General features: G+C 41.6%; 1 protein-coding gene across 4 annotated transcripts; it reads left to right on the forward strand.

Annotated features, from left to right (window-relative positions):
* Positions 1-1,733: 1,733 nt before the first annotated feature.
* On the forward strand, positions 1,734-74,449 carry ACSL3 (acyl-CoA synthetase long chain family member 3). 4 transcript variants are annotated; one of them, XM_020900175.2, is made up of 17 exons: positions 1,734-1,986; positions 19,042-19,099; positions 22,295-22,464; positions 40,570-40,986; positions 50,681-50,858; positions 52,056-52,165; positions 53,204-53,342; positions 54,955-55,105; positions 56,823-56,946; positions 57,399-57,470; positions 59,307-59,446; positions 61,300-61,472; positions 63,045-63,119; positions 64,162-64,353; positions 65,901-66,015; positions 67,379-67,536; positions 72,364-74,449. In XM_020900175.2, the coding sequence occupies exons 4-17, from the start codon at positions 40,609-40,611 to the stop codon at positions 72,519-72,521; spliced, it is 2,163 nt and encodes a 720-aa protein (XP_020755834.1). In that variant the 5' UTR covers positions 1,734-1,986; positions 19,042-19,099; positions 22,295-22,464; positions 40,570-40,608; the 3' UTR covers positions 72,522-74,449. The 4 variants fall into 4 exon arrangements, with proteins under 4 accessions (XP_020755834.1, XP_070314806.1, XP_020755835.1 ...); XM_070458705.1 differs by lacking the exon at positions 22,295-22,464 and adding an exon at positions 32,567-32,618; XM_020900176.2 differs by lacking the exon at positions 22,295-22,464.
* Positions 74,450-144,179: the final 69,730 nt, after the last annotated feature.

The raw sequence follows: 144,179 nt of genomic DNA on the forward strand, positions 1-144,179 counted from the left end.
TATTTTATGTAAAAAACAAAACATCATAGAGACTGGAGATATTACTGTTTACTGTAAGCAAACAGGATGAGAATTTAGAATTTAGAAGGAACATTTTCTTTTAAAAGTATATATCATACCCACACAGTCACTTAGCTCCCCCCCCCCCCCCCACTAGTAATATCAAAAGAGATAATGAAGATGTTAGGATGTTGCTGGAATTCTACAAGTCTGCTTTATGATTATCGATGGGGAATAAAAAAGATTCCTGCCTTGGAAATTACTTATTTTCTAGAGGCTTTTCCTGGTTCTAGAACTACCACTTTGATGGTATACTTTCCTCAGCATGCAGAACGATGGTGGTCTTTTAGATAAGAAATCTTCAGGATTTTATCCTTTGATAGGGCTTCGACAGATTAGGAAGCAATTGAACTTCTTCTAGCAAGAAGAGCAGGTTTCCTGGGTCAGGGATCCTTTGCTTTAGGTAGTTAAATTGGCTTGGGGCCCAAGGTGAGTGAGCTTTCTTTGCTCCTCGCCTCATCACTCCAGACAGCTCAAGTTCAGGCGGCTTCACAGATTTTGAGATTCTCTTGGGAAATCAAGCCCCTGCTTTTGCCCAAGGCTGGCTCATGTACGTCACCTTTCACCTACTTTAAAGACAAGTTTTGCATCGCATGGTGGTTTACTATTCAAGTAGCTATTTCCAGCTCCTTCATTACTTCAAAACAAAATGAAACCCTCCAAATGTTTTACTTCTTGTGGAATCGAGTCTGACTTAAAAGTTTTAACTTCGTTCACAGACCACTAAATAGTATGTTGAATTAAACAGAGAGAGAGAGAGGAAAAAAAAGCTCAACCCCACTACAGCTTGCGTAATGAAAGCCATCTTTTTAATAGTGTATTGTAGTTGTTATTTTAGTCATTTGTATTTTGCTTTTTTGGCTTGCAAGAAGGCAGTCTACTTGCACTCTTTTCCCCATTCGTAGTGTCTAAATTGAAATATAATGGCAAACTCTTCAAAATACAGAAACACGTTCAGCTTCATAAAAAGAAGTCCAAAAACAGTACTGAGGGGTCAACTTTATCCTTTAGAAAGCAAGTATCAACCTTGTATATGCCTTCCCTGGTAGCTGAGACGGTAAAGCGTCTGCCTACAATGCGTATAAAGAGTGAATGCACCGAGGTGAGATGGGCTATTTGCTGGGTTCGTTGAAGCCAAAGCAAGAATAAAAAACCTGCTTTGAATTTCTGTGCCCCTCTCACTTCAGACATTTCCCCAAATCATTTTGCAAAATCGGACAAATCTGTGCAAGAACGAAACACGTAATCCAGTTTAGAGGGAAGATAATGGCGCACTTTTTTCCAGATCTATACTAAGATTTATAGATTACAGCAACATCTGCGTTTGTAGTTTTTGGGAGGGGCGAGGCGGTGATCTTTCCAACCCCAGGGGAAGGGCCCTCCCGCAGACCGAGCCGGACGGCCCCTCCTCCGCCCACGTCGCGGCCGCACAGTCCGGCTCCCCTCCCCCGCAGCCGCGGTCCAGTCCTTCCCCGCCGACCGGTCCCCGCCCCGCGCAGGCTGCGGCTGGGTCCCGTCCGCCGCGGTTCGGGCGAATGACCCGTAGTAACCCCGCCCCGCCCCCGGCCGCCCGCCGCGCTCCCGGCCGGAATTCGATAGGCCCAGCCCCGCACGCGCCACCGCCCGCGGGCCAATGGGCGGCGGCCTTTCTGCATATGCAACGAGCGCCTGCCGGGGGTGCGCGTCCCGGGCGGTTCGGCTCAACAGACGCTGGTCTGCCGGCGCCGGGGTGCGAGTCCTCGCTCGTCGCCGCGGCCGGGGCTGGGACGAGGCGGTGGCGGCGGACCGAGCCGCAGACGGCCGTCCCCTCGCAGTGCGACCGCGGCGGCAGCGTCAGGGTCCCCAGGAGGCGGCCCAGGGCGCGAGTGCTCTGGGGGCGCAACCCAGGCCTGCGTGGGCCCGAGGAACCGGGGCCCCGGCGTCGCGGTGAGTGCGGCGCCCGTTGTGGGCACGGCGGGGCCTCCGCGTGCGGCAGGGCTGCGCCCCGAGGGCAACCCTGGCCCGGGGGAAGGATGCGGCCGGCCTGGAGGCCCCGGGTCCCCGACGTGGCCGCCTATCCCGGCGGTGCGGGCGTACCGGGCCGCCCCGCGATGTGGGTGGGAGGTGCCGCCGTGGGATCCGGGAAGCGGGTGAGGTGGGGCCCGGGCCGCAGAGCCCATGTGAGCCCGGGGGGAACCGCAGCCCGAGCGGCCGAGCTGTCCGGGGGAGGAAGGATGCGCGGGGTTCCCTCCCGGCGCTTTGGGGGCGGGGTGGGCTGGGGGTTGGCCACTTTCACTAGCCGGGCTCTGACGAGGTCCTCGGAAGGAAACACCCCTGCGGTTTCCGAAACCCGTCCTGGAGGGGCGGGCGGGGGGTGTGTTGCTGCGGGCCGTGAGGAGAGATTGGGGGGTATGAGGTGGGTCGACCTTGGTATTCTGGCCGCTATCTGTGGCGATGGGCCTGGGATGAATCCTACTGGTCTGGGGTTGGGAGTTGAAGGTTTACTTTTCCCTAGGTATATTTTAATTATGCACCGGTAATGGAATGGGTAATTCCGAGCAACCCGAGCGGGGTAGGAATGATCCAGCCCGTTTCACAGGTGGGGAACCCGAGGCCCAGAGACATTGAGCTGGTTTGTCCAGGCTGACTTTAGAAAATGTGCTCTAAGCTATTGTGTATTTTGTTGTTTAGTCGCTAAGTCGTGTCCGACTCTGCGACCCCATGGACTGTATCCCACCAGGCTCCTCTGTCCACGGGATTCTCCAGGCAAGAACACTGAAGTAGGGTGCCATCTCCTCCTCCAGGGGATCTTCGCGACCCAGGGATTGAGCCCCCATCTCTCCTGTCTCCTGATTGGCGAGCGGATTCTTTACCACTGAGTCAGCTAGGAATCGCAGAGAGAATCACAGCTTCTCTTCTTATTTGCCATGATTTGGGGGCAAGTTGATGTGTCCAAACAGCAGTTCTCTCTACCTGTAAAATGGGAATAACCACCACCTTAGAGAGTTGTTAACAGTTTTAGAGATACTATGCAGAAACTCTTGGTAGGAAACCTGAAATGTTATAAAGGCTCAATAAGTGTCAGCTGAGAGGGAATAGGCCTTGTGAAATTGATTGTAGAGGAATAAGATGACAAACAGCTGACACTTACTGAGCCTTTATAACATTCCAGGTTTCCTACGAAGAGTTTCTGCGTAGTATCTGTAAAACTGTTAACCACTGTCTAAGTTGGTGGTTATTCCCATTTTACAGGTAGAGAGAACTGCTGTTTGGACACACCAACTTGCCCCCAGATGACTGCAAGTAAGAGGGGAAGCTGTGATCAGACCCGCCTGTTTGAAAATCTAGAGCTCTCTTACCCAAGCGTTATATTATGCTGCCTCTCTTTGGTGGCTGGCTGAATAGTTGTCACCGTGGAGTTTTGTTTGAGTGGCCAGGAGAGCAGTCATTTGATGATAACCTTTTCTGGTTCCCCAGGTTTGTTTCAGGAGTTGAGGGGTGCTGCTGAGTTGCTCCTAAAATTGTGTATTAGAAGGTTATTACTGGGAAGAAGTGGTGACAGGGGAGTGTACTGTATAGACTATTCTATCCTTTTGTGTTCTGGAGTGTTTTGTGCAGTTCTTAAAACTTAGGAATGAGTAAGACTTCTTCAGTCACTGGCATTTTCCTTTTCGTCTTTTCCTAGTTCATTCTTTCTCTGTAAAAAGCGTTGGTTCTGTAATAGGATGGTGGTGTTGGGTGTAGGGCTGGGTGTATGGGGTTGAGGTGACAAGTCACCTAGTGTCCTTGGGTCTCAGTTACTGGTTTGTGAGCTGTGTGCACTGGATGATTTAAAGTTGTCCTTCTTGAAGGAAGGATGGATGGGGAAAATCAATCCCTGCCTGGTTTGGGGAGTCAGAGCCCCAAAAAGTCCCAGCGTTTTTCTCGTTGCTTATGTGCTTCTCTGCTGTCTGGTTCTGTTTAACAATTCCTTAGTTAATTGCTCCCTTAGAGCCTTTAATTCCTATTCTATGTCAGGCAAGGTGCTGGGAATGAGAAAGAGAACAGAATTGATGCCATTTTTGCCTTTATAGAGGAAAGCATATGAAATGTCATCATATGAATAATAGATAATTAGAAATTATATGTATAATGAAGGAAAAGTAACGTGAATGAGTATAATATAGACTGTTGTGATTTAGATGGAAATCTAGTCTAGGGAGGACTTTTTTTTTTTTTTAAATTGTGGGTGACAGGTGCTTGGGTGACTAGGTACTATTTAAAAAAAAACTCTTAAATTTGGGCATGATTTTAGATTTATAGAAAAGTTGCAGATATGGAGTATTCCTATATACCATAACCCGGCTCCTCTGCTCTAATATTAGCATGTCACATCACCTTGGTTCATTTGTCAAAACAAAAGATTTATATTGATAGTATACTTTTAACTAAATTGTAAACTATGTTCAGATATCACCAATTTTTCCACGAATGCCCTTTTTTCTGTTCCAGGGTTGAGTCCATGATACCAGCTGGCATTTTGCATTCATGTTATTTTAGTCTCCTCTGGTATTAAATGGTAATTTAAAAATTTCCCTTTTATGATTTTACTTTTAATAATTTGTAATAGTAAGTGGTATAGAACACTAAGGAAGTAGATATATGAATATGTAAAATAAACTACTAATATCAACCCTTTTAGTGGTTCCAGTTTTGTTTAAATTAGGATTGCCCAGTATCACTATGGTAGAAAATTTCTTTCTAAGCCAGTCATCGGCTGACGGGCACTTTGGTTGCTTCCATGTGTTGGCTGTTGTAAATAGTGTCACTAATATACATGTACTCAAATGTTGATTTTGAATTACAGTTTTCATCTTTTCTGGAGTGGAATTGCTGGGTCTCATGGTAGCTCTATTTTTAGTCTTTTAAAGTATCTCTTTACTGTTTCTCTAGTGGCTGCACCAAATTTCATTCCCACCAACAGTGTAGTAGGGTTCTTTTTTCTCCTTTAGTATTTATTATTTGTAGACTTTTTGATGGTAGCCACTCTGACAGGTATGAGCCTCATCACAACCTCATTGTGGTTTTGACTTTCGTTTTTCTTGATAATGATGTCGAACATCTTTTCATGTGCGTGTTGGCCATCTGTATATCTTTTTTGGAGAAATGTCCATTTAGGTCTTCTGCCTATTAAAAAAATTTTTTTTGGATAGAGTTATGTGAGCTGTTTGTATATTTTTAATATTAACCCTTTGTCAGTTGCATCATTTATAATAAATACTTCTCTCATAGGTTGTCTTTTCATTTTGCTTACTGTTCCTTTTGCTGTGCAAAAGCTTTTTAAAAAGTCTTGTTTGTAAATTAAAAGATTTCTGCTCCTTGGAAGAAAAGCTCTATGACAAACCTAGACAGCATATTAAAAAGCAGAGACATTACTTTGCCAACAAAGGGTCTGTCTAGTCAGAGCTGGTTTTTCCAGTAGTCCTGTATGGATGTGAGAGTTGGTCTATAAAGAAAGCTGAGCGCTGAAGAATTGATGCTTTTGAACTGTGGTGTTGGAGAAGGCTCTTAAGAGTCCATTGGACTGCAGGGAGACTAAACCAGTCAATTTTTTTTTCCCCAATTATTTTTATTAGTAGGAGGCTAATTACTTTACAGTATTGTAGTGGTTTTTGCCATACATTGACATGAATCAGCCATGGATTTACATGTGTTCCCCATCCCGATCCCCCCTCCCACCTCCGTCCCCATCCCATCCCTCTGGGTCATCCCAGTGCACCAGCCCTGAGCACTTGTCTCTTGCATCCAACTTGGGCTGGTGATCTGTTTCACACTTGATAATATATATGTTTCAATGCTGTTCGCTCAGATCATCCCACCCTCGCCTTCTCCCACAGAGTCCAAAAGTCTGTTCTATACATCTGTGTCTCTTTTTCTGTCTTGCATATAGGGTTATCGTTACCATCTTTCTAAATTCCATATGTATGCGTTAGTATATTGTATTGGTGTTTATCTTTCTGGCTTACTTCACTCTGTATAATGGGCTCCAGTTTTATCCATCTCATTAGAACTGATTCTAATGAATTCTTTTTAATGGCTGAGTAATATTCCATGGTGTATATGTACCACAGCTTTCTTATCCATTCGTCTGCTGATGGGCATCTAGGTTGCTTCCATGTCCTGGCTATCGTCTGCTGATGGGCATCTAGGTTGCTTCCATGTCCTGGCTATTATAAACAGTGCTGCGATGAACATTGGGGTGCACATGTCTCTTTCAGATCTGGTTTCCTCGGTGTATATGCCCAGGAGTGGGATTGCTGAGTCATATGGCAGTTCTATTTCCAGTTTTTTAAGGAATCTCCACACTGTTCTCCATAGTGGCTGTACTAGTCTGCATTCCCACTAACAGTGTAAGAGGGTTCCTTTTTCTCCACACCCTCTCCAGCATTTATTGCTTGTAGACTTTTGGATAACAGCCATTCTGACTGCCGTGAAATGGTACCTCATTGTGGTTTTGATTTGCATTTCTCTGATAAAGAGTGATGTTGAGCATCTTTTCATGTGTTTGTTAGCCATCTGTATGTCTTCTTTGGAGAAATGTCTGTTTAGATCTTTGCCGCATTTTTTGATTGGGTCATTTATTTTTCTGGAATTGAGCTGCAGGAGTTGCTTGTGTATTTTTGAGATTAATCCTTTGTCTGTTGCTTCATTTGCTATTATTTTCTCCCATTCTGAAGGCTGTCTTTTCACCTTGCTTATAGTTTCCTTTGTTGTGCGAAAGCTTTTAAGTTTAATTGGGTCCTATTTGTTTATTTTTGCTTTTATTTCCAATATTCTGGGAGGTGGGTCATAGAGGATCTTGCTGTGATTTATGTTGGAGAGTTAAACCAGTCAATTCTAAAGGAAATCATGATTCTTCATTGGAAGTACTGATGCTTAGGCTGAAGCACCAGTACTTTGGCCACCTGGTGAGAAGAACTGACTCATTAGAAAAGACCCTGATGCTGGGAAGGCTTGAAGGAGGGAGGAGAAGGGGACAACAGAGAATGCGATGCTTGGATGGCATCACTGACTTGACTGATAAGAGTTTCAACGAACTCTGGGGGATAGCAAAGGACCGGGAAGCCTGGTGTGCTGCAGTCCATGGGATTGCAGAGTCAGACATGACTGAGCAACTGAACTGTGTTTTTATTTCCTTTGCCTTGGGAGACTGATCTAAGAAAATACTGCTATGATTTATGCAAAGAATGTTTTGCCTGTGTTTTCTTCAAGGAATTTTATGGTGTCATGTCTTATATTGTGTTGCTCAGTCATGTCCATTTCTTTGCCACCCCATGGACTGTAGCACGCCAGGTTCTTCTGTCCATGGGATTTTCCAGATACGAATACTGGAGTGGGTTGCCATTTCCTCCTCCAGGGGATCTTCTCAACCCAGGGATCGAAACCACATTGCTTACCTCTCCTTCATTGGCAGGTGGATTCTTTACGGCTACCGCCACCTGGGAAGCCTTGTCTTATATTAGATCTTTAAACAATTTGGAGTTTATTTTTGTATATGTTTGGAGGAATGTTCCAACTTGTTGTTTTCCCTGTAGCTGTCCAGCATTCCCAGCACCACTTACTGTAGAGCCTGTCTTGTCTTGTGGGGAGATTTTTGAATTGATTTGATGAGACACTACTAGATGACAGTCTGATGTTGTAGTTAAATGTGCCTGTAGCCAAAAGTTTGGGAACTTTTTTGAGCAACAGCACTTTTTTAATCTCAATGTCTGTTCCTCTTCAGAATGTCACTCCAGCTCACATTGCAAGATGTGAAAATGAGAGGGAATTTTTTTTTTCAGGAAGTCATTCTGCCTGCCTTTTGAGTATTTACAGCTTAAATATTCCTGTAATATTTTAACTTTCCCATTCAAATGAGCAGTTGGGAAGCAGGAAACTTTATATGGGTTTTGGACTAAAGGCTGGGATTTGAATGTTTTCAGGAAAGCTAGGCCAAAAAAAGATGACAGTTTTTTCTAACTTTCGGTAAGTAGCATTATATTTATCAAAAGTATCTGATGTAGTTTACACTTTACAGAGTGACTTAAAATTCTAATCTCTTAGGAGTCAAATGATGACGTGGTTTGGGAAATACTTGCCATTAAATGTGTGACTATTTCAGTTGAATGTGTATTAAACCAGTACAAATAATTCATTGCAGTACCTTTACTGATTGCCATTTGCAAAGTACTGTGCTAGATGTATGATGTGGAATAAATGAAAGATGAACTTGTAAAGTCCTTGCTTTCACGGAGATTTCAACTTAATGAATACTAATACTCAGATTTAATTTTTTTTTTTCCCCTTTTTTGAGCTAACATGAAAGTGCTTTCATGTTAGCTTATTTGATTCTTAGATCCTTACATCGTTAGCAGAAATACTGAGGAAAGGGAGACTTACAGGCAAAATTGCCAGATGTGGTAATTAATAGTAGTATATGGATTGGGAGAAGGGGAAGTTGAATGATGACTAGTTTATCATCTTGGCGCCGTCAGTGGAGAGATGATGGGTGAGATTGCCTGTGGAGAGACTAGAAAGAGAACTGGAGGAGGCTGAGCTTGCCCGGGAGATGGGCACAGTGGCCAGGCATGTGAGAGGGTCAGCCTGAAGCAGGTGCCCCTGCTGCCGTGGAGAAGCACTCACCACTGTGGAAAGCTCCTGTGAGAAAATTGGAGCACCGTCTGTTGGATTTAGCAACTTGGAAGTCACAGCTGACCTTGGCAGGAGATATGATATGGTGGTAGGGATGGGATGGGGAGCAGGAGTAAGGGGAAGAGGGGAAAATGGGGATCACACGAATAGGAAACTGCTCCGGAGAGTGTGGATTGGTAGCACGATATATACGTGTGGCCGATTCATGTTGATATTTGGCAGAAAACAAGAAAATTCTGTAAAGCAATTATCCTTCAATTAAAAAAATAGATAAAAAACATGCTGATGGGAAAGTGTCTGAGTGGGGTAGGTTGAGTATAGATGAGGAAGCTGTTACTTGTTGGTGCAAAATGGAGCCTTGAGCAATTTCCAGAAAATTGCCAAGACCTGTTAAATTCCTAAAAATCAGCCACTTTTCACTGACTCATGACAGTCTTTTTAGAAAACTTTACTATACAGTATTGTGTGAAGCTGATTTAACATGTGACTTAGTCTTGATTTTATTCACCTTAATATAGTATATACTTTCATCTGACTTTCGATCATAGTTTTTCTTTTATAAAGGAGGAGACATTACAAACATTAAATCTCGTGATTTCTTCTGTGTGCTATTTTTAGTTTCATAATAAATGTTTTCAGACTGCTTCTGTTCTCCTGACATTTTAAGTGCCTAAATTCTTTTTGTTTAAAACTGTAACTTCTATTTTTACTGAAAAATGTTTACTTATGTTTCATGTTTCCCATTTTGAGGAATAAAGAATTGTCAGATGATTCAGTGGGTTTAATTGATCTGCTAATTTTTATTTGGAACTGAAGATACCAAAATAACCAATGTTTTGGAGAAACTGGCTAACTATAGTTATCTGCTTGTTTGTGACGGTATTATGAGGATATGTAGGGGGCATTGATTTATTTATATATCTTTCTTTTTTAAACTTTGTTTTTGATTGGAGGATGATTGCTTTACAGTATTGTGTTGGTTTCCGCCATACAACAACTTGAATCAGCCTTAGGTATATATGTATCCCCCCCCTCCCACCCGCACATCCCACCCCTCCAGGTTGTCACAGAGCACCTTGTAGCCCCGTTGAGCGCCCCGTGTCACCCAGCAGCTTCCCACTGGTTGTCTGTTTTGCATATGGCAGTGTATGTGTTTCAGTGCTGCTGTCTCAGTTCGTCCCACTGTCTTCTTCCCCTGCTGTGTCCACCAGTCTGCGTCTGTTCCTGCCCTGCACATAGGTTCATCAGTACTGTTTTTCTAGGTTCCATATATATGCATTTAGTATACTACAATTGTTTCTCTCTTTCTGACATGCTTCACTCTGTATAACAGACTCCAGGTTCATCCACCTTAGTTCAACTGACTAAATTTATTCCTTTTTATGACTGAGTAGTATTCCGTTGTATACATGTACCACAGCTTCTTTATCCCAGTCACCTGTCAGTAGACATCTAGGTTACTTCCATGTGCTGGCTATTGTAAATAGTGCTGCAATGAACATTGGGAATACATGTGTCTTTTTGAATTGTGGTTTTCCCAGGGTATATGCCCAGTAGTGGGATTGCTGGGTCATCTAGTAGTTTTAGTCCTAGTTTTTTTTTTTTTTTTTAAGGAATCTACTCAAATTAGTGCATATCTTGCAAGACACTGGGAATTTCAAAATAAGTAAGGATCGTCCCTGCTCTCAAAGAGCTCAGGATTCATGAAAGGAAATGTATGAACATTATAAGGGAAGAAAGTATCCGAGCATATGTGTTACTGTGCAGTATAGCTCATACAGACAGAACAGGGCAGGAAAAAGGGGAGACTTGACAGGGGTGGTCTTGTTTTTTTTTCTCTCCTTCAAAAGTAGTTTGTTGGCAGGAAGTAACAAGGTATTGTGAATCCAGCACGTGAGCAAACCCATCGTGTAAGTAAAAGCATACATTACTTAAAGGGGACTAGGAAATACTAATTCCTTAAGAATGAGAGTGTTCAGGCTGTCTGAAGATACATAAAAGGTATGGTTAATGTTAAGTGAGTGGTACAGCGGTCAGAGAGGTCCTGTTGGCCAGGGTCTCCAGGAAAAGATCAGCTGAGCAATTGAGACGTAGATTGGATTTGAAAAAAACAGTTGGGTTTAAGGTAGAGGTACTCTAATGGGGATGTCCAGGGCAATTGGGGAAGAGCAGGATTGACAAATCAAATTGAGGCATCCTCTGTTCTGGAGGACTAGAGAAGCTGTGAGCATAAGTCACATACCTGGGGAGAAAGAAAAACACTGGATCCTTGGAGGATAAAGACTATGAAGACCTTGCCTAAGACTCACTTATTGATTCCTTCAACTCACCAAGTACAGTTGACCCTTGAACAACATGGGTTTTGAACTGTGCAGGTCCGCTTACTTGTGGATTCCCCCCCGCTCCTCCGCAATGCAATGTATACTGCAGCACTACACAGTCCAAGGTTGGGTGAATCCCTGGATGTGGACCATGACTGTGGAGGGCCGACTGTAAAATTACATAGTGATGTATAAAACCTTGTGTTGTTGAAGGGTCAGCTGTAATTGTCAAACAGATGGTAGCAAGGGATGGGACTAGGAAGGGAGACTGGGCAGCCGGTAAGTGAAGAGAACCCTGTGCACTCTGCATTTCAGGTCCGGCCCGAGTTGTCTCTGACACTGCTGTTTGACGGTGGATGTGACGCTGCCCATACCAGTCAGCATTTACGGAGCTGTTTCCTCGTCTGTAAACCGTTCTTGCTCAGCGCTCTTTCTTGTGAGCCGCTTTCCCATCAGTGCTCTTGTGCTTTCACTTCCCTTCCTGTCTCTCTTTTTCACTTGGCTCAGGACTTTCTCTGTTTCTGCCTTGTTTCTTTTTTCAGCTTCTTTGAAACTTTATCAATTAATGTTGTGTCTTTCCCCCTGTGTTTATGTGTTTGCTACTTGTAATTTACTAGGGTATTTGCATGTGTTTTATTAAATTCTGGGCTTCCCTTGTGACTCAGCTGATAAAGAACCTGCCTGGATTCCATCCCTGGGTTGGGAAGATCCCCTGGAGAAGGGAAACACTACCCACTCCAGTATTCTGGCCTGGAGAATTCCATGGACTGTATAGTTCATGGGGTCGCAAAGAGTCAGACATGACTGAGTGTCTTTCACTTTCACTTATTAAATACTAGTTACACTGCTGCATAAATTTTTTTTTAATGTGTATATTTTATTGAAGTCTAGTTGATTTACAGTATTGCAGGTGGTTCAGCCATACGTTTTGAATATTATTTTCTAAATTGGTTTTGTTAGCATAAAACAGTTCATTTTTCTGCATCGCTGTTTCTGCGTTATAAAATATTCATTATCATTTTGGCCAGAATTATGAAAAGTTTCTACTTTGATCAGAGAAATTTCTTATTTTCACTTATTTTCATCATGGTTGAAGTGATCCTCATCTGGTCCTTCACTTTGGCTTTTTTTTTAACCATAACATTAACAGTTAGAAATCTTCCTATTCTCTTTGAAAACTGACTTGATCCCTGAAGTTATTGCCTCTTGTTTGGAAGAAGGTTGGGTTAATTGAGTTCCTTCTAAAATGAAGTAGGGAGTTAGTTTTAGTTCCATAGGAAACCAGAATGAACCTGAGTGAATTCATCTTAGAACTGTACTGGACATTTTTACAGAAAAATAATTGACCTTTGTTGCAATTATACCAGGAGTCATTTTTCTTTTGTACTGTAACTTGTCCTACTGCTAGTGTGTTAGAGTTTAAGAACTGGTGTTCGTCATTGACTCTGAAACTGGGCCTGACTTCCGGACTGATGCCTGTGTACTCTCTGGCATAGTGCCTGGGTAGTGTGCTTCTTAGAGATGAAAAATGTTTCGTTTGTATAACATTTTTTTTAGGGGTAAAAAGATGTTGTCTCCAGGAGCATCTTGAGGTGGAAGGGTTTGTGAGAGGTAGCAGCTGATTGGGAGTGAGGTGAGAGTTCAGAGAAGGAGCTCAAATATAAGGAATGAAAGTGGCATGGCAGAGAGGAGGGACAGAGGGCATTCAGGTTGGAAAACACTATGGAAGTTCCTTGCAAAACTGGGGCTAGAACTACCATGTAATTCAGCAGTTCATCTGAAGAAAATGTTCCATATTAATTCAGAAAATATACGCATCCCCTTGTTCATTGCAACACTGTTTGTCCCCACTTTTAATTCCCACTTTTAGCACAGAACTCCTAAGACGGAATTTCCTGATTGCTCACAATCTTATTCGAAAAAGCTCCTTTGACTCACACCGGAGTTTACGTTAATAAAGTGATTTAGGACCTGGTCCCTAGAGCACCTCAGGATGGGGCTGGTCACCAGAAAGACCCAGGGATTAGAGGACTTGAACTTCAACCCTTCTCATTGAGGATTTGAACCCCTCTCCCTGTCTCCTGCAAGGAGTGAGGGGACTGGAGACTGAGCTCTGTAAAAACTCTTGGAAAGGGGATATTCAGTAAGCTTCCCAGCTGGTGAACATTTCTGCCCAGGTGCTGGGAAGGCTGCACCCCTGGAGGGAGATTGGAAGCTGTGTGGTCCACTCCTCCACCCTGGTCCTTTGCCCTTTGCATCTCTTCCATTTGTCTGTTTCCGAGTTGTATCCTTTATAATAAACTGATAAACATAAGAGTGTTCCTGAGTTCTGTGAGCCATCCTAGCAAATTCTTTTTTTATTGTTACTTTTTCAAATTTATTTTTAATTGGAGGCTAACAAATGACTGAACCCGAGGAGGAGTTTGTGGAAGTCCTGATTTATAGCTGGCTGGAGACTTGTAACTACCAACTGGGCAACAGTCTTATGGGACTGACCTCTCATGAAATAGATTATAAAACTTAGACCAATTCTGGCTTAAAAATTATCTCTAAACCTTTTATCAAAGGAGTATATGCACACAGTGGCTAAGACTCTGCTCCCAGTGCAGGGGGCCCAGGTTTGATCTCTGGCTCGAGTGCGAGATCCCACATGCTGCAATTAGGAGTCCACATGCTGTAACTAAGACCCATCGCAGCCAAATAACTATATAAATAAACATTAAAAAAAAATTCCCACAAAACTTGGGAGGCGTTGTTCATGGCCTTGCAGTGTTGCGGAGCCATCTGCTGCCAGTGGGATTCTTACTCCTTTATTGGAAGGATGACTGTACACCCTCATTTGTCTAGAACGCCTTCAAATTCATCTTAAAATAGTACATGCTTTTACTCTCCAAAGTATCCTTCTTTGATGATTAATTATAGAATTACCTGATTTGTAAGTGACTTGGTGGTGGTATTTTGGAAGCTTTCTTACACCTGGTGGTCTGAGAATTCACAAGGAGGGTCTGGAGTTCAGGTCTGCCCCCCCCCCCCCCCCCCATTCATTTTAGCAGGCCCTTTCAGTTTGAAGACTAGTGTTCATCAGCTCTGGGATAGGTTATTGCAAAATGCTTCAGTAATTTCTGCCTCTTCATTCTCTTTGTTCTTTCTTTGTAGAACGGTTAGTGGAACTTGGCCTTTGGGATTAATTTGACACCTGATTAAAAAAAAATCTTCTTAACCTCCTGTTCTCTACCTCATTGCTTTTGCTTTCCTTTCTGGAAAAATATTCTCAGCTTCATTTTCTAGTATACCTATTGACTTTTAGGTGTTACTCAGTCACAAGAACTTCTTTTGTCTTCTGTATGCCATCGTATTCTTGTTTCATCCATAAGATGGTCTCTCTTATCCCTTTGAGGAAATTAATTACATACATATATTTAAAGTGTTTCCTGTGTTTTCCTACCTCCATTTCATCCCTCTGCCCCTTTTTTTTGTCTTCACCTCTTTCATTGTGATTTTCTGTCCCTCAAGTACCTGGTGATTTAGAGCTTTATCTTCTGTTCAGATGTTTGGTTCTGATATATCTTTGTGTTTCTAGTTTTTTCTTGTTAACAAATTCTTAACGTTGGGGTTAGATTTAACATTATGAGGCAGATTATGATTATGTTGTTCTGTTGCATAAAAATATGAATGGCTCTTCAGAGACCTGAATAATGTCTAAACCATTTAGCATCTAGCATGGCACACAGGGCGGTGGAGTGAGGTGCAGTGTTTGCTTCTCAGAACTGCTGTCAGGCCACAAATTTGATAGCTTAAAACAATAGGGATTTATTCTCTGCTGCTGCTACTGCGAAGTCACTTCAGTCGTGTCCGACTCTGTGCGACCCCATGGACTGCAGCCTACCAGGCTCCTCTGTTCATGCGATTTTCCAGGCAAGAGTACTGAAATGGGGTGCCATTGCCTTCTCCAAATTTATTCTCTAATAGAGGCTAAAAGTTTGAGTCAGCGTTACTGGGCCGAAATCAAGGTGTTGCCAGGCCTGGGCGCCCCCCAGAGGCTCTGAGAGACGAATGAAGCTTGTCACTCTTGCGTGCCTGGAAGCCTCTAGGCTTCCAGGCCAGCGCCTTCATAGCCTTCATATCTCTGCTTTGTCTTGTCTTTGCTTTCACTGTGGCTGTCAAATCTACTGCCTCTGTCTCTCTCAAGGACACTGATGGCATTTGAGGCCCAGGAGTGTCTCATCTCAAATGCCTTACTTTAATAACACTGGCAAAGACCCCTTTTCCAAGTAAAGTAATGTTCACCGCTTCCGGGAATTAGGACCCGATACCTCGAGGTGGTTAATCAGCCTATGGCAGATAACTTTTCTTAAATGGCCCTTTCCTTGAATACTTCTGCCTTTGCTGATACCATTACTGCCTGCAGTTTCTTCTCTTCTTGTCTCCAGTTCAGTTCAGTCCCTCAGTCGTGTCCGACTCTTTGTGATCCCATGGACTGAAGCATGCCAGCCTTCCCTGTCCATCACCAACTCCTGGAGTTTACTCAAACTCACGTCCATCGAGTTGGTGATGCCATCCAATCACCTCATCCTCTGTCATCCCCTTCTCCTCCCACCTTCAATCTTCCCCAGCATCAGGGTCTTTTCAAATGAGTCAGCTCTTTGCATCAGGTGGCCAAAGTATTGGAGTTTCAGCTTCAATGTCAGTCCTTCCAATGAATATTCAGGATTGGTTTCCTTCAGGATGGACTGGTTGGATCTCCTTGCAGTTCAAGGGACTATCAAGAGTTTCCTCCAACACCACAGTTCAAAAGCATCAATTCTTCCGCGCTCATCTTTCTTTATAGTCCAACTCACATCCATACATGACTACTGGAAAAACCATAGCCTTAATTAGATGGACCTTTGTTGGCAAAGTAATATCTCTGCTTTTTAATATGCTATTTAGGTTGGTCATAACTTTCCTTCCAAGGAGTAAGTGTCTTAATTTCATGGCTGCAGTTAGCATATAAGTTAAATAAGCAGGGTGATAATATACAACCTTGACGGACTCCTTTTCCTATTTGGAACCAGTCTGTTCTAAGACCAGTTCTAACTGTTTCTTCCTGACCTGTATACAGGTTTCTCAAGAGGCAGGTAGGTGGTCTGGTATTCCCATCTCTTTTAGAATTTTCCACAGTTTATTGTGATCCACACAGTCAAAGGCTTTGGCATAGTCAATAAAGCAGAAATAGATGTTTTTCTGGAACTCTCTTGCTTTTTCGATGATCTGGCGGATGTTGGCAATTTGATCTCTGGTTCCTCTGCCTTGGTGCTTCCTGCGTAGCTCAGTCAGTAAAGCATCTGCCTGCAGTGGGGGAGTCCTGCGTTCAGTTCCTGGGTTGGGAATATCCCCTGGAGAAGGAAATGGCAACCCACTCCAGTAGTCTTGCCTGGAGAATCCCAAGGACAAGAGGAGCCTGGTGGGCTACAGTTTGTGGGATTGTAAGTGTTGGCCGCAACTTAGCTCTTTCTTTCTTTTCTTTCCTCTGCCTTTTCTAACACCAGCTTGAACATCTGGAAGTTCACGGTTCACGCATTGTTGAAGCCTGTCTTGGAGAATTTTGAGCATTGCTTTGCTAGTGTGTGAGATGAGCGCAATTGTGCGGTAGTTTGAGCATTCTTTGGCATTGCTTTTCTTCAGAATTGGAATGAAAACTGACCTTTTCCAGTCCTGTGGCCACTGCTGAGTTTTCCAAATTTCCTGTTATATTGAGCATAGCACTTTCACAGCATCATCTTTTACGATTTAAAATAGCTGACCTGGAATTCCATCACCTCCACTAGCTTTGTTGGTAGTGATGCTTTCTAAGGCCCACTTGACTTCACATTCCAGGATGTCTGGCTCTAGGTGAGTAATCACACCATCATGATTATCTGGGTCATGAAGATCTTTTTTTGTACAAAAATGTATGGGTCAGTTAATCTTTGTTGAGGAGATTCAGCATTTATTGAGGGTCAGTTCAATTCTAGGACTTGTCATGTTAGAGTAATTAACAAAGCAAGGTAAAGTTAGTATGCACCTGTGTCAAAGCTTCTCCAGGGCACATTTCTCCGAAGGAATTTGCTAAGTCATAGGAATTTGCGTTTTTAGCTTTTGCTGCCAAATCGCTCTCCATAGTGGCTGCACTTCCCCCAGTAATGCCAAGAGCTGTCTTGTTTCCTGTGTCTTCACCAATACTTGTGCGTTTTTCATTAAAAAAAAATCTGGTAGGGGAAAATTATACTGTGTTAATTTGTATTTCCTTGATGACTGGTGATGTTGACCATGTTTTTCATAGTTAATAGACATTTGGATTTTTTCCTGTGAATATGCATAGCCCATTTTTTTCTAGTTAGTTGCCTTTTATTTATAGAAATCTACAAATGTGGGTATAAATTGTTCATAGTGTTATAGCTGTCCTTACTTATATATGAGGAAACTTGCACAGAAATAAGTTAAATTGATAAGGCCCTCCCCCCTACCTCTATGGACAGATGGATAGATGAATGGTTAAATAAATGAACATGTCTAGAATCATACCTAATAAAAAACAGAGCAGAGATTTTAGACTGAGATTTATCTAATCTTAAGGCCTGTCTCTTTTAAAGTATATTTGGCTGTCTTGTAGGGAATGAGGAAATTAATAGTGAGGCAGTGCTGTGCTGAATTTTGACTCAAAATATTTAATCATTTGCTCTATTTAACTGTTAGCTGTACTTACTGGCTCTGTGAGTTTGGGCTGATGTTTGTTAATGTATTTTTTAAAAAATAACTAAAGACAGCTAACCTATCTGCTTTAAAAGTGACTAAGAAAACCTTGAGATAGTATTAATAAATTACTGTATACACAGTGAAATACTATTATATATTTAATTCTTCTTGACCGTTGTAACAATGAATGAAAATGTCAACATACTTTATAAAAAGTTTTGGATATATCTTTTTTTAATATACTTTATTTTGACGAGTAATTTCAAGTTCACAACAAGACTGAGCAGAAGGTAGAGCGATTTCCCATATATCCTCTGTCCTGCCATGTTGCACCGCCACCCTGTACTCATCGTCCTGCACCAGAGTGGCACATTATTACAGTCAGTGAACCTGTGCTGATGCATCACTGTCGGTTTACATTAGAGATCACTCTTGGTGGTGTGCTTCCCATGGATTTGGACAAGTGTGTAATGCCGTTCTTCTACCATTATAGTATCATACAGAGTAGTTCTACTGTCTGAAAATCCTCTCTGCTTTGTCTGTTCATCCCTCCTTCATCCTTAGCCTGTGGCCACCTTCTGGTCTCAATAGGCCCAGTCTGTCTCAATAGCTTTGCTTTCTCCAGAATGTCATAGAGTTGGAGTCATATGTATAGTATGTAACCTTTTAGATTGACTTCTTTCACTCAGCAATCTGCATTTGAGTTTCCTCCATCAGTTTTTGGCTTAATGACTCATTTCTTTTTAGTGCTGGATCATATTCCATTGCCTGGATGTAGCAGTTGTACATTCACTTGCTGAAGGACATTTTGGTTACTTTGAAGTTGGGGCGTTTACAAAGCTGCCATAAACAGTTGTGTGCAGCTCTTTTTTGTCTAGGCATACATTTTTCAACTCTTAAGTAAATATCATTTGCCGGATCACATGGTAAGAGTATGGTGAGTTTTGTAAGAAACTGCTAAACTGTCATCCAAAGTGACTCTCCCATTTTGCATCCCCACCAGTGTTGAAGGAGAGTTCCTATTGTGCATTCTTGTAGCATTCAGTGATAGTAGTATTTTGGATTTTCATTACACTGATAGTTATGTAGTAGTATTTATAAGAGGCTTTTTTTGGTAAAAGTGTACATGATAAAATGTCATTTGCTAGTATAATAGAAGATGATTCCAGAAAAGCTCAGCAGAAATTTTTCTGTGAGGTTTGGAGGTAGAAATATCTCCAGGAAAAGGTTGATTTTGGCTCTCAGATGAACTGGATGAGGAGTGGTAATGCTTGCCTTCATGTGTTTGTTTTAACAGGTATTGAAACAAAGGCACATATCTTGAAGGCGCTAGCACCTCCTACCATTGTCAACTGGTAAAATGTTTAATTTTTTCAACTATAAAATTTCTGTTAGGTGTAAAGTGTATTAAGTTAAAACCAAATGTGGGTAAATTATCAGAAAGAAATATTTTCTATTTTGTGATTGTAGAATTATGAAAGCTATGAGACAGTAGCTTTGATATTAATTTTAATTCCATATGAGCCCCATTGGAACATTGAGCCGTGTTATTCAGCAGTACTGTTTAACCTGCCTTTCCTTAATTTGAATTTCATTAAGTATCTCTGTAAGAATTTGAACTTAGTGTCCTTTTAATTTTTCAAAGTTCAGCACTATTTAGACGGTAGTAACATTTCAACATGTGCTGGTCCTTTGAAATTTGTGCTTATTTAAAATTTTTAACTGGATGTTGTAACAGAAATTGTAGGTTGAAGGCTAGGAAAATGGCTATCTATCTATATACACTAATGTATAGCAAGAGCTGTCTGTTAAATAGTTGTCATGGAGTAAAATATAGCATAGTTTTATTCTTTCCTTGCTCTGACTTCTGAAGTGAGTTACAGTTTGTGAAGTTTTGGGGCAAGAGTTTAAAGATCAAGTGTCTGGAAGTTTTTAGTATTTTGAGAAATGAAAATAAAATTGGATAGAACTGTTACAAGGAAGAGTCTAGTGGTCAAATGCTTTGAGACTGTAAAAACAATAAATGTTTTATCTATTAGAATCATGGTTATTGACAGTTAGCTTCTATTTCAGAAGATCAGTTCAGAATCTTGGCTCACATCTGTTGTGTTCACTGATTTTACACTACTGATTTTTAAGAAATTACACGAATAGTGTTCATTATTAAAAACTATAAACAGTATGAAAGTGAAAAGTGAAGTCGCTCAGTTATGTCTGACTCTTTGAGACCCCATGGCCTACCAGGTTCTTCCATCCATGGGATTTTCCAGGCAAGAGTACTGGAGTGGGTTGTCATTTCCTTCTCCAGGGGATCTTCCCGACCCAGGGATCGAACCCGGGTCTCCTGCATTGCAGGTGGATGCTTTACTGTGTGGGCCACCGGGGAAGCCCCTCTACACAGTGTAAGAGTGTGTAAGTAAAAGGGAAGCTTCCCTGATTCTGTTTTTTTTTTTTCAGTTGTACAGTTGCTTTACAATGTTTTAGTTTCTGCTGTAGAGCAGGGCGGATCAGCTATGTGTGTGTATACATCCCCTTTTTATTGTATTTCCTTCCCATTTACCCTGTTCCCTGAGTCTTTTGCTCGAGTTACCCCTTACCAATCTGGAGTGTGTCCTTTCAGACTTCTTAACATGCATGTCCAAGAGTGCTGTCCTTTAATGAAGCAAGCGTGATGGGAAAGAACTATACCTTGCCCATTGGTGTGCCTTCACTTTACTTCAGACAGTTCTTTGCCTCCATCTTCTTAAGCAATATACTTGGCTAAATGAGGAATGCTTAGAAGTGACCAAATATATTAGAGCATAGTATTTTCTCTGTAGATTTCTTTCAGTAACAATAAAAGGGAAATTCTTTGGAAACCCCAAATTTTAAATTTGTAGCTAAGAATAGATCAATGGAGTTCAGATTTATATTGAAATTGCAGAGTTAATTTACTGTGTATTGAATAATAGGTATTAAATAGTAAAGCACTTATATAAATGACTACAGTTAGTATTGCCTTTATTGAGAGTCAGCTAGATCAGGATACAGAAAGAAGTGATTTGGGAATTTTAGTTCATCTCCTTAGGGTGGAGGAGAAACAAGTGCTATGGCAAAGTGACAGAGGTAACTGTCTCATAAGTTTGCCTAGATTTGATCAGGTACCCAAGAAAGGGAAAGGAAATTCATTGTTTACATAAGTTAATTGTTCAGTCACTCAGTTGTGTCCTCCTCTTTGCGACCCCAAGGACTGCAGCACGCCAGGCTTCCCTGTCCATCACCAACTCCTGGAGCTTGCTCAAACTCATGTCCATAGAGTTGGTTATGCCATCCAACCATCTCATCCTGTGTTGTCCCCTTCTCCTGCTGCCCTCAATCTTTCCCAGCATCAGGGTCTTTTCAAATGAGTCCGTTTTTCACATCAGGTAGCCAAAGTATTGGAGTTTCAGCTTCAGCATCATCAGTCCTTCCAATGAATGTTCAGGACTGATTTCCTTTAGGATGGACTGGTTGGATCCTCTTGCAGTCCAAGGGACTCTCAAGAGTCTTCTTCAACACCACAGTTCGCAAGCATCATTCTTTGGTGCTCAGCTTTCTTTATAGCCCAACTCACATCCATACATGACTACTGGAAAAACCATAGCTTTGACTAGATGGACCTTTGTTGGAAAAGTCATGTCTCTGTTTTTTAATATGCTATCTAGGTTGGTCATAACTTTTCTTCCAAGGAGCTAGTGTCTTTTAATTTCATGACTATATTCACCATCTGCAGTGATTTTGGAGACCCCCAAAAAAGTCTGTCACTGTTTCCATTATTTCCCCGTCTATTTGCCGTGAAATGATGGGACCAGGTGCCATGATCTTAGTTTCCTGAATATTGAGTTTTAAGCCAACTTTTTCACTCTCCTCTTTCACTTTCATCAAGAGGCTCTTTAGTTCTTCACTTTCTGCCATAAGGGTGGTGTCATCTTCATATCTGAGGTCATCTTCATATCTGGCAGTCTTGATTCCAGCTTGTTTTTCATCCAGCCTGGCATTTCACATGATGTACTCTGCATATAAGTTTAAATAAGCAGGGTGACGATATACAGCCTTGACATACTCCTTTCCTGATTTGGAACCAGTCTTAATTGTATGATGACTGTAATTAACCAGGTTAATTGTATTGTGAAGTAAATGGAATTTCATGGACGATTTGAGAAACCCAGTGTCTTGAATTCTGAAACTTAGAATTCTACCTCTTCATGTTTGGAAGCTACTTATATTTAGAAGTTCTAAGAGTTAGGAAATGATGTAAAAATTGATCTATTTCACATGTATAAATGTCCTTTGTGTAGTTGCTGGGTTGAAGCATTTAGAACTCCTCTAAGAAAAATCAAGAGAAGCAGATTTTGATTAGAATTTTATTTTAATGCTAGTTATTAGTAGTATTATTAGTTAATATTAGTTATTAGTAGTCCCCCTAAAAATGACATGTAGAATTTAAATGAAGACATTAACAAATAGAATTGTATGTGAATACATTTAGATTTGTTATCATTGTTACTCAATAGTTTAAATCTGTGTTACAGATTCACAGCAAGTTGATGACTTTCTTGATGTTCAGTTATATTGATTAAAAAAAGGGAAATTCTGTCCATGATTCTGGTGATTCATACTTAAATAGCCTAAACTCGCAGTAAGAGTACAGTTGAATTGACTTTAGTACCGTCAGAATCAGAAGGAAGAAGAAATTATCAAGGTAAAACAAAATATTAATATTGGTACCCCCAGTTTTTTTAAATAAATAAACAAATTTAAAATGCTACTGAAACTTACATTGTATTTTGTAATTTATGTAGAGTGCTTTCACCTACTTTTCTTGTTTTTCTCTCACGGGAGTTTTGTGGGGTATTTGTTTACCACCCCAGTTTTACAGTGAATCTGAAGCTTGTGGATGCTGATGGACTTGTCCCATGTTACACAGCAGGTGAATGAGGGGCCATCATCAAACCTAGAGCATAGCTGTACTTGTGAAAGGAACGGGTCTATTGAACAGTTTTTATGTGCAATCAAACCAGTGTTGCAGGTAGTAGGACCTTTGGCAGATCTTATAAAAAGTGTGTAAATGAAACAAGTACCTGTCTCCTTTGAAACTCCACATGAAAAAGAAATTTGTACCAAAACCAGCTATACTAATAACTAGCATTTATCATGCCTTTGCATTTTTCCAGAGTCCCTTATTACCTGTGCTGTGCTTAGTCACTCAGGTCGTGTCCAGCTGTTTGCAGCCCCGTGGACAGTAGCCCGCCAGGCTCCTCTGTCCGTGGGGATTCTCTGGGCAAGAATGCTGGAGTGGGTTGCTGTGCCTCCTCCAGGCCATCTTCCCAACCCAGGGGTCGAACTCGGGTCTCCCGCATTGCAGGCAGATTCTTTACCTTCTGAGCCACCAGGGAAGCCCCTCTTATTATCTGCTGCACTTTAAATTTCGTGCATATGGGGAAATAAGGTTCAGAAAAGTTACTTCCTTAATATCACACTTATGGATCTCAGGCTGTTATTGGTTTGCTTAGTTCAGGAAATGATTAATTGCAGGATGACTGGCTCATTCTGGTTTGCCTGGGACTTCTGTGGTTTTAGTACTGAAAAGTCCTAAATCCCAGGAAACCCTGAAGTCCTAGGCAAACCAGAGTGGTTGGGTATCCTGATTGTCCCACTTTGTGATGGACTGGGGATAGGAGTAGGGTTGCCATACAAAATACCAGGCATTGGAATTTCAGATAGGCATTGAATAATGTTTTACTATGTGTCCCAGATATTGCATGGACATATGTTCGCTGAAATTTGTTGTTTAATTGAAATTCAGCTCTAACTGTACTGAGTTTTTGTTATTTGTTAAATCTGGCAACCCTAAGGAAGAGTGAAGGGACATTCCAATGGATAAATCCACCTTACTGCCTTTTTGCGTGTGGACCTCAGGCTTTTATACATTTATCTGTGCAAGAGAAGATCACCTGGCAGTTTCCTTTTCCGGGGTGCTTGACTCGTTCTTTTAGCCAGGTGGCCAGACATGTGAGAGATCAGGATGAATGTATGAAAGCTGATTTTGCCAATGCATTAAAACTTGTGTGTGTTGGTTTGAGTAGTTCTCCTTTACTCGGCAGGAAATTTAACCCAGATCTGAACTGCTCTCCTTACCAGCTCCATCTCATAGACCACCCACATTATCTTTAGACTTTGTGTTAAAAAGTACTTCTGTTAAAATAGTACATTCATGTGATTCAGAATGGAAAGGAAGTAAGGGCTTTCCAAACTCCTTTCTTACACTTGTTCTTTTTCCCACCACGGAGACAATCTCATCTGATTGGAAAATATTAAGTTTTTGAAATGAATTTGTAGAAGTCTTCTCATTGAGGATTTTTCCTTGTTTGTTTTGTTATTTAAAACGGAGAACTCTTTTCCTACTTCTTTTCCCTTTAGCCCCCAAAGGAGAGGGGAAAGTATCTTATATAGAAGACAGAAATGGGTTCACAGGTCATTTAAATCTCCAAAGTTTGATGGTCTGTTGGTACTTTTAAATAATTTTAGGAGTCCTTTATATCAGTAGAATATAGTTTTGAAATAGAACTAGTTTAATTCCATCAACATTAGTGGTGAGCAAATTAGGACTTAGTGACTTGAACAATGACTTATAGTAATTGGTTGCAGAGCTGAGATTGGTGTAGGTGTGTATTTGAGTATTCTTGTGCACAGAGGTATTTATTAAAATCCTTGTTCTATGTCAGGCAGGAAAAGATAAAGATTCCTCTAATTTCTTTGTTTCTTATTTAATTTTATGCCAATACCCAGCATTTTTTCTTTTTTGAAAAAACATCTCTCTTGGACTTTATTTAGAAAAGAAAAGTGGAATAAAAGTAGTAAATTTAAATAAAGTACTTCAATCAAGGTTAGGGAAGTCAAGGTACTATATTTGTAGTTCAAGGAGAATACCCAAGAGTCCTAAGTTATTTCAACTGTTAGTATAAAAGGACTGAAAATCTAAAAATTACAGTGGAGGGCTGAAGATTATGTAAAGTTGTAACTGTTCAGCAGCTTTTTAATTTTTAAAAATATTTCCAAAATTTTAATTTTGAAATTTAATGTTGCTTTTTCTTTATTGAAGCATAGTTGATTTACAGTATTGTGCATTTCAGGCATATGGCAAAGTGATTCAGATAGATATCTATTTTAGATTATTTTCCATTATAGACTATTATGAGATACTTTTGCTTATCTATTTTATGTATAGTATTAATAGTTTGTAGCTTTTAATCCCATACTCCTGATTTATCCTCCCTCCCTTCCCCTTTGCTAACCTAAGTTTGTTTTCTATGTTTTGAGACTGTTTCTGTTTTGTGTAGATCCATTTGTATTATTATTATTTTTATCCTCTTGAGAAAGCTGAATTTTTTTTAAATAGTTGATTTAAATTGTTATGTTAGCCTCAGGTATACAGCAGAGTGATTCAGTTTTTATATATATAAAGAATACATGTAAGAATTATATATAAATATATGTACTCACTTGTCTGTATGTAAAGAATGTGTAACAGAATATAAATACCTTTTCAGATTCTTTTTATCATTTATTACAAGATACTGAGTAGAGTTCCATGTACTATGCGGAAGGTCCTTGTTGGTTATCTATTTTATGTATATAGTGGCGTGTATACGTTATTTCCAAGTGCCTAATTTTCCCTTCCTCCCTTTCTCCTTTGGTAACTGTAAACTTGTTTTCTCTGTCTTTGGGGTCTATTGCTGTTTTATAAATGAGGTCATTTGTATCTTTGTTTTTTGATCTGCATATGAGTGGTGTCTGTGGTGCTGTCCTTCTCTGACTTAGTATCGTAGTGTCTGGGTCCATCCGTGTTGCTGCAGGTGGTGATGCTCCTTTTTATGGCTGGGAGATAGCCCGTGTGTGTGTGTCTGCTGTACCTGTTCTGCCACTGGACATTTAAGTTGCTCTTCTTTGGGACATTCAGAAGCACTAGTTCATGGCTATTGTAAATAGTGATAGCTGCCATAAACACTGGGAAGCATATGTCTTTTTGAATTAGAATTTTCATCTTTTCCAGATACATGCCCAGGAGTGGGGCTGCTGGATTATATGGCAGCTCTGTTTTCAGTTTTATACTGTTCTCCGTAGTGGCTGCACCAGACTGCATTCCCAGCATAGGATGGGTTCCTTTCCTCCACACCCGTTCCATTATTTGTTACTTGTAAATTCTTGTTGTGGTTTTGCGGTTTTGATTTTGGTTTCTCTGCTAATCAGTGATGTTGAACATCTTTTCACATGCCTGTTGGCTGTCTCTGTCTCTTCTTTCGAGAAATGTCTATTTAGGTCTGCTGCTCGTTTTCTGATTGTTTCCTTTTTTTTTTTTTTTGGATACTGAGCTATGTGAGCTGTTTGTATAGCTGTTTGTACATTTTGGGTATTAATTCCTAGTTAATCTCATTGTTGCAAGTATTTTCTCCCATTCTGTAGGTTGTCTTTTCATGGTTTCCTTTGCTGGGCAAAAGTGTTTAATTAGATCTTATCTGTTTATTTAATTTGCCTTGGGAGACTGGTTAAATTTATTTCTAGGTGTTTTTTTTTTGACACTTTTTTTTTTAAGCTTTTTATTTTGTATTGGTGCATAGCTGATTAACAATGTTGTGATAGTTTCAGTTGGACATTGAAGGAGCTCGGCTGTACATATACATGTATCCGTTCTCCCCCAAACTCTCCTCCTGTCCAGGCTGCCACATAACATTGAGCAGAGTTCCATGTAGTATACAGTAGGTCCTTGTTGGCTATCCTTTTTAAATATAGCAGTGTGTACGTGTTCACTGATATACAACTTTAAATGGGATTGTTTTAACTGCTTTTCAGTTTTTAATTTAAATATATTTATGGTGAAGACTTGAATTTTCCTCCCTCCTTCCTTTCTTCCTTTCCTTTTCCCTTTCTTCCTTCTTTCCTTCCAGTGGTCTTTAGGGCCAAAAATTTTATTTTCTGAGTTTAGAATAAATAAAAGCCTCGTAGTTTTCTTAAAAAGAAAAGACCAAACTATTATTTCCTCATCAGATTTCCTAGTTGTGAATTGAAAGTTCATTTAATCCAGATGGTACGTGACTCAGTCCTCTAAAAATGACCTTAATAGACTTTCTGGTCTAGAATCTCTTGACCTTTTCAATTTGTTGTATTAAGGAAGTACTTACATGGATTAATGGGCTTGATTTTTAGCTGTACAGTCGAATAATTTCATGCATAAAACAGTAACAGTTGTGAGGTCAGAGTTCAGATTTTAAAAATTGTTAAAGATCCTATTAATTTTTGAAGTTTTAGAAAGGAAAAATCTTTTTCAGTAAAGGAAGAGTGAGAATAAGTGCAGTATTGAGTCAAGGTAATAAATTAGCTTATATGTAAGAGTTAAAAATTTTCAGTTGGGTCTGGGTGGTGTGTTTTTGTTTTTGCAGCAGTGCACAAAGTAAGTGAATGTTAAAACCATTGTTCTGAAGCAGATGTGTATGTTTCATATTTTTATTAGGATCTTAGTATTGGGAGACAGAGAAGCAAACATGTTCATCATAGCCAGGCGCCTACCTAAAGAAACACTTTCCTGATAGCAAATCATAATTGCTGCCTGCATTTCCCATTACAACTCAGTAAAGTCTTGTTCTGGGAAGGAAATCTTTCTTTCTGCCCTTTTGACCCCAGTTTCTCATTTCAAAATAAGTAATTTGGATAATTTATCAGGACTCTCTCAGTTCTGTAGGAATGTGACTGCGACTTTTGTGGAAAGGAGAATTATAAGTAGGTGGAGAAGGCAATGGCACCCCACTCCAATACTCTTGCCTGGAAAATCCCATGGACGGAGGAGCCTGGTGGGCTACAGTCCATGGGGTTGCTAAGAGTCAGACACGACTGAGAGACTTCACTTTCACTTTTCACTTTCATGCATTGGAGAAGGAAATGGCAACCCACTCCAGTGTTCTTGCCTGGAGAATCCCAGGGACAGGGGAGCCTTGTGGGCTGCCGTCTGTGGGGTCGCACAGAGTCGGCCACGACTGAAGCGACTTAGCAGCAGCAGCAGCAGAGGGCCTTTTTATTTTCCCCTCCCCCCTTTTAAACTAATAATAAAGTATTAGCTCTAGAGTGTAGGGAGTGTGGGGAATTAAAGTTCAAGTGGGCTTTGGAGTCAAACATGTTGGTTAAAATTTCACCTCATCTGTTAGATGTGTCTTTGGACACGATCTGCTTGAAATTGAGTTTTAGTGACAATTAAAATGAGATGATACAAAGCTTCCTACACTGTACTTCCTTGCTTGGTATTCAGAATTGCTTCCCATTTATTGCAAGCTGGGTGAAAATTGTAGTTACACTTCATGCCACCAAATACAGATTTTTGCTTTTCATCACTGTGCAATTCACTTACTTAAACTTTGTTAGAGATAAAATGCTAAGCTGAATATTTTTCCAGATATGAATAGTTATGTAGTCTGGATGCATATTTGGATGTTGTAGGCTACAAGGAGGACAGAGAGTGGGGAATAGAATTGGGTGGTGGGCAAGGTTAACCAAGGCATCAGTTAATTGTGGGCATCACAGTGCCCCCTCTGGAGCATTTTCTTGTCACCTTCTCTCCCTGTGTGGGTCACTCCCTCTGCCCCCAGTGAATTTGTAGGAGAATTTTCAAGTGTAGGGGTTCTTTCTCTGCTCTGGAAATTGAACTTTCAGATGCATTTTCTTGGTGGCAGTGAGTGTAGGAAAGAAGACTCTGTGTTGGCAGGGTGAACATTAGGGTTATTGACCTAGGTCCCTCCTGTGGCTATGGCAAGGTCATGGATTCAGAGCAGCTCCTGATTCCATTGTCAGGTCTCCAACTTGTGGAGGTTGATGGGTTGAGACACTGTTATGTGGCATCTCTCCTGAGCCTGTAACATTGTTGTAGATGAACCATGTCTGAGCAGGCAGAACCATGGAATATTACAGTGTAAAGGTGGTCCCTTTGACAGCCTGTGCCCCCTTCCCCATAAAGTCAGGCATTTACAGTTTTTTGTTTTGTTTTTTTTTTTTTTACTTTTATTGAAACACGTTGTCTCTGGAAGCTTTTCATATGAGGATTTGTAGCTTTTTGTGGGGAGGGGAAGTTAATACAGGTTGTATGACTATGATGTTACTAATACCCCTTGGTAACAATTTAACATCAGAATTTCATATACTCCTAAAGCATATTATTTGAAGGTGATTTTGTAGGTGAGTACTAATCTCCATTACTTTATGTATGATTATTTTTATAACTCCAACTTTTGTCTTCTGTTTTCTGACAATTACTCATAGTTCTGTCTGCCCTCCTCCTGCCTCCTGCCTCCTGCCTCCTGTGTTCTTCTCAAATAATAGATGCCCCACAGGGAAAGATTTTCCTTTAGCCTGATCATTGTGAGTTTAAACAGAAGCTAAGTAAAATTATGTAAGATGTAAATAACTTATTTTGACCTAATACAGTTGACCATCTATATAGAATATTTTAAAAACATTTCAGGTGTTTGAACCTAACTAGGTATAATCACACTTTCACATTTAAAGATTTAGTGTTGACGAATCTTTCATTGCATAAATAATGATGCTGCTGGTGCTCAGTCGCTGAGCTGTGTTTGACTCTTGGTGACACCATGGACTGTTTCCTGCGAACTCCCCCGTCCCTGGGATTCTCCAGGCAAGAACCCTGGAGTGGGTTGCCATTTCCTTCTCCAAAATAATGATGGGTCATCTTCTAAAGTTAAACTTGACTCATCTTGTTATTTTAATTAACAGTTGTGAGAGTATAGTAAAAGTGGACTTTATTATAGTCTTCAAAGATTAACGCACTTTGACCAGTTATAGCTTTTTTCAATTTTCTTATAATTAGCACGGTGCATTGAAGTCCCTCTAGGTTAACTGCATGTATATATAACTTATTTTTAATGGCTGTATATCATCCACACAGTGGATGTATAAGTTCTTTAACTATTCTTTGATTTTAAATTGTTTTCTGTTTTCAGTTGTTTCCTATCTAGTAGGATTTATTCAGTAGTTCAGATTAGGCAGCATCCAGTCTAGCATCCATCCAGACAGAAAGGAGCTCCAAAGAGTTGTACAAAGCAGGAGATTTTTTTTTCCCCTGGCTGACCATGCGGCATGCAGGATCTTAGTTCCCGACTAGGGATTGAACTGTGTCCTCTGCAGTGAAAGCGCAGATTCTTAACCACTGGATCTCCAGGGAAATCCAGCAAGATATTTTTATAGATCACAATAAGTGAGAGAAAGGAAATTATGCTGGGTATTTGCTGCTTGGTTCAAGAGGGTTACTTTGCTTTATATGGAGCGAAGGGTGGGATTGGACCTGGGTCAGGTAACTTGTGCAGAGCAGGCAAGGCTGATAGGATAGCACATGCCTGCTCTTTCTGGGAAAGCTGAGCACAGAAACTTAGCCAGGTTGTACTTTGCTGACATGGGGTTTAGCATGAGCTACTCCATCTTGGGCCTAATCTGGTTAACTTCAACAGTTTTTTGCCTTTGAAGCAGTACTCTCTGCATCCTCTAAGCCTTGCCTTCTGACTGTACTACTTACCATAATTCCTTGTTATAGTCATCTCTCCTTTTGTTCCTTGAATACTCAGGCTTTCTCTCACTCATTACCCCTATCCTATCCTGAGCCTCAGTGGTTTCAGCCTTTCTGCTCCTTGGCCTCCTGTCCTTAAATGATCTCATTTCAGTCTGCCTCTGCTTCCCCTTTCTCTGTTAATATATCTACACCTCCCCACGAGCAGTAACTAAACAACTCTCAGCAGTCCTAACTTCAGACACTACGCAGACTACTTATTATTACTACCTCCTGTGGTTTCAGCTTACTCCTGTTTAGTACCCCAACTCCAACAATTCTATAACTCAAGCCAGGATCTAATTCTCTTGATCTGTTTCCTTCTCATAAACCTTTCCCTCTTCATGGCATTCCTTTCTCAAGTTAAAATTCCCTTAGCAGTCATTTTATTCACTGTCTTGGAAATAGCCTCAGTTTCTTTGTCACCCCCCGCCCGCCGCTTTGCCCTGTTTTGTTCTGGTGCTTGCCTAATAGAATCCCGTCATCGGTTCAGGCAGCTCTCCCGGATCGCCTTTGTGCTCTGCCCGCTGCCCTTGTCAGGGACGCACACAGTGGCTTGATCGGTTTTACTTCACACCCTTGACTACCGACCACACGTGGGCCTGGTGAGCTGCCAGGTGATCTGCTGGTGTCTCCTCCTCCACTCACTCGCCTGTTTTCCTGGATGACTCTCTTACACTTTCTCAATTTTTCAGTCATTTCCTTTCTTTCTCCCTCTCAGCCAGTGTTGCGTCCTGTTACTCTGATCACATAGAAGCACCCAGAAGGGGATCTCCCACCAGCTCCTTCCCACCCACATGTCCCTGCCTTCCTGTTCCTGTCTGAGGCCAACCTCTTCCACTTGGGTACCATGTTCACCCTCTCTCCTACTAAGATGTTACTGTCTTCTGCACCCTTCATATCTGTCGTCTGCATCCATGGATATGGAGAGCTGACTGTACTGTGTCATTTTATGTAGACAGCTGGAGTATCCCAGGAGTTTCCTGGAAATGGCCCTCCTAAGATTCAGAAGAATGACTGTAATCCTTATCTTTCCTCTTTTGGGTCATAGCCATCACTGTCCTTGCAAGCTGTACTCTCTTACCTGTATATATCTCTTATGTTATATAATAACATAATGTTTTTGTTATTAGCCACCCTACATGGCCTGTGTGATCTTAGTTCCCTGAGCAGCAATCGAACCTGGGCCCTGGCAATGAAAGCACCAAGTCGAGCCACTGGACTGCCAGGGAATTCCCGTGTCTCTTTATTTTTAAAACAAAAGAAATTGCTTTGTCCTGCCGTATAACTCATTTCTCTAATCCTCTTCCTAGAGATCTCTTCTTATTTTTTCTTTAACTGTCTCCAGTTAGGCTCTGATCTTTAACATCAGTTCTTTTCAAAGTCAGTAATGACCTTCACATTGTCAAATCCAGTGAATTCTCAGTCCTCCTCTTTTTTTTTTTTGATTTTTAAAAAAATTGTTGTCTTCCCTTGTGGCTCAGCTGGTAAAGAATCCTCCTGCAATGTGGGAGACTGGGTTGGGAAGGTCCCCTGGAGAAGAGAAAGGCTACCCACTCCAGTATTCTGGCCTGTAGAATTCCACGGACTGTATAGTCCATGAGGTGGCAAAGAGCCGGACATGATTGAGCAACTTTCACTTAACTTTCTTTTCACTTTCACTTTAAAAAAATTGTAGTAATATATAACAATTTACTGTTGTAATCACCTTTAAGTTCATTGGCATTAAGCATATTCACATTGTTGTGCACCGTCAGCTGTCTCCAGAATGTTCCCATCATCCAGACTGTCCCATCATCCAGCAAACATTGCTTTCGTTCCCTCAGCCCCTGGCAGCTCTACTCACCGTCTCTGTGCCTTTGCTTATTGTAGGTATCTCATATAAGCGGAGTCAGATATTTGTCCTTTTATGTCTGCCTTATTCCACTTAGCATGATGTTTTCAGGGTTCATACATATAGCATGTATTAGAACTTCAATTCTTTTTTTAAGGCTGAATAATACTTCATTGTGTGGCAGTCACATTTTGTTGATACACTTAACCTATCTTGAATATTCAGCTTGTTTCTTTCAGCTGTCATGAAATGCTGCTGTGAACTTCGGTGTACAGATACCTGTTTGAGTCCATGCTTTGTCCTTTTGGAAGTATACCCACAAGTGGAATTGCTGGATCATATGTTAAGTCTGTGTTTAATTTTTTTAAGGAACATCTGTTTGCAATAGCGGCTGTACCATTTTACATTCCCACCAGCATCAGTAAGTGTTCCGGTTTCTCCACTTCTGCCTCTGGGCCAGTGCTTGTCATTTTCTTTTTTCTTTCTTCTTTTGTGATAATGGGTGTGAAGTCTCATCTCATCGGTGCCTCCGTTTACATCTGTCTTTGTTGACAACACGTATAGAGCGGATCGGTCCTCCTGTCCACCCTCCTGTTCCTCTCTCAGCAGTGGCTCCTCTCCTGCCCCGTTTGCTCGCCCTTCTATTTGCCATTTGCACGTGTTCTCACTTCCGAGGCATCTCAGCCAGTCTCACAGTTGAAATACCATAAATAGGCTGAGAATTCCCAAAGTTATCTCTCATCAAACAGAACTAGTTTTTGTTGTTGTTGTTGTTTTTGGCAAAATCTGCCCTCTTGCAGTCTTCCCTTCTCAGTAAATGCTGTTCAGTATTTTTTTGATGTCTCAAGCCCCAAACTTCAGGGTCACTTTTGACTCCTTTTTCCCTCTCACTGTATCCAAAGCTATACCTTCAAAACAGAGTCAGGAGCAGGTCGTTTCTCACTGCCTCCTCCGTCCCCATTCTGACCTAAGCCAGTATCACCCTCTGATCCCGTCAGGGCCCTCGCAGCGGCTGCAGTCCTCTGTAGGGTAGATCAGATGGCCACACTCGTGCCAGCTCTGTGCTCACAGTGGTGCTGGCCCTGCAGGATCGGGTCCCTCTCAGCATCCTCTCTGCCCTCATCTCCGCTCACTGTTACCCTTCCTGTCTGGGCTCCGCTAGAGTGCTCTTCTCTGAGATGACTGTCTGCCCACATCTCACAACCTGTGAGATGCCGCCTCTTGTGGTTTTATGATGCGGCAGTCGTCTGCTATCCCAATTTTACTCCCTTGCACCTGCTTTGTTTTTCTCAGCAGCTCCGGTTACCTCTTGGCATTTAGTTATTTGTGCGTGGTCTGTTTGCTTCCCAGATTTTGTTCATGACTATGACTTCATCCTCTGAAAGAGTTCTGGGTGTGGAGTCTGTGTTCAATATTTGTTGGGCAAATGAATGATGAATTCTTGTTTTTATGTGCTTAGTAAGCACTTGCTTTTCTGTAGAATAGTGTTCTGAATGTGGGGATTGCCAAGGGGGTGTGTGTGTGTGTGTTTTAAATACTGCCAGATTACTTCAATGCACTCTGGATATTGTAGTCTTTTACATGTTTGTGAAACTGTTGGATAAAAATTAGTATGCCTTCATTTTAATCTTGATTACAAGTTTAGGAGAACATATTGTCTGTCTGTTTTAGCCATCTGCTTTTCTTCTTTTGGGCTTCTCTGTATGTGTTCTTTGCCCAGTTTTCCTTTTTATTGCTTGAATTAAAAAAAAAAAATTATTGAAATTCTTTGTATATCTTGTCATGGTATTTTTTTCCCCTAAATCTCAAAGCGTAGTTGATTTATAGTGTTTCAGGTGCAGAGCATATTGACTCATTTATATATATTTTTATTTATATATTTTTAGATTCTTTTCCATTATAGATACAAGATATTGAATATATTTCCCTATGCTATACAGTAGGTCCTTGTATTTTTTAAATCTATTTGGGACCCAGCAATCCCACTCCTGGGCATATACACCGAGGAAACCAGATCTGAAAAAGACACGTTTACCCCAGTGTTCATTGCAGCACTGTTTGTAATAGCCAGGACATGGAAGCAACCTAGATGCCCATCAGCAGACGAATGGATAAGAAAGCTGTGGTACATATACACTATGGAATATTACTCAGCCATTAAAAAGAATTCATTTGAATCAGTTCTAATGAGGTGGGTGAAACTGGAGCTCATTATACAGAGCAAAGTAAGCCAGAAAGAAAAACACCAATACAATATACTAATGCATACATATGGAATTTAGAAAGATGGTAACGATAACCCTATATGCAAGACAGAAAAAGAGACATAGATATATAGAACAGACTTTTGGACTCTGTGGGAAAAGGTGAGGGTGGGATGATCTGAGAGAACAGCATCGAAACATGTATATTATCAAGTGTGAAACAGATCGCCAGTCCAGGTTGGATGCATAAGACAAGTGCTCGGGGCTGGTGCACTGGGATGACCCAGAGGGATGGGGTGGGGGAGGGTGGTGGGAGGGGGGGGTTCAGGATGGGGAACACATGTAAATCCATGGCTGATTCATGTCAATGTATGGCAAAAACCACTACAATATTGTAAAGTAATTGGCCTCTAACTAATAAAAATAATTGGGGAAAAAAAATAAATCTATTTGGTATATAGTAGTGCTTATCTGTTAATCCCAGATTCCTAATTTATCACCTCCCACCCTTTCCCCCTTGGTAACCATGTTTGTTTTCAATGTCTGTGAGTCTATTTTTGTTTTGTAAAGAAGTTCATTTGTATATATTCTTTAGATTTTCCATATAAGCAATATATATTTGTTCCTTTTTGATCTTTTTAAATCATGTTTCACCATAAAGAAATGTTGACTCTATAGAATTAATCTGTAAGAGTTGATAAGAACATTTTGAAACATGTGACTAGTGAAGGCCTTATCAGCTACTTAAAGCAGTAGCTCTCAAATCCTAGTGCACATTAAAACCCCATGGTTGCTGTTTAAAATCGAGTCTGCCAGTAGTTTTCAGCTTGCAGGTATTGGGAAGGTGAGAAAGGGAAAGACGGGTCTGAGGAATCTCCATTAAAGTATGCTCTAAGGTAATTCTGAAGGATTGGTCCGTGGACCACAGGTAAAGGAGCGCTGCTGTGAATCTGCCCCTGGTGTGGTGTGGTGTTAGCAGAGCTGTAGGCAGGTGCATCCAAGAAACAGAACAGAGTTGAGAACTGAACCCAACTGTGAACTGTAACTTATTATTGAAGGTGACTCTTTGGTTAATTGAGGAAGTGATGGTTTATTTAATAAATGGTTCAGACAGTTCATCTGAAAGAAAAAGTTAGCTTTCTCCCTTACACAGTGGAGAAAAGTAAACTCCATGTTGATTAAATACAAAGATTTTGCGAATACTAGAAAAAATATAGGGCATAGAGTGCCAGTGGTTTAATCCTGGCATGGATGACGCCTTCTTAAACTAGATTGGAAACCTCGACACTGTGAAGGAAAAGATTAATAGACTTCATGGTTCAGATTTGCTTTCTGGAAGGTGATAATCATATTCTAAGGTGTGACAACATAATACAGTAGCTGTGACTAGTTTCCTGATGTGGATGAAAAATGTTGCTTTTCACATCAGTAAACAAAGGATGTTGTGGCCAGGAAGCCACAAGCCTCTGCGACTGCCTGAACTGAATCCTCAGGCGATTCAGGGTAGAGAAGAGCACAATACCGGCTCTAGACAGTTAAGGTGCATATCAAAGGAATGATTTCAGTGAGCCAGGCTCTTGCATCTTCCTATGCATAGAAGGGCACTAATAAATTCATTAACTTGGTGTTTGTTTTTTCTTCAGTTATCAGAAATCTTTTGATGTGCAACTACCTAGTTTGTTTCTGCAGAACTCATACATACCCTGGCTTCTTCCTTATCTCTCTGCAACAGCCCTTCAGAGCTAAGAGCCTGTCTCCTGCGCTTCAGTCCTCAGCATGTCTGCAGAATAAAACATAAACACTCGACTTTTTGGTTGTGTGTTCTTTTTATTTCACTCAACACTAGTCTACAGTTTTCTATAGACACTTGAGCAGATAGGAAGGATGTAATTGACCAAAGTTTTGTTATTTTACCTGGTTTATCTAAAACACTGTAGAAAAGTGAAATGTCTTACTTGCATGTGACTGTTGCATCTAGGCTGCATTTGACACCACTTGGCTCTCCTCCCTTGACTTTCCTAACCCCTCCCTCTCCAAGTTCTCCTCCTTCATTGATCTTTTCCGTGGGATTTTTCCCCTCTCAGCCTTGGCGTTCCTCCAGAGTATTCTGTTCTTGAACTTACCTTGGAGATCTCCTCTGTGTTCTCTTTGGGCAGCTCTGACTCCTTTTAGCTTTCACAGCTGGTGTGTTTGGATGACTCACGGACATCTTAGACCCATTATGCTCAGACTTGTATCCCCTCCCTTCCCCCAGTCTTCCAGCCACTGACCAGCCTCTTCATTGTATTTCCGTCTCGGTTGAAGGCACCACACTGTTTGCCCTCCTTTTGCTGCCTTTGCTGTAACTTGCGGCTTTGTTCTGTCCGCGATTCAGGTACAGAACCACCCTCGTGTATTAAAGCAGAAAGATTTCAGTTGTTGGAAAGGCTGCAGGACAGCTGCCACCTTTGCCACCCTGCGGGCAGTTAGGAGCCAGAAATCCTGGCTGCTTGTTCCATGTCATACTCAACACAGCCTCCTGACCCGTGGAGGAGAGGATTATTTGTTATCTTTTATGTAGTTTCCTTCCCTCCAGTTCCTACTGCCTTCAGGGTATCCTTGGCATACAGTTATTTTCTAATACTGTATGTTTCTGTACTTTGGAATGTAAACTAAGTTTCTTAGCATCAAAGGCCACAACAATTTGACCTTTAAGATTTGGGGTCTTTAATACCCTGCCCTCGTCTTCTCATCCCTACCCTGCTCTCCTGGGTGGCTGATTGTTTCCTGAACTTTTGGTGTTTGTTCACGCTATATGGTATCATCTATTCAAAATCTCTCTTCCTCTGTCCACACTTTGAAGATCATAGTAAATTACTGTTTGGGCCAAGCAGACTTTTCAGAAAAAGCCTGAACCCACCTCTTCCTTTTACTGTACTCTTCCTGAAACACTACTTATTCTCAGTGATTAGTACTTACTGAGGTTTTATAGTTTCAGCTCTTATATTTAGGCCTATGATCAGTTTTAAGTTACTTTCTTTATATGGTATAAGGGGTTCATCTTTGTTATTTTACATGGAGCTGTCCAGTTGTTCCAGCACTGTTTGTTGAAGAGACTGTTTTTTCCCTGTTGAGTTTTTTGCTGTCTTATTGAAAATCAGTTGTCCATAGCACAGAGGTTTATTTCTGGACTCTCAGTTTTGTTCCATTAATCTGTATGCCATTTTGCTAGTAGCCCAGTGTCTTGATTAATACTGCTTTGTATTAGGTTTTGAAATTAAGATGTGTGAGCCCTTTAACTTTGTTCTTTTCAGAAGTTTTGGCTGTTCCAGGTAGTTTGAATTTCCGTGTGAATTTTAGGATCAGCTTACAAAATTCTGTTAAGTCAGCAGAGATTTTGATAACCTTCGTATTGAATCTGTACATCAGTTTGGGGAATGTTGCCATTTTAACAATATTAAGTCTTAAAATCCATAAACAGAATGTTTTCTGTTTAGGTGTTTAGTATCTTTAAAAAATGTTTTGTGGTTTTCATGGTACAAGTTTTGTACTTCCTGTTACATCTCATCCTAGGTGTTTTTGAAAGGGTTGTAAAAAAAATTGTTTTCTTACCTTCACTTTTGCTAGTGTATAGAAATACAGTTGATTTTTTAATATTTACCTTTTGTCATGAAGTCTTTTGCTGAACTCTGTTCTTTTAGGTTTTCAGTGTATTCATTAGGATTTTCTGTAATGCAGTCATATCATCCGTGGATAAAGGTAGTTTTTTTAAATCACAGTATTTTAAAATTCAAGATAGAAGCATGCAGTATTAAATTTCAGAGTACTTAATGAGGTAACTTCATTCTTCTGGGTTATTAAGTGCATCTGTTCTCTGCAATTCTGGTATCCCGGAAGTGGTAGGGCCATTGTTTTCATTGTACCACTTGTCTGTACAGAAATCTTCAGTGGCTCCCCATTCCCTTTCTGGCAGAAATCTAGATTCTTTGGACTCATTCTTCAAGTTACTACCTAACACATTGTCAAAGAAGAGAGCTGGGAATGGTGAACAGAGCCCAGAGATGAGTTGGGAGTGTTTGGCCTCTCACAGCTATGTGTGAGCAAATTCAGAGGGGTTCCTTATCTTGTAAAAATTGCAGACTCTGTGTTTTAATTTTTGAAGAATGGTTTCCTTTAGTTCTCTGAGCATAGTTGTGATAACTACTTTGATGCCTTGTCTGCTGAACCTGACGTTTGGCGTCGCTCAGGAGGATTTCTGCTGCCTGTTTGTCCCCCTGTACTTGTGGGTCATACTTTTCTGTTGATTTGCATGCCTCCTACTTTTTTGTTGTGAACTGGACATTTTAGGTATTTTGTAGCAGTTCTGAAGACTCATGTCCCCCTCTCCTTTTCCACACCCTCCTGTGTTGTTTGCTTGTGTAGTGACTTAGCTGACCGGTTTTGGTGAAGTTCGCCTTTTCTGCAGCGGGTATCCTCTGATGCTGCTCCTTCAGGGCCCAGCCTTGGGAGCACACGCAGTTACTTGGAAGCACCCTCCTCAGGGTGACGGCACGGTTTTAGTCGGGCTCCCTTTAACCGTCTGTCTCCATGACCTGCCCCTGTTGGCGCCACACTCAGCACAGACTGTCCACTGCTAGCGGGTCAATGGCTTTCTCGTTTTGGACAAAGCCCTGGGCCCTGAGATGCCCCACAGTGTGTCCAGTTAGATTAGATGCTCTTCGTAGGAGTTGTGTTTGAGGCCGTCTTTGAGCTGCCCTGGCTCCAGGAGGGGTCTTCCTCAGTGTCTCTTTGCATGATTCTGTTGAACTTCTCTGGATGCCACACTTCCCTTTGGCATGTTTTCTATTGTGGACCTACTGGCTTCACCTTAGGTGCCCACGACCAGTGTCTACGTTGTTTTCTCCAGTGCCATTAAACTTGAACTTGTCTATCCTGCGTTCCAGCTAAGTCAGTCCTCTTAGTGACTGCTAGGGGGCTCTGTATCCTTTCAGCCTGCTTCTCTGGCCTGTGGAGCACCTCTGTCCCACTGCTCCAGGGGCACCGTGTCCTCTGCTCTTGAATGGGGTCCTGGCCTTGGCTGCAGCCACCAGTGGAGCTGCTCTCCCTGCGTCGACCTGATGGACCACAGTGCCCGGTATTCGTGGCCTGCTGCGTCAGCAGTAGAGCTTCTGCCCTGAGCGAGACGGAGGGAGGGGATTCCTCAGGGCTCTGGGCCACACTTTCCTGGAATAGAATTTCTGCAGGACGGAGGTGAAGAGCGTCAGAAATCACAATCCTGGAGGTGGAGCTGGGTGGAGTGGTTGGTAGTTTGCTAGGTGATAGTATCACCTACCCGCGGTACAGGGCTGCGTCCTCTGCCTAGCGCCCTCTCCCCCACTCGGCTCAGGTATCACTGCCCACAGGGGCCCGCCCGCATCCGAGATGGCTTCTGCAGCCTTGCCTGCTCACCTCGTGTTTCCCTGACCTCGTGGGGCTCCTCCCACCGGGTGCATCCGCACCATGCTGGGAGAAGCTTAGGACGTTTCCTTCTCTGTTCCAGTCCCTGTCTTAACACATGGAAGAGTCTCAGTAAATCTGAGAAATGCAGCATATAAAATGATCAAAGTCTGCTGCCTCCTTGCTTTATAATGTAATCTGTCTAAAGTGAAAAATATCTAGAATCTCTGTGGAAGGGGAATTTCATGCAGTTTGCTAACTCCAGTTGCTTGCCGCTGCCTGGAGTGAGAGAAGGGGGCGCCCTGGGAAAGAAAGCAGCGGCTCCAGGGGCCGGGAGAGAGAGGAGAATGTGGCCTTTGTACTGAGTGTTTGCCATCCTGAATGTAATGAGACCCTGAAGAGCAGCAAGTGGGTGCAGTGTTGGTCTCCATCCTGTTGTAGGTCTGCTGGCTTGCTTTCTCCTCGCCACTGGGAAGTCTTTGTGGTGACTTGGGGTTAGGTTGGGAAAGTCACCTGTTTACAGAATGACGTGGAAGCTTTTCTGTAGAAATTCCATGGTTAATAGATAACAGCACAAGATAGTGTCCCACAAATAGCAGGAGTGGACAGTATGTTGCCGGCAGCCAGTATACCAGTGGCTACTTACTGGGGGCGGTGGGGGGGCAGTCCTCTGCCTAACTAATGTAAAGACTTTTCCTTTAAAATTATTGGAGAATGATTTTTAACCAATAACTTTCTTTCTTTTCCTTCTAGATTCTTACAGAAAGCTGTTAATTCTCCTTTTTGAACACTATGAATAACCACGGGTCTTCAAAACCGTCTTCCATGAAGCTGAAACACACCATCAATCCCATTCTTTTATATTTTATACAGTTCATAATATCACTTTATACTGTTTTAACATACATTCCATATTATTTTTTGTCTGAGTCAAGACAAGAAAAATCAAACCGAACTAAAGCAAAGCCTGTAAATTCAACACCTGACTCTGCATACAGATCTGTTAACAGCTTGGATGGTTTGGCCTCCGTATTATATCCTGGATGTGATACACTCGATAAAGTTTTTATGCATGCAAAAAACAAATTCAAGGACAAAAGACTCTTGGGGACACGTGAAATCTTAAATGAGGAAGATGAAGTGCAACCGAATGGAAAAGTTTTTAAAAAGGTAATGTCGTCTTTCATGGCCTTTGAATTGGCTCTGAATAAAGAAATGGTAGCAAGGGACAAATGTGACCTGCTTCTGTTGGAATTTGCTGATGTGGCAGGAGAAATGGATGTACTAGGGACTGGGCTGCACTCTTCCCTTTCTGTACCCCTGGCTTGGATTTGTTCTGAGTTTTACAAAGACGTTGAGTGTGGAGCACTTCTGAGCTGCCCGAGTGTCTACAAGGCTTGGAATTGAAGGTCTAGGGCAGTTCGGGGTTTGAAACTGTATTCCCTGGTAGTTCCAGAAGCACCTGTGTGCTTGAGATTGCTCTGGGTTTTGGGGTGTGACCTGCTTTTTCTGATTATAATGCAAGTTCCATTGGATGTTTAATGTCTTGGTACTTTGGTTGTGACAAGTGCCTTGGATTTTTTTTTTTTTTCTTTTGGAGAATTTCTTTTCACAAATATTAAGCCATCCATTATTGATTTGAAAACAAAGAATAAGACCTCCTTTACTAGCAGTATCACATCTTGGCTCAGAGCCCAGACTCCAGATCCAGACTGCGGGTTGAGATCTTGTCCTTGACCCCCACCAGCTATGTGTGACTTTGGAAAAGCTACATAACAAATTTGCCTCAGGGTCTTTATCTTTAACATGGAAGTAATGATCCTTCCTGACATTTTATTAGCATTCCTGATGAGCCAGGCTGCTTTAAGAGCTTTACATTTATCAACTTAGATAAAGCTTAAAAAGCTGCACGGGTTAGTGTGATGGGGTGTCCCTCCTCACAGATGACGGCGCTGCCGCACAGAGGGGTCACTGGCCCGAGGGCGTCAGGCTGGCTGGTGGTGCAGTGGGGCCAGAACCCAGGCTGGCTGGCTCTGTGCTCCTTAAACTAATCCCAGCTCAGAGTTGTTGAGAGAATTAATGGAGAAAGTGAGAGAGAGATTGTGTGTGTGTGTTCTGTAAGTATGTGTGTGGGACAGTTTGTGGTATCGAGTATAAATGCTGTAGCTTCCATCATCTTGGGAATTCACTGGGCAGACCTGTATGTATGAGTGAGTGAAGGCACGTGGTGCAGCCCCTCTGAAGAAGAGAAATGGCGTGAAAATGCTGTTTATAAACTCGGGTGTGTGTGTTTCTTATAAACTGTTCTTGAAGCTCTGGTAGGTGAAAACTGAAGATAAAGTTCTTTTAGAGGCAGTAAGATGATCTGCAGTTAGTTGAGAATTTGGCTAGGTTGTAGGTTTAATACTGTGTAGGTGAAGTTGCTTTTCTCTTTAACTACCTTTTCCAACTATGTCCTGACTCCAGCTGCCTTTTTTTCTGTTGGTCATGAAGGAGATCCCAGACCTTGGAGGAGAGTCCAAGTAAGCACAGCGACGGAACGAGATGCTCTCATTTCCTCCTGTTGCTGCAGAATGTGTGTGTGTGGAGTGGGGGGGTAGTAGTGGTGGTGGGGTTGAGAATGATACTGTTTTACTTAATGGTCCATGAATTTTGCCACTTAACCACACAAATTCCAGTCATCTTTGAAACATAAAGGAGATGTCAAGCAAGTTAATATCAGTAAATCCTAGAAATTAAGAAAACTCTTTTTTAACTCTGGACAACAGAATCTGTATGTGTTCCTGACCTTCAGATAGACTGATGTTTTATCTAGTTTTACATGGAACAGTTCTGACTTGTACTTGTTACTCAGACATCAACAGTGCCCCCTTGAAATCTCAAGAGTGATTTGGATAAATTCTGTGTTCACTCTGCTTTTAAGGCATTTTTCGTATTTCTTTTGCTGACTTAGTTTTGCCTCACTTAAATGATTTTTTTGAGGGGAGGGGGTGCTAAATTAAAATCTAGGTGTGGTTAGTTAACGGCACATTTTGAGAAATTGAAGTCATATAGTTAAACATGTCTTATTACTCGTCTCTAGCCTATAGATTATAATTTGCAAAATACTTTATTATAGTGGCGTCTGATTTTTGTCATATTTAGTCACTACTTTTTATGGTTATAAACACCATCCTTGATTCTGAATTTGAGAGATCTGGTAGTTATAAAAGGTAATGAAAACACTTTCTTTCTTTTTTTTTTTTTTTTTAAGAAAACAGTTTCTAAGTGCTAAAGGTTTTCACTCTGCCTTCTTTTCTGTGCTTTTGGTATCTAAAATAAACATTCACTTTTGTCCTTGACAACTCCTACTGCTATTTGAATTCAAAGATAGGGTTCTCTTACTTTTAATGTAGCATATATCACAGAAATCCTATTTTAGCAGAAAGCTTTATTTTTCTCCAGTTTCCCCCAAACACCACATGTGTTTTATGGAGTTAGCACTATCTTGCAGTCATTCAGTACTCACAGCAGCAAACTAGTTCCCAAGTATTTGAAAAGCAGAAAAATATGGTGAATATGAAATTCTTCTTAATTCAAGTATCCATATAATTAGGGCAGAATAAAATCCTGGAGCTATCATAGTTCCTTAAATGTGGCCAGATAACCCAGTGGTCACAAGCAAAGTTTTTATGCCCTGTGCATGTTTTTGCATGTGTGTTTGTATGTATGTGTGAGTGTTATGTGGTTCTTTTCCTCCCTCCTTGACCCTGGTGCATTTGTATTCATTGTTTATTCAACAGAGAAATATTTGAACTCCAGTAGAAGAGTTAGAGGCAAGAAAAACTATTTTCAATTAACAATCTTTTCTGTCTCTACTACATCACTGTCAGAGGGTCTGCCTAACACTGACATTTGCCATTAAATTTGCATGTGATTCATCAAACTTTTTCCAAAAGCCTTTATATATAGACTGATATAAAAAAATACATATTTCTTCTTGTTTGAAACAAGACTCATTGGGAAAGTAGGTTTTGTGTGTCATAAATGAAGCAAATATTTTCTGTTAGCCTTTCTCAAGAAGGTGTGCTATACCGCAGGCTAGCCGAGACTTCAGTTTCTGTTGGCCTGCACTCGGGACAGGGGTATCCCCACTGTGCCTGAAACTAGGCTCCCCCACCTCCACCCCTTGGTTCCTTATTTAACAGCCGTTGTCTTGCAGCTGTAGCAGAGCTGGCTATGAAAGAACAGTGGGAAGGGGACCTTTCACAGCCTGCCCTCCAATGGAGAGTGGAGTTGCTTAAGCAGTGTGGCCTTTGCTCAGAGTTCTTACTGAGAGTGGGAAATATTTTTGCTGAAGTGTATCATCATTTAGTAGTTTCCATATTTGAAGATCATCTTCTGTTGGAAAAGAAAGCTAATGAGCAAGATCCAAAAGGTGTCTCCCCGTTTTGGGAGACTGAGCTTTGGGTATTAACCCTAGAGTGCATCTGGTATGGTTGAAACAAAGATACTGAAACCTCTATTTCAAATCTATGAACTCTGAAGCTTTGTTTCCATTTTATCTTAACACATTTGTTTTGAGCTCCCAAGGGAAGGTAAATGGAAGCAAAGGCGGTGGTGATGATTCTGCTGAAGTTACGTCCATGGTAGTGTGGGCATATCACACTAGTGTGGGCAAGCTGGTACTGTCAGCTTCACCGAGACAGGTCTCTGGGGGGACGAGTAGCAGAAGAGAAGGCAGAGAAACAGGGGCTGCTGTGTTCCTGAGGCCCAGCGAGCTTGTCCAGGACTGTCGTGCTGTCATTCTGAGTCTCGTATGGTTTTAGAAAACTGTGGCCGAGTGAAGCGTGTGGAACCAGTGTTGGTAGCTCCTGATTTCAGACTTCCCAAAGCAAGTGCTTGTACTGATGTTTTTTGAAATTAATTAACAATGAAGTGATCATTTTCTGGAACAGTTTTGAAATACATGCACTTGTAATAGAACAGAGTTGCAAAGAATAAAAAAATTTTTTTACAGTGAAACAGAAAACATGAAACCAGCTTAAACATTCAGTGATCTGACTACCAGAGACACTTTGCATTTTTTTCTGTATGTTTTACATACCTTAGAAGAAAATAGAAGGAATCATGCAGTCATAGTGCTTAGAAAGAGAAGTTTCACTGTGTCACTCCGTCTGAATTGATCAAAAAAGATACTAGAAATACTTGTTTCTGTTCTTAGGAGTTGACTTAGCTTTTTTCCCTCTTAGTGCCTGCTTTTGTGTTATTTAATTTTTGAGTCACATTTTTATCCTGTTTGCACATGTATGACTTTTATTTTTGACTTATTAGGATATTTACATGCTTGATTTAAAATATAAAAAATAATGGCTGATCTCTTGGTCAGAATTTGTGGTTGGTTTTTATATTAATACTCTCCCCTGCCAGAACTCTTGGTTTTCCTTTCCACACTAGCTCCTCACCCTGTCATTCCGTTTATTAAAGGGTCAAGGTGAAAACCAGGAGTCTGATTCTTTATTTCCCTCCTTACTGCTCTTTCCACTCCCCCGCACTCCTTTCTTTTAAGCAAGCCTTCTGCTCCTGCTCTTGCCTCTACTATGAATACAGTCCATTCAAACACAGACCTTTTACACTTGTTAGGCAGGCCACCTGACTAACACCCCACCGGCCCAGTAACACCCCACCTCCCTTGTGTAGTGCAATTGGAGTGTGTGGTTTAGTACAGTACTTAGATTCTGGAGTGAATCTGCCTGCATTCGTATTCTAGTCTGTCACTTATAGCTGTGGGGTTTGAGCAAATTATGTTTACTCCCTTGATGCCTCAATATTCCCATCTGTAAAATAGGGATAATAATAGTAACTATCTTAGAATTCCTGGGAGTGTTACTTGCAGTATGCCTAGCACATAGTAAACACTAGGTGAGGTTAGCTGCCTTTTTATCATCATGTTTATCACCAGCTGTCCAGATCTACTGAATATTTTCACTCTCTCTGGCTTACTCACAATAATTTCTTTAGAATGATGCTCATTTGCAGAGAGAAATGTAAAATGAAGCCAGGTATACTTTGTCGAAGGTAGGAAGTATAGACTTTGGAAATACCTCTATTCTGCGTGGTTAAAGTAAAAGTTCCAATGCTGATAGAGGTTAAACTCAGCTACCTGAAAAGTTAATTTTTATAGACTGTCTCATTCTCCAGGGCCCTGACTGGTTTAAGTATTGTGTGATTTTGTTTTATAACATGTTCTGTATCGTATCTCCATTTTATTTTTATAGTCCTCTTTTGAGATAAGAGGCCTTCCTCATCAGCATAATCCAGGTGTCTAATTTCATAGGTTCCTGAAGAAAAGTAAATCCCTGAGTTCCTGAGGCCTTGGCAGCCACGGTCTGAGTGATACACACACGTAAACGTCAGTGCTGCGTCACACCTGTCGCGGAGTAAGAATACAGCCAATCAGATGTGGGAGAGCAAAGTAACTGGAGGGATCCTTTAGCTGCCGAGTGGGTTTACAGATGAAGAAACTGCTCAGACTCCGTGGTACACTAGTTGTGTATTTTCCTGACTCAGTCAGGACAGTCAGAGATGTTTATGTCTCGTGGGTCACAGAAAAGAGTATCTAAGAGGTGGGAGCACCACGCCTGTGCGATGGAGGGTGATCAGAGCAGAAGCAGCCATGGAAGTTAAACGGTCAGGTGCACATAGACTTAAAAAACCTTTTAGAAGATGAGTCTTCTGGAGGAGAGGTAGAAGACTTCGAGGCCCAGAGTGAACTGAAATTGTTTTGCTGCACCAGTTCTTTCCACACATTTAGCAAATAATTGCTGGGTGCCCGCTGGGTGCTAACAGTGGCCTAGGTACTGGGAGATACTACTGTCTGCTAAAGTTAAACAAGTGCCTGTGGGAGCAAGACAGACAGGTTACTCTTCACTGGATCCTACGTTTGTATGGGAGGAAGAGAGATGAGGAGTAAGGTAACGGACTTAATTGTAGAGAAATAAAGCTTAATTGTAGAGAATCAAAGCTTGATTGGAGATGAGGGGTAGCCTCTCCGAGTCAGTCATGGCCTGGTGGAGGCCTGAAGGATGCGGAGGAGCCAGCGTTGTGGAGATTGGTAGGAACCCTCTCTGCAGTGGGGCAGGACGGTGCAGTGGCTGTGAAGTAGGAATGAACCCAGCTGGGCGAAGCATGAGGGTGCAGAGTTCATAATGGCACTCAGACCGGAGACTGAGTGCCTCCTTAAATTTTGTGTCCTAAGCACCTGACTTGCCTCATCCTGGTTCCCGCACTGCCTGTTTGAAGGACAGAAAGGACAAAGTTGTATGTATAGTCAGTGAGTCAGGACAGAGGGTTTGAGATGGGCCCAGAGACACTGCCAGAGTCTAGGGCCGTTAGGACTTTGTAAGGTGAGAGTGTGGGGTTTTGGATTCCATTCCTGCTGGAAAGGCAGAACACTTGCAGGGCAGGACGTGGATTTATGTTTTTAAAAACTCACTACTGTAGGGAGAAGGGGCTAAAGAGGAATAAGAGTGGAAGTTGGCCAGTCAGCATTTATTAGTCAGGAGAGATGGGCTAGGATGATAGGGTAAGATGGAGGAAGTGACTGTTTCGAGGGGAGTATCAGTTAAAGTCATCCTTAGTTGAATAATCAAGTGAAAAAGTAGGTTGAATATCCAAGTACGCATCAGGACTAGAGATGGCAATTTAGGAAGCTCTTCAAAGTCCTAGTGAGTTGGACTTTGTTCAGGAACACTTCAGCCACTGTCATATCCTGGGGACTGCAGATGGTGTGTGTACATGTACGGTATTGAACTTGGTGGTAGGAAAGCAAAGGAGATTCTGTTTAATTTCTAATTTTTCAGTGGAGTGTGAGATAGTGTCATCAGGTGGAAGTGGAGAAGGGAGAGAGAAAGAGAGGAGGACATTTGAGTAGAGAGGTTTCAGACAGGGTGAGAATATGAATATGCCAGGAAAGTGCAATAGGATTGCTGGATGGTGAGATCTGTGATCCTGGATTTAAAAGTTTGGTATTCTTCAGCAGTGCTCAGCAGTATAGGCAGGGAATAGAATAATTTAATCTCCAGGTTGGACTAACCATAGGGACTAAGTTAGGATCAGAAGCCTTTTCTAGCAGAAATTAGGTAAAATTACGTGTAGGGAGAGTCCCTTAAGTATAATCTTTATGGGAAAAATCACTCCTAGAAAATTCAGTGGTCTAAAGAATTAAATTCAGAATTCCCTTACACTTGAATTAAACTTTTAGCTTGATTTCTTCCCAGCATCTTTTGAGTTTATATATTTGGGTTATATATCTAGTGCTTTTTCAGAGCACATATATTCTCTGAAACATGAAACTCATTTAGATTCTAGAATCTAGGAGGTAGCTCATAGGCTTATCTTTGGAGTGTGAAATTCTGAAAAATTGTATCCAGTTCCTACACGTTTTTGCCAATTCTCCTCTGCCTTCTCACCCCCACAGAGCTCCTTCTGAAGTCATTGGAGCTCCTTGTGCTGAGCATTTTGTGGCGGGGTGGTGGGGGGTGCAGTGAGAGTTTGGGACTACTAAAGTTAAACAAATTACTAAAGTTAATTTCAGTTGCCTTAACCATCAAGTTCAGTTCAGTCGCTCAGTCGTGTCTGACTCTGCACCCCCATGGACTGCAGCACGCCAGGCCTCCCTGTCCATCACCACCTCCCGGAGTTTACTCAAACTCATGTCCATCGCCTCAGTGATGCCATCCAACCATCTCATCCTCTGTCGTCCCCTTCTCCTCCTGCCCTCAGTCTTTCCCAGCATGAGGGTCTTTTCCAGTGAGTCAGTTCTTCGCATCAGGTGGCCAAAGTATTGGAGTTTCAGCTTCAGCATCAGTCCTTCCAATGAACACCCAGGATTGATGATCTCTAGGATGGACTGGTTGGATCTCCTTCAGTCCAAGGGATTCTCAAGAGTCTTCTCCAACACCACAGTTCAAAGGCATCAATTCTTCGGCACTCAGCTTTCTTCACAGTCCAACTCTCACATCCATACATGACTGCTGGAAAACAATAGCTTTGACTACACGGACCTTTGTTGGTAAAGTAATGTCTCTGCTTTTTAATATATTGTCTAGGTTGGTCATAGCTTTTCTTCCAAGGAGCAGGCTTTTAATTTCTTTTAATTTCGTGGCTGCAGTCACCATCTGCAGTGATTTTGGAGCCCCCCAAAATAGTCTCTCACTGTTTCCATTGTTTCCCCATCTATTTGCCATGAAGTGATGGGACTAGATGCCATGATCTTAGCTTTTTGAATGTTGAGTTTTAAGGCAACTTTTCACTCTCCTCTTTCACTTTCATCAAGAGGCTCTTTAGTTCCTCTTTGCTTTCTGCCATAAGGGTGGTGTCATCTGCGTATCTGAGGTTATTGATATTTCTCCCGGCCATCTTGATTCCAGCTTGTGCTTTCATCCAGCATGGCATTTCGCATGATGTACTCTGCATATAAGTTTAAATAGGCAGGGTGACGATATACAGCCTTGATGTACTCCTTTCCCAATTAAAACCAGTCTGTTGTTCCATGTCCAGTTTTAACTGTTGCTTCTTGACCTGTGTACAGATTTCTCAGAGGAGGCAGGTCAGGTGGTCTGGTATTCCCACCTCTTGAAGAATTTTTCACAGTTTGCTGTGATTCACACAGTCAAAGGCTTTGGCACAGTCAAAGCAGAAGTAGATATTTTTCTGCCATGGACTGTACAGTCCATGGAATTCTCCAGGCCAGTATTCTGGAGTGGTTAGCCTTTACCTTCTCCAGGGGATCTTCCCAGCCCAAGGATCAAACCCAGGTCTTCGCATTGCAGGTGAATTCTTTACCAGCTGAGCCACAAGGGAAGCTCCTTATCCATCAAAGTAAGAATTTATTTCTTAAGTCCAACTTGGACTTGGACACCAGAGGGCAGTATTTAACTGTTTTTCCATTTTAATCTTCATTCAACGTGCTTATTTCTATTATCGAAATGTGTTTTTGAAAATGAATATGGTTAGATGGTTTTAAGGTGTGTGAGACATATGTTAATGACACAGGCATATTTGGGAACTGTCCATATATTTTTGCAGCAAGAGTAGCTTTCTGTCTAATCCGTGTAAAATTAGGGATTTATGGTTTGATCTAGGTTGGAGAAAATTCCTAAAGACACTTGAAAGGGGATTGCTACTAAGGTAAGACTTGATGTTACCTGCACAAATGAAATGTTGAAAGCCCTGCTGAGGCAGTGAGCATTCTACGGAGGGACTTTGCTGACTAGTGTAGCTACCCCCCCACCTGGTTGTATCAGTGAAGACTGTCTATCAGTACTTTGCATATCCAGAGTTAGGTACAGCAGTTCAAATTGAATGGCCATAAACATTTCTGTTAGCTTGGGTCTGGCCAGTGTCTGTTTGTGAATTATATTGTACTATCTGATATTGAAATCCAATAATTCTTAAGTAGTAAAAATTTGTAAAAGCTTGGTATCAGTATTGCTTGATACTAGACTAAATTATAAACCAACACCCACATTGTTTAAGTAAATGAAGTCTATAAATGAAATACTAATATATGTGCCTTTGGCCAGAAAGTTGACATTTAAGATCCCATTAAACCTTGAATTTTTTTTTAAAAGAAAAACAATTGCCCAAATGATAAAAATTTAGCAGAAGATTTGAGTTGTCATAGAAGATATCTCAAAATAGCTAATTTTCAAAGTAGAGTTTTCCATTGAAACTCGCTTTCTAGCTTTTTGTTAGAACAAAATAGTTTATATACAAACATAATTTTCTCTTGAAATTTGGAACACATCCTGGCGTCCTTCTAGAAATTAACATTTTGATGATTGAAAGCTCTTTGTGTGTGCTTTTTTGTTTGTTTTATCAGGTTATTCTTGGAAGCTATAATTGGCTCTCCTACGAAGATGTCTTTGTGAGAGCCTTTAATTTTGGAAACGGCTTACAGATACTGGGTCAGAAGCCCAAGACCAACATCGCCATCTTCTGTGAAACCAGAGCTGAGTGGATGGTCGCTGCACAGGCCTGCTTCATGTATAATTTTCAGCGTACGTGGGCTTCCTTACCTTCTCGGAGCAGGGACCTAGTGTGGGAGAGATGATACTAACTTTTTATGATGAGTATTTCCTCCCGAGATAAAATTCTGATGTTAATTTTCACCTTTGTTACAACTTAAGACATACTGGTCTATTTTGGCAAAGGAACCAGTTGTGGAACAAGTTACCCATGTAGTGAGAGGACTTGCGTCTATTCTGAGGGGACTTTCTGGGTCTGGAGAACTAAATCCACACCTGTGGGTCATTGCTCTCTACCCCTTCACAGAATTGTCCTTTAAAGTTGGTGTCATCTTGTTAGGCCATTGCTACAGTTGGCAGCTGGCCTCTGAAACACTTCCAATACTCAAACCTAGCTGCTGTTAAACGATAGAGAATTTTTATGTTGTATCACTAGAACGCGACTTGTGGAAGTTGTGATGCCTGTGAGGTAGTCTGAGAAGTTTTGTTCAGAGGTTATGGTGTCAGTTGTGGTATTAAACATGGACATTGTTTTATACTTCAGATGAAATGGAAAAAATAATTTTAATCATCAAATTTCTTGTTGTAAATGCCTCCACTGTATTTTGTTTTTAAACTGGTGTACCTTTTTGTTTTCACAGGTTTAGGTTTACAATGTGTTTCTTTTAAGAAGCTTTAGTTATCTCTTAAAGTGACTTTGTTTAACTTTTTTGAGTTAGGTGGAAAGCATATAAAAGTCCTCCTCATTATTATTTAATATTGACATTTCTAAGACTGTTTTTCTTAAAATTTTTCTACTTTAGAATAAGTAGTATTACCACTCATTAGTGCTATTTTCTTAAGAAATAATGTCTTAAATATGACAGTGTGTTATTTTATTGGTATATTTTTTATATTTTACTGTCAAATAGTTAACATCTATGACTTCAACATTTTAGAAGTCAAATATAATTCCTTTCAATATCACAGTTTCAGAGTAGCATCTATAGGTAAAAGAAAACAAATTTTAAAATGTTGAAATTTTGTAGGGGAATTAGAGAAGAGTGAGTAGGTATCATGTTAATTAATATATTAAAATAATTTAGAATAACAGCACAATTAGATCACAAATTATGGATCTAACATTTTAGGGTTTAGATGTTCCGTCAGTGGTCAGAGGCTTTATTTAACTGCACTTCATACTTCTATGAAATGTCCAAGTATTTGACTTGCCCTTTCTTTTCCCTGTAGTTGTTACGCTGTATGCTACTCTAGGGGGTCCAGCAATTGTTCATGGATTAAATGAAACAGAGGTGACCAACATCATTACTAGTAAAGAACTCTTGCAGACAAAGTTGAAGGTGAGAACTAGTTTTCTAATAACTGTCTGATGAATTTTCAGTGTCATGAGTTCATTATTAAACTTAGTTCTTTTATGAGCTTTAAAATCTTTAATATCTCTATAAATTTGGGGGAATATCATAATTTAGTCTCCTTTGGAAAAGAAAAAGTAGATTTTATAGATGTTATATGTCCATGTGGAAGGTGGAGGGATGACAGCTTTTTTCCTTGTGCTCATCTATTTTCAAGTCTATTTTCAAGAAATTTGTAATTTTAAGGGTTATTTTTATTTAAACCAGTAATTGACTTCTGAAGCATTGAGTATAAGTTTCAGAACTTCTTAAAGGGAAGTTAACAACTTTATGAAACTGGGAGAAAGGAATTTTAGTCTTTGAACTCTCTGTGCAAACACTAATACCTGACCTTTTTTTATTTTTTTGGAAACAAGCTTATAAGAGCATTCCCTTCCTCTCTCCCCATACCTTTATTTGCCTTAAAAGCATGGGGAACATTTGGCTACCTTGTAGTTCAGGCAATATGTGTTTATGTGCCCATTTTTGCAAGGAATTAACTTTATTGATTAAAATTATACCAAAGAACAGGTATACACAGTAAATCTAATGTTATAAAACAGTAACTTACATTTCAAACTGATAGTTGTCCATGTGATGAAAGGGGTAGTCATGTCAGTACACTCCACCCTTGCTTTTTTGAGGCAAGAAATGAACAATTTGAAACATGGTAAACTACTGTTCTTGTGCCCTGGATTATTTGCCAAGCTCGTTAATACAGAATAATGAAGAATATGCTTTCCAGGTGGCATAGTGGTAAAGCCTCCACCTGCCAATGCAGGAGAGGCGGGTTGGGTTCCTGAATTGAGAAGATCCCCTGGAGTAGGAAATGACAACCCACTCTAGTATTCTTGCCGGGATAATCCCATGGACAGAGGAGCCTGGTGGGCTGTAGTCTATGGGGTTGCAGAGTCGGACACAACTGAGCATGCACACACGTTCACTCATATTCAGAGAAAAATGCAGTGAATCCTTGTGTTTTTCCAGGACATCGTTTCTCTGGTCCCTCGCCTGCGGCACATCATCACTGTGGATGGAAAGCCGACGACCTGGTCTGAGTTCCCCAAGGGCGTCATCGTGCATACTATGGCGGCTGTGCAGGCTCTGGGAGCCAAGGCCAGCGTGGGTATGTGGCGGTTCCCCGCTTGTGTCTGTTCTGCAGTGACCATGTTCTCTAGACGTGATCCAGGTATCTGATTCTGAAGTTAGATCAGGTGACAAACTGGTTTTCTAGATCATCCCTTGGGAAGAAAGAAAGGTCACCCTAAGTATACTATCATCTACCCTTTTAAAAAAAAACTTAAGGAAAAATACAAACAGTCATTTATGAAGGTTCTAAAAGTAGTATTTATTTGAAATTAATTTAAAATACTTTTTACATGATACAGTTTTTCCTGTTCTCGTTTAGATGGTTTAAAGTTAGTTTTAGTAATAACGTCATTAAACTTGTAGGATTTCACAAAAACTGTTAGGATGGTGGGACTGTACTTCACTCAGCTTCAAAACGGGGTTATGCTGAGGTTAATTTTGTGCATGTTGCATTGAGGTGCTCGTGGGACATTCAAATACAGCTTTGTAGTGGGCAGTAGCGTGTACAAGTCTAATATGCTGGAGTTAAGTTTGGAGTTAAAAGATTTAGAAGCTGAGAACAGGTTTTAATTAAAGCCAAGGGAGTAGGTGACACCCACAGAGAGAGGTACCTCCAAAGGCCACCACGAATTGGCCGGAGAAGAAGGAAGAAGACAGGTGGTGTGTGGTTCATGGGGGCTGAGTGGAAGGAGCCTCTCAGAGGGCGGGAGTCTTTCATAGGACCAGGTGCGCTGGAGGAGCCCAGGGATGCAGGGACTGCAAAAGTGCCATTGGACTTCTTAGTCAGAGTCGCTTCAGAGAACAGTTTCTAGAAAGTGGTGGCAGTGGAGAATGGTACCATGGGACAGAGGAGTGAATGGCAGGTTAGGAAGCAAGGACTTGAGTAGTAACAGTTGTCAAGAAATATATCTTGACAGGTGCGAGAGCAAGGGTGCACTTGGGAACCAGTTTAAAATGTTTTCCCTATTTACTGAAGAAGACCAGGTTTAGGGTAGTTCCGAGATTATTTCAGGCAGAGGAGTGGTGCTGTCCATGACCTCCTTCTCTTTGTCTTTCTGCTGTGTCACCTGTCGGGGATGTTGGCTGCTGTTCCTGGTCTTGTGCCAGCGGGGGAGAATTCTGAGTATAGCCATGTTAGCTTCACAGTGTGAAGTAGAGAACAGTTTTAGCAAATGCCTAGGTACCCTAGTCTAACCACCCTTATTTCTTAGTCGAGTCACTGGCATAGCCTTTTGTCTCTCTGCCTCTTGTTTCCTTTTTAAGTTAGGTAGCCACACAGTAGCTAGTATGGTCCTTGTTGTGGACAAGTTCCTGTTCACAATGATGTTGCTTTCCACGCAGTGTGAAATCCAGAGTTGCGGGCATGACCTTGGAGACTCCGCCCGATGGGGTCCTGGCAGCTACTTCACTTTCGTTTCCTGCCACTTTTCCTACCATTTTCTCACCTGGTCTTGCTTTATTTTTTTCGTAGCTCTTAAAATTATAGATTTGTATACCTCTGTCCAAGTAGGCTATGTCTTATGTGCAGGGGCTTGATCTATTTTATCGACTTTTGTGTGAGTACAATTAACAGTTGTTAACAAATGATTATGAAAAGATTGGTGATATAGCTAAATTTCTCAGGAGTATGTGTGTCTTCTCTAATACAGAAAACAAACCCCTTAGCAAACCAGCGCCCTCAGATATCGCAGTAATCATGTACACAAGTGGATCCACAGGAATTCCAAAGGGGGTCATGATCTCTCATAGTAACATTATTGCTGGTATAACTGGGATGGCGGAAAGGATTCCAGAACTCGGGTATGTTATTATTTACATTAATTATTTACATTAATGTCATTTCTTAGTATATGATCAAATTAGTCCTTCAGAGTCTGTTTACAGTTAGGCATTTCTTCAGAAAAGACATAAAAATTACAAAATAATTATAGTTGTGAGGTTTAAAATATATTTTGTAGGTATCATTGTTAATATTTACTTTTTACTTTAAAAGTGCAAACTTGACCTGATTTAATGGTGATTGCAGCTGTGAAATTAAAAGACGCTTACTCCTTGGAAGGGAAGCTGTGACCAACCTAGACAGCATATTAAAAAGCAGAGACATTACTTTGTCAACAAAGGTCTGTCTAGTCAAGGCTATGGTTTTCCCAGTAGTCATGTATGGATGTGAGAGTTGGACTATAAAGAAAGCTGAGCACTGAAGAATTGATGCTTCTGAACTGTGGTGTTGGGGAACTCTTGAGAGTCCCTTGGACTGCAAGGAGATCCAACCAGTCCATCCTAAGGGAGATCAGTCCTGGGTGTTCATTGGAAGGGCTGATGCTGAAGCTGAAACTCCAATACTTTGGCCACCTGATGCGAAAGAGCTGACTCACTGGAAAAGACCCAGATGCTGGGAAAGATTGAGGGCAGGAGGAGAAGGGGATGACAGTATGAGTTGGTTGGATGGCATCACTGACTCAATGGACATGGCTTTGGGTAGACTCTGGGAGTTGGTAATGGACAGGGAGGCCTGGCATGCTGCGGTTCATGGTGTCGCAGGGAGTCAGACATGACTGAGTGACTGAGCTGAACTGAAATATTTTAACCAGTTCGTATTGTTACTGTCATAGTCATTTTTATACCTCAGTATTATAATTCAAGTGAACAAATAATATATCCACTCAGTATTTATTGAGCTTCTGCATTCAGTCTGATTTTTCCTTCTAAGGCACAGTCGAGTGGTAGCAGCAGGGAGTGGGTCTCCTGGAGCGGGAGGAGCTCAGTGAGGAAGCCAGACAGGAGGGAGTTTGAGGGAAGTGAGGGTGACATTCCCGGAGATGGAGCCAGTGTTGTGATGACTGATCTTGTACAGTGGCTGGATATTTTTGTTGCCTTTATGTGTAGCAATTATAAATACGTACATGTTACTGTGGAATTGAATTTGGGGATGCAGATAGAAATCTCTTATGTATGCATAACTTTCAGGAAAAAAGTTAAGAGCAACTGGTTCCTTCTGGGAAGTTGCCCTTCATATTTTGAGAGTGGGAGCAGTTCTTGAAATAATATGTGCGTGTATACATATACATTTTATTATATAATGTATAATTTAACTTTCAGAACAAGAATCTTCCTGAGATTGCTGGCAGGCAGTTGTGGATTCTGTTTGAACTGTCCTTTCTGATAGCCCATTAGTTGCCAAGTCCCTCTGGGGGGGATTTCTCCTGTGTTCAGAACCCCTCATGCGGTTACCCCCCCGAGTCCTGATCTCTTCTGCTCCAGAGCTTTGCTTCTGCAGTGCTCAGTTGGGGAGCACCTTCCGGGAGGACGGGAAACGGAGCCACTTCCGTGTGTCTGCCTCCTCAGCTTCCAATGGAGCTGTGCTGCAGTTCTTTTCCCCTGGCACTCCCAGGGTCTGTCATACGCACACATGGAGCCCAGAGGGACCTTCCAGTGCCTTTTAAAGCTTGCTCCCACTGGAGTCACTTTTCACGGAAACAGCACCTGACTTGCTTCTTGCATCTTCCTTTTCTTCTAGGGAGAAAGATGTTTACATCGGATATTTGCCTCTGGCCCACGTCTTAGAATTAAGTGCTGAGCTTGTCTGTCTCTCCCATGGATGCCGCATCGGCTACTCTTCACCACAGACTTTAGCAGATCAGGTAACGGAACTTCTGTGATTTGAGATACTAAGAAACCATAATTATTTTTAACACAATTTTCACTCAGTATGACAGTATACTATAAGGATAACAGTTAATCATTTCAAAAGAACTTGCCTTTATAGGTCTGTTTAGAATATGAGTGGATCAAAATGGGCTTCCCTTGTGGCTCAGCTGGTAAAGAATCCGCCTGTAATGCGGGAGACCTGGGTTCGATGCCTGAGTTGGGAAGATTCCCTGAAGACGGGAAAGGCTACCCACTCCACTATTCTGGCCTGGAGAATTCCATGGACTGTATAGCCCATGGGGTTGCAAAGAGTTGGACCCGACTGAGTGACTTTCACGTCACGTCACAGATTAAAATTATAAAATTTTGTAATATGTTTTTTAAGCGTTTGATTGAATTTTTTAAATGATGATCACTTTATGTAAACCTATTTTTCTCTCTGTAGTCTTCAAAAATAAAAAAAGGAAGCAAAGGAGATACATCCATGTTGAAACCAACACTGATGGCAGCTGTCCCGGTAAGAACTGACCATTAATCAATATTGAGTGCTAAAAAAAAAAAGCATCTGCAGAATGTAACTGCTAGTGGAAAAGACATTGCTGACAAGGTAGTTTATGTAGGATTTACTCTTTATTTGTTATCTGTAGTACCTTGAGCTCTGAAGCATTTATTCGGTTATGTTTTATCTTTTCCATCTGGTTTATTAAGCGATCAGCATAATGGTAGTTTCAGCTTCCGTATGATATTATCACCTCCTTCCCCTAAAGAGCTTCTTGCTCAAATCGGTTTGTGGTATCTGCTTGCTGTTAGTAGAGACCTGAAGCCCAGCAGGAGATAGGAGGAAAGGTTGGAGATCATCTCCTCCTGAGCAAATCACACCTCCCGAGTCTCTTAGGGAGAGTCTGGCCTGGACACCAGAGAAAAGTGACAGAGAAGTTGGTGCCACTTTGAACTGCCTGAGAAGCACTGTGATGGTCAGATGGTAGAGAGTCTGCCTGCCATGCGGGAGACCTGGCTTCTGTCCTTGGTCTGGGAGGATCCCCTGGAGAAGGAAATGACAGCCCACTCCAGTACTCTTGCCTGGAGAATCCCATGGATGGAGGAGCCTGGCAGGCTGCAGTCCCTGAGGTTCAGAGGGTTGGGTACAGCTGGATGACTGACACTGAAGCACTGTGCCCCTTAATTTAGTGTCAGGCATAGGGCGGGACCTGGGGGTAAGACCAGTAGAAAGGGGGCGGCAGTGATTTTCTGTGCCCCTAGTGTACATTTTATGAGACTTTCTGATTTTGTTTGAATTTTAACTGGATACCGAGTGTTCCAGATGGCTCAGCGGGTAAAGAATCCTCCTGCCGGTGCAAGAGACCCTGGAGACACTGGTTTTATCCCTGGGTTAGAAAGATCCCCTGGAGAGGAAAATGGCAGCCCACTCCAGTATTCTTGCCTGGAGAATCCCATGGACAGAGGAGCCTGGCAGGCTACAGTCCAGAGGGTTGCAAAGAGTCAGACACGACTGAATACTGCGCACACCAAATATTCACGTTCGAGCATTATTATGTAGTTTTTCCAAAGTCAAATATAAACGATCAGTAGTTTTGGAGTTTCTGTAGGTATGTAGTTTCCTTAATAATATCTTTCTTTAAATTTTTAATTCATATAAATAATAAATATAGTATAAAATTGTGGAGAGAAACTATTTCAAGTTAATAAAGTGTGTGTCATAGTAATAGCAGTAGCAAGCAGAATGCAGTGCAGGCAAGGAATTTTTTTCCTGGGTGCAGCATTAAAAATCAAGACAAGCAAGCAAAATAACCCCATGGTTTTTGTGAGCAAAGAATGTAGCACTTCATATCTTCATAAGATAAAGTTATGAGAATTTAAAAAGCCATTTCATATAGATGTTCATTTATTTAGTGAGTTTAGTTTTTAGCTCAGAATAAGTAAGATTACTTGGAGAAGAAAAGGGCAACCCACTCTAGTATTCTTGCCCGGAGAGTCCCATGGTCAGAGGAGCCTGGAAGGTTGCAGTCCATGGGGTTGCAAAGAACTGGACACAGCTGAGCACACACACACAAGTAAGATAAATAAACAAAGCAGTGTAAGAATCAGTGATGGCATGTTACTGCCCTAAGGTTTCTAATATCTCCCTCTTTACTATTGCTGAATATCTATTAAAAATTACTTTTACAGAAATCTCATTTTTAAACAAAATGTGGCTCTATTTTAAAAGTTTATTTTTGACAGAATGTCTCTTCTAAAATGTCTCTATTAATGGAAATAGTAATCTGATGTTAGGCTTTTAAATAAGGTAGCCGAGAGCATTATTGACTGTATTAAGTCATTTGTATATTTTTAGGAAATCATGGATCGAATCTACAAAAATGTCATGAATAAAGTGAATGAAATGAGCAGTTTTCAACGCAATCTGTTTATTCTGGCCTATAATTACAAAATGGAACAGATTTCAAAAGGGCACAGTACTCCGCTGTGTGATAGGTGCGTAAAGGCTCTCCCTCTCCTTCATAATTTGATCATTTGTTCACATTAATTATCTTAAGGGACTCTAAAAATTCCGTCTCGCATAAGACTATGAGCAGTTAAAGAAGCTTTCGGTGTTATTTGAAAAAAATTGTCACCAAAAATTTTATTGTACTGTTAGTGTGTTTATTATCTTTGATGGCCACTTACATGACTTTAATTATTTTGAGAAGTAGTTTCTCTTTGCTTTTAAATTTATTTCGATATGAATATAAAATGGCAACCAGATATTAAACATTTTGTGACTTATTCCACCCCTCCCCCCATGGCACTAATAGAATAAGTATATTTAACTGTAAAGTAGTTGAGAAATTAGACAATAACAGTATGACATTCAAATTACTTTTTATGGGGATATTAATATAGTTTTCAAATGTGTCACATTTAAAGCTTTATTATAATTTTTTCCTGCATTTTACTAATCTCTCCAGTGAGATACATAACTGCTTTGTGAACCTATTTAATATATATTTATATATACACATATGTTATATGTATGTATAAAATGCATGTATTTATACACACACATATAATATCTTTTTATATATACACACATGTTTATATGCACACACACATATATATATATACTTTTTTTGTAGCTCAGACGGTAAAGAATCTGTCTGCAATGCAGGGGGGTTCGATCTCTGGGTCAGGAAGATCCTCTGGAGAAGGGAATGGCAATCCACTCCAATATTCTTGCCTGGAGAATCCCATGGACAGAGGAGCCTGGCGGGCTCATTGGGTTGCAAAGAGTCAGACACGACTAAGTGACTAGCACTACTATATATACACACATATATATTTATATATACACATATATATTAGATATATTTATACACACACATATTTTAAATTGTTGACTTTGGTCTTTGCCTTTTTCAAAGTTATTAAAATACAGAACAAAACCCTTCCCCTCATCAAGGTAGTAAGCAGTCTTTTTATTTTGTGTATTTTCAGAAGCATTTCAATTAGATATTGGAATCGTTTCCTTTTTAAATTTACCAGATACTTTGAATTAGTGAAATTCTATAGAGCTAAATTGCTATTTACAGATAATGTATACATTTCTAGTGAAATAAGCTAAAGCAAAAAAAAAGTTTGCTTTTAATAATAAACATGAAGATACAGTAAAGTTATTCAGTATTAATATGTATTATATAATGATATAAAACTAATTATTCTGGCCATAAGCAAAGGGTTTCTGTTACTATACAAAATTAAACCTGGCAATTTTGAATTCTAATATTTCTTACAGTTCTTAAGAGAAAATCACATTTTCTTGGGTAGAATAAACTTGGTTGGATAGACATTTAGATTTAATTAGTGGGTCAAGAGAATCTCTTAAATTGGCTTTGTGACTTTGGATAGGTCATTTGGTCTCAACATCTCATAGGCATATCTTATTGTGTTGCACTTTGCTTTATTGTATTTCACAAGTAACTGTGATTTTGTTTTTAAACAAATGGAAAGTTTGTGGCAACCTTTTATTGTCAGATGGTTAGCATTTTGCTAGGAATAAAGTATTTCTTAATTAAGGTATGCCTTGCTGTTTACATATAATGCTGTTGCACTCTTAATAGACCACAGTATAGTATAAACATAATTTTTGTATGTACCAAGATACCAAAAATTGAAGTGACTTGCTTTATTGATATAGTCTCTCTATTGTTATGGTCTGGAACTGAACCCTAAATTATCTTCGAGGTGTTCCTATATATCAAAATTGGGAGATTAGTCTAAATGATTTGGAAAATCCTGTTCAGCTTTAAAAATCGGTGATTGGATTTTTTTTTTTTTTTTTTTTTTTTTAGCTTTATTTTCCGGAAAGTTCGAGGCTTGCTAGGTGGAAATATTCGACTTCTGTTGTGTGGAGGTGCTCCACTTTCTGCAACCACACAGCGATTCATGAACATCTGTTTTTGCTGTCCTGTTGGTCAGGGGTATGGACTCACTGAATCTTGTGGGGCTGGAACAATTACAGAAGGTTAGTTGTGTCTGCAGAGTGGTGTCTACAACAGAGGCTAGGGTACAACTCCTGGCCCTTTTGGTATGGTTGTTTTTTGCAAATATATAGAAAATCGGTTAAAATATTTGTGTAAATCTCAAGTACTGTGATTGTTGAAATCAGTTTTCAGAATGTATTAGGTATGTCACTAGTTCATCTAGAGGAGTTTTTCATGTTAAACTGATAGATAGTATTAAAAACTACTTTGCATTCTAGAAAAGAAGTTATAGTAACAAGCATTAGCTGTATTGTATACATATATGATCTTATATCAGTTATTAAATTTCTTTTTATGTAGAAAAATTAGTGTGTTTGTTTAGTTGTTTAGGTTTATTAAGGGTCAAATTCAGAAATGTTTATTGAGGTGAGTGGTCTGTGTTAAAATAAGTGCAGTGAGAAACTAGAGAATCTAATCTCGGTCTGGAGAATCTAATTCCCAGAGTTTATCATGGCGACGAGCTTAGGTGACTGGTCCATTACCCACGTGGTGCACAGGTGACTGTCTAGTGCCTGTGTGCCCTTTTATAGAGGACAGTTACTTTGTTCTCCAGTCCACGAAAAAACTGTACTTCTCCTTTGTTTTCTCTAGATATTTGTAGACACTAAACCATATTCATTTTCCTTTCTTTGCCCTAAGTGATTTTGTGTACCATTCTTATGCGAGGCTTATCCTGCACTACTTCCATATTTTCCAGTTTTCCGTTGTGTTCTCTATCATTTTCATATTTTTGGAAGCTGCTTATAACTCTTGTTTTGCAGAAAATACACAAGCATTCTTAAAAACAAGCACGTTCCGTTCCCAAGGAACCTTAATTTCTTCAATTTTTAAGGTTTCCATTGGTTGCACTATTAAGCAGTGATGGTTTATGTTGTAAATAAATCTGTAAAGTATCATGTATCAACCTTTTATTTCTGATATTTGAATGGTCCTTGAAAAGGAAGCCTAATGCAGTAGTAACTCATAATACTGGTGAATTCTTGCCCCAGATCTTTGAAAGTGAACACTCTGAACCTCCAGCCTGGCCTCTGAACTCTTACTGTATGAGTTTAAATAGGGTGTGGTAGCATAAGCTGGTGCAAGGGGAGCTTCAGAGGTCTCACTTGGAAGACTGGAGAGGTCATTTGTCCTGCAGAGCTGTGTTAAGTTGAGTAAGAAAGTGGAATAGCTGTAAACCATCGTGCTCCTTCATCCTTTAAAACAGGGAAGACAGAGTCATGAACCAAGCAGCTACTTAGTGGGTGTAAGAAAATGTGATGGCATGGAGTCTGGGAAAACTGGAGCAGGCCTGTCCTGTCTGTTAGGGGCTGTCCCTGCTGCTGTGCTGGAAACGTGGGCCCACGGTTCTTGGAGGTTCTGTACCCTTCTGTGAAGTGTCTTGTTTATGAGCACTTCAGATTAAAGAAAGAAAACCCCTCAGTGTGGGCTGCGTCTGCTTGTAAAGGTTCTCTGGGGATATCTAAGCTGTGGGATAAATCTTTGTAATTAAAAAAAAAAAGTGAATCTGTTTATTAACTACCATAATCAAATGCTTTTTTTCCTTTACATCTTAGTGTGGGACTACAATACTGGCAGAGTGGGAGCACCATTAGTTTGCTGTGAAATCAAATTAAAGAACTGGGAGGAAGGTAATAACCTGTTTTAACCACAGAGCATTAATTTGTATAGTATTAGAATTTTACTTCCTTTTCTTCCTTATTTCAGAATATAAAATCACCCATAAGTACTTACTTTTGTCCTTTATAAATAGAAATATGTTTATCTAGAGCTATGAGTGAATTTATTTTGACTTGTTTCAGAGATGATTTTGAAGAATTGGTTTTTTTGCTTGTTTTATTACATAAATGCAAGTAAGAATTATGGGGAAAAGTTGAAGATGTATTAAATGAATAATGTCCATAAATTGCAAATGATCGTATTTTATAGAAACAAAATCACAAAATTCATTCTATGAAACAGAAGATTTTTACCTATTCTTTTCTTTTTTCTTTCTCTGAAGGCTTCAACCCAAAATTATCAGAAGGGAATTTTTACTATAATTACATAAAAATCTCTTGCTCATTCCATTTAAATACTAGTCATTTTTAAAATGCTGGATCCTATTAACATGTGCATATTTTCTGGTTTGTTTGGATGCACTTTTCTTTTATACAAAGAGATTCTAAGCCTTGGGTGTCACTTTTCAGCTGTCTTTTAGCAAAACTAGTGAAAATGTTTCATAAACTTGGAACCATTCTGAAGTTATCTGTAAGGAATAAATCCTCTAGATATATGCTAGTTTGACTTTATACTGAGATTGATTCTCAAAATGCACAATTTAACACTTTTATCAGTTAATTAGTATGATATTTAAGCATCTCTACAGAATCCTTAAAGGAACTGACCTGCAGTATATATGTAACTGTTTTATACACTAGATGTTAGGTTTTTGAGTTTATTTTTTTTTCCTTCGGAATAGTAGTTTGAAAGTAGAAGTGCTTATGGTTAAACAACTGAAAATTTGTAGCTAGATTTAATGATGAATTTTGTTCGTAGTGTCTGCCTTACTTTGGGAAACCCTAATTGGATCAAAACCAGATGTCCCTATTTAGAAACTAGCAGTTTCAAATATTCACCTGGTGTGTGAGGGATAAAACTATTCAATTAACTCTAAATTATTCTGTTTATTAGGTGGATACTTTAATACCGATAAACCACATCCCAGGGGTGAGATTCTTATTGGTGGCCAAAATGTGACAATGGGGTACTACAAAAATGAAGCGAAAACAAAAGCTGATTTTTTTGAAGATGAAAACGGACAGAGGTGGCTCTGTACTGGAGACATTGGGGAGTTTGACCCTGATGGTTGTTTGAAGATCATTGGTGAGCCAGCTGATTACTGTTTTTCTTTAAGTAGATGTTCCTGTAGTGTCTTTTCAAAAAAGATATTGTGTATTTAGAGAAGTTGTTTAATAGTGTAAGAATTCATCTTTCTGTAACGTTGGTATGGTCTCTGTATCAGGTCAGCAATATAAAAATGCACAATAGGGACTGTATGGAATTACAAGGCTCGACATGCTGTGAGGCCTTAGGGTCTGTTCAGAAGTGGTATTTTTAATTACTATGAGATAACCCTTAAAGAGTCCAGTTCTTAGTAGGCAGTATTCATTTTTGCGTGCTGTGCTTGGTCACTCAGTCATGTCCAACTCTTTGCGACTCCATGGTCTGTAGCCCGCCAGGCTCCTCTGTCCGTGGGGATTCTCCAGGCAAGAACACTGGAGTGGGTTGCCATGCCCTCCTCCAGGGGCTCTTCTCAATGTAGGAATCGAACTGGGGTCTCCTGCCTTGCAGGCGGATTCTTTACCAGCCGAGCTGCCTGGGAAGCCGCCATGTTTGTATGTAGAGGTTATCGGGCAGGACTCTTGCCTGTGTGAAGCATTTCCTTCCCTTGCCATTGAGCCCTAAGGAATGCCTGGCAGCTCAGTACCAGGACCGACAGGTGAAAAACGCGTCCTCCTGCTTCTCCTCTTGGGTTCTTTGTCCCAGTTAATGGCACTTCTATCCCAGTCATGCCAGCTAGACACTGGCAGGAGATGACAGCCCCTGCAGCCAGCTCCCCATGGTCAGTCTCTATCCCACTGCTTTACCTTATAAAATACGCCTATCGTTCTGTCTCTCTCTCCCTGTTTCTGTGATTTTAGGTCAGGTCTGCACCTTTTGCTACCGTGTTGCAGGAAATGCCTTTCTGTTGTAGTGCCTGCTCCTGCTGAGTGCACCCTCTCGTGGCCGCCACGTGGTTACTAAACCCCTGTCTCACTGACTGCTTTCCTGCCGGGAGCCTTTGAGTGGCTCCCAGAGGGTGGCCCCGCTCACCCGTCTGCCCCCGTCTCCTTTGTGCAGACCGGCCCAGCTCTGTTCTTGGCCAGTGCCGTTCCACTTGGCTGCTGCTCAGTCTTCTCTGAAGACTCAGTTCAGGCCTCACGTGCAGGAATTCTTCCCAAATCAGCAAGTTGGAGAGTCTGAACGCTTAGCACTACCATGTTGTACTGAAGTAATACGGTTTTTCATCCTGCTTCTCTTTAGATAGAATGTGAGCTTTCACATGGCACTTGAGTATATATTCTTGACCTTTCTGGTATTAATGTGTCCCGGGGACATAATCTGTTGAGCAGAACATACCCAAAGCCCTGAGGATTAGGTCCCTTAAGAAGCTAAGTTTTTAAAAGAAATGTATTCAGTGGTACAGAAATAAGGGCCTCTTTTTATTATGTGTTTTAAATTTCAGCCTAACTCTTATAAGGAACTTAACTGATCGCAGATTACTTAGGGGATGACCAGTATTTGTGGGGAATGGCCAATATTTGTTTGTATTAAAGGTGTGTTAATACTATCTTCCAATGTGCCCCGCTCCTGGTCCTGTTTCTGCACAGATCGTAAGAAGGACCTTGTAAAACTACAGGCAGGAGAATATGTTTCTCTTGGGAAGGTGGAGGCTGCTTTGAAGAATCTCCCACTAATAGACAACATTTGTGCATATGCAAACAGGTAAGAACATAGAATTTATGCTGCTTAAAACATTTGGTAATGTGGCTGGCCCTTCCTTTCTCTGCTGGCCTTCTTTGTAAAATTATACCGAGACCTCTTCTCATCAGCCACTGGCTGATTCTTGCCTTGTGATGCTCCTGTCCATATCGTCCTCTGTCTGATTTGTGTTTTGTATCTCGGTGCAGAGTCCCTTGTGATAGGAAGGTGAAGAAAATAAACCCTCCTTCCCGCTGCTTTGGTTCTCCGAGCTACTTGTCCTTCTACACAAGGAGGCTTCCCGCAACCAGTCTAGAGGAGAGGGGAGTAAAGAAGGAAATTGGTCAGCCAACAGTGCTCTGCTCACTTCTTACTGCCCCTTCTCAATTCGAGCCTGCCTGGGGTCCCAGGAACCCCAAAGGAGGGCTTTCTTTCCCCCTTAAGCTAGGTTAAGCTGTGTCTTAACACATAGCGTCTCTCGCCCATGATGATTCAGAGGCAGCTGGGAAGGAGAGTTTAAAGTTAAAATCCCAGAAATGCACTCTTGGGAAATGTGTTGGAATTTCAGATTGACACGCTGTTCACATTTTTCCGTAACACTACTGTATGTGGCGATCATTCCCCAGTGGTAGTGATAGGATGTTTTGTGGCCAGCCTGGAAGACTTACTGCCACAGTTAACATAATACTTATGAAAAAATAAAATCTGATATTAGTAGAACCAATTTAGAAATAGACTTTGAGGTACAGCCCATTTTAGAGATTTACCATATTGATTTATAAATGATTCTGCCCTCTGTTAGTCGTGGAGTGTTTTTTTAGTGATGCTAACAGTTCTGGGTTTTCTGGTGTGATATTAACCAGAAACATCTTTCTTCTGATGAGGCTGTCGTTTCTTCAGGTGACTGCTTTCTGTGGGTGTGCTCAGAGTTCCTCCGGAATACAAATTCTCATGATAACAAAAGAGTAAATATATATAATCACATTACTTGGACTTGTTGCCAGATTTTTTTAGAAAAAGCTTCTTACTTTCATTAGCTTTTATTTTTGTTTAGTCTATTGATGTGAATTACTAACTTTTTAAAGATAAATTTTCTAATTTCTTTTAAAAGGATGATTCATAATAGTTATTATATGCATAGTTGAAACTCATCATGAAATGTCAGATTAAGGTTTATTTAGCAATGAATTTCTGCCAAAGCATCAGAACGTGTTATGAATCAGACAGTTAAAGCGGCTGTTGCATGAAATAAGTGTGGCAATTATGCCTTATGTGTGTTCTTTAAACTGGTAGAGAGTTGGCTACTAAATTTCAGTGTGATCAGTAACCACAGTTAACATGGTGTGCCATTTAGTGCCCTAACTAAGGTACCCCTTATGTATTTCAGTTATCATTCTTATGTCATTGGATTTGTTGTGCCAAATCAAAAGGAACTGACTGAACTAGCACGAAAGAAAGGACTTACTGGGACTTGGGAGGAGTTGTGTAACAGTAGTGAAATGGAAAATGAGGTACTTAAAGTGCTTTCTGAAGCTGCTATTTCAGGTGAGTGAGAGTGTTAACTGGTTCTGGGAACTGAGATGGGAAGAGAATACTTAAACTTGTTTTTGTTACAAGGGCTTAGGTTACATTTCCTGCTCAGAAACCAATCATATTTTCCTACCATTAGTCAGGAGAAGAACATGCTTGTCACCCCCGTTCAAGCCCCTCTGGGGACACACAAGGCCACCACGCCCGCCACTGATGTACACGTATCAGAATGTTCTCTTCTCACAGCTTCTGTTTTCCGGGTTGGCCCTTCCTCCACTCTGCTCTGCTGTTTCCAAGGCCCTGCTGGGCTTCCCAGATATACCCCAGCCCGCAGCGAGCCATCCAAGACTCTTTCTACACTGCTAGTGTGGTGGTGGTTGGCTGTACTCACATGTCCTCTCCCCCTTTTGTATGTGTGTGTGTGTATTGTGGAGTGGGTACCGAGAGACGTAGTTTGATATTCTTGGTTTAATAAAGCCAGCTATACTCTCTGGGGCATCAGTGTTAAGTAAAATATAAGTGTGCATTTTTATTCTCCTTAGATATGTCATTTAAGATTATGAGAAATGTAAATCTCATTTAATCAGATGAAATTATTCTGACCCTTTATTTCAGCAGTAATTATGTTTTGTAGCGTGTCAGTCTGAATATAATTTCCAGCTTTTCTAGGTAACTCAAAATCTTTGCGTTGATGCTGACTTAAGTTTAGGTTTCTAATTAAAGTTAGAAACCTATATTGTTTCTCAGTAAGGTGGAATACTGAAACAAGCATAATTTAAAATTTATATACTTTATAAAATTCATTTTTTAAAAATATGTGTTAACAGACATATAATTTACACACCAAACAACTCAACCATTTAGTCTACAATAGTTTTTTAGTATGTTGGCAGAATTGTACACATTGCCGTATCAGCTTCAGGTTGTTACCACCTCATTGTCTTTGTCGTCACCTCAAAAAAGAGACACTGTGTCCGTCAGTAGGCACTCCTAATCACACCTCAGACCTCTTAGTCCTGGGAAGCCACTGATCTTTCTGGTTCTATAGATTTGCCTGTTCTAGAGATTTTATATGAGTCGAACCATATAGTATATGAGTTTTTGTGACTGGTTTGTTTCACTTAGCATGTAATGTTCAGCTCTATATTTTTGTCGTAGTGTGTATCAACACTTCATTTCCTTTTATTGCCAAATAATATTTTGTTATCCATTCATCAGTTAACACCTAGGTCGTTTCTACTTTTGGCTATAAATGATATGTTGCTGTGAACATTTGTACACAAGTTTTTGTGTGGGTATGCTTACTTATTTCTTTTGGTAGACACCTGAGTAGAATTGATGGGCCTCTGCCAACTTTGTTGACTCTTTTGAGGAACTGCCAGGCTATTTTCCAGAATATGTTTTTTTCTAAATATTTTAGACTATTTTTTAAAATGGTGGCACCATTTTCCATTCCCTCTCAAGTTGTATGAGGATTCCAGTTTCTCCATCCTTACCAACACTTGTTAATCCTTTTAATTCTGGCCATCCTGATGGGTGTGAAGTGGCCTCATTGTGGCTTTGATCTGTATTTCAGATAGTGGTTTATGATGGGGAGCATATTTTTCTGTATTTATTGGCCACTGTATGTATTCTCTGGAGAAACGGCTGTTCAGACTCTTTGCACAATTTTTAAGTGAGGTTATTTGTGTTTTTATTATTGAGTTTGTTGCTGTTCAGTCACTGAAGTTGTGTCCAGCTGCTTTGTGACCCCATGCATGGTTCATGCCATGCTCCTCTGTCCTCCACTGTCTCCTGGAGTTTGCTTAAATTCATGTTTGTTGAACTGGTGATGCTATCTAACCACCTTTGTCACCCTCTTCTCCTTTTGCCTTCAGTCATTCCCAGCGTCAGGGTCTTTTCCAGTGAATTGGCTCTTCGCATCAGGTGGCCAAAGTATTGGAGCTTCAGCTTCAGCATAATCTTTCCTATGAATATTCAGGGTTGTTTTCCTTTAGGATTGACTAGTTTGATCTCCTTGCTGTCCAAGGGACTCTCAAGTTGCTCCAGCACCACTATTTGAAGGCACCACATTCTTTGACATTCCCCCTTCTTTATGGTCTGTCTCTCACATCTGTACATGACTACTGTAAAGCCATAGCTTTGACCTTTGTCAAAGGACAGATGGACCTTTGTCAGCAAAGTGGTGTCTCTGCTTTTTAATATACTGTCTAGGTCTGTCATAGCTTTCCATCCAAAGAGTAAGCGTCTTTTAATTTCATGGCTGCAGTCACCATCTGCAGTGATTTTGGAGTCCAAGAAAATAAAATCTGTCACTGTATTATATATTTTAGATGCAAATCCGTTATCAGGTATGTGATTTGTAAGTATTTTCTCCCATTGTTTGGGTTGTGTCTTTACTTTCTAGATGGTATCCTTTGAGGTACAACAGTTTTAATTTTTATAAGGAACAGTTTCCTTTTTTTCGTTTGGTTGCTTGTGCTTCACATTTGAGAAGCCGTTGCCTAATTTACAAAGAAATATTTTCTTATTTTCTTCTAAGAGTTTTTTAGTTTTTGTCCTTATATTTGGGTCCTTAATCCATTTTGAGTTAATTTTTATATATGATGTGAAGAAGGGATCCAGCTTCATTTTTAAGCCAAGTCTGTATTCGATTTACACCTGAGAAACAGAGTCAGTAGGTTAAATATATTTAGCTAGAGAAACTTTTAAGGTAGGGAGTTGGTTTCCCTTTTCACTGGGGGCTGGCTGGATAGAACTGGCAGTCTATAGGACAGAACGTTTAAAAAGTGGACTGGAGTCTCAGGCAGGGGTCAAAGTCGCTGTCCGTGGGCAGCATCGCTTCTTTTTTGAGGGGCGCCTCAGCTCTGCTCTCAAGGTCTTTGAACTGGCTTAGCCATATCTATAAACCACTTTCAAAGGAACACCTACATTAGTGTTTAATTGAATAACTGGAAACTCCAGCCTAGTCCAGATGATGCATAAAACCACCACAGTCCTCCTGTTGTCAGCTTGGTACCCACATACATTTCCTTAAACCATAGTTAATTTCCAAGTAAAGACAGTAACAGACTGTCACCTCATGTTATACAGTTATCTTGTGTGCAACTGAAAATACACGAACCTCTTCTCCAGATGTGTTTGCACACCCCTGAGCGATCTTTTAGCTCTGCTACTTGGCTATCCTGTAACTTAAATACTGTGATATAAAGTTAGCTTATTAATATATTATGACAAGAGAATGGGGGGAAGAAAGCAAAAGGGATTTGCTTACCATATATATAAACATATTCACATCAAAATAAGGAAGAAATACTCATAGTTTTTATTAGAGTACCCATTTCTCCAACTGGTCATGTGATTGTTGCTGTGTTCATTTTTCTAAACTGGTGTAGCTGATATTGCTGTTCCTAGCGTCGTTTTGAGCCCGATCACGGAGTGCAGTGCTGAGTGTTTATAGCTGAGCATGGGCTTCCAGGGCTTGCCTGCGAGTCTCCGCGCATCTCAGTGCTGTCAGACTCGGGTCCCTTAATGCTCGGTCCCTACCGTACTGCTTTTTCTCATGGTGGCTTTTCCAATTAGAAACCACTCCTGAAATACTTGTAATCTTGGAAGAATAAAATTTGTTATTTGAGTTAATATATAATTTTTGTTCACAAGGCACTTATATCTTGAACTCAGTTATTTTAAAATATATGTATTATTATGGCTAAGTGTTTACCCTTTTCCCAATAGTATACCAGTTGAGAGCAGAAACTATTCATTTTTGTATTTTAAAACAATGTTTACTAAAGCATTTTACACAATAATTTTTGCTGGTAAATATTTGTGAAACAAGCACTGGAAAAGTAAATCAGCCTTGATAAGGAAATGTGCTTCTTCAGGTCTCATCCCCCCCCGCCCCCAATCCTTCCCCTCTCGAGGGTCTCCTTGGTGTGAGAAACACAGTAGGGAGCCCACATTCTTCCTCAGAGCTTAGGCGACTGTCCTGGCTCAGTCACTAGATCTCTGTTTTATAAAGTGATGTTTAGACAGTTACTTGTGTTTGGCTGTGCTGGGTCTTTTTGCCGTGTGGGCTTTTTCTCTAGTTGCAGAGAGCTGGGGCTGCTCTCGTTCCAGCACGTGTGAGCTTCTCGTCACGCAGGTGTCTTTCTGCCGTGTCTGCGCTCGGGTTTCGGTAGCTGCAGCTCCCGGGCTCCAGAGCGCTGGCCCGGTGGTTGAGGCGCAGGGACATGAGGCTCTGAGACGTGTGGAATCTTCCCGGAGCAGAAATGGACGCTGTGTCTCTTGCGTTGCCACGTGGATTCTTTACCACTGAGCCACCAGGGAAGCCCTCTAAAGTGATTTTTTAAAAATAAATTCAAAAGAAAACAAATAGGTATAAGATCAAAAGTGACACTTCCTTTTTTTTAGCCCTGGATACTAGCCCCTTGAGGCATATGGTTTATTTTATCTGTATCCTCCTCCTACATATCTAGTTGCATGTAAGTTTATGTAGTGTTCAAACACAAAGCAAAAATGATTTTTTTAAACCTAACAGTATATGGCAAGTATCTTTATATACCCATACCAATAGATCTAACTTATTTTTAATGAATGAATTGTGTACATTTTATGCCTATATCATAATTTACCCAACTCATTCTGTTGATGGACATGTAGATTTTCTAAACAGTTTTTTGCTATTATAATTCTTATATATATATATCTGTGTTTTGCTTCTGGTACACTTTGATGGGTGCGTGGAATCTGAGGAAGTTAAAACTATTTGCTAAGAATTTTAATTGTATATTTTTCATGACTTTGTGTTTACTTTTTAATTTCTTTTTTCCACCATCTCAGCAAGTCTGGAAAAGTTTGAAATTCCAGTAAAAATTCGTTTGAGCCCTGAACCGTGGACCCCTGAAACTGGTCTGGTGACAGATGCCTTCAAGCTGAAACGCAAAGAGCTTAAAACACATTACCAGGCGGACATTGAGCGAATGTATGGAAGAAAATAGTTATTCTCTTTCAGCATCAGTTTGCTGCAGGGAGCTCAGATCAAATAGGAAAATACTTGAAATGCATGTCTCAAACTGTGAGGCAGAGTCCATTCCTCATATTAAACCTAAACTGTTATTTCTCATGACATCACCATTTTTAACTGACAGGATTAGTAAAATATTAAGACAGCAAACTTGTGTCTGTCTCTTCTTTCTTCCCCTTCTCCAGTTTACTTTACCACCTAGGACTGCACTTGTCAGCATGAGGACTTTTATGAATCATATTGGGGAACAGTGATTTTAAAACCTCAAGTTTTTAAACATGATTTATATGTTCTGTATAATGTTCAGTTTGTAACTTTTTAAAGTTTGGATGTATAGAGGACTAAATAGGAAATATAAGAATTGGTTATTTGGGGGGCTTTTTTACTTACAGTATTTAAAATGCAAGGGTATGGATGTGAAATTATGTAAATTTCATTCAGATGCTTATGAATCAAATCATTGTTGAACTAAAGATTTGTTGCTGTGTAATTATTGTCTTGAGTGCATTTGAGAGAAATAAATATACCCATACTTCTGTTTTAAGAAATTGAGACCTTGTGAATATATGCCTCACAGTGTCTTCTTTATATATTTATTTTTTCTTAGGGAAAAAATGAAGTTGGGCTGGTGCCGCATGAAACAAAATAGCAGTAGAGGGTTCTGGTTTTATAGTAAAGAAGGAAACGCAGCAAGGGCATCACCAGTGGGTCACTAATTTCTAGTGGCTGACCAGCAAAATATCTAGTCTGCTAGTTAGCTATGGAAACTAGGAAAATATCTAAATTTTTAGAATTGGGAACAATTCTAAAAGGTAAGGTAGAATTTAGAAACAGTAAATCAAAGGATGGAATGTTGTTCTTTATTTTCACTGACCACAATATATATATACATTGAATTGTCTGTGATAATGCCATGTTACTGATGGAAAGCTATTTCTCATTTTACCTTTAGTCAAACTGTGTAGTGAAACATCTCATATTAAAATAAGGATTATTTTCTTGGATAGTTTGCACTGGGGGGGTGTGTGTGTTAGGCACTGTAAAGTGTCTGTTGGTGGCTTATTAAAAATGCACCTTATTTTTTCTACCATAACCTTTCTACACTAGAAAATGAAATAATATAGAATGCTCCTAATAGTAGCATTCTTACTATGATACATGAGAATTTCACTTTATAATGAGGTGAGTTAATTTGTAGATTTTTCATGTCATCGTGGAAATTGTTTATGATTCTGAAAACATTGTATTATAGTATGTCTTTTTATATGTATTGCTTGCCTATTATTAAGAGTAATATTGCACCAATTAAGATGTGTTCAGAATAGGATGTAAAAAAAATCATAGATACCATGTTTTTCATGTCATATTAGGTATCTTTTTGAGGCTTAGTTACTTTAGGCACCAAAAGGCAAAACAAAAATACATATACATGAAGAGATTCAAACACAGATTTGTTTAAGACGTGAGAGCGTTGTGGACCTGTACCCTTGGTTTTTGGTTATTTCAAGAACACATCATATTTGGAGATACTGCAGTACAATATTTTTTGTTTTAAACTTTTCTTGTATTCTTGTATATATTTGTATTATGTTTTGAATGCTTTTCTTGTCATAGTTTAAATTTTCAGAGTTTGAAAAAACTGCCAAGAAGTAAAAATAGGAGAAATTAAATGGAGTCTCTAAAATGTTGTGATCTGAAAATTAAAGTCACCTTGGGTGGAGAAACTTTGTTTCTGATGCTTTATCTTTAGAATAATTATTTGCTTTCAAATGATGTTTGGAAAGTAGAAAAAACGGTTTGGTGTTTCAAAGGAGAGATGTCAATATAATTGTGACTTGAAATAGTGGCAGATGAATATGTAGCTTATCACTGATTCAGAATAAAAGTTATTTTTCAGAAACATCTAATAATGCTGGCTTAATCTGTACACAGTCCTATTTTTCTCACTTTTTATGGTTCCTGGCACTCCTAAAATATCAGATACCAAGTGTCAGATGACACGACAGAAATGAGATTAAGTAGCGTCCCCTTTCCAATTACTTTAATCCAAACTCTCTAGTGACTTGGAAACTGGTATGTTTTAATATTATCCTTTCAAGAATAAAAAGTTGGTTTGATTTGAAAAAAAAAAGGGGGGGCTACCCAACAACTATAATTTGAATATAAGAAAAAAATACTGGTTTAACCAGAAGAACTTGAAACTTCCAAGAATCATCTAACAGTCTATTTTCAGATATGTGTATCAATTCTAAACAGAATGTTTTATGAGAAATTTCTGGAAGTAAGCTATATGGAGAATTGTTGAATCTCTCCTGTAACAATCTTACTTATCTCCAACTCTGCAATCCGGTGGACTGTAGCCCGCCAGGCTCCTCTGTGGGATTTTTCAGGCAAGAATACTGGGTAGGTGGCCATTTCCTCCTCCAGGGGATCTTCCCGACCCAGGGATTGAACCCATGTATCCTGCATTACAGGCTGATTCTTTACCTCTTGAGCTATCAGGGAAGTCCAACAATATGTCTAGCAGTTTACAATCAGGTAGATGGATGGCCAGCTCTGCTCTGCGATAGCCGCCCACCCCAATCCCCTTCTCCCCATGTCCTTCCCTGCTGGTATTTCTTAGCTTAAACTTCATTAAAAGGTTTTTATTGACAACAGAACAAAACAAAGTGTTAGCTACTTTCCGAATACTACTTGGTTTAAGTAATGGATTTGATGTCCATGATCTCTAAAGCTTAATGTTTTTTCAGCAATGTTTAATCTGGAATGACTTTGTTTCCAAAATACACAAGATTTTATAGCTTTAAACAATTATTCCCTGTGGTACAACTTTGAAACTTAATAAATCTCTGTGTAGGTTCTTTGGTGATAAGAATAATGTACATCTGTGATGTTTTAGAGGAGATGCACTTTTAAACAATGTACATTAAACAATGGACCACACTGGGATGTACTGTACACTTTATATACTGAAAATCGGTTCACTGAATTCATTTTCACTGTTTTCTTGGTTATTACTCTTTGTGCCTGAAAGAGTGCACATCGAAAAGAAGCAAGATAGCTATTATGTGGTATGGACTATAGATTTGTGACTTGACATGAAGTTTGAAGCTTAAAGATAGGTAAAAAAGTTTCTGATATTAAAACTTAATATTTTGTTTTTCCAAAGAAAGAAAAGATCTCTCCATAAAACTTAATTGACATCCTGAAATACTCACTGAAAAAGGCGTTAGGGGGATTGTCTTTCTTGGGCTGGCAATCCATTTGAAGGGAGACTTGATTCCAGAAGTTCTGTTCTTGATGTACTTTGCTAGCATCTGTCCTCACTTGCCCTGAGCCCTGAGCCCTTCCTGTCCTCCCTTGGGTTTTGACAGCACGGGAGTCGTGCTGCCTGCTAAGTCTGTAGTGATAAAAGGTTTTCTGCACATAAGCGTTTACGTAGCATAAAGTCTTGAGATGATAAAGTTTGGCGTTAGAATTTGTGGGGTTAAAGCAGTTCAGTTGCTCAGTTGTCTGACTCTGTGACCCCATGGACTGCAGCACGCCAGGCCTCCCTGTCCATCAACAACTCCTGGAGTTTACTCAAACTCATGTCCATTGAGTCGATGGTGCCATCCAACCATCTCATCCTCTGTTGTCCCCTTCTCCTCCTGCCTTCAATCTTTCCCAGCATCAGGATCTTTTCCAATGAGTCGGTTCTTCACATCAGGTGGCCAAAGTATTGCAGTTTCAACTTCCGCATCAGTCCTTCCAATGGATATTCAGGACTGATCTTTAGGATTTCCTTGCAGTCCAAGGGACTCTCAAAGAGTCCTCCAGTACCACAGTTCAAAAGCATCAATTCTTCGGTACTCAGGTTTCTTTATAGTCAAAATCCCACATGCATACATGAATAATGGAAAAATCATAGCTTTGACCAGACAGACCTTTGTTGGCAAAGTAATGTCTCTGCTTTTTAATATGCTGTCTAGATTGATCATAATTTCTCTTCCAAGGAGCAACCGTCTTTTAACTTCATGGCTGCAGTCACCATCTGCAGTGATTTTGGAGCCCCCCAAAATAAAGTCTCACTGCTTTCACTGTTTCCCCATCTATTTGCCATAAAGTGATGGGACCAGATGCCATGATCTTAGTTTTCTGAATGTTGAGTTTTAAGCCAACTTTTTGACACTCCTCTTTTTGTTTCATCAAGAGGCTCTTCCGCTTTCTGCCATAAGGGTGGTGTCATCTGCATCTGAGGTTATTGATATTTCTCCCTGCAATGTTGACTCCAGCTTGTGCTTCCTCCAGCCCAGCATTTCTCATGATGTACTCTGCATATAAGTTAAATAAGCAGGGTGACAATATACAGCCTCGATATACTCCTTTCCCGATTTGCAAAGTGGCAACAATAAAATAGCTACATTTTCTGCTAACGTTGAATCCTGGGATTGTGGGAGGAAGTGTTCTGTCCTGCCCGATGTCTCAGAAACCTGCCTTCAGCTGCCATTTATGTTGGTTTCTGACAAGACTGGGTATAAGTACCTTTGTACTAACTTAAGCTTTCATAAAAAGTAGGTCCTTGAGTGTAGTCTTGTAACTAATAGAACATCTGGGGAATGTCAATGTTTGTTTTATTTGAATCAGTTTAAAAAGATTATTGTGTCTAATTCCTGTCATTAGCTTTGCTTGAACTATTAAACATAGGTAGCTTAATGTTTCTACCATCCTATATATACCTTATGCTTTTAGGGTGAGGTTGCTAGGTCATGGAAAGAGTCTTCTGACATAACTTATAAAAACAGCAGGCTATATAGCCTGATTTGAGTCATGAAAATAGGTTATTCAATTGGATTACCCCCAAACTACTCCTGTGTCTGATTCACTTCTCATTGGTTCATGTGCAGCTTGCAGACTGTAAGGGCATGTCTGTTTAGAAATCATTTCTCATCCCAGGACCTTGACATGGGACTGACTTTTATGAACAGATTCAAGTGTTTAAATTATTACGATGCATATGTGTGTCTCCACTTAATGTTACATGCATTTTTCTAGTCTCTCCAGGCTTCTAAAAACAGCCTTCAGCAAACCCCCATCAACGCCCCCTTTTACTGATACCTTTGAATACTGTTCACTTTGGTGGGATTCATTCAGAAGCAACTCTACCAATTTGGTTGGGGTTCAGGCTGGGCTGGAAAGGGAGGGGACGGGATAGGAAGGTGCTGATGTATAAGACATTAATAACCCCCTAAGAGCCCAGCAGTGTGTGCCCTGGGATCCAACTCCCCCCTCCACCCCGCCCCCATCCTGTGGAGAGCCCACCCCAGGCCCCCCGCACCCTTTGGGTACTTCCCAGGCAAGCCCAGGGCGTGCTCCCCTCCTTTGCGTGTGTACTTGGCCTGCCCTGCAAAATAGCCTTCTGCTCAGCTGTGGAGCTGCCGCCAGCATCACTTGCCCACCTCTGGGTCTCGGTGACTTTTGCCTCAGGAGTGCAAGACCTTGGGGAATAAAATAAAAAGAAAAAATTCCCACAAATGTAGAAAAGATAGCTATTCTATAGCCAGTCACAAGTAGCCACCAGAATACAACTTAAACCTGTTCAGCTGATCAATAGTTCTTATTTTGAAAAGCAAAATTGAGAAGAAGCTGAAAATATTCTTTTTTTCCTGCCCATTAATTCCACTTCTAGGCATCTAAGAAAATACCTGAGATGTGTCTTGAGAGTTCCTGCATGAAGACCTTTGTCATGATGTTGTTTATAGTAATACCTAAACAGCTAGGTGTTACATAACATTCATCTGATTGATTGTATAGGTAAGGAAAGTATTACTACCACTTATTATATTTAATATTATGCATTATTTGGGAAAAGAAAGTGGGAATAAAAATTCAGTCGGTCCTTCTGCTCATGAAATTGTGTATGTATATGTATGTACAAATGTGTGTGTATGTGGTGGGTGTATACTGCATTAGAGAAGAGCCTGGAAGGAAATGTGCTCACGTTGTGGTTTATGAAGTGTGACTACTTAGTTTTCTCTTCATATTTTATTAAAAACTTTTTACAATGCCATTACTTACTGCCGTCATAAAAATTCAAGCTTATGAGAACAACTGATGGCTCAGGAGTAAAGAATCTGCCTGCAATGCAGGAGATGCAGGTTAATCCCTGGGTTGGGCAGATCCTATGGAGAAGGCAATGGCAATGCACTCCAGTGTTCTTGCCTAGGAAATCCCATGAACAGAGCAGCCTGGTGGGCTACAGTCCATGGAGTCGCGAAGAGTGTCACGGCTTAGTGGCTAAACCACCACCATGAGAACAACTAGTTTAAAGCTTCATTTTTCTGATCCTGGCAAAATTAATACTTTTTAAGAACGAAGGCTAGAAATTGCCTCATGTTTTGGTAAAGAGTTAACCAGAAACGTGTATTTTCTAATCTGGTATTTATATTAGTGTCCTAGAGCTGTCATAAAATAGTACCACAAATTGGGTGATTAATGAAACAGGAGTCATTCTCACATGTTTCTGGAGGTGTCAGCTGGGCCGGGCACCTTCCTTGTCTCTGTTTCTGGAGGTTTGCGTGGTGTTTGGCGTTCCTTGACAGGTAGATGCACCCTCTAATCCTCTGTCTTCACATGGCATTCTCCCCAAGTCTTTCCATCATCTTCTGGGCCCAAATTTCCTCTTTTCATAAGGACTTGGTCCTATGGGGTTAAGGTCCACCCTAATGACCTCTTCTTAACCAGACCATCAGTGATGTCTCTGTCCCCAAACAAGCTCCCACTGGCTTCCTTGGTGGCTCAGTCGGTAAAGAATCTGCCTGCAATGCAGGAGACCTGGGTTTGATCCCTGGATCGGGTAGATCCCCTGGAGAAGGAAGTGGCTACCCACTCCAGTGTTCTTACCTGGAGAATTTCATGGAATGAGGATCCTGGCAGTCTACAGTCCATGGGATCGCAAAGAGTTGAACACCACTGAAGCAACTTCAATTTCCTTTTCTTCTCTGAGGTTTAGGATATAGGACTGTAGTGCATCTTTTTTGGGGGGTGGTGCGGGTGAGGGGAGACACAGTTCAGCTTGGAGCTGAATTTAGGTGTTTTTTGGAATGCTTTCTTCAATTACACTCTTGCTTCTCAGTCTTGTTCTGCTTGTTCTATCTTTATATTGTGATATGTGAGTACCTGCCCCTATCTTCCACCCTTACATTAAAAAAAAAAAAAAGTCCCCTGGTAGTTCCTTCCCTCTTTTGAATAACTTTATTTTCATGTCCTTCATCTGATTTTTTCCTCTTATTTACTATTTCCTGACTCTATTTGAGTTTTACCATAACTGAATTCTGTGGACATTTTTGTCCTTCAAGCAGACCTTTTCTGGGCCCTTCATGTACATAGGCCCTTCATCCAATAGATCATATCCATCCTCCTCCTTCCCCTCTAATGTACAACTTTATCAGTATCAGGTCAGGTGGTACATTGTTTTTCAGATCATCCATTTAAGTAAGTGTAGATAATTTGCTAATATGTTCTTTTTTTAAAAAAAAAAATTGTTGGAGACAGTTGCTTTACAATGCTGTGTTAGTTTTTGCCGTATAGCAAAGTGACTCAGTTATCTATACATATATCACTCTTTTTTAGATTTCCGCCCCATTTAGGTCGCCACAGAGCATTGAGGAGTTTCCTGTGCATACAGCTGGCTCTCACTCCTTACCTATCTTGTACACAGTGGTGTATGTATGTTAATCCCAATCTTTTAATTTTCTCCCCCTCATTTTGGTAACCATAAATCTGTGGGTCACAGATATAGAGAATTTGCTAATCTTTAAAAGCAGCTGCCACAAGAAATGGAAAATCAAGAGAGATGGTACGTTCCTCCTCTTTTTCCTGAAAGCAAAAGTTCTCGTTGGTCTTTTGGTTTTGTCTTTGGCGGATTTTCTGATTCTGATTCTAGCACAGGCGTGTCCTTGTCATGTCTCCTCTGTCCCCAGGCCAGCGGCCTCCCCTGCAGTGGTGACACCAAACATCTTTAAAGGACATGACTGTGGCTCCATCCTACTGAGATACACTAGTTTTTTTTTTTTTTTTTTTGCAGGGGGGGGGCACTTTTTAAAAGAGAAAGTTTCATTTGAAAGTAATTACAGACATAAAATATTGGAAAAATGTTTTTAAAGAATGGCTGATTTAACAGATGAATTTACACTCATTATAAAATTTCTAGCAATTCAGAAATATAGACTGAAAATGAAAACCCTTCATATACACACAGAATGTTTTAAGAGCATGTTATGGGCTGAATTGTATCCAACCCCTTCCCCCAACTTGTACTCCACCCCCACCCTCAACCCCCAACCAGTTCATATGGTGAAGCCCATGTGTTCTCAGCACTTCAGAATGTGACTGTTTGGAGACAGGGCCTTTAGCGAGGTAATGAAATTAAAATGAGGCCTTTAGAGTGGGCCTTCCCTGTAGCTCAAATGGTAAAGAATCTGCCTGCAATGCAGGAGACCTGGGTTCAATCCCTGGGTCAGGAAAGTCCTCTGGAGAAGGGAATGGCAATCCATTCCAGTATTCTTGCCCGGAGAATCCCATGGACGGAGGAGCCTGGTGGGCTACAGTCCGTGGAGTTGCAAAGGGTCGGGAACAACTGAGTGACCGACACTGTCACTGATCCAGTGTGGCTGGTGTCCTTCTAAGGAGAGATTAGGACACAGACACACACACACAGAGGGAAGAACATGAGGAGACAAGCCAAGAAGAGAGGCTTCAGAAGAAAAAGCCTTGCTGATACCTTGACCTCTGATGTCCAGCCTCCTGCATTGTGAGAAAATAGATTTTGGTCATGGTATGTGTTTTAGCAGCCCTAGCGAGCTAGTATAGAACAAAATTGCACCACAGTGTACATCTTGGAACTAGCCTTTTCATTGTGAGTGGGCAATGATCATCTTCCTAGGTCAGTACACATAAGTTTGGTGATGGTTTAGTTGTTAAGTCATGTCTGCCAGGCTCCTCTGTCTATGGGATTTCCCAGGCAAGAATACGGGAATGGGTTGTCATATCCTACTCCAGGGAACTCTACACATGGACATCTCCAAATGGTCAGTACCAAAATCAGATTGATTATATTCTTTGCCGCTGAAGATGGAGAATCTCTATACAATCAGCAAAAACAAGACCTGGAGCTGACTGTGGCTCAGATTATCAACTCCTTATGACAAAATTCAGGCTCAAATTGAAGAAAGTAGGGAAAACCACTAGGCCACTTATGTATAACCTAAATCAAATCCTTTATGATTATACAGTGGAGGTGACAAATAGATTCTAGGGACTGCATCTGGTAGACAGAACACAGAAAGAACTATGGACAGAGGTTCGTGACACTGTATAAGAGGTGGTGACCAAAGCCATCCCCAAGGTAAAGGAAATGCAAGAAGGCAAAGTGGTTGTATGAGGAAGCCTTACGAATAGCCAAGAGAAGTGAAAGGCAAAGGAGCAAAGGAAAGATATACCCAACTGAACGCAGAGCTCCAAGGAAGAGCAAGGAGAGATAAGAAAGACTTCTTAAGTGAACAATGCAAAGAAATAAAACAATAGAATGGGAAAGACTAGAGATCTCTTTAAGAAAATTAGAGATACCAAGGGAACATTTCATACAAAGATGGCCACAATAAAGGACAAAACCGTCAAGGACCTAACAGAAGCAGAAGAGATTAAGAAAAGGTGGCAAGAATACACAGAAGAACAGTACAAAAAAAGATCTTAATGACCCAGATAACCACAAAGATGTAGTTACTCACCTAGAGCCAGACATCCTGGAGTGTGAAGTCAAGTGGGCCTTAGGAAGCATTACCATGAACAAAGCTGGTGGAGATGCTGGAATTCCAACTGAGCTATTTCAAATGTTAAAAGATGAGGTTGTTAAAGTGCTACACTCATTATGCCAGCAAATTTGGAAACTGAGCAGTGGCCATAGGACTGGAAAAGGTCAGCTTTCATTCCAGTTGCAAAGAAAGGCAATGCCAAAAAACACTCAAACTACCGTACAATTGTACTCATTTCACACACCAGCAAGATTATGCTCAAAATCCTTCAAGCTAGGCTTCAGCAATATGTGAACTGAGAATTTCCAGATGTACAGGCTGGATTTAGTAAAGGCAGAGGAACCAGAGATCAAATTGCCAACATCCACTGGATCATAGAAAAAGCAACGACATTCCAAAAAATCATCTGTTACATTGACTACGCTAAAGTCTTGACTGTGTGGATCACAACAAACTGTGGAATATTCTTAATGAGATGGGAATGTCAGACAACATTACCTTTCTTCTGAGAAACCTGTATGCAGGTCAAGAAGTAACAGAACTGGACATGGGACAAAGGACTGGTTTCAAATTGGGAAAGGAGTACGTTAAGGCTGTATTTTGTCACCCTGTTTATTTAACTTATATGTGGCATATATCTTGTGAAATTCTGGGCTGGATGAAGCACAAGCTTGAATCAAGATTGCTGGGAGAAATTTCAATAACCTCAGATATGCAGAGGCACTACCCTTATGGCAGAAAGTGAAGAGGAACTAAAGAGCCTCTTGATGAAGGCTTTCACCTTCATCAAGGAGGAGAATGAAAAAGCTGGCTTAAAACTCAACAGTCAAAAAACTAAGATCATGGCATCTGGTCCCATCACTTCATGGAAAATAGAAGGGAAAAAAGTGGAAACAGTGTCAGATTTCATTTTCTTGGGCTCCCCAATCAATGCCAACAGTGACCACAGCCATGAAATTAAAAGATCCTTGGAAGAAAAGCTATGACCAACCTAGACAGCATACTAAAAAGCAGAGACATCACTTTGCCGACAAAAGTCCGTCTAGTCAAAGCTATGGTTTTTCCAGTAGTCGTGTATGGATGTGAGAGTTGGACCATAAAGAATACTGAGTGCCGAAGAACTGGTGCTTTTGAGCAGCGGTGCTCGAGAAGACTCTTGAGAGTCCCTTGGGTAGCAAAGAGATCAAACCAGTCAATCCTAAAGGAAATCAACCCTGAATATTCATTGGAAGGATTGATGCTGAAGCTGAAGCTATAATATTTTAGCCTCCTGATGGGAAAAGCTGACTCAATGGAAAAGACCCTGAGGCTGAGAAAGAGTGAGGGCAAGAGGAGAAGGGGGTGACAGAGGATGAGATGATTGGATGGCATCACTGGCTCAATGGACATGAGTTTGAGCAAATTCAGGGAGATAGTGAAAGACAGAGAGGCCTGGCATGCTGCAGTTCATGAGATTGCAAAGAATTGGACAAAACTTGGCAACTGAACAACTCCAGGGGATCTTCCAGACCCAGGGATATAACCCACATCTCTTGCATTGCAGATGGTGTCCTGAATTGGAAGGTGAATTCTTTACCGCTAAACCACCAAGGGGAAGGAAGTGAGCCACTATGGACCCCGTGTTGGGTTAGGATTTTTGGTCATGTGTTTCCTCCCTCCCTCCCTCCCTTTTCTCACTGATTATAAATCATAATTGCATATGCCTTTTGAGTCATTCTGTTTCCTAGGAAATAGACTAATAATAAGAGAAAGCCCAATACTGTTTCATGAATCAAGCAGAGAGGAGCACAGAGGTATTTTCTGTAGAACTTGAGGCAGCCTTGCTGCCGTGTATCCTGCCTTCCCTCCTCTGCAGCATTTATGGGAAGTGGCCAGGGCTGCGTGGGGATAACTGATGCTTCTGTCTGCAACCGTCTGCCATCCCTTCTCCTCCCGTGAATCTGCAGCCCTGTGATGCTGTCCACTATGCCTGTGGATGGTCCCCAACTGTGGCTTCTCATTTTCCTGAAGGGACAGAGACAGAGCCCATCTCTTGCAGACTCAGGGGACTCTGGGCAGCAGGAAAGTCTATTTCCAGAGGCAGAGAGAATGGTGGACACAGATGCATTGTAGCAAGACACTCACGGCTACTGGTCACCTCCCTGCCTGTGATGTTGAAACCGATGATGGTCCTTGGGTACCACACGTTGGCTATGTGCAGACACGAAAACGATGATACCCTTAGAATGGAGCTTTGTTAACTTTGGTTGAGAGTGGGCAATCTAGTTATCCTGTTCCTGACATGTCAGTCATTCTAGTAGTTTCTATTTTGGTTTGCATCTGATGATGAGAGCCACATTTTCCATCCACTCAATTCCTTTTTTTTTTTTTTTTAAAAAAAACAACTTTATTGAGGTATAATTTATATACCATAAAATTCACCCATTTAAAGTGTGTAATTCAATGATATTTAGTCAATTTATAGAGTTGGGCAACCACCACCACAATCCAGTTATAGAGTGTTTCTCTGACCTCATAAAGATGTCCCACGCTCATTTATAGCCATTCTGAGGGCTTCTTTTGCTCCCTCCTGCCTCCATCCTGGAATTTTAAATTCTTTCTCAAGGAAGGGGTCAGAATTTGCACTGTGGACCCTCTGGGACTTCCTTCTCTGTTAGTATGGCATCAGTGCAAACAATCTGGCTGTTGGTTTTCTAAACTTCATGGCTTCAGAGGCTGGCTCCTTCAGGGAGACCTCAGACACCTGCCGCCTCTGCCCTGGCGACTTCACCCAGAGCTCTTGTTATAGGGGACAGACACCCACTGGAGCTCCAGGAGGCTCCCCTCCTGCTTCTGCCCAGTCTTTCTATGGGGCTCTTTCACCTTGATGGGCTTCCCAGGTGGTGCTAATGGTAAAGAACCTGCCTGCCAAGGCTGGAGACACAAGAGACGCAGGTTGATCCCTGGGTTGGGAAGATTCCCTGGAGAAAGGAATGGCAACCCACTCCAGTGTTCTTGCCTGGAGAAGCTCATGGACAGAGGAGCCTGGAGGGCTAAAACCCATAGGGTCGCAAAGAGTCGACTGAAGCGATTGAGAGCACATGCACGCTTTCACCTTGATGGGGAGATTCTGGGGGAGGAAAGAGGTGGCATGTCTTTGGGTACCACAGACAGACTTCTCTGGGTTCATGGTCAGTGCAGACCTCCCCACGATGCCCTCCCACTCTGCTTGGGGGAGTGGTGGTGGGTGGCTTTGCTTCTGTGGCTTCTCCCGCCTCATGAGGCTGCACTGTCATCTTCCCACGATCTTTCTTCCGGTTTTGGCAGCCCTGGGAGTGGTTTGCCAGTCCTGCTGTTGAGCAGAACACCCGTAGACGGAGTGTCTCCCCGCCCCACCTCAGCAGGCAGTCGAATGACAACGTGCTGTGTTCCATGCAACCCCAGACCCCTCTTCTCCGTCCCACTTCAAGTAGTTGTTCGTTTGCAAAAGTCGCCAAGCAGACGTGCCTCTTGTGAACTGTAGTGTGGACTGAGGTCCTCTCACCAGGAACAGGGCTCCTTGAGCTGAGCTACGTAGAATCTAAAATCTTTGTTTTCCCTGGGCACTTGGTCCACAGCAATCCCTTCACCTCTTGTTTGGGTACTTCACACACCAGTGCTCCACATGCATGCACAGTCCTGAGGCTGAGAAAGATTGAGACTCAGAGACATTAAGTCAACTAGACATGGTCACACGGCAGAGATACTCACACACAAACGGGGCCTGTCTGCAGATGGGAATGTAATGAGGCTCATAGAAGAAATCTTGTACCCAGCACCGGGGTATAGATTAAAATGAAGGTATAATCCTGTGATGGACTATTATGTGGTTATTAAAATTCCTCTATTTAAAATTATTTAGGTCTTCCCTGGTGGATCTGTGATAAAGGATCCACCTGCCAATGCCAGAGATAATTTAAAAAAAAATTTATTTATTTATTTTAATTGGAGGCTAGCTACTTTACAATACTGTAGTGGTTTTTGCCATACACTGACATGAATCAGCCATGGGTGTACATGTGTCCCCCATCCTGACCCCCTCCTGCCTCCCTTCCCGTCCCATCCCTCAGCATTGCCCCAGAGCACGGGCTTTGAGTGCCCTGTTTCATGCATAGAACTCGGACTGGCGATCTATTTCACATATGGTAATACACATGTTTCAATGCTATTCTCTCAAATCATCCCACCCTCGCCTTGTCCCACAGAGTCCAAAGAAAAACGGGTTTTTAATCTCTGGTCCAGGAAGATGCCATGTGCCACGGAGCATCTAAGCCCATGTGCCACAGCTACTGAGACTGCCCTCTAGAGTCCAGGAACTGCAACTACTGCGCCCACAGGCCACAATTACTGTAGCCCACACTCCCCAGAGCCCATGCTTTGCAACAGAAAACACCACAAGAAGCCAGCGCACCACAAATAAGGACTAGCCCTCCTGGCGGCAAGTCGAGAAGCCTGTGCAGCAGTGAAGACACAGCACTGCCATAATAAATAGATGAACAAAATTATGCAATTATTTAATTGGGCAATTGAGCCAGTTACAAGCTGTGGGGGAAAAAATGGAGCTTTATGAACACACAGAGTGAAAAGCTCAGCCCAGCATGGCATGTGTAACACCCATACTCACTCCACAGAACAGTGCACGTTATAAAGCACATGCAAACAAAAAGGAGAATGAGGATAAAGAGAATGAATAAGAGAGATAATAATATCATAGACAAATATAAATACCATATGGACTCCTGGAAGCATAGCTCCACTCTGGCACCACTCCCCTTACATTTCTAGGTCTTTCTTCAGCTTCCCTGTGTGGGTGTACCTCCTTCTAGCCAGCATTTAAACACACAGGGTTGCTCAGGCTAAGCCCCTAGCCCTCTTCTCTCCCTAGGTGATCTTGTCCAAGCCCCAAACTTCATTATCAAAACACACCGGGAACCCACACCCAGGTGGCGCTAGTGGTAAAGTCCCCATCTGCCAATGCAGGAGACTTAAGAGACGTGGGCTGGATCCCTGGGTCAGGAAGATCCCCTGGAGAGGGGCACGGCAACCCACTCCAGTATTCTGGCCTGGAGAATCCCAGGGACAGAGGAGCCTGGTGGTCTACAGTCCATGGGGTTGCAAAGAGTTGGACATGACCAAAGTGACTTAGCACGCACACAATCACACACTGCCTTCCTCAGCTGTCTTCCCTGAATACCAATCCAGAGACTCTGTTTCTTGAACAACTCTATTTAAATGTCCCAAAGCACCTCTAAATTAAACCCATAATGATCCTGTCCATAAAACAAGCTTGGCTCTTTCAGCATGCTCTCTCTTAGTGAATACAACCACTTATCCATCTAGCATGACCTGGGTGTCATCTTGGGCTTCTCCCTCACACTTATTTCCACTAGTCAACTAGGCACCAACTCCTGTGTATCTCACCTTCTAAATCTCTCTTGAATGATCTGTATCTCCATCTCTATTACCACCACCATTGTGCAGTCTGTCACCAACAACCACCTCAATTGTGAAAATAGCCTCCTCACAGGTCTTTCTGTGTTCATTTTCTATACTCCTGATTCTTCCCACGCTGCTACCAGATTGATCTTTCCAAAACATAGATCTAATCATGCCTTAAATAAAAGTCTTATTGAGGTATAATTCACATACCATATAATTTACCCATTTAAGGCATAAAATTCATGCTTTTTAATATATTCACAGAGTAGTGCAAACATCGCCATGATCTAATTTTAAGCATATTTCCACCACCCTCCAAAGAAATTACATATCTGTTAGCAGTGACCTTCCATTATGGTATATTCCTAGCCCTAAGTGACCACTACTAGTACATTCTGTCTCTATGGATTTGGCTATTTTGGACATATTCTATAATCATACAGTATGTGGTCTTTGGGGACTGGCTTCTTTTACTTAGCATACAGTTTTCAAGTTTCATCCATGTTGTAGCATTTATCAGCCTCAGCTGAATGAATGAGTGATGGACTTGGGACCTGAGGACATTGTGGGTGAATTCTACTCTAGCACCAACCGGCTTCGTGACACAGTTGTCCCTCAGTTTTCCTCTGGAATTGGATCCAAGACCCCCTCAGATGTCAAAAGCCATGGGTGTTCAATTCTCTTATATACAATGGCATGGTATTTGCATAAACTCTGCACAATCCTCCTGTATGCTTTAAACCATCTCTTGGTTACTTTACCTAATACAGTTGCTGGCAAATGACAGATTCAAGTTTTGTGTTTTGGAACTTCCTGGAACTGTTTCGGAATATTTTCCACTGGTGGTTGGTTGAATCTGTGGATGTGGAACCCGTGGATACAAAGGGCTGACTATGTATATTGCTCCTTCCTCCCAGGCTGAGTGTCCTGATCCGTAAATGAGAGCTATAAGCTGGCTGTGGTGATTCCACTGGCTACAATATACGGGGGCTTAGATTAGTACCTGGAGATGCTGATGCTAGGGAAATGGTCTGATTACATGCAGTTTCCGTGGGCACAAACCATGTTTTTTCCTGGTCTAAACTCTTGCTTACAGGTCTTGGGTGATTTCTACTTCTCCCCATCGGTCAGAATCGGCACATCCTTCCAGGTTGAGATGAAAACTCCCCCCCTTTTGCCATCTTTCCTTACTACCCGAACCCTTAGTCATCAGTCCCACCTCTGACTTCTCACTGTATTGTATTACTTCTTTGATAATTTCTACTTCTACATGTTTTCTGTTCCTCTTTTTTTTCCTAGAAGTCTTGTTAGTCTGATATTAGATCCATGGATTGGTTTTCTAGATTTGAATCTTTTTTTTTTAAAAATAGTTTTATTTATTTATATACTTATTTTCAGCTGTGCTAGGTCTTTGTTTCTTTTTGGAACTTCCTGGAATTTTTTTGGAATATGTTCCATTGGTGGTTGGTTGAATCTATGGATGTGGGACCCATGGATACAAAAGGCTGACTGTATATTGCTTCTTTCGTTGCTTTTTCCTCTAGTTGCAGGGAGCAGGGGCTACTTTAGTTGTGGTGTGCGGGCTTCTAATTGCTGTGACTTTTCTTGTTGCAGAGCCCAGCACTAGGCCCATGGTCTTCAGGAGTTGTGGCTCCTGGGCCCCAGAGAGCAGGCTCAGGTGTTGCGGTACATGGGCTCAGTCACAGTGTGAGATTTTCCCGGACCAGGGATCGAACCTATGTCTCCCACATTGGCAGGCGAATTCTTACAACCAGAGATGCCTCTCTGCTATCTTTTATATCATCATTTTTATCCCTAGTATTTTGGACCTGATTCTGGTAAAGTTATCAGGGTTTTATTTTCCAACTATTTTGATGATTTGTTCTGTTGACTGTTAAAAAAAATTTAATAGCTCTTATTTTGGTCTATAATCTTCCTTTATTTATTTAGTTTTATAATGCAGTTACTAATTAGAGGTTTTTTTTTTTTTTTTCGAGTTGTCCTCTATACCCCATTTTTCTTTAAATTGGTTGGAGTCATTAAAAAATAAAGGTTTTTATCCTGAATGGCTGGTCATCCTTGTGTTCATTCAAATTAAAGTGTGAGGCAATAAAAATGTCCTGTATGTGGGCAGTACCTGTCAACTGGAGGGCCTTGGAGATTTAGGGCATCCTAAATGCCAGAATGCAGAGATGTTTCTAGGGGGGGCATTTGATTTGTTTTGAGGAGAACTGTCTGGTGTTTAGACTGGGGAATTGGGTGGGTGGGGAATGCTGTCTGGCTTCCAGGCATTTTAGATGAGTGCAGTGGGGCATAGCAACTGCTTCTTGTACATACACCTTCATTTCACTATGTTCGTCACTCCTGCTCTTTCTGAGTTCTGAACCTCACTGGGGATTGTCTATTGGCAGAATAGATAATCTTTTTTTTTTTTTCTCTCCTGAAATGGATGCCTTTCCACACAGACTCACCAGGCTGTGATTTCTTCTTATTTTCATTTTAACATGCCTTCAGCCATCTTTTAACTTCCAGAGCTGTGTTGAGTTATCATAAGCTCCCCACCCCCTTTAATTTTCTTCACTGTTGCTGGTTCATGTCCACTTAAATTTTCTGGTTACCATTTTAACAAAAACTCAGGAAAGAGAAAGAGTTAAATATATTTGACCTTTCATATAGAACTTTCTGTGCTATTTATTTAATTCGCTGTTCAAGTCAACATAGTTTTCTGCTTATGAGACTGGGTTTTTAAAAATGAAAAACTGGATTGTTGGGGATCAGGCTTATTCTATTTCTTGTTTGTTTTGATTTTGATTTGATTTTGGAGTATTGTTTTTTAATTAATATGTATTTTATTGGAATACAGTTGCTTTACAATGTTGTGTTAGTTTCTTTGTACAGCAGTGAATCAGTTTTACCTACACATATATCCACTCTTTTTTGGATTCCCTCCCCATCTAGGTCACCTACCATAGAGCAATGAGTAGAGTCACCTGTGCTAGACCGTAGGTGCTCATTAGTTTTCTGCTTTATATATAGTAGTATATATATGTCAATCCCAGTTTCCCAGTTCATCCCACCCTCATTCCCCTCTTGGTAACCATAAGTTGTTTTCTAAGCTGTGACTCTGTTTGTGATTTGCAAAGAAGGTAATCTGAGCTGTCTTTCTAGATTCCACATGTCAACGGTATTGTATGATATTTGTCTTTTTCTTTCTGAATTACTTCACTCAGCATGACAAGCACTAGGTCCATCGATGTCACTGCAAATGGCGTTACCCTGTTCCTTTTCTATGACTGGCTAATGTTCTGGTGTATATATATACACCACGTCTGCTTTAGCCATGCCTCTCTTGATGGACTTTTAGGTTGCTCCCATGTCTGGCTATTGTAAACAGTGCTTCAGTGAACACTGGGGTGCTTGCCTCCTTTTGAATTCTGATTCTCTCTGGACATATGCCCAGGAGTGGGATTGTTGGATCATAAGTTAGCTCTATTTTAGTTTTTTAAGGAACCTCCATTTTGTTCTTCACAGTGGCTGGAGCAGTTCACATTCCCACCAACAGTATAAGAGGGTTCCCTTTTTCTACACTCTTCACCCCCCTCTCCAGCATTTATTGTCTGTAGATATTTTGATGATGACCATTCTGACAAGTGGGAGATGATCCCTCACTATAGTTCTGATTTGCATTTATCTAATAACTAGTGATGTTGAGCATCTTTTCATGTGTTTGTTGGCTATCTGTATGTCTTCTTTGGAGGAATGACTATTTAGATCTTCCACCCATTTTTTGATTGGGTTATTTGTTTTCTTGATATTGAGTTGCATGACCTGCTTGTATATTTTGTAGATTAATCCTTTGTCAGTTGCTTCATGTGCAAATATTTTCTCCCATTCTGAGGGTTGTCTTTTCATTTTGATTATGGTTTTATTTGCTGTGCAAAAGTTTTTAATTAGTTCCGATTTGTTTATTTTTATTTTCATTACTCTAGGTGGTGGATAATGTTTATTCTTTTTATTTATTTTCAAAGAAGTATGCATGCATGCTAAGTTGCTTTAGTCATGTCTGACTCTTTGTGATCCTATGGACTATAACCCACCAGGCTCCTCTGTCCATGGGGTTCTCCAAGCAAGAAGACTGGAGTGGGTTGCCATGCCCTCCTCCAGGGAATCGTCCCAATCAAGGGATTGAACCTGTGTCTCCTGTATTGTAGGTGGATTCTTTACTGCTGGGCCACTAGGGAAGTCCCCTCAATGAAATATAGTTGATTTACAATATTGTGCTAATTTTTGATGTGCAACTAAGAGATTCAGTTGTGTGTGTGTGTGTGTTTGTGCATGTGTATGCATATATTCTTTTGGATCATGTTTATTCTCTATTTCATGGACTCTAACCCAATATTTTCTATGTGGGTGCTCCATTAACTGAGCTTTAACATTTAAGCTCACCATTTTTCTTCCTGTTTTCCATTTTATCTATCCTCACAAGTGCAATTTCTCCTAAAATGGATTTACATCTGGAGAGCCATTTGAATCTTCATTTTATGGCCTTTCTATTTTCTGTCTTGACTATGTACTTCTGCAGGATTTGAAAAAGGTGAGAAAATATGGTAAGTACCCTATCTAGAGAAATTCATTCTGTAACTTGTCTTCAGAGTGATAGTCCTCTTGGCTTATTTTCTTTCCAGGGGAAAGCATAACTTGGACATTTTATCCCTTGTCTCCTGCCTTGTTTGGTTCACTGGGAAGCATAGTCTATTTCATCTTGTTTGTTCTAGAGTTCTCTGGGTCAGGGGTGACACCCCCCATTCCCCATGGCTCTGAATATGTTGGGGAACACCTTTGCATGACCCCCCAACACATCCTAGTATATTTTGGACATTTTTCCCCTCGAAAGAAAATCAAATTGATACTTTTGTTTCATCTAAATAAAAACTATCAAGCGGAACAATGTGACACAGTCCTGAAATCCCATAGGCCGCATTTTTGGCAAATAGCTATGTCCTGTAACCATCATTCCCATAATGCCCAGCTTACTCATCCTCAGATGCATGGCTTTTTCTTGGTCCTGGAATGTTCCATCTCAATTAAATGTGGAGGACAAAAGTCATTCTTCTACACTGGGCATGGAAAAAAAAGTCCATCATGGAGACTTTTCTCATCAAACTGCAGAAAAAGAAAAATTGGTGTCCTGCTGGGGTCTCCCAGCGGACATGCCTGGTCCAGCCTGGGAGGAAAGCTGGAAGATTCTTTTCTACTTCATATTGTGTACTTGGAAAATTCATGGTCATGTCTTTTCTTTCTGTGCTTCAGTAGTTAATAAAACCACCACAGTTAATTCACAACATCTATTCAAGATACTTTCTCACAGAATCAGATTTAATAAATCCATAATCCAACCCATTTGGAATCAGACAATATAGTCAAAGAACATTGATTTTGGGAGTCTGAGTCACACAACTTTGAATAGTAACTCAGCATCATTCTCTTTCTATCTTTCTGTTTATTACTGTGGTAAAACATGTATAATATAAAATTTACCATTTTAATCATTTTAAGTGAGCAATTTGCACATTCTCAAGGTTGAGCCAGTATTACCACTCTTCATTTACAGAACTTTTCATCATCCAAACTAAAACTGTGCCCATTAGCACTAATTCCCATTACCTGCCTTGCCCTCCAGTGACCCTTGTTCAGCATTTTCTCTATGAATTGAATTGACCTAGTATAGGTACCTAGACATGTACAACAATTGTCCTTTCGTGTTTGTCTTATTTCACCCAGCATAATGCTTTTAAGCTTCATCCATGTTGTAAAATGTGTCAGAATTTCATTCCTTTTAAAAGCTGGATTCACTATATGTATGAATGTAGCACATTCTGTTTATTCATTCATCTGTTTGTGGATATTTGGGCTGCTCCCATTTTAACATTTTTTGGCGACTAATGCTGTGTTGAACAGAGTTGGACACCGCTGGGCGGCTGAAGAACAACAGCGCTGTGCTGAACACTGGTGTACAAATGTCTGCTTGAGTTCCTGCTTTCGTCTCCTTGTGGTGTAACACCAGATTAGGAATTGTGGGACCAGAGGGTAGTTCTAAGCTTAAGGTGTTAAGGAATCATCAAAGTTTTCTGCAGCATCAGAATCATTTTACAGATGAGGAAAATGAGGTTTGGAGAGGTTACATTACTAGTCCAAGGTCACAGAGCTGGTCTCTAAAGAAAGTTGTTACATTTAGATAAATATGTTTGTAATAAGTCTAGATAGAATTTTCCATAAGTAGGCTTTCAATAAATGTTTATTCTCTTCCCTTCTCCTTCCTGTTTACATTTACTCAAGACTCCACACTCTTTCATGTTCTTTACAGATCTCACAAAAACAAACAGAAAAACCCCCTGCATCTTGGCTAAAGTGATTCAAGAAACTTCTCATCCTTTGGAAGTGCCAGCCCCTTTTAAACAACTCATGGGCTAATGACAGACCATCCACCTGTGTCCATAGTCTTTTTTCAAACTTTGGTGGCTGTAGTTAATTTGTAGTTTGGGATTCTTGAGAGTAATCGGACTGCTTTATCAGTTGTTTTAATGTTGAGTTTTCAGAAATGGAGGTTGATTTGCCCTTCTCCCCTCCTCAAGCCCAAATACACAGGATGGAGGTAGTGAGATCACTCTGGGGGTAGATGGGCTGAGCAGGAAGCAAAGGGTAGGGTGTATGAAGTTGAATTTGAAGGCTCTGCTGAACTTTCTTTGTCCCAAGCTCTGCTCCTTGGGGGGGTCTACCTTTAAACTTTGCCTTCTGGCTGACAAGTGACCTTCCTCTGTCCTCACTCTTTAACACATGCCTGTAGGTTGGATACCGGACATGTAAGCTGATGTGATTGGAGATCAAGCTGTCACTTCTCTTAGGAGTACTTAATCTGAAGCCTGAGTTCTGACAGTGAAATCAAAGGTGCTCTATTATAGGACTCCCAACAGGCTAGTGGGTGAGATGGCTGGCCTTCCATGATGACATGGAAAGCGTGCCTCGTAGGGTAGCTGCTTTCCATATGAAACACTGAAGTTACCTGTAGTATGTCCTGACTTAAGGGCTAGAATTGGGTGAAGCTGCTTAGCAGAACAGTTTGGGAGAAGACAAAATCTCAAGCACCCTCGGTTCTCTCCTTTTTGGGCCAGGAGGAAATCGATTTATTCCTGAAAAAGATCATCAATCTAAAACACTCCCAGTCATGGAGGAGTCTGGGACGTCAAGATGGTGAGGAGAGAAGGCGTTGCATTGCTTTTAGGGTGGGGAGGAGAGAGATAAACAGAAGCCTCAAATCTCACGCGCTGGGACACAGGAAAAACCGGTCCAGGAAGTGTAGTTCCCACTCTGTCCACAAGATGGTGTAGAAACTCCGCTCTCAGCCTCTCCTCCGAGGCGTGATTTGTAGTCTCAGCAAGACTCCTCGTAGACTGATAAATGAAGCCTTCACCGTGGTGAAGATACCTTTTGACATTTTAAGCATTCAGATTGAATGTCCAGTTAGAAATGGATGGAGTTCCTAATAAATTAAATGAAATTACGAATGTGTACAAGTGCCTCTGCGAGGGATCTGTACCAGACGGAAGCGGAAGGAGAGACTGGATATAATGCTGGGTGGGGTGATGCAAGGCATCTCGAATTCCCAGAGCATCTTGAAGTCTAGCTGAGGATTCGATCCTTCATCACACTGGGCGTTTACTGCAGAGGTCTCTGCTCTGGGGGCTGTGCCCAAAGTCCCCAGCCTGTAGAGAGCTTGCATCCTGTTGGGAGGATTAGACAAATTCGATAAGAAAAATATGGTGATACGCACTGTGGGAAAAGTATTAAAATTGACAAAATGAGGTGGAAGGCTGCAATTTTTAAATCATGTGGTCTCTCTGAGAAGGTGACATTTGGATAAGACCTGAAAGACTGATGCGGCAAGCCATGGGGAATTTTAGGAGGAGATAGTTCTCAGGAGAGGGTACAGCAAAGGCAGAAGTCCTGAAGTCGGGGGTGTGTTTGGCCGGTCAGTGTGGCTGCAGATGAAGGAAGAAGAGCAGTAGGATATGAGTCAGCAAGATGCTGCTGGGGGGTAGACTAGGGGATTTTGAAGCAGATGGATCGTGTAAAACCTTGTAAGAAATTATAGGAACTGTGGCTTTTATTTTGGCATCGATAGGAGCCACTGAGGATTCTGAATACAGAAGTGACAGGATTCTGACTTATCTTTTAAAAGGATCACCCTGGCTCCGGAACTGAGAAGGGGCTAGAGGTAGGAGCAGGGAGCCTGGTTAGGAGACCACTGTGATGCTCTTGGTCGAGGGATGATGCTGGCTGGGGCCATGGTGATAACAGATTTTGTACGTATTTTGAGTCAATAGGATTTAATAGTCAATTGAAAGTGTGAGAGAAACAGAGGAGTCAAGGATGACTGCAAGGCTATTTCTCTGAGCAACTGGACAGATGGAATTGCCATAAACTGAGGTTGGTTGGAGGAGCAGGTTTTGGGGGGAAAGATCAGGAGTTCACTTTTGGAGGGACTGAGTTTTGAGATGCCTTGGAGATGTCCATGGGAAACGATTAACATCTGTGAACCTGGAAATCAGTGGGGGAAGGGGGAGTCCGGACCAAGATTTAAATTCAAGGGAGGGGTCTGGGTAGGGGTGCAGATATTTCAAGGTGTAGACCGGAGTGAGACTGGGCGGGAGGATGAATTCCAAGCACCGAGCCTGGCACACACCGCTGTTTAGAAGTTGGGGCGTTGAGGCGGGGCCACAGAGGTGACAGGAGGACAAACCAGGGAGGCCGGAGGGAACATGACAGGCGTGGTGTCCTGGAAGCCAAGTAGGAGAAAGGGCAGAGGAGGGAGAGCCTGCGTGTCATCTGGGCCAGCACATGAGTCTCTCTCCAGCAGGGCGCATCTCTCAACCCCAGCTGCTGCTGTTTGGGGCCGGAGACCCTGTGCTGGGGGGCTGTCCTGTGAGCTGCAGGATGTTTTGAGAACCCCCCAGCTTCTCCCCACTAGATGCCAGTCGGACCTCCCTGCCAGTGGTGACAGTGAAAACAAAAGTGTCCATCGGAGTGCATGTTTCTTTTAGTTTGTTCATTATTAAATAAAATATTTTTTATTGGAGCATAATTGCTTTACAGAGTTGTGTTTCTGCTGTATAATGAAGTGAATCAGCCACCCTTATACATGTATCCCCTCTGTCTTAGACCTTCCTTCCCCCCTCCTCCACCCATCTAGATTATCACAGAGCTCAGAACTAAGTTCCCTGGTGCATGTATCTTTTTGAATTAGAGTTTTCCCATAGCAGCACTATTTACAATAGCCAAGACGTGGAAGCAACCTATATGTCCACTGATAGAGGAATGGATACATAAGATGTGGTATATATTTATATATACACAGTGGGACACTACTTGGCCATGAAAAAAAGAAAATAATGTCATTTACAGCAACACGGGTATTGGGTATTATTGTACTAAGTGAAGTAAGGCAGAAAGATTTACCATCTGATATCACTTATATGTAGAATCTAAAATAATGGAAACAGATGAACTTATTTACAAAGCAAGAAGAGACTCACAGACTTAGAAAACAAGTTTATGGTTACCAAAGGGGAAAGTTAGAGGGAGGGATAAATTAGAAGTTTGTGCTTAGCAAGGTACACACTACTCTATAAAATAGATTAAGAGCAAGGGCCTGGTGTATAGCACAGGGAACTGTTATCACTGTCTTGTAATAACCTAATGGAAAAGAATATGGGAAAGAATATATATGTGTGTGTATAACTGAATCATTTTGCTGTACAGACTAACATAACTGTAAATTAACTGTACTCGAATCACAAAAATGCGTCCAACATGTACTGCAATATGTATTGCAGCAATATTTATAACAGCCAGGACATGGAAGCAATCTAAATGTCCATTGACAGATGAATGGTAAGGAAGATGTGGCACGTATATACAATGGAATATTACAGCCATAAAAAGGAACAAATCTGAGTCAGTGGTAGTGAAGTGAATGAGCCTAGAGCTTATTATACAGAGTGAAGAAAGTCAGAAAGAGAGAAACAAATATCGTGTATTAATACATACGTATATAGAGTCTAAAAAATGGTACTGAGGAACCTGTATGCAGGGAAAGAATGGAGGCAAAGATGGACTTGGGGTCAAAGTGGGGGAAGGGGAGGGTGGGAAGAATGGAGAAATTAACACTGACATGTATGCACTATCCTGAATAAAATAGACAATTAGTAGGAAGCTGCTATATAACACAAGGAGTCCAGCCTTGGTGCTCTGTGACGGCCTCAAGCGGTGAACTGTGGGGAGTGGAGAGAGGCTCAAGAGGCAGGGGATACATATATTTATATATAAATAATTTTGACTATTTCTCATTGCACAGCAGAAACCAACACTGTAAAGAAAATTTTCTCCAGTTAAAAAATTAAAAAAAAAAATGTGTCCGACACCGTCACAAGTCCCCTGAGTTATACAGTCACCTGCGATTAAGAACCATCGCTCCAACTCAAGGTCTGAAGAGCTAATGTTCAGGGGAAGGAAGATCTCTCACCGAGTGGGGAGGGAGATTGTGGAAGAGCTGATCAACCTGAATGTGACTTTAGAGGTTGGGTAGAATACTGGCAGGGGTAATGGGACAGAGTGGGCCAGGGCATCTCAGCCAGGGGACCATTCCCGATGCTTGACAACCGACTCTGTGGGGAGACCGACAACTTCTTTCAGAGTCATGGCAACAATCCTATCATTTCCACCGTCTGCGGCTTTTGGCACGAGCATATTTCCATGACATCGTTCTTCCTCACAAAGGAAGGCTGGAGGTTAAAGGACTTTTTTTTTTTTTCTCTGAAATATGATTTAGGGAGATGTAGACAAAGCAATACATGTTAAACCATTTACAAGCCATGATTGAAAAAGAAAACTACTCTTCCACAGCCCTCACCTCGGCTGCCTCTCCAGCCCTGGCATCTTTCCAAAAGGATAAAAGAGAAGCTTGTCTTTCCCCCAGTTTCCAAATACCAGGTCAAATCATTTTTCCCCCATTGGAACACACAATTAATTTATTGCTTTGCTTAACTCTGACTCAAAATCTCTCTTCCCCTCCAACACACACACACACCCCAAGCTTAAATAAGACAGTTTTTTTTTTTTTAAAGCAGAAACTCCATGGATGCATTAGGACTTTTACTAAGCACCTGTCAGAGTAATCATTTCCCCACTATTCTTTTACTAGACATTTAGCCACTATGTTCCAAGGGTAAACTTATGTTGCATTTACCAGATTATCAACAGGAAGAGACTTCAGTGTGAAAAGGGGTAAGCTGGATTCCGCTTTGAGAGTAGGGAGGTTCAGAGACAGCTCAAGGTAATGGGTGGTTTAAGCAGAAAGTGTGAGGACTTTTGAAGGAGGGACTTTCTGCATCAGAGGAACAGGAAGACTCCTGGATACGTAGAGGGAAGGGGCTACTGATGTCACATTATCTTCTTGGAACTTGCTGGACAACTTCCCAATGGCGAGTTCCAAGGATGATCACGAAAGAGGAGATGACGTTCTGGTGCAGATTCTGTAAAGTTGGGCAAGGAAATGGCCTTTTCCCACAGTTTCCAAAGTTAGTCACCCATCACAATCATCAGGGATGCTTAAAACCATGGGGCCCCACCCCTGGAGGCCCAGGTCAGTCTGTGTGGGATAAGTTCACGGCATCTGTAGTTCCCATATGTTCCCCTGGTGATTCTGATAGCCCTGGGCTCCCCATTGGTATTTGGGAGTTATTTGCCCAATTTTAATAGATATGAAGACATTGTAGGTCTTAGACAAGGGAGAGGTGCTTTAACTTTGTGACCCTGACTTCTCCATTTTTTAAAAGTCAACAAATTGATATCTAAATGAAGATGTTAAGATCATAGCAGATATATAGCTGAGAAAAATGGCTTTTTGATTTTTTTGCTTGTTTGTTTTAGGGAGACTCCTGTTGAACATCTGGCAAACTTTTTCATTTCTCTCTTTAAAAAAAAATTCTTTCACTTCACCTTGGCCATGAACCCTACCATTTAGCACTATTGTACTTTGGCCAGTGATACCCTGGCAGGACTTCCCCAGTGGCTCAGCAGTCAAGAACCTGCCTGCAATGCAGGAGACACAGGAGACAGTGGTTTGATCCTTGGGTGGGGAAGATCCTCTGGAGGAGGGCATGGCAACCCACTTCAGGATTCTTGCCTGGAGAATCCAATGGAAAGAGGAGCCCGACAGTCTACAGTCCTACAGTTCATAGGTTTGTAAAGAGTTGGACACGACTGAAGTGACTGAGTCACTCACACACACACACACTCACATGCATGGCCTGACATAGGCACCTGCGATGAGATTCTGCTGGCCAAAGTAGTTGACACGTGTTGGTGTGAATTTGTCAAAATAGTTTATGCGTCTTGGTGTGCGATCAGCTGAAGTGATGGACTTCATACCTTCTCTATTTTGAGGTCTCAGTCTCAAAAAAACTCATCCCTCTTGTCCTCATCAGGGTATCTTTGGCAAGCTTGGCTGTATAACTCCATCATCAGGGATGGGGAAACTCAAACGTTTCCTAATGAATGGCCTCGTCATGTCATCCCTTTTTCATTAGTCATGATGCAAACTTTGTAAGTCCCTCTCAGCTTGCAGGGTTTTACTTCACTGCCTTGTGTCTGCCATCCCTATTTTTTTTTTTTTTTTGCATTTTTTCCCCAATTATTTTTATTAGTTGGAGGCTAATTACTTTACAATATTGTAGTGGTTTTTGTCATACATTGACATGAATCAGCCATGGATTTACATGTATTCCCCATCCCGATCCCCCTCCCACCTCCCTCTCTACCCAATCCCTCTGGGTCTTCCCAGTGCACCAGGCCCAAGCACTTGTCTCATGCATCCAACCTGGGCTGGTGATCTGTTTCACCCTAGATAATATACATGTTTCGATGCTGCTCTCTAGAAACATCCCACCCTTGCCTTCTCCCACAGAGTCCAAAAGTCTGTTCTGTACATCTGTGTCTCTTTTTCTGTTTTGCATATAGGGTTATCATTACCATCTTTCTGAATTCCATATATATGTGTTAGTATACTGTAATGGTCTTTATCTTTCTGGCTTACTTCACTCTGTATAATGGGCTCCAGTTTCATCCATCTCATTAGAATGGATTCAAATGAATTCTTTTTAATGGCTGAGTAATATTCCATGGCGTATATGTACCACAGCTTCCTTATCCATTCGCCTGCTGATGGGCATCTAGGTTGCTTCCATGTCCTGGCTATTATAAACAGTGCTGTGATGAACATTGGGGTGCACGTGTCTCTTTCAGATCTGGTTTCCTTGGTGTGTATGCCCAGAAGTGGGATTGCTGGGTCATATGCCATCCCTATTTTTATGGTCAAATCCCAGCACCAAATGATCTTTTTCTATGAGCAGTGGAAAGAACATGACTGATGGAAGACCACTCTTCAAAGATCCTAATTTACTCTGAAACCATAAACATACAATGATGTGAAATAGTTAAGGTGTGTCTCCTCTGTAGGATCTTTAAGGCTCCCTGCAAAGTCCTAACTAGCCTTGATCAAAGAGTTGAAGGCAGAAGTCTACCTGTGTTCATTTCATTTGTTTTCTCCATCAGCAGGGGTCCTTTCTTCTTTCCCAAGTGGAGTAATATCTGCAAAATGGCTCATTCTCTGTGAAGAGAGAAGGTTCACTTACAAGGCATTTTCAGAGATGAATAAACATAATGATAATATTATTTCTGTTAGCACTTACCAGCAACTAGACACTCCACTAAGCCTAATCTCATTTAATTTTCACAACAATCTTGAGGGAGGTATTAACATTATGGTCATTTTACAGATAAGTAAGATTGAGGCTCCGAAGGGTTAAGAAACTTAGAAGAAGAGGGTTTTAAGGGGCAGAACTAGGCATGGAGCCAGGTCCACTTGATTCTTGACTTCATGTTTTTTAAACGTCTTTGCTACACTGCCCTCTGTGGGCTTTGGATATGATCTCTGCACCGTGAAGGCACTGGATCCAGAAGCAGTTTGGCCAATGTGGATTCCTGTATATCTTTCCAAGAACACCATCTGTATGTGAAGGCTGCTGACCTCAACTTGAGGGCAATAGCTCCCACTGTGGGGAATCATGAAAGTGAATTGAAAGTGTAAGTTTCTCAGTCATGTCTGACTCTTTGCAACCGCATGGACTGTGGCCCCCCAGGCTCCTCTGTCCATGGAATTCTCCTGTCAAGAATACTGGAGTGGGTAGCCATTCTTTCTCCAGGGGGTCTTCCAGACCCAGGGATCAAACCTGCATCTGCCTGCATTGCAGGCAGATTCTTTTCTGTCTGAGCCACCAGGAAAGCCTGCTTTATTGCTACATAAATGAATAAATGGCCCTTCCTGCTGCTCACTGTCTAATCATCCCAGGAAATCAAGCTAAGGATTAAATCCTGAATTCACCAGTATTATTAGTTGTTGCCATCAAGGGTGTTAGCCCATTAGGTAGCATCAAGCCCCTACTATGTCACTGATTTTTAAATTATCAGCTAAAGAGAGCGAGACTAGCTCCATGAATCTGTGCTGTCCTAATTGCCAATCAAGTTGCTTTCAGACAGCATGCTCTGTATATTCTGGAGACTTCAGACTGCCACCAGAAATTTTATGATCAGGCAGGAAACTTCCAGACATCTTTAAAGGATGTTATTTCCCTGGAAGTGTTATTTCCACTAATGAGCCCCGAGGGCAGGGTGACCTTGTCTTTCTCCTTCAAAACACCGTTCCATCCTTCTCTGTCTGCTATTTATGTTGCCACAAGGGCTGTCTTCACCTGGTATCTATTTCACTGAAATGTCTTCTTGAATTCAAGCAATTTATTTTCACTTAGAAAAGAAGCAAAGCCTCGGACTCAAGAAGATGCATTTTCAGGATCACGAGCTGTCTCCGGTGTGTGCTCGCCTGGGGATCTGTTCTCACCTCGGAGGTGTACTCAGGCTGCTGGTCCACCTGTCACATCTGTGGCCGTCGAGGAGCGGGTGGGTGGGTGCAGCTCCCTGGAGTGTGAGTGTGAACACGGCGAAGAGACTGGGCTTCTGTTCTTAGGGAGCTTACAATCTGATATGAAGGAAAAGAGAAGTGTACAAATAAACACAAGACAAGGGAGACTATAATGGATGTCTTAAGAAAGCGTTCCAGCAAAGTGCTATAGAAATTAAGAGGCAGAAAGGGTCCTTTCATGGACACCAACATGGTCTTCAGGTGTATTGCAGGAGCCCACGGTTACTCTAGCATGATGCTAAATACCCTACCTGCCCTCAACGTGGGGCTTCCCTGGCAGCTCAGACAGGAAAGAATCTGCCTGCAATGCAGGAGACCCAGGTTCGGTCCCTGGGTATGGAAGATCCCCTAGAGAAGGGAAGGGCAACCCACTCGAGTATTCCTGCCTAGAAGAATTCCATAGACAGAGGAACCTGGCGAGCTACAGTCCAGGAGGTCGAAGAGTCAGACATGACTGAACAAGTAACACTTTCGCTTTCACCCTCAACTTAGTTTGATTCTAATTTTTTTCCTACCAGTGATCCTATGTTGAAAAACTTGATGGTAGCTATTGCAAATACCATTTTTCTAGATTTCATATATATATGTGTCAATATACAATATTTGTTTTTCTCTTTCTGACTTACTTCACTCTATAACAGTTTCTAGCTTCATTCACCTCACCACAACCACCTCAAATTTGTTCCTTTTATGGATGAGTAATATTCCATTGTATACATGCAGCACACCTTTATCCATTCGTTTGTCAATGAACATCTAGGTTATCTAGGACATCTAGCCATGTCCTGGCTATTGTAAATAGTGCTGCAATGAACATTGGCATTCATGTGTCTTTTGAATTATGGTTTTCTCAGGGTACATGCCTGGTAGTGGGATTGCTAGGTCATATGGTAGTTTTTCGAGGAATCTCCACACTGTTCTCCATAGTGGCTGCATCAGTTTGCATTCCTACCAACAATGCAAGAGGGTTCCCTTTTCTCCACACCCTCTCCAGCATTTATTGTTTTGTAGACTTTCTGATGATGGCCATTCTGACCAGTATAATGTGATATCTCATCGTAGTTTTGATTTGCATTTCTCTAATAATGAGTGATGTTGAACATCTTTTCATGTGTTTATTGGCCATCTGTACGTCTTCTTTGGAGAGATGAATGTGTTGTTCTTCTGCCCATTTTTTGATTGGGTTGTTTGTTTTTCTGATATTGAGCTGCAAGAGCTGCTTGTATATTTTAGAGATTAATCTTCTGTCAGTTGCTTCATTTGCTATTATTTCTCCTCCAGCAAGTTTTTAAACCACCCCGCTGATTCAGCCAACACACCTGACTTATCTGTGTAGGTTATGTCCTGTAGTGAGGCTGGAGGTTCTTTTCGCTCCATCACCCTGCCTCCATCCTTCATTAACTACTCTCAGTTGGCTTCCGTGTTCCCTTCTGTACTGTGGTCCTCCCCCTTCTTGGTGTTCTTGGGGATTTCAGCATTTCGGGGATTCTAATGGCTCAGATGGTAAAGAATCTGCTGTTAATGCGGGAGACCTGGGTTCAGTCCCTGGGTTGGGAAGATCCCCTGGAGGAGGGAATGGCAACCCACTCCAGTAATTTTGCCTGGATAATTCCATGGACAGAGGAGCCTGGTGGGCTACAGTCTATGGGTCAGAAAGGGTTGGACATGACCGAGTGGCTAACAGTTTCATTTTCAAGACTATCTGCCGTAGTGGTAATGAAATGGAGCGGGACCCTATGGTCCTTCCCCCCGCCTCCTCTCCCCTCTGTCCAGGTCCTCCACCTGCTTTTGTCTGTGGAAAAGCTTTAACAAAAGACTAAATTTAGTTAGCCAAAGACTAAGCTATGAGGGTTTCCCTCATAGCTCAGTTGGTAAATCATCTGCTTGCAATGCAGGAGACCCAGGTTCAATTCCTGGGTTGGGAAGATCCGCTGGAGAAGGAAATGCAAACCCACTCCAGTATTCTTGCCTGGAGAATCCCCTGGACAAAGGAGCCTGGCAGGCTACAGGCCACAGGATCGCAAGAATTGGACATGACTTAGTGACTAAACCACCACCTCCAAGTTTAATTCAGAGAAGTGAGAAAATGCAGAAACAAAGGAAAATAGTCAAAGGAGACAGGATAATAATTTAGTCATTAAGCATAGCCAAGGACCTTTAATTTCTTCTCAAGGACTCTAGATAAAATTCTGAGCCATATCCTGTGAGCTGTCTTGTAGAGACTGCAACCCCCAGCAGGTGGAAGAAGTTAACTACATGATGACCAGACCGTGGCCATGACATAAGCTGCCCCAGTTCCAAGAATTGGCCTCAAGGAAATGGGAACAAGCCGACCCTGGAAGTGAAGGTTAATTGTACTTAAAACAATCAAGATGACTCTGGTCAGATCATCGATGAACAATTTGAAGATGATTGTCAGAGCTGACTGTGCTGTTTCTGCATGGAGCCCCCTCCCTCAGCCTATACAAGCTCTTGCCCACTGGCTGTTACTGAGTGGAGTCAGTCTTTGGACTGGAATCCCCCACCACTCCCAGGATTGCTGGCATCCAAAATAAAGCAAACTTTCCTTTCCACCTACTTTGACTCTTTAATGGTATTTGAGCGGGGAGCAACCAGACTCCCCGCTTTTGGTGACAATGAGTCTTTTTGGGGTTGAAATATACTCCAAGGCTGTTTCAACCCAGAAGTCCCTTTGAGTCCATGGTTCTTTAAAACTTTCTTCTACACTTTCCTCCCTCATGTCTAAGGGTGTAACAAAGTGGCCTGACATTCCTCTTCCCCCTCTTTTTTTTTTAAACTAGATTTTTTTTAAACTGCTTTATTGGTATGCAAAAAAATTGCACAGATTAAATGTGTGCAATTTAGTGAGTACAAAACTCACTTTATGGAGGTAAATATAAAGAGAGGTATGGAATACGGTACTAGTGGAATGTTGCTGCTGTTTAGTTGCCCAAAATGTGTCTGACTCTTTTGCGACACTATGGACCGTAGCCCACCAGGATCCTCTGTTCATGGGATTCCCCAGGCAAGAATACTGGAGAGGACTGCTATTTCCTTCTCTGGGGGATCTTCTCGACGCGGGGACCGAACCCTAGTCTCTCCCATTGGCAGGCAGGTTCTTTATCACTGAGTCACCTGGGAAGCCCACTAGTTTGATAGTTGTATGTTAATTGCTCTTAATTTTAGTGTAAAAGTTGAAAAAAGAGTTAAGGATGTCTCTAATTTCGCAAGGGCTTCCCTGGTGGCTCAGATGGTAAAAAATCCACCCGCAATGTGGGAGACTCCTGTTTGATCTCTGGGTTGGGAAGATCCCCTGGAGGAGGGCATGGCAACCCACTCCGATATTCTTGCCTGGAGAATCCCTATGGACAGAGGAGCCTGGTGGGCCACAGTCCATGGGGTCACAAAGAGTCAGATATGACTGAGTGACTAATCACAGCACAGCAAAGCACATAACTTCACAAATTAGTTAATGCAGAAGCAGTACAACAAGACGTGGAGTAAGACATCAATCTCCCTCCCTTTGTTACTCAGATCTGCCCAGCCTTGTTTACCGAATGAGGACGCACTCTCGCTGGAGGAAAAGAACCTTCTTTCAGCGTTGTCTTCAGAACTAGTCCGCTTTCATCTTTTATTAAATAGATTACAAATAAAAGGACAAAGATCCAGAAGGGGGGATGAGAAAACAAAACAAACCAAAGAAAACAAGACAACACAGGACAACTCAATAATCATTTCTGGATGGAGCATGTCTCTATTTCTGGCCCGATGGCTCAAACATTAATTTAAGGGATTTTTCAAAGACTTAAAATAAACCCCTTTGTTGTAAGATTAAAGAGAATTTCCCATATAAAATAAAATTAAATGCTCAGATTAAAGAAAGCAACATTGCTGGCTAGCTTCCCTCATGAGCTACACTGTCGACATCTTTGAACTCCAGGATCTCAGATGGAACAGCTTCTGAAAACTCTCATCTTTTCAAGCTCTGTTTCTGCAGGGAGGCCAAGGGCCTTGGGGAATCCAGAGGGCACCTATCTGGCTAGCGGGGGGCACTTTAGCCTCTCGCACTGGTTATGTGTCTACTTACTCGCCAAGTCGTGTCCAACTCTTTGTGATTATATGGACTGTAGCCCACCAGGTTCCTCTGTCCTTGAGATTTCCCAGGCAAGAATGCTGGGGTGGGTTGCCATTTCCTTCTCCAGGGGATCTTCCCGACCCAGGGATCGAACCCACGTCTTCTGCGTCTCTTGCATTGCAGGTGAATTCTTTAGCGCTGTGCCACCTGGATATAGTCACTTGCACTGGATATAGTCACTCTGATTTTGACATCTGGGAGACCCAAGGCCAGCCTGTGTCTCACACAAACAACTCCCCTTTGCAACAGACCAAGTGCTTCTGCTCTTGCTTTCCCTGCTGATCCTCGAAGGTAGACTCAGTTGTTTGGGAGCCTGGCACCTGTGCTCCGAAGCTCAGGAGAGCTTTCAAGCCTTGTCTTGAAGCCACGACAAGACGGCCTTCAATGGAAATCAGGCTGAATTTGACTAAAATGAAGATTTTCAGATTTGGAAGCCTTGTTTATCCATGAGGGCTCCAATTTGAAAAATGGGCCAGTCAGTAGACATCTTCTGATTTCAAGAAGCACACACATATTATAAGCTCTGGGTCACTCACCTTCCCACGGCGTCCTCAGTGTTCCCAGAACCTCTGGTGCTCTTAGCAAGCCTTCAGGAAAACCACTTCCTCTGGATGTCTGCCCCCCGTCTCCCTCTTGTGACAATCTTCCCAGCTACCCTTCTACGGGGCTCCCACTATTAGTCACTGTCCCCACCGCTCGCCCCTCCCTCTACCTGTGCCCTTAGTAACCTGACCTTGCCCACCCTCCTCTTAAAGGGCGAGCACAGAAGGGGACAGGCACTCATCTCAGGGATGCTATCGTGGGACTCTCAGTGGCTCTGAGTGCTTCACTCAGGGAAGACATCAGCTTTTTTTTTAAGATTTTTTTGATGTGCATCATTTTAAAAGTCTTTATTGAATTTGTTACAATATTGCTTTTGTTTTTATGTTTTGATTTCTTGGCCCCAAGGCATGTGGGATCTTAGTTCCCCAACCAGGGAGAGAGCTGCCATGCTCTGCTTTGGAAGGCTAATTCTCCAAAGTCCTGTGGAGGATATTAGCTTTGATCATCCCTCTTTCAGCAAAATGCTTCAAAAAGCAGTCTTTTCACAGAGCCCCGGCTACCCTACATCACAGCCTGTGAGCCATTTCCCTGGGACCAGAGAAAGACCCCTCCCCACAAAGCACTGACCTTCTCTTTAAAGCTAATATGTGCCTCTGACTCTCTGCGACCTTGAGCTTTCATCGGGATCTTCTTTGGCTGACCATCTGCAGCTCAGTCATGTGAATGCGCATGTGCATAAAGGTTTTGCTCATTGCCATGCCGTGAACCTCTGTCCCACATAGGAGCAGTGACATTGGTGTTGAGGATAAGAGCATGGATGCTGCGGTTGACATGCCTGGAGGGAAACACAGAGTCCTAGCTGTGTGACCTTGAGCCAGTTAACTAATGACTCTGAGCCTCGGCTTCCATCTCTGCAAATGGTGGTAAGTAACAGAACCTACTGATAGATCATTAGAAGGATTATATGAAATTGTGTGTACAGTAAATGCTAAAAAAAAAATGTTAGTTAGAATAGAGTTTAAATTCCATTTATAAAAATCATTCAAGTCTGTAAGGCCCCAGTCTATCTGAGAGTGGCATACCACCATCACATCCAAATCTCTTCCTGTACTGAGTAAGAACACTTTGGGGCCCATAGCTTGATCCTTCCTTCCTCCAATAGTTGAAGTAGAAATGTGACTGCCATTCCCCCTTTCTTGTCCTGCAGGAGCCAGTGATAGGAAAGACAGTATATCCTGCACCGTTTGTGAATGCATATGCATGCTAAGTCACTTCAGTTGTGTCGGATTCTTTTCGACCCCGTGGACTGAAGCCCACCAGCCTCCTCTCTCCGTGGGAATTCTCCAGGCAAGAATACTGCAGTGGGTCACCATGCCCTCCCCCAGGGGATCTTCCTGACTCAGGGATTGAACTCATGTCTCCTGCATTTCCTGCATTGCAATCGGGTTCTTTACCACTAGCACAGCCTGGCTGGGAGGCCCATATTCTGCATCAGGACTTCTCAAACATTAATACATGCACGAGAAATCCACCTGAGAATCTTAGAAAAATTCAGATTGTGATCAGGGAGCTCTGGGCAGGGGCTCTGAGATTCTGAATTTCTCTCATAAGTTTCCAAGTGCTATTACTTCATCTGGTCTGGGGACCACATTTTCAGTAGTAAGTACCTACATGATAATCCAGTTGGCAGTAAGGAGCTTATTCTGGATGAACATTGGGTGGAAAAATGCCAGGCCATCAGCTGCAGCATGCCAGGCCTCTCTGTTATACCTATATTCTAATTTAGCTGATATTATAAGTTTTTTTTAGTTTACTTTTTGGCTATATCCCACGGCATGTTGGATCTTAGTTCTCAGCCAGGGATCAAACTCACACTCCTGGCATTGGGAGGTGGAGTCTTAGCCACTGGACCTCTGGGAAAGTCCCAAGCTAATAGTATGACTTTCTAGGGATTATGATTCTTCGCTGTTACTGTAAGAGGGATTTGGAGGACGTGGACAAGATGAGGAAGGGAAAGAGGCACTTCCTAGTGGGTAGAAGCAAACCGCAACTAGAGAAAAGGTCAAGACTTTCTTATTCCGCAGTGAGTATCATCAGCTTAGGGGTTTTCCAGAACATACTAGCAGTTCTAATGTTTCTTGTCCTGTGTCTTCTCATAGCTCTTTGTGGTGTTATGTTGATCAGTCAGCGTGCCTCAGAAAATCACCTTTGTATTCTAGGTTAAAGCCTCCACAGAGCAAAGACAATGAGCATTCCTTCCTAGATTTTCAAGGTATCTGTGATTTGCAGAAGAGCCAAGCTCATCATTGTTTGGTGGCACTTTGTACGAGGGTAAGTTTTGTGGTCTCTGGGTCTCTGGCGCTTGATTGACTTAGAAGGGAGGCTCTGCCCGTGAAGGTGGTCAGGAGAATTTCATGGGGCCCAGTCCCTCTGGCGGCAAGACAGCTCTTTCCTCAGGCTCTCTCTGTGTGGACACATTCTCTTGATGGACAGGATGTGCTGATGTGAAGCTTGCTACTGGCTTGTTAGCTGGCTCTCATGCTGTGGAAGGGCAGTGGCAGCAACATGTCTTCTGGGTGTTGGAAGAAATAACTGGAAAAGGATTGACTCTTTTAGGAGGGCCCCTCAGGTCTTATTCCTGCGGACCATGTGAGGACAGATGGAAGGCCCTTGGGCCCTTGGAGCTTGATCTGTTGCTACTGATAGTATTACCAGCAGAGGTTTAGGCCTGGAATATGTCCGGATTCTTGTTTGTCATTTTAAGGGTATGTGCTAACTTTATTTATGTTGTAGTGTCGAAGATTCCTTAACTTTATGAGGAGAATGATCATTTATTCCGTTTTCATGAATGCATGCACTTTAATTGATTTTACTTTAACTTCTCTGTCTCATGGGAGAAGCTCCCAGCTCCCACTGAGTTGATAAGCTCATAATATGAGCTTATCCCTTCTTTGTCCGAATCTTTGAATTTGATAGAATTTTAAGAAATGTAAGTTTATACACTTTTATAACCTTTCATATCCTTAGGGACTTTCAACACCTAAAGATTCTAAAATTGTGTGCTGTTGGATTTTAGATAGCTTATATGGCTTTGTCTGACTTGAGAGCCAAGCTCATTGGATCATGTCCATTATTTTTCCTGCTTGAGCTAAAATTTGCTTTTCAACTGATGTATTTACATTTACTATTTCAGTTCCTTATTGATGCATTTAATGAATCAGTTCCATAAAATAATTGTATAACAAGCCTCAATAGAAATATATTAAAGCATTTAATTTTCTTTTAGAATATTTTGTTAACTTTTTCTCACTTTTTTTAGAGCAAATATGTTTCTAAATATTTTGTTTTGTAGACCCCCTTGAGAGTCACATAAGCTATTGTCTCCCTCTCCAGAAAAATACACATATAGGTGGTACTTTGTCCCTGGTCTTAATCACTGGTCATTACTGGATTATATTAGCTTTCTAATCTATACTTCACTGTTATATTTGTCTTTTCCTATGATTATGTTGTTTGTTGGTTAGTCGCTCAGCCGTGTGTCACTCTTTGCAACCTCATGGACTGTAGCCCAATAGGCTCCTCTGTCCACAGGATTTCCCAGGCAAGAATACTGGAGTGGGTTGCCATTTCTTAAGTTCTTCACTAATTTGTTCATTCAATCAGGTTTTCTTTCTTTCAATGTAGTATGTAAATACTGCAACACAGTGTTGAGCATAGTATTATGGACAAAGTATTGAACAACCAACTCCATTCTGAAATCAGAGAAGGTTGCAGAGGCAGGGATGTCTTTGGACCTAAAAACTGAGAGATGAGCTAAAGTCTCCCAGTCAGAGTTGGACAGACAGAAGGATGCCTAGTCAGATGGAACAACACGTACAAGGGTGAGAGGTGTGAAAAATCTGGTGAAAGTTTGACAAGAAGGGGCAAGACAGTAGATGAGCCTGGAGGTGTTGCTGCTGCTGCTAAGTCACTTCAGTCGTGTCCGACTCTGTGCGACCCGATAGACGGCAGCCCACCAGGCTCCCCCATCCCTGGGGTTCTCCAGGCAAGAACACTGGAGTGGGCTGCCATTTCCTTCTCCAATGCATGAAAGTGAAAAGTGAAAGTGAAGTCTCTCAGTCGTTTCTGACTCTTAGCGACCCCATGGACTGCAGCCTACCAGGCTCCTCCGTCCATGGGATTTTCCAGGCAAGAGCACTGGAGGGGGTGCCACTGGTGTTGGTGGAGCACTAAAGAGCAGAGTAGACATCAGCAAGAATGCATGCAAGTTGCGGGAGGATGTTGTGAAGGGGTAGTTAGGGAGTTTGGGATGGACTTGTACACATTGCTGTATTTAAAATAGGTAACCAACAAAGACCTGCTATATAGCACAGGGAACTCTACTCAATGTTATCTGGCAGTCTGGATGGGAGGGCAGTTTGGGGGAAAGTGGGTATATGTATGTGTATGGCTGAGTCCCTTTGATGTCCACCTGAAACTATCACAGCATTGTTAATTGTGCTCCAATATAAAATGAAAAGTTTTTTTTTTTTTTTAAACAATGCACCCGAGGAAGTCTCTAGCTCTATATTTAAGTTTCAGCATCATAAACTCAGTAGATCTTTCTGTTCTTTTGTTTGGAGGTTTAGTAGCATCTAGGGGTGTCCTAGTTAAGGACAAGAATGGTCTCCAATGATGGTATTCTCACACTAACCTCAAACCTTTTGAAGGAATAATTGGTGCTCACTCTTAATTCAAAGGACTATGAAGCTTGTTCTCACGTTCTATGTGGGTTGTCATGGTCATTATAAAAACCATCATCATCATCAAAAATGACAACCCACCCCCACCACCAGTCACTTAACTGAGCTTAACTCGGGCTCAGGGCAAGAGACTTTTTAACAAAGATAAGCAAAGAAATGCACAATCCTTGCCTTAGAATGCAAATGTCTTGTCTGATTCTACATCACAGTGTGAGGCAGAAAAAAGTTACCTTGAGAACTGAATACCAAAAAATGTGCAGCCCCTTCTGCTAATTCACGCCACTGCTCCAGTTCAAATCCTCGCCGCCTCTGGCTTGGACTTGTCAGTGCCTCTTCACTAGTTTCCCTGCCTTTGGTCTTGTCCTGGCTTCATGATCTCCAGCACCATAGCTGGAAGAATTAAAACAAAATAATTTATTTATTTGGATGTGTTGGGTCTTCGTAAAACAAAATAATTTATTTATTTGGATGTGTTGGGTCTTCGTTGCAGCATCTGTGGTCTAGTTCCCTGACAAGGGAACAAACTGGGCCCCCTACATTGGGAGTGCAGAGTTTTAGCCACTGGACCACCAGGGAAGTCCCCTGAGGAATTTTTGTAATATGCAAACTTGATCATGATGCTCTATGACTTAAACACTTCCATTTTCCCCATCTAAATGAGACAATGTCTCAACCTTTAAATGCAGATCGTAAGACCCTTTCCCCCAGCTGCCACCTATTTGTTTAATCTCATCTCTAAATACTGCTGTTGGATGCAGTCTCCTGAATATATAAGTTATTTTTCATCTTCTCGTGTTTTAAGATGATTTTCCTTCAGTCTCATAAGCTCTTTCCCTATTTTGACTGCATAGAGATTTACTATTCATCCTTAAAGCTCAAATGTCACTGCTTCTAAGAAGCTTTCTTCTATATTTCTGGGGACAATTAAGAGTTTATTCCACTATATTTCCACAATGCCTGGCTTCTATCTGTATGAAAACTTTAAGGCACACACAAAAAGATTATTCTAACAACAGGATTCCTAGGCTAGCAGGGTTTTTATTCTGTTCTCCTTGATGTCTTCTGCACGGGGCTCGGTAGAGAGTTTAAAAGTTTATTGAATGAGTGGAAACCTATATGTTATTTAGGATAATCTCTAAGGACAAACACCAAAAGTTTATTTTTGTAATGAGAAAGTTATATTTTCCCCTCCTGAGAATTCTTTTCCCATTTATTTTGGTGAGAATGGGATGGAGGGCTAAGAACAGAGCTATGGAAAAGAGAGAAAGGAAGGAAATTAGAAGAGATTAAAGCATAGAAAAACCCTGGAGAAGGAAATGGCAACCTGATCCAGTATTCTTCCCTGGGAAATCTCATGGACTGAGGAGCCTGGCGGGCTACAGTCTATGAGGTTGCAAAGAGTAGGATTTACAATTTAGTGACTACACAAGAATAGCAAAACAGAGAGAGTAATACTTGAGATAGAAAAGAAGTGAAAACAAGGCTATCCTTTTTTAAAAAAATTAATTTTTATTGGAGTATATTTGCTTTACAATGTTGAGTTAGCTTCTGCCGTGCAGCAAAGTAAATCACTCATACATGCACAGCCTCTCTTTTGGACTTCTCATTCAACCACCACAGAGTATTGAGCAGAGTTCCCTCTGCTCTAAGTAGGTTCTCATTAGTTCTGTATTTTATGCATAGTATCAATAGTGTATATATGTTTATCCCAATCTCCCAGTTCTTCCCACCCCCCCTTGCACCTTCGTGTCCATACATTTGTCCTCTACATCTGTGTCTTTATTTCTTCTTTGCAAATAGGATCGAGGCCCTTCTTGATATTAGATATTAGAGTATCAAGTTCAAGACCAGAGAGAAAAATCCCCATGGACTTTCAAAAAGCGAGCTGGGGTTCCCGGTCTGGCTTTGAGGCAGGGCCCTGTCCTTTTGTCCCTGCTTCCAAGGGAAGAGAGGAGACCACGTGAGGTCTCCCTGTACAGAGTTCAGAAGGAACTCGGGCATCCACACTCCAGCTGTCTCTCCATTCTGTTTATTTTCCTTTTCATACTCACTCCCAGCTCTTTAGAATCTTCCCTTCCAGCCTGTTCAGCTGAAGATCACAAGAAAACATGACCTTGGCAACCCCAAAGGGCCTTTGGGACCCATTTAGCCATCCATTATTAAAATCTAAAAGCTAGATTTTAATGGTCTTCCACTGACAACTCATTTTTTCCTGAGAACTAAGCATGTAATGTCTTGGCTGTGTTCAGTAGAAATATGGAAACACGCTGCCTTTTCCATGTGGGTGAATGGCCAGCAGCACTGTTGACCTGTCTAAATTGGGGAAGCAGGTTTAGGTGAAGAATCTTTAGTGCTGTATCTTTTTACCCTTTATGTGAATACATCTTGGAAAAAGTACTTTTGCAAGATGCTCTAGCCTAAAGAAGAGTCGATCATGCTGGAGGCAAGAGCACTTAGAACCTAGCTGCCAGTATCACTGACAATGATCTTCCCAGGAGATTGTGCTACTCTAGAAGCTCTGAAAGCTCCCTCACTCAGTAGAGTCTGTTTGGAAAGGGGCTAATGGCTCACAGTGGTCCTTATTCCTTGTTCTGGAGTATCCAGACCAATTTTCCTCCTTTGGGTTCAGTACTCCAAAGCACCAGAGTTGAGGGAAGGGGCATACCCTTCACCTGAAATTGGAATATAGAAAAAAATCTAGTCAAAGAGAATGTCCAGAGTAGATGTGATCCTTGGAATGAGAGCATCCACATCAGGAAGCCTAGCTGGGAGGTACCAGAGAGGGACAATAAGTAACCTGAGGGTTAACCAGGAGACGGTGGATGATGATGGTGGTAGGATACCTGGTTGCATTTTAGCAGTTCTATTTCCACTGCCAGCTGATAGATGCCTGCTCTCCACCTTCCGTGTGTGTGTGCTAAGTCACTTCAGTTGTGTCTGACTCTGTCTGACCCTATGGACTGTAGTCTGCCAAGCTCCTCTGTCTGTGGGATTCTCCAGGCAAGAATACTGGAGTGGGTTGCCGTTTCCTTCTCCAGGGACCCAGGGATTGAAGCTGTGTCTCCTGCATCACCTGCATTGACAGGCGGTTCTTTACCTCTCAGCCACCTGGGAAGCCCCTTTCTCTTTCTAGTGGCCTTAAGAATCCTTCCCTAGAGTGTTGATCTTGGTTCAGTTTTCCCCAAAACTGAGGGATGGTTCAGGTTCCTACCCACAAAGGGAAGGTAAGAATTGAATATTAAAATATTCAGATGTATGGATTACCCATGGGATTGCTAGACTCAAAAAATCTCCAATTAGTAGGATGTTTTGACCAGACCTTATTGTATGTTCATGGTCTAACTATATACGTAGAGAAAGATCTTATTTTCCTCTGGGCTTTAGTACAGTCATCCTTTGGTAGACACTGGGGATGGATTCCAGGATTTCTGTGAGTACCGTAGTCCGAGGATGCTCAAGTCCTTTGAGCAAAATGTCATGGTATTTGCATATAACCTGTACTCATCTTCCTGTATGCTTTAAATCATCTCTAGGTTACATATAATAGTTAATACAATGCTCTGCTATATAAATAGTTGTGATTGTAAAATGTAAGTGCTTTGTACACATGGAAGTCTGTTCAATGTTATGTGGCAACCTGGATGAGAAGGGAGTTTCGGGGAGAATGTATACATGTATATGTATAGCTGAGTCCCTTTGCTATGCACCTGAAACTATCACATTGTTCATCAATCGGCTATACCCTAATACAAAATAAAAGCTTTTAAAAAGTAAATGCTATGTAGATAGTTGCCAGCCATACAGCAAATTCGAGTGTCACTTTTTGGAACTTTCTGGAATTTTTTTTTTTTCCCTGAATATTTTTGACCTCCAGTTGGTTGAATCTGCAAATACAGAACTGTGGCTACAGAAGGCCAACTGTACTTCAGAAGTTGGATTTCAATAGAAACACACACTACCCCTCACACATGCACATAGCTTTTTTGATGATTAGGGTTGGTTATGGAGGAAAAGTAGGTAATGTTTCATTCATTCATTCCATATACTCTGAGCCCCATTTTGAACCAGTTTTCCTCCTAGGAGCTGGAATATAGCAGGGTACAGTCAGAGGTCTTTACCATATAAGACTCAAAGCTCATATAAGTTAAGGCAAGAAACTGACAACTCGTATTCAGTTGATTTTTCCCTCCTCTGTTCTCTGTGCTGGGAGTCCCGTGGGCCCTGGCAACTCTGCGATCCCAGAGCAGAGGTGTGGAGGACAGAGTCATGGAAGTGCACTCATGTCTGCCAGGCGACTGGATAAGCCAGTGGGTTTCTGGGGGGGCAATCATTTCTACAGCGTATGATGAACAAGCCAGGGCGCCCACCCTCGCCGCGAGGGCCATTCTGCCGGCTCCTGGTTGCAGTTATTCTAGGGACAGCTGGCTGTTCTAGACGGTGCTTTTGCCATGAGTGCTTCATGCCGTCTGTTCAACGTCTACAGGCAGGGTGGGAGGGCCACCTGGCTGGAGGCGGCCTGCTCTGCCTCGTCGTGGATCCTGGTTTCTCTCTGCTGCTGTGTTTATAAAGCCATGTCTGCTCAGTCTCGGAGGAGAGGGGAGCACCAGGCAGTGCTGCTGGCTGCTCTGAGTCTTCTCTGCAGAGAGTTCTGGTAATTTTCCTCTGTGAGTAAAAGGGCTGGCTGCCAGCCTGAGCCTGCAAATTCCCTCTGCTCTCCCCTCCTGTGACAGCTGATGAAATAAGGGCCTTTGATTTCATTTTCCGCTCTTTTCTCTGACACAGAACCACTAGGGAAATGAGGCTAGAAACTTTCAGGTTATCCCGGGCAGCTGAGAAACAACCCCAGGAACAAAAATGTTACTCATTAAATCCTAGGACTCCAAATCCCAGTGGTATCCTAACGCTTATGAATATATTACGCCTATGTAGATGTGTAGGTATGGTTGGGTATGTGCGTGTTTCTCCTTCAAAGTTTGTATCAGATGGGAAAGATTAATACCCCGTTTGCATTATGTTTGCCTTTCTTGTTGAAAAGCAAAAAACACTATTCAATTGTTGGCCAAAAAGAGCTTCTTTTCTGTACATTTTTGGAGCAGTTACTTGTGAAGATCCTTCATCTTGGAAAATATAGAGTGTCCAGCACTGCACATGTTGATTGAGGCTCTGGACCTCAGCCTTCTAGTGTATTTCACTGCCTTCTAGTATATTTCACCACAGAAAGTGTGTGTGTGTGTATTTCATTTAACAACACAATCTAGTCTTCTATGCCAAGTGCATTATTTCTCTTATCATCAAGACTTTAAATCCTCTCCTTGCTAAATATTAAATTTAACACTATTTCTCTGAAGAGATTTGACTCTTGTGTCTGTTTTTCTTATAAGAGCCTCTAAGGAGCTAAGAATGGCTCTCTGTGAGCTTTCTGGAACAAGCAGGGCCAACCTTAAACAGATTGTTTCTGATTCTCAACCCTCTCCTTCGATGGAAGGGGCATGGGGCTCAGTAAATGCTGCCAAGAATCTTTAAATTGTGGGCACATCTACATGTATAAACAGTTTAAACAAATGCGACAATGTGCTTCATTCGTTTAAGTTAGTAAAATATACACCTACTAAAGTACACCCTTGGACTGATTCCCTCCACACTACTTTGGAATGAAATCAGCCATTTAAGAGAAAAGATCAGTTTGGTTGCTATCCTGTAAGCTAGGACAATGCACGTTAACATATTTTTCACTCTTTGGTAGTGGGAAAAGCTGGTATTATTATATAGTCCAGAGTGATTCAGCAAGTCAGTTTTTGTCACATTGCATTTCTAAATTGTTCTGAAAGCAAAGGTTGAAAAATTGCTTTTAAGAGTTATCAAGGGATCATTCTGTTGGGATCTGGGAAGGAAAAAAAACAAAACCTGCTTATAGGGACCATTTCACTTGGTGGCTAGCTTCACTGGAGGAATATCAGATCTCCCTCTAATAATCACTAAGGTGCCATGTGGCATCATTTAGCTAAGTGATATGCAGTTGTTCTCATCCCTCACAGGTAACTATGGCAACAGATACAGTGCTGACAAGCTCTGGGCCTAACATTATTAGAGATTCAACAGTCTTCTCGACTACAATTAATTGGTATTTTTTCCTCCTTGGATTTGTAAGGCAATTGACGTCAGCATTTTCAGGGTGCAAATGAAGACATTTTGGATGTTGGAAACAAACCAGACTTCTTTTTAAAATCATGGCATTTACTGAGAAAGCAGCTCAGAGAGGGGGAAATGCAAATGAGGGAGCATCAGTCTGGTTTTCATTTCTCTTTTCAGAGAGAAGGAGCTTGTCAGTGTCTCTGTGTGTGAAATTTGAGCCAATGGTTTTAAACATACGCATGTGTGAAACAGCTAATTTTTTTCCTTGCAATATTTAGAGAAGAAACATCCCAGAGAAAATTCTGAACAGCAATAGACTATTTTGGCCAGCCCACAAGATAGCTTTTCCTCAGCCTTTCTAACGAGTTGCTAGCAGTTTTATTTCTCCAGGGTTTGTGGTGAAAAGTAGTCTGATTATTTTGACTTTGAAACTCCACTTAGTAGTATTTTGACGGGTTGGAAATCCTTAGGCAAGAAACTAAGGTTTCAAAAGAACTCTCTATTATGGGTATATTTAGTTCCACGGTAGGGTTAAGATTAAAACTGGCCTCCGTGTTCACTTTGAAAAGCTAAAACGCTCTCAGAAAGAAATTTCAGCAGATTCCAGGTTAATAAGCATTTATGAAGTACCCACATGTGCCTTGAAAAGTCCTAGGTACTTTCACACTTATCTCCTCATTAGAATTTGGTAACTTTATTAAGGTAAGAAGAACTCTTACAATTACCCTTAATTGTACACACACACACACACACACACACACACACACACACAAACAAGGAGATAATTAACAAGGTATATAAAAAGGAAATAACTCCATCTCATTGGATTTGAATAAATTTGATGCAGAAAAAAAAAATAGAAGCAGAGTCCAGCAAATGTTTGGATGATCCTATCTGGTTAATTCTGGAGACTGTTACATTTAGGACTTTATTTTTCTCTACTGGTGTGACAGGCTATTTCACCACTTCTCCAGGGTGGGAGTTTTCCCAGTGATGTTTACTTGCTGGAGATTGCACTTGACTCAGCTGAGTTCTTACTCCAGAAAATTCATACAAGGACATTGACTAATTAAAGTCTTGAAGCCCCAGGCTGTGCTTATCAAGTGCAATCTGATTTTCCTGAAGTTTAGACCTGGGGTCAGAAGACATCAGATGTTGGGCCTCATCATACCCAGACCGAAAGACACTCAGAAATATCATTCTTCTATGGCAGAAATTCTTAGAAAATTACTTCTAGATCAGAAGCTGAAGAATGCAAGGTTCAGAGCAGGAAGACTTAGATTTGAAATCCTGGCCCTTCTCCCTGCTCTTTTTGTGTCTTGGGACAGATTATATTGTCTGTTTCTAATTTTCTAATCCCATATTGAAAAATGTTATAATGAGGTTAATCTAAATGTAAAATGAGATAGAGTAGGTGTGAGATTTTTGTAAATTCTAAAATGTTTTTGCAGAACTCACAAACTCATTATTGGCAAAATTAGAAAATACAATCTTGGGTAGGTAGAAAGGAAAGGGAAGCCAAACAGTTGTTATTGAATTTTTTTTTTTTTCTGCAATGCATTCTTGGGTGAGATACACTCAATGGAGACCAAGCATAGTGAGCCTTATTCCACAGTCTGCCAGTTGGGAGTTGGGGGAGGACTTTGAGAAGGGTCTATATAGTCAGGAGTGTTCTGATACATTTTGATATCAGAACATACATTTTGATATGTTTTTGACATAACAACATCATGGGTGGAGTGATGTGACTCTGAGTTGGGTGAAGGGAATCATACTGATGCAACCATTTTTTGAGCATTTTTCACATCTCTCAGGTATGTCTGACTCTTTGCTACCCCACGGACAGTAGCCCACCAGGCTACTCTGTCCTTGGAATTTCCCAGGCAAGAATACTGGAGTGGGTTGCTATTCCCTTCTTCAGGGGATCTTCCCGACCCAGGGATCGAACCTGGGTCTCCCGCATTGTAGGCAGATTCTTTATCATCTGAGCCACCAGGCAATAGACACAGTGAAAAATGCTTTACAGACATTCCCTTGCTTGTAACAAAAAAAATTTTTTTAATTAATTTATATTGGTGTATACCTGCTTAACAATACTGTGTTACTTTCTACAGCAAAATGAACCTGCGGTACATATACATACATCCCCTCTTTTTTCCCTTCCCATTTAGGTCACCACAGGGTGCTGAGTGGGGTTCCCTGCACTATACAGCAGGTTCTCACTAGTTATCCATTTTATACATTGCATCAATAGTGGATATACGTAACACGCATTTATGCAGATGAACTCCAGTTCCAATCCACTGATCTGCATAGGAATACAAAGGGCTAGCTTGCCCTACATTCGCCCGGAGAAAGTGATAGAACTAGTGCGTAGGCCCTCTGAGGGACCCAGCCCACACATTGAGTACACGTGCCCCACATTGTGTTGAATGGGGTGAAGTGATAACTTGATTTATAGAAAGCAAAGCATGAATTTATTATTTATTTACTAATAATTTCTGTCAGTTTCTTTGCTAGGACCTGGGTACATAAAAGTGAGCACCTTGACCACTTGTAGCTTCTGGTCTACTGGAGAAGAGTGATACATATGAAATGAATATTTAAATGCTAATTAATGAATGTATTGATTAAATGCAAGGATAGTAAGTGCTGCTCAAGAGAGTATTGGGTGCTTGGAGAGCATGTAGAAAGGGCAGTCATGTAGCCAAAGGGATCATCAGGAAGTGACTGAAGAGGATTCTTGGAGAGAATACCTAGGTAAGTAACACACACATAATTTCCTCCTATCTCCCTATGTGCAAGTCTTATAAACAGTTCTTCAAAACTCAGCTCAAATGCTGCTTCCTCAAAGCTCTCCTGTGAGAGTAGGGCAATAAAAAAGGCTGAGCGCTGAAGAATTCATGCCTTTGAAATGTGGTGCTGGAGAAGATTCTTGAGAGTCCCTTGGGCTGCAAGGAGATCAAACCACCCAATCCTAAAAGAAAATCAGTTCTGAATATTCATTGGGAGGACTGATGCTAAAGCTTAAGCTCTAATACTTTGGCCACCTGATATGAAGTTGACTCACTGGAAAAGACCCTGATGGTGGGAAAGATTGAAGGCAGGAGGAGAAGGGGACGACAGAAGATTAGATGGTTGGATGGCATCACCGACTCAATGGACATGAGTTTGAGCAAGCTCTGGGAGATGGTGATGGACAGGGAAGCCTGGAATGCTGCAGTCCATGGGGTCGCAAAGAGTCAGACATGACTGAGCAACTGAACAACAATGCTCTCCTAACTGAACATGACCTCTTCTCCAGAGTTTAGTTATTGTCTAATTTAAAAGTGAACATTAATTGTATATCTACTATGTGCTGGATGTTCTCAGTGCTTTCAATGGATATCTCATTTGACTCTCACAACAACTCTTTAGGTAGCTACTATTATTGTCATTATTTTTCAAATGAGAAAACTGAGGGAGCTGAAATAACTTGCTTGCAGTCACAGAAACAAAATCTAGATCCAGACAGTGCTGTGCAACACAAGAGAGGTAATTATAACATTTGGCTCTGCAGGCTCTAGTAGTGTCTTTCTTGTGGGGCTTAGGCTTCCTGACCAGTGTTAAACTCATTTTTGGAGGTGTCATCTTCCTTATTGGACTGTAAGTTCTTTTTTATATATATTTACATACAACAAAGTGAACAGACTTTAAGCACCCCTCCCTAAGCTGTAAAACATTTCCATCACTGCTGACAATTTCCCTTTCCAATCAATAACTCTTCTCCATCCCATCCCAGGGAACTACTCTGCTGATTTATATTATCACAGTTTTTTTTTTTTTTTCTGATCTAGAACTTCACATAAATGGAATCATAGTTTGTGCTCTTTTTTTGATCTGATTTCTTTCACTTAGCACAATGTTTTTGAGATCCATCCACTTTATTCTTTTTTATTGTTGGCAGTACTCCATCCTTAAACTTTTTAGGATCTGCCCATTTTGAATCCACTCCCTACTTAGAACCAAAGTGATATTAAAAATATTTATCAACAGGATGACAGGATACTTATGAGAACAGACGTGGGCCCAAGGGCTGGAGCAGAGTTTTATGTCAGAGGTTAACCCTTAGTCTTTGGACTGTGGGAAGGTAGGAGTCCTGGAGAGGTGCATAGGAAAGGAAATGGCTGGAATGATGATGGAGCTCTTGGAGGCTCAGGACACTGGTTATTTACCAGCCAGCATGGGAGTTTTCATAATTTTAACAACTGATACAAGTGTACCAGTGTGTGCTGCTGAATATCAGCACTACCTAGTAGAGTGTCCTATATAGAAAAGATGTTCAATAATATTTGTTTATTGAGTGGGTTAATAACTACAAATTAAGTGTAAATTGAGGATCTGTACTTCTATCACTTAGAATTGATCTGTCTTGCAAGGATCTCTTGGAGAAGGCAATGGCAACCCACTCCAGTACTCTTGCCTGGAAAATCCCATGGACGGAGAAGCCTGATAGGCTGCAGTCCATGGGGTCATGAAGAGTCGGACATGACTGAGAGACTTCACTTTCACTTTTCACTTTCATGCATTGGAGAAGGAAATGGCAACCCACTCCAGTGTTCTTGTCTGGAGAATCCCAAGGACAGGGGAGCCTGGTGGGCTGCCGTCTATGGGGTCGCACAGAGTCGGACACGACTGAAGTGACTTAGCAGCAGCAGCAAGCATCTCTAAGAACTTTGGTTTTAGCAGTAGTTGTGTGATATAGGTTATTAAGACTATTTCAGAGCTTGTGTCTAGGCTATCTCGTTTGACCCAAAGCTGACCCCCTTATGCTGGCAATGATTGATAAGCAACCTATAAATATGAACAATTATGTCTAGAACATTATGGGAAGAAGAAGCAAGACTATCACATGCAGAATGGATACACAATAGAGTACCTGGCATACAGTGAAGGCTCAATATATGTGTCGAATGATTATGTGAATGACTACGTGTGTGTTCATAAGAGAAAGAGGTCAGGAAGGGTTGGAGTATCCAGAGGAGACTTCTTAGAGAAAGTGGGTTGAAGGTAGACCATGAGAGTGGGTAGGTTTTAGATGAGAGAACAGTGGAGAACATGAACAAAGAAAGGGCGTGGGTCCTGTAGGGGACACCTGTTTTGCCCTTCACAGCACCCTTTTTTCTTCTTTTGGGGGAACTCAACTACATTTTTTTCTGTTGCTTTCAGACTTGGAGCAACTGCCAATCAAGGAATTCTGTCTTGCCTGGACAGAAGTGGGTGGTTGATCCAAGCTAGGCTGGTAAGAAGCTCCCTTCCTAAGGTGTAAATATCACATAGTATAATCCAGAGAATTTGATTAAACTGATGAATTCTAGTGGCAGAGCCCTGAGCAGACTGTTCCTCGGTTGCTGCTACCTAGCTCTTCAGAGCTGTCCTGATTCCTGGCTTTTCTGAAAATTTGACCACTGTGCTTTTCCTTCATTTCTGTGAGTTATTCCATAGTCTTTCAACTTTGTTTTTTTTTTAACTTAATGTAGCCGGGGTCAATTTCTGTTGCTTGTAACAAACACACCCTGATGGCATTTTCCAGCTTCCCGGCTCCTTTGTTGTTCAGTCGAAGTCCTGTCTGACTCTTTGCTATCTCATGGACTGCAGTATGCCGGGCTTCCCTGTCCTTCACTATCTCCCAGAGTTTGCTCAAACTCATGCCCTTTGAGCCAGTGATGCTATCCAACCACCTCATCCTCTGTTGTCCCCTTCCCCTCCTGCCCTTGACATTTTCCAGCATCAGGGTCTTTTCCAGTGAGTTGGCTCTTCACATCAGATGGCCAAAGTATTGGAGTTTCAGCTTCAGGATCAGTCCTTCCAATGAATATTCAGGGATGATTTCCCTGCCCCAAGCATTTTTGTTTTTTAAAGATATCCTGGTGGTTAGTCGCTGATTTTAGAATTCTTTTGAATGTTTACTTTAGAGAATGGAATCCCCTACACTTTCCTTACCAGCAGATCATGTGGTTTCACTCCTTGAGTCATAGATTGAGAGGTCTCGGAATGTTCCTCTTTATAACTCAGGGTCACGTTTTGCTACACAGGACCCCAAGAGGTTCCACTCAGAAGGGTGCTGTGAATATCTGAAGATAATACCTGTAATAATCATCCTATGGACTCTTAAGAACAAAGACACAGTCATATTTCAACAAAGGAAGATGCTTAATTTTATAGCTGTAGCCAGTGACTGTTTTGTGTTTTCTTTCCCCGCTTACTTCATCTACTGTTTTTCTTGCAATGAAAGTAAATGTTTCTCTTCCCAGCATCTTTTATTAGCATTAACTATTGTTGTGGTGTTGTCCTCAGTCTTTCTTTCTTTCTTTTTTACATGCATGCTAAATCACTTCAGTTGTGTCTGACTCTGTGTGACGCTATGGACTATAGCCCACCAAGGTCTTCTGTCCATAGATTCTCCAGGTCATAATACTGGAGTGGGTTACCATGACTTCCTCCAGGGTATCTTCCCCACCCAGGGATTGAACCTTTGTCTCTTAAGTCTCCTGCATTGGCAGGCGGGCTCTTTACCACTAGCACCACCTGGGAAGTCTTTCTTTCTTAGTCTCCACTTACTTCTCTGTCAGCTTCATCTCTTGCTACTGGCTTGGAACACTCCAAGGTCTGCTTCCCATGAGTTGCTAATTGAACTATACTCTTCATTTTTTCTCATGAATCCTGGGGAGAATAGCTTTTTTCTCCCCAAGGGAAAATGAAAACATGACAGAAGACAGAAGTAGCTATTATGTAAACAGAACAGATTTCAGTGGCCTTTGTGCAAAAGGAAAGCGGAAGCAAGAAGAGAAATTCAAGTCCAGGCCTGGCCACGTGGGTTAGCCTTTTTCAATGATAGGCTAGCACAACATGAGAAAAAAGGAGGGCCTGTCCCAAGAGGAGGTGCTCCATGCGAGATCGCTGAACAAGTAGATGCTCTTACAGTCCTCAGTGGACTCAGGACGAATGGGAAAAAAGCCCTAAAGAACATAAAAATGGGGCAAATTCAAAATAATCTGAGAATGAATGTGATTCTCAACAGTTTTATTCTGTCATTGGTTGATAATAAGTACATTTAGCACATAGAAAATGAACATTCTCTTAGGGAACAGAATCTGCCCTCTGACTTCAAGGTGAGCATCATTCCCTTGGGTGCTTTCAGAATCACCTATAGAGTCTTACTTTTCTCTACTCATCCCATCATGGGATCTTATTCGAGCTCTCATTATTCTTGGTATCATTTTCTTTCATTTTTTATTATGTATTATCTGTTTGTCTGTGCTGGGTCTTTGTTGTGGCTTGCCGGTTTAGCTGCTGTCTGTGAGATCTCAGTTCTAAAACCGGGGATCTAACCTGGGCCCCCTTCATTGGGAGTGTGGTGTCTTATCCACTGGACCACCTGGGAAGTCTCTTGACCTAATTTCCTAATGGTCTTTCTTCTCTGTTTTCTTCCCCTTCATCCTTTTCTCTCTGCTCCCAGAACACACAAGACCTGGCTATGTATGTCAGTCACCTCTTAAGACCTTTGAGGATGCTCCTTAGTGTATAGGATGGAGTTGACCTCTTTATCATGGCCAACAAGACACTCCCCACATGGGCCTCCGCATACCTTCCCAGCCTGTTTACTGCTACTCACTTCTCCTTTCCACATGAATCTATTTGCCATTCCACAAACACACCTTTGCTCACGATTCTTCCATTGTGATGTTTTCCTCAAACCTCCTCCAGAGACATCTCTTAAGACCAATATTAAAGGTCAAAATCTCTGCAAGCAGAGTCTTTTAACTTTTCCTCTGTGCACAACTTTCTTTCTATACATATACCACACACACAGCACATACATTATACCATTGTCCCTGGAGAAGAAAATGGCCACCCACTCCAGTGTTCTTGCCTGGAGAATTCCATGGACAGAGGAGCCTGGCCAGCTATAGTCCATGGGGTTGCAGAGTCAGACACAACTGAATGACTAACACTACTACACTACTGTATCATTGCAACCCAATAGATATATAACATGAACCAAATACACAATTAATAATTTACAGTAGCCACATAAAAAAAGTAAAAATAAAGCACACTCAGTTAATTTTAATAATATATTTTACCTAATCCAATATATCCAGAAATATCATTTCAACATAAAAATTACCAATAATAAAAAATAAATTCTTTGAAATATGATGTGTGATATGTGCTTTCAGCACATCTTTAGTTTAAACACATTACAGGCACTTAATTGTACAATATCAACATTCAGTTAGGGCTACCATAGTGGACAGCCAGCATTATTTTATAGGTCACTGTCTTTCTTCTGGTTCAATGATGTGTTTCTCAAGGACTAAGGCTTATTCACCTTTTGATGTCTGATATAAAGTCCCATGTGGAGAACATAGCAGCTGAGTGGATGTGCTCTGAATGGAAGAATAATTTTTAAGTCTTGGGTATCTGTGAATGCCGGTCCACAAATGAACCATTGTATTTCCTTTTATGTCAAATTCCCTTGGTAGTATCGGGACAGACTATCAAAGAATGTTCAACAATTCCTGTAAATCCATTGCCAAATGGTCAATGGGGTGGTGCGTAATAAAAATGACTTGGAAGGAAGATTAGATGCACAGTTCAAATTTCATTTGGCTGTTGTCAAATTATCATAATGGTTTGAATACATTAAGACTGCAATGATTAGATTGTAATTGCACACTTCTTGGGTATTTTTCTCATGACATTGACCTAGATGAATCAGCCATGCACACACAATCTAATCAATCACAGACAGCATCCCTGATTGTTTCCAGAGAAGATGGAAGTGGAGGAAAAAAGGGGATTAGTTAAATCCCATATTATTTGATTTCTGTCATCTCTGAACTCCTATAGCTTTTATAACCCCTGCTGGATAACATGTGTAGTCAATGATCCCACGAGTGCAAGGTCACGGGGAAGACCTGTGGGATCTCTGAAAGCAATGGTTAAACACCCCTGGCAAAGAGCCTGCTCTTTAATCCTACACTGTTGCAACCTTCCCAGTACCACAGGGACAGTGTCTGTGGGGGCTCTTGGGATTTCAGGATGATATTACAGAATACAAAGTACTATAACATCCACTCAGTGTATTATAAACAATATCTCTTCTGGCCTTGAGAGTCACTCAGTGACTCAAAATACAAATAATTATGGCTAAAAAGATTATCCAAAGCATATGGTTTTGAAAGCTTTTGCTAAAATAAACCCATTTCTGTTCCCTAGATGATAACATTCAGATGAGACTTTGTCATGTCAGATTACTTTGACTTTTCCAGTGTTTTTACATGCTTTAATTAGTCATACCCATTCATTCAAAAAAATGGGTCAAACTATTATTGTCATCATTTGCACTATGGTTCCAATTGGCCATGGAAATTATAAAAACTATTCTAACTAACATTTTGGGAAGTGTCTGTCATCTTTCAAAATGTGGACATAACATACATCATTTGTTTCATGATGTAAATGAATTAGCGAGTGTGTGTGTGCCAAGGTGCTTCAGTCATGTCCGACTCTTTGCAACCCCATGGACCATCCTCCATCCGTGGGACTCTCCAAGAAAGAATACTGGAGGGGGTTGCCGTGTCCTCCTCCAGAGGATCTTCCTGACTTAGGGATCTAACCATGTCTTTTATGTCCCTCGCAAGCGGGTTCTTTACCACCAGCGCAACCTGGGAAGCCCAAATGAATCAATAGTTGTAATCAAAGGAAAATCAGTTAAAAGGGAGCAACAATATTAACACTTTGTTCCCTTCCCACTTTTCTCTGTGGAAGAAATTCCTGAATGTTGGGAGCAGGAACAGACAGGGTCTTGGTGGACAGTACCTAGTCAAGTGGAACAGTCTCCAGCTGTGTAAAAACATAGTTACCTTGGCGGGTCTCAAACTACCCAACTCTTTCATGTACTGGAGAAGGGAATAGCCAAACACAGAATAATAATGTTGATTTTGGGCACATTTAAAATCTAATCATTAAAGCAGTAATGTACTCAACGTTTTAAAATGTAAAAGTTCCAGTTCAGAGACTTTCTTGGTGGTCCAGTGGTTAAGAATCTGCCTGCTAATGCAGGACCCGTGGGTTGGATCCCTGATTCGGGAAGATTCTACATGCAGTGGGGCAGATTAGCCCATGCACCACAACTACTGAGCCCAAGCACCCAGAGTCTGTGCTCTGCAGCAAGAGAAGCCACTGCAATCAGGAGCCCATGCTCGGCAACCAGAGAATAGCCCCTACCTACCCCAACTAGAGAAAGCCTGCATGCAGCAACAAAGATCCAGTGCAATAAAAATAAAACAAAATTAAATTAAGAAGTTCCAATTCAGCCCAATTGTTTGGAGCACATATGTTTTAGTATGACTCTTTAGCCTAGACCTGGACATTGATAATACGAATGAAATTTGACTCTTGTCCAAAGATAAACTGAAAGCTAAAGGTGAGGGAGGATAAGGTGTTTTAAGGGGCAGCCCTTCTTTCTCTGCCACAAGAAACCTCTTGAGGTATGTTGGAGAAATACTACATGATCCATTGTGTGCTGATCCATTTTCCTTGCTTTCCCAGACATCCCATCCATGTGGTGTTGAGTGGAGCTAGAGAACGGGACTCTGGTATTGGACAGATATGGGTTGAATTCGCTCTGGCATTCTGGGCACAACACTACTCATTAAATAATGATGCTTTTTCTTTATGTGGTTCTTTATCTTTTTTCAATTGTATATATACATAACCACCTCAAATTCAATTTGCCATTCAAGATTTGAAACATTTTTAGAAGATTTGATCATTCTTAAATTATTTTTTTCCCCAGAAGTGTAACAAGGGGACAAATTCTACTTCATTATTGCATGCCATCAACTTTGGACTATTTATTAGACTGACTGACAAATGCATCAGTGTGACTAATTTGGAAAAGCATAAAACTACAATTTTTGTTTGGGATGCTCTTTGTCTTGGGTGATTTCAGTATATCAGATAGCCCTGCATTTAGGCTCAAGTATTGAACGCAATAGCAGTTTGCCTCTAATTTTATTTTTTTTAGTTAAAAGACCTATTTGTTTATTTTGGCTGTGCAGGGTCTTAGTTTTCACATATGGGATTTTTTTTGTTGTGGCATGTGGGATCTATTCCTCTGACCAAGGATCAAATTCGGGGCCTCCTTGCGTTGGGAGTGTGGCGTCTGAGCCACTGGACCATCAGGGAAGTCTCTGCCCTCAATTTTAGAATAGCTAATCACAAAATCAACTCTTCTTAAGTAACTAAAATAGGGGATGATGATGCTTTTCTGTTGAGAAATATTCAGATTATGGTTTATCCTTGGGATTGCCCTGGTGGCTCAGACAATAAAGAATCCACCTGCAATGCCAGAGACCCAGGTTCAGTCCCTGGGTTGGGAAGATCCCATGGAGAAGGGAATGGCTACCCACTGCAGTATCCTTGCCTGGAGAATTTCATGGACCGAGGAGCCTGGAGGGTTACAGTTCATGGGGTTGAAAAGAGTTGAACAGGACCTGGCGGCTGAACAACAACAGATCAAGCACTCTCAGCTGAACCAGTTCTGCCCTGCAGGAGGCGTTTTTCATGTCAAAGTAACTGAAGAAGTGTTACTAGTGTTTAGTGGGGAGAAACTGGTGGTGCCTGCCTGTCTCACAGTCATGCACAAATGAATTGTCTCTTGGCCTTCACAAGTGTCAAATGCCCAAAGGGATATTCATACAAGTGGAAAACTTGTTTTTATTGAGCTGAGCTAGAATCTAACACTGTTACAATAAACATAATGTTTTGTTTTTGTTGGGAAGGCATAGTTCTCACAGTATACAATAAATTTTGTGGGAATGCAATTACTTTGAAAATAGAGGGGACAAATGAAATATAGACTAGTTACTAATAATATATTTACCTTCTTTCCTTAAATGTGATAAATGTAACTAATGTGAGATATTAATAAAAGGGGGAAATGTATCTCTTTGTACTATTTTCCCAATTTTTGTAAATCCCTAACTATTCCGTCTAAAATAGAAAGTTTATAATGGAAAACAAAAAAAAAAAAATTGAGGGGAGATTATGCTACTTCTTTCTGATTAGAACCTTACCAAGAGTTGGTTTCTCTTATGGGACTGATTGTATCCCCCCAAATGCATAGGTTGAGGCCCTAAACCTCAGTTCTCAGAAGGTGATTGTATTTAGAGATATAGTGTGTAAAGAGGTAATTTAATAAAAATGGAGCCCTTAGAGTGGGTCCTAGTCCAATATGAGTGATATCCTTATAGGAAGAAGAAATTGGGATGCAGATACACAGAAGAAAGATGCAGGAAAGACAGCCATCTATAAGCCAAGATGAGATGCCTCAGAAGAAACCAAACCTGCCAACAGGTCCAGAACTTTAAGAAAATATCTTTCTGTTGTTTAAGCCATCTAGACTATGGGGTTTTGGTACAGCAGTCCTAGAAAACTAACACAGTTGCTTTATTTTTAGAAAATCACACTAATGATAATATTAAAGCTATTGATACATATTGCACTTGAGTCCCCAGTACAACATATTCTCATCTGTCTGCATTTGTCACATTCACAGTAATTCTGCATATAGTTCAAGAATTCTTACTGCCTTATACCTAATATCATCACATCTGAGCATTTACTTAATGGCATTCCTTTAATTATATACAGGTCTTCTCTGATAGCTCAGCTGGTAAAGAATCCACCTGCAATGCAGGAGACCCCAGTTCGATCCTTGGGTCAGGAAGATCCCCTGGAGAAGGGAAAGGCTGCTCACTCCAGTAATCTGGATTGGAGAATCCCATGGACTGTATTGTCCATGGGGTTGCAAAGAGTTGGACACGACTGAGCAACTTTCATTTTAATTACATTACTTGTGACCTTTATTTTACCTTTTCTGGTAGTTAGATTAATATATTAATATTTTTGGACATTACTTGCACAGGCAGATTATAATACCTATGAATTTTATTTCTGAGCATAAAGAAGACATTTAAAAATATTTATCACAAAAAGCTGACTTTGGGTTCGCTGAGGCAGAGAAGTGAGTTCCACCAATGGTAAGTTTTAGGTAGGTTTTACCTAGTGGAGCCCAGCCAATCCTACAGCTGTCACATAATAAGTAATATGTGATAGTTATTATATTAATCCACTGTTTGGGGTGATTTGTCATGTGGCCAAAGAAACTGGAACATGGCTTGTTAGTGTTTTCAAAGCCCTTCCTTTGATGGAATTAATTCAGTTCAAGGGTTGTTCTGTGCCCTCACCTTTTCTCCAGTCATGTTAGGACGGCACATACCCTGTCTTCACTCTCGTAAGACCACGTGACTCTGCCGGACTCCTAGCTCCCCTTGCAGTTCGATCAGTCCTCATTTGCTTCTAACTTGTTAATGGGAGGAGACGCACTTGGCAGCCCAATGCCAGCATGTTCCGACCCATCCGAGTGTAAAGGACACCTGGAGGGTTGCATTTGGTTGAACAGGAGGAGAGAAGCCTGTATTTGCTTTGCCACCTGATTTGTCCATATCTTACACCCCGCGTCTCTTAAAGAAATCTCTCCCACAAATTTCTGGCACATTTGTGTGGATGCCAGCTAGTCAGAAACTAGGCAGAGAGAATACACCTCCTCAGGGGATCTTGCTGCAAGCTGCCTAGCTCTGACACAAGCAAAGGACAGCAGACAAGCCATCATTGTCCCCAGTAGAGCTGGGGCGAGAGAGAAGCACAGACCTAGTTGACAGGGAGGCCCTGATATATCCTGGCAGAAGAAACTGGGCAATGTGCCAAACATCATAAATTCTTTACTGGCTCTTTTCTTGAAGAGCCAACCTAGAAGACAGAGAGAACAAATAATATAATCGTGGATGCAGCTTATCTTTTCTTGAAAACACTTTCCTGTGCCAACTTCCATTATTTCCTTTCCAATTTGCAGCCCTCTGCAACAGTCTCTTTCTGTCTGAGTTCAACTGAAACCAAGGTGAGTAGCAGGTTGGGTGGTCAGGGCAGTTTGGGGGTTGTGGTTTTCTAAAAAATGTTGAGTGTCTCTGATTGAATCCTTGGAAGTCTAGGACTTAGGTTCATTTACATCATTTCTAGGATGTTTGGGGTCTCACATGAGTCCCCCTACAAATAGTGTTTTCTCACAAAAGTGCATCTGCTGGGGGAGCCAGGTTAGAGAAGACCTTGGTTTACTCAAATTATACACATTGATTTTGAACCAGTGTTTCCACTTAAGTCTCACAAAATTTTATTGATGCAGGTATCTTGTATTGTTCCCATTTTACAGCTCAGAAAGCAGATTAAGATCACCTGGAGTGGAAACAGTTGTCTGCTATTATTGGCTGCCACTTACTGAAGACTTACTATGTGCCAGGCACTGCTGCAATCATGTTACTTGCATTGGGGTTATTATTTCCTCTGTTTTATAGGATAGGAAATGAAAGCCCTGAGAGGTAAGTGTGACACAGAGAGCCCCTATTTGAAGCCTTTGTAATGGAACAAAGCTATGACAAAGCTAGATAGTGTATTCAAAAGCAGAGACATCACCTTGCTGACAAAGGTCCATATAGTTAAAGCTATGGTTTTTCTAGTAGTCATGTACGGATGTGAGAGTTGGACCATAAAGAAGGCCAAAAGCCGAAGAATTGATGATTTCAAGCTGTGGTGCTGGAGAAGAATCTTGAGAGTCCCTTGGACATAAGGGAGATCAAACCAGTTCATCCTAAAGGAAATCAGTCCTGAATATTCATTGGAAAGACTGATGCTGAAGCTAAAGCTCCAATACTTTGGCCACCTGATGTGAAGAGCCGACTCATTGGAAAAAGACGCTGATGCTGGCAAAGATTGAGAGCAGGAGGAGAAGGGGACGACAGAGGATGAGATGATTGGATGGCACCACTGATTCAATGGACATGAGTTTGAGCACGCTCTGGGTGATAGTGAAGGACAGGGAAGCCTGGCGTGCTGCAGTCCATGGAGTTGAAAAGAGTTGGACATGACTGAGCGACTGAACCACACAATGGAACAATTGAGAGGTGGGCCCTGCTGACTGTCCTTGAGAATCCTGCATCAGCATCTGTTATTCACATATAAATGTGACCCTGTGTGATGTCCAGGACATGATGCCCCAGGCTATTGAGGGAAAACTGGGGTGAGATGAAGTCAGTGTCCATTTATAGCTGACTGTGCCATTTCTCAAATAATGATAAGAAGAATTTGAATAAGGAAGAAATGCATCAGACTAAAAGCCTGGGAATAATTTCTCCTGTTTTCAGTTTCATGATGTGCGACGTGTGTAGCCTGGTAATTTCACTGAAGGAGAGGCTCTTGATTACATTTAGTCTCAATCCCCTTTGCCGGCGGTACTTGCTGGGATCAGCATGACAAAGGAGGTTATAATGAGCGTTTTAAGAGTTTTTAGACCAAAGAGTGAGAGCTTCAGGAGGTGTGCCCTGGGATAAAGTGACAGGATGGAAAGAGGGGACATTAGTTCTGGGACTTAGCTCACTGACCTGCTAGGATGGCAGTGTGGATGTCAGTTTTGTGAGACAAAGGCTCTGAGACAAAATGCCAGGGTTCGAAGTGTTAAGTCGTTTAGTCTTATCCAACTCTTTGCGACCCCATAGACTGTAGTCGGCCAGGCTCCTCTGTTCGTGGAATTCTCCAGGCAAGAATACTGGTGTGGGTTGCCATTCCCTTCTCTAAGGGATCTTCCTGACTCAGGATCAAATCTGGTCTCCAGCATTGAAGGCAGATTCTTCGCCATCTGAGCCGCCAGGGAAGCCCAGGGTTGAAATGATGGTGCAGTAATGGACCCCATTTTCCAGGTTGCAGATAACAGTATTATATCCTGTGGGACCTCTCTCTCTGCTCGGTTGCTCAGTCGTGTCTGACTCTTTGTGACCCCATGGACCATAGCCTTCAAGGCTCCTCTGCCCATGGAATTTTGTAGGCGAGAATGCTGGAGTGGGTTGACAATTTGCGGAGGATTAAATTAGCAACTACAAGCAAAAACCTTTCGTCTTCTTGTTTTAAACGCCTGCCCCAGGGGCACCAGCTTGCTCCTCTCTGCTATTCTGCTGCATCTCCTCAGCACCAAACCTGGCCCACAGACAGGACTTGGCAAATAGCTGCCTGATGAAAAACTGTGAACAAGCGATTGCAAGAAATGGGCTGGCACAGTAAGGAAAGCACTTGATAAATCCCCAATTGCTCGGTGTTTTTTTTTCGTTAATATTTATTTCTTTGGCTGCATTGGGTCTTAGTTGTGGCATGTGGGATCTTTTGTTGCGGTGCCCAGACTTAAGGAGTTGAGGTGCTCGGGCTTAGTTCCCCAACCAGGGATCAAACCCACGTCCCCTGCATTGCAGGGCAGATTCCTAACCACTGGACCTGCCAGTCCAGGCAGGTCCTTCCCTGATATGTTTTTTAAATCAGAGTATGCCTCCCTTGCTTGCTTCTGTCTCTTTACCTGTGAGCTGAGCATAAATCTGGCCCTGCCTATGCCAGGATCAAAGAAGGGGATCAGAGTCCACTACATTTGGGGTTCTCCCATCTTGGCACTGTTGACATTTGGGTCTGGATAGTCCTCTGTGCTTCGGGACTTGCCTGAGCCTTGTAGAATGTCTAGCAGCAGTCCCGGACTCTATCCAATAGATGAGAGGAGTAGGACATTTAAACTAGCAGCTGGAGCTGGTGGTAAAGGACCCACTTGCCAGTGCAGGAGATTCAAGAGGCACAGGTTTGATTCCTGGGTTAGGAAGATTCCCTGGAGAAGGAAATGGCAACCTACTTCTGTATTGTTGCCTGGAAAATCCCATGGAGAGAGGGGCCTGGTGGGCCACAGTCCATGGGGTCACAAAGAGTAGGACATGACTGAGCAACTGAGCATGCAGGACACTGACCCTTAGGTCATGAGGTCTGCAAATTTCTCCAGACATTGCCAAATTCTCTGGCTACAAAATTGCCCCTTACTGAGAATCACAGGTTTATGAAAGTTTATATAAATATAAAGTTTAGTAGGACTGCCAAGCGAAGTACCACAGTTGGGTGACTTAACAGATGTTTATTATGTCATAGCTTTGGAGGCCAGAAGTGTGAGATCCACATGTGGGCAGGGCTGCATTCTTTTGGAAGCTGGGAGAGAAGGTGTCCCAGGTCTCTCCCTTAGCTTCTGGTAGTTTGCTGGTCATCCGTGGTTTTTCTTGGTTTGTGACCCATCACCGTGATCTCTGCCTTTATCTTCACATGATGTTCTTTTGTGTGCATGAGTCTTTGTCCAAAATTCCCCCTTTTAAAAGGACACCAGCCATATTGGATAAAGGGCCCAACTCAAAGACCTCATCTTAACTAGTTTTATTTGCAGCAATCGTATTTCCAAGTAAGGTTATATTCTGAGATTCTGGAGTCAAGACTTCAACATAGGAATTCTGAGGGGACACAGCTGAACCCATATTGTGTTTCAATTTGTATAAATGTAGGGAATACAGACTTGAAAGCCAGCATGGCAGGAAGTTAAGGTACAAACAACACACAGGCCAGTGGGGGCAGGGGCTGTGTGGGAAGCGAGCCCTGGGCCAGACAATCGCTGTCAGGAGGAAATGTGGCTGCCTAGCAGCAGACCTAATTTTTCAAGAGAAGCTGCCCAATCCAGGTTTCAAGTGACATTTCTTAAATTAAAAATGTCAAACAACTCAACCATTTAAGAGAATTTTCAAACAGTCCCCAAATACATTTCTGAGCAGTATCTGGCCTGGTGGATAGTTTGCAGGCTTTTGTGCAATAGGATTATAAAATTTTGTGAAGATTAGAATTCAAAAATAGGTGAATTTTTATCACTGGGGGATAATTGGGAGAGTTGTAAACAGATCCCTAAGCTTTTGGGTGACCCTGTAATGTGATGTTCAAGCTGGGACCCTTTTGGTAATGAAAGAGAATACTGGTAATTACATGTAAACTGAAATCATCCCGTAGAACTGAGGTGTGTCGTCAAGTTACCTCAGCTGCATCTTAGTAGAGATAAATTTGTTTTTTACCTGGATGATCTCAGTTATTGGATAGGGACCATGCTGGGTGGGGTGAGTTCATAGGGGAGGGACAAGGTGGTTGGTGAAGCCCAGGAGTTGGACCCCTCCAAGCTCTACCAATTATTAGCTAGGGTGAACTTGGGCAAGCCACTTTCTAGATTTCTGTTTCCCAGTACCTTAAAAAGAGGTACTAGGCTCAAGGGACCTCTCCGAGTCTTCCAACTTTTGTCCTGCAAATAAATGAAAACGAGGATCCCATGAGTGACTTAACTCCTTGGGTATCTGCTTCCACTGGATAAGAGTGGAGAGCAAAGTGTCACCTGGAAGGATTCACAGATGAAGATCTACGTGATTTATAGTGAGATTCTTCAGTCTCTAGCATGACAGTTCTGAATGTTTATAGACTGAATGTTTGTGTCTCCCCACAATTCACATGTTAAAATCCTAACTCTCAATGTGATGATTAAAGGAGGTGAAGCATTGGGGAGGTGGTTAGGTCGTGAGGGTGGAGCCTTCATGATGGGATTGCATGCATGCTCAGTTGCTTTAGTCATGTCCAGCTCTTTGTGATCCCATGGACTGTAGCCCACCAGGCTCCTCTGTCCATGGGATTTCCCAGGAAAGAATACTGGAGGGGTAGCCCTTCCTTCTCCAGGAGATCTTCCTGACCCAGGGATCAAACCTGCAATACAGGCAAAACCTTTAATGTCTGAGGCATGGGAAACCCTTACCTTAGGAGATGGAGCCAAAACAAGTATTGCTATGACTTATGTCAAAGGGTGTTCTGCCTATGCTTGCTTCCATGAGTTTTATATCTTCAAGTCTTACATGTGAACCCGCAGTATCTTTGGGCAATTCTCTGTCTCAACCACTTTCTTTCTTTTTTTTTTTTTTTGCCTTGATTTTTTAATTTTTTTTTTCCATTTATTTTTATTAGTTGGAGGCTAATTACTTTACATCATTGCAGTAGGTTTTGTCATACATTGAAATGAATTAGCCATGGATTTACATGTATTCCCCATCCCGGTCCCCCCTCCCACCTCTCTCTCCACCCGATCCCTCTGGGTCTTCCCAGTGCACCAGGCCCGAGCACTTGTCTCATGCACCCAACCTGGGCTGGTGATCTGTTTCACCCTAGATAATATACATGTTTCAATGCTGTTCTCTTGAAACATCCCACCCTCGCCTTCTCCCAGAGTCCATAAGTCTGTTCTATATGTCTGAGTCTCTTTTTCTGTTTTGCATATAGGGTTATCGTTACCATCTTTCTAAATTCCATATATATGTGTTAGTATACTGTAATGGTCTTTATCTTTCTGGCTTACTTCACTCTGTATAATGGGCTCCAGTTTCATCCATCTCATTAGAACTGATTCAAATGAATTCTTTTTAATGGCTGAGTAATATTCCATGGTGTATATGTACCACAGCTTCCTCATCCATTCGTCTGCTGATGGGCATCTGGGTTGCTTCCATGTCCTGGCTATTATAAACAGTGCTGTGATGAACATTGGGGTGCACGTGTCTCTTTCAGATCTGGTTTCCTCGCTGTGTATGCCCAGAAGTGGTATTGCTGGGTCATATGGCAGTTCTATTTCCAGCTTTTTAAGAAATCTCCACACTGTTTTCCATAGTGGCTGTATTAATTTGCCCACTTTCAACACGAACTTACACCAGCTTCCATCTTAAACTGTCATGAGTGTGGATCATTTCTCTCTAGCTGAGTTGTTAGCTGGCTCTTCATATCTCTTTTAGGCATGATAGTAATAATAGTAGTTTATATTGTCTAGCAGTTCCCTCAGAGAAGGCAGTGGCACCCCACTCCAGTACTCTTGCCTGGAAATCCCATGGATGGAGGAGCCTGGTGGGCTGCAGTCCGTGGGGTCGCTAAGAGTTGGACACGACTGAGTGACTTCACTTTCACTTTTCACTTTCATGCATTGGAGAAGGAAATGGCAACCCACTGCAGTGTTCTTGCCTGGAGAATCCTAGGGACGGGGGAGCCTGGTGGGCTGCCGTCTATGGGGTCGCACAGAGTCGGACATGACTGAAGCGACTTAGAAGCAGCAGCAGCAGCAGTTCCCTGTCTATGAGCATGTGTATTGTTAAAAAAAAAAAGGTAGGAATGAGGAGAAAGAAGAGGGTAAAGTGGATGGCAGAAAAGAGATTCATTTTGTCAGCCTCAAGTTGATGAAGCTGAGTCCAGGCATCAGAGCCCAGATACCATGCCTACTTAGGAGGAAGCTGGTATGTGGTTGATGGGGGAGACAGGTCAGTGGCCCCAAAGGGCTCTGCTCTTCTACAGCAGGGAGTTGTCCCAGAGACCTGAACCAACTGATTCAAGTTCTTTGAAAAGGGGCCATAACTGTCACAGAGTCAGTTTATGACTGAGTCAGGAATCACACTGCTCCTGCTAAGTTACTTCAGTTGTGTCCGACTCTGTGTGATCCCATAGATGGCAGCCCACCAGGTTCCCCCATCCCTGGGATTCTCCAGGCAAGAACACTGGAGTGGGTTGCCATTTCCTTCTCCAATGCATGAAAGTGAAAATTGAAATTGAAATCGCTCAGTTGTGTCCGACTCTTCGCGACCCCATGGACCGCAGCCTACCAGGCTCCTCCATCCATGGGATTTTTCAGGCAAGAGTACTGGAGTGGGGTGCCATTGCCTTCTCCAGGAATCACACTAAGATCTCTAAAACCAAAGTTCTTAACTCTTGCGCTTTAGACACAGAGTTCATTCTTCTTTGCTCATGGTATTCTTCTGGAATTCTACTGATGTGTCACTGCACTGGCCTATGCAGATGTTTGTGCTGTGAATCCATACCCATCGCATATTGATGGTTTTTGTAAAATGTTGTTAAAAGAGAGTGGGTGGGCCAGGGAGTTGAAGGAAGTGACAGTTAATTTATTCCCATTACTTTATGTTGCAAAAGAAAAAAAAAATAGGTTGGGATGAAAAAGAAAAGAAAAAGGGCCAGAGAACAGGTTTGGAAACTTCTTCTTCAAGGTTAACTTTTTTTTAGAACTTTGTCCACAACTTTACCCAAAATAGTACAGCCATGTCAGAGGAGACATGGAAGGTTAAGTGGTTTGGTCCAAGGTTTTGGATGTGACTGGTGATGGAAGTAAAGTCTGATGCTGTAAAGAACAATATTACATAGGAAACTGGAATGTTAGGTCCATGAATCAAGGTAAATTGGAAGCAGTTGAACAGGAGATGTCAAGAGTGAACATTGACATTTTAGGAATCAGTGAACTCAAATGGACTGGAATGGATGAATTTAACTCAGATGACTGTTATATCTACTACTGTGGGCAGGAATCCCTTAGAAGAAAAGGAGTAGCCCTCCTGGTCAACGGAAGAGTCAGAAATGCAGTACTTGGATGCAGTCTCAAAAATGACAGAATGATCTCTGCCCATTTCCAAGGCAAACCATTCAATATCACAGTAATCCAAATCTAAACGAGTAATGCTGAAGAAGCTAAAGTTGAACAGTTTTATGAAGACCTACAAGACCTTCTAGAACGAACAGCCCAAAAAGATGTCCTTTTCATTATAGGGGACTGGAATGCAAAAGTAAAAGTCAAGAGATACCTGGAGTGACAGACAAATTTGGCCTTGGAGTACAAAATGAAGCAGGTCAAAGGCTAACAGAGCTTTTACAAGAGAACACACTAGTCATAGCAAACACCTCCTTGCAACAACATAAAAGAAGACTACACATGGACATCACCAGATGATCAATACTGAAATCAGATTGATTATATTCTTTGCAGCAAAAGATGGAGAAGCTCTATACAGTCAGCAAAAATAAGACCGGGAGCTGACTGTGGCTCAGATCATGAACTTCTTATTACCAAATTCAGAGTTAAATTGAAGAAAGTAGGGAAAACCACTAGACTATTCCGCTATGACCTAAATAAAATCCCTTGAGATTATACAGTGGAAGTGACAAATAGATTCAAGGGATTAGAGCCTGAAGAACTATGGACAGAGGTTCGTGATATTGTACAGGAGCCAGTGATCAAGACCATCCAAAGAAAAAGAAATGCAAAAAGTCAAAATGTTTGTCTGAGGAGGCCTTACAAATAGCTTGTGAAAAGAAAAGAGGCTAAAGACAAAGGAGAAAAGAAAAGATACACCCATTTGAATGCAGAGTTCCAAAGAATAGCAAGGAGAGATAAGAAAGCCTTCCTCAGTGATCAATGCAAAGAAATAGAGGAAAACAATAGGATGGGAAAGACTAGTGATCTCTTGAAGATAGAGATACCAAGGGGACATTTCATGCAAAGATGGGCACAATAAAGGACAGAAATGGTATGGACCTAACAGAAGCAGAAGACATTAAGAAGAGGTGGCAAGAATACACAGAAGAACTGTACAAAAAATATCTTCATGAACCAGATAACCATGATGGTGTGATCACTCTCCTAGAGCCAGACATCCTGGAATGCCAACTCAAGTGGGCCTTAGGAAACATCACTTCGAACAAAGCTAGTGAAGATGATGGAATTCCAGTTGAGCTGTTTCAAGTCCTAAAAGATGATGCTTTAAAGTGCTGCACTCATTATGCCAGAAAATTCAGAAAACTCAGCAGTGGCCACAGGACTGGAAAAGGTCAGTTTTCATTCCAATCCCAAAGAAAGGCAAGGCTAAAGAATGCTCAAGCTACCACACAGTTGCACTCATCTCACATGCTAGTAAAGTAATTCTCAAAATTCTCCAAGCCAGGCTTTAGCAGTATGTGAACCGTGAGATTCCAGATGTTCAAGCTGGATTTAGAAAAGGCAGAGGAACCAGAGATCAAATTGCCAACATCCTTCGGATCATTGAAGAAGCAAGAGAGTTCCAGAAAAACATCTACTTCTGCTTTATTGATTATGCCAAAACCTTTGACTGTGTGGATCACAACAAACTGTGGAAAATTCTTGAAGAGATGGGAATGCCAAACCACCTGACCTGCCTCTTGAGAAATCTGTATCCAGGTCAAGAAGAAACAGTTAGAAGTGGACATGGAACAACAGACTTCCACTTTGGGAAAGGAGTATGTCAAGGCTGTATATTGTCACCCTGCTTATTTAACTTATATGCAGAGTTCATCATGCGAAATGCCAGGCTGGATGAAGCACAAGCTGGAAACAAGATTGCTGGGAGAAATATCAATGACCTCAGATATGCAGATGACACCACCCTTATGGCAGAAAGTGAAGAAGAACTAAAGAGCCTCTTGACGAAAGTGAAAGAAGAGAGTGAAAAACCTGGCTTAAAACTCAACATTCAGAAACCTAAGATCATGGCATCCGGTCCCATCACTTTATGGCAAATAGATGGGGAAACAGTGCAAACAGTGAGAGACTTTATTTTTTGGGCTCCAAAATCACTGCAGATGGTGACTGCAGCCATGAAATTAAGATGCTTGCTCCTTGAAAGAAAAACTATGACCAACCTAGATAGCATACTAAAAAACAGAGACATTACTTTGCCAAAAATGGTCCATCTAGTCAAAGCTATGGTTTTTCCAGTAGTCATGTATGGATGTGAGAGTTGGACTATAAAGAAAGCTGAACACCAAAGCATTGTCGCTTTTGAACTGTGGTGTTGCAAAAGACTCCTGAGAGTCCCTTGAACTACAAGGAGATCCAACCAGTCAATCCTGAAGGAAATCAGTCCTGAATATTCATTGGAAAGACTGATGCTGAAGCTGAAGCTCCAATACTTTCTTTAGCCACCTCATGAGAAGAATGGACTCATTTAAGACCCTGATGCTGGGAAAGATTGAAGGCAGGAGGAGAAGGGGACAACAGAGGATGAGATGGTTGGATGGCATCACTTACTCAATGGACATGAGTTTGAACATGGTCAAGGTCTTGGTGAAGGATAGGGAAGCCTTGCATGCTGCTAGTCCACAGAGTCCTAAAAAGTTGGACATGACTGAGCGACTGAATTGAACCATTAGATGACTGAAGAGCTGGCTTGAACAAGTAGACTTGAACAAGTCTACTTGCCATGAATGAGTAATTATTCTCACTCCACTATACCAGTGGCATTTGCAGATGATTCATCCAAAATAGTTGGTAAATGTGCAGATTCATTCTCCATCAAAGAATCTACATTTTACTAAGCAACCCTAGTAATTCCAATAGGCGGTCCATGCCTTCCCATCACCTTCAGAAGCCTCTTTCTATTGCATGTAGCCTGGCAGACATGGCTATTTAGGTCTCTAAAGGACTCTCCATAAAGGGCCAAGACATAAATTTTCTCCTTTCTCCAGTTGGTGAAGAATCTAGATGATCTCCAAGATCTTCCATCTCCAAGAGGTGGTGTTTCTTTGCTTGTAGGGGGCAGTAGCAGTAGGGGCCAGTGTGAGCGCTCTCAAGGGCTTGTAGGAACCACGGTCACTGGAAGAAGGTATGGCAGGGGCTGGACCGCTGAGTGTGCAGATACCACTGTCCGCCACCTCATGTGGCGTGCTCCCATGCCAAGACCCTGCTGAATACGTTCTGTCCATCAGGACCTTGATTGTTTACATCGGAAGTGGCTGCACGAATTGACCTCAAGACCAGAAGAGAGGCGTCTGGCTGGGGAAAGCTCCCGATTTAAGCAGAAAGTTCACAGACTCAGAGATTGTGTGAACGCATCTAGAGAAGCAGCAGCATACGTAACAGCGCATTGTCTGGAAACAGCATCGGGTTGGAAGTCTGGAGATCAACTAACTTGTTGAGTGGATATTGATATATCACTGGGCCTCCGTTTCTTTCTTGGTAGCAGCAAGGTGTTGAATCAGACGTATCTTTGCAGCCCAAGGTGGCCTCCGGGACCCCCAGCCCTGCTTCCGTTACAGCATCTAGGAATTTGCCTACTTCATTTATTTGGGTTCTGTGTAAAGTCTCCCTAGAAATGTGGGTGTGCTAAGTCACTTCAGTCGTGTCTGACTCTTTGCAACCCCATGGACTGTAGCCTGCCAGGCTCCTACGTACGTGGGATTCTCCAGGTAAGAATACTGGAGTGGGTTGCCATTTCCTTCTCCAGGGGCTCTTCTGAACCCATGGATTGAACCCAAATCTCTTATGATTCCTTCACTGGCAGGAGGGTTCTTTACTGCTACCACCACCAAAGAAGTCCAGAAATATGGGCTCCAATGCTATAAAAAATGTTTGAAAGGCACTGGGCTTGGAACTTCACTGACAGTCCAGAGGTTAAGATGCCGCCTTCCAATGCAGGGGACTTGGGTTTGCTATTCGGTTGGTAGCTAAGATCCTACATGCCTCGGGGACAAAAAACCAAAATATGAAGCAGAAGCAATGTTGTAAGAAATTCAGTAAAAGACTTAAAAAATGGGCCACATCAAAATATCTTTAACAACAACAACAAAAAAGAAAAAAGCACTGGACTGTCCTGCAAGGCAAGCTGATGCTTCAAGTCTCTGAGGCTGCTGTTTCTGGAATCCCTGGAACAAACTTTTGGGGATTCAAATGAATTCAGATGCAGATAAACACACCATAGGCATTTAATTCATTGGTCTGATTTCTGTTTAACTAAGAACTCTAAGTTCAGGTGAGCAGGATGGGGGTTGGATAGTAAATACTGGGGCTAGTTAGGGCCAATATTTAATTTCAATAAACACAGCTGAGCAAACAGGGCTTTAAGCTAGGGCTGTATTTACATAGCCATTTCCTCAG

This window comes from Odocoileus virginianus, chromosome 30, assembly GCF_023699985.2.
Source record: "Odocoileus virginianus isolate 20LAN1187 ecotype Illinois chromosome 30, Ovbor_1.2, whole genome shotgun sequence".
Classification (NCBI taxonomy): Eukaryota; Metazoa; Chordata; class Mammalia; order Artiodactyla; family Cervidae; genus Odocoileus; species Odocoileus virginianus.

Bases quoted from the DNA above. Each gene is read 5' to 3' on its own strand.
- ACSL3 (XM_020900175.2), top strand. From the start codon at position 40,609: ATGAATAACCACGGGTCTTCAAAACCGTCTTCCATGAAGCTGAAACAC. The intron at 40,987-50,680 runs GTAATGTCGTCT...TTGTTTTATCAG, and splicing joins ATGGAAAAGTTTTTAAAAAG to GTTATTCTTGGAAGCTATAA. The intron at 50,859-52,055 runs GTACGTGGGCTT...TTTTCCCTGTAG, and splicing joins CTTCATGTATAATTTTCAGC to TTGTTACGCTGTATGCTACT.